The sequence below is a fragment of the Malaclemys terrapin genome, chromosome 8 (genome assembly GCF_027887155.1).
Source record: "Malaclemys terrapin pileata isolate rMalTer1 chromosome 8, rMalTer1.hap1, whole genome shotgun sequence".
NCBI lineage: Eukaryota > Metazoa > Chordata > Testudines > Emydidae > Malaclemys > Malaclemys terrapin.
Window position 1 is genome coordinate 75,260,759 of NC_071512.1, and position 121,896 is coordinate 75,382,654.

Consider the following 121,896-nt stretch of genomic DNA (forward strand, 5'->3'; position numbering starts at 1 on the left):
TTTCTACGATTTGGGCCTTGTTCACTTGGATTTATATACCTATCTATATTACACCTTTCTAACTTCTTGACCCTCTCAAAAAATCTAATAGCGTGGTGAGACATGATTTCCCTTTACAAAAGCCATGTTGACTATTCCCCAACATACCGGGTTTGTCTGTATGTCTGATGATTATGTTCTTTACTATAGTTTCAACTAATTTGCTAGTTACTAAAGTTAGGCTTACTGGCCTTTAATTGCCAAGATCACCTCTGAAGCCTTTTTAAAAAAATCCACATCACATTAGCTATCTGCCAATCATCTGGTACAGATGCCCTACAGCATGTAGCCCTTATTAGATTTGTGCTCCATGTTTGACTTTGGTAGATTTCTATAGCATGTCCATCACTGCACTTCCCAAGTATGTCTTTCTTAATTCATTTAATTATGAAGAGATGGTAATGAGCTATGTGGCCAAGACACCATTGACAGAAGAATGCAATAGCTTTTAAATGTTTTATTCTTCTAGTAACGTTAGTTTGTAAAAAGCCAGTGTATGGTTAAAATGTATCATTTTAACTGATTTCTCTCATTTTGTCCTCTCTCTTTTCCTTGTCTTTTCACTTACTTTTCCTTTCTGGTAGGATTATTTCTGAATCCAAAGAACACATCTTACAGAACACAAAGACCCTTTCTTAAAAACAGCAGTGTAGATCATATGGTCTTTTCAGCTGGGAGGCTGAACGCAGTTACCAATGGACTGCTAAGGGAAGGTATTTTATGTTTCACATTCTAGGCAAATAGTGATCTTTTCCTCCTCTGAAACATCTCAGTGTTATATAAACTAGTGAGAGTTGCTGAGAGAGAGACTGAGCCCTTAAAACTGGATAATATATGTCAACATGATTATACCAAACCTTTTGCTATTTCTTCTCTCCTAATTCAACAAGGAAGAATTCCTATGTACTTTACCCAACCTAAATATGTACAAAATTGTAAAAACAATGAGATGACAGAAACGAGAACTAAAAACTTCTGCCAAAGAAGAATATATGATGCTGTACTTCGAGCAGAAAGGAATGGGCTCTCACGTTATTTTACTGATTTCCTTTTCAAACAAAGCATAGTTAATAACACATACCCAAAGCAACTAGTAACAGAATGGCAGGAACTAAAAAGCCATGACATCCAGTAAGCAAACAACCTGCTAAGAAAGTAATACTATGTGTGTACAAAACATAAAGGTACAACATACATGAAGTGCACATGAAGTTCAGGAAAGTCATGGAGGGCAAGAATTCCAGGTTTCAGATCTAAAGTCTCCAGTCAGAGGATGAATGGTGTTTTCATATATTTTGGAAAGCATGGAGTGCTCCTTTTTTCTTGACAATGCAATACTATACTCTCCAGCTGAAATATTTTTTTACTTTGTATGATTCAGCTTCTAAAAATGCACCTTTACCCAGCTTGGTTGCTTTCTGCTGCACAGAGCACTACAGACCTGATTATAACATTATGATTTAGCGTTTGTGGAGATCCACTGTAGCTGATAGATGTACATAGGGAAAGGCCACCTTATAGATAGATGTGAGTGGAGTGAGAACATGGGGGAGAGCTTGGTTGAGAAAAAACAATCTTGAGAATCCATCAGCTTGAGGACACCAAAACTAAAATAGTTAAGGCTAGTGATGCAGTCATAAAAGAGGCAAAGAAAATGGCTTAAGTCAGGATAGACTAGAAAGCAGAACATGTTATATAAGGCTTAATACCAAATTGTGCCAACTAGGCATAGTCATGGGGACAATGCAGAGCTGTACCAGCCCAGTGGGAGGCATTTTGGCTCATGGAAATAATGCCTTCCAGCACTTTTGGCAGTACAGTTGGTATGTCACTCCTTAGGCGAATGCAGCATGAGGGGAGGAGATGAGCAGGGCCGTGGCCCTTCCCCTTTTGAATGGGTTTGGTCCGTGGTGGTGTTAACAAAGCAGTCTGCTCTGCCACTGTGGCTGGCTTCTGCATGGCAACTGGAGTGGGAGGCTCCCTATGCCCAGTCACGTTCTGCCAATAGAATGTTGGAGCTCTGCATGGAATGAAATGGAATTTATAGGGAATACTGATTGCTATTAGATGGACTCCGAAGTCCCACAGAAAACTAGAAGCTAATTGTACTTGCTGGCTTTGGCCACTTTTCTAGTGGTTTATGGGAAGAGGGTCCATCTGACTGCCACAAGACAATCCCAGGTAGTGAGGAGCAGATCAACCAATGGAATCTTCCCTCCACCACCACATTTAGTTGGATTATTACTCTGGAGCAGTGCTTAATTTGTGTCAGGGCTTGCCAGGGCTGAGCCTTGGCACCTCTAAGCTTGGCAGTTCACAGCCCCGGCACCTCTGGGTTTGCTGCATCAATCATGAATGTAAAAAAGTTGCTCAAGCCCCAGCACCTAATTGCTTGAGCCCCGGCACCCCTTTCATTACAAATTAAGCACTGCTCTGGAGTATGCATATTAAGCAATTATTCCAGTGGTGAGCTGTTCTGATAGGACAGAGTACCTCCAATTTACAAAGACAGCACATGGTGGTGTGTCCAAAGCAAGTCAGCTGGCAAGTTCTAGGAGACATCTTTTCCCTCCTCCAAGTTTCACATTATTAACTATGACCTCCTTCAGCTCAGCCTTATGTTTAAGATTACAGTTAGCAGTGATTAGCAGTCTTGTCTAGTCAGCAGTTAGCTAAGTATATCCACCTACCTCATCTACACATTATAGTTCTAGTCTACCCAGGTGTTTTAGGATCATGCAAGTTACAAGAAATAGTATTGTGTTTAAATGAAGAGAAAACTCAAAAAACAAAAACAAAAAACCCAAACTCCTCAGTTGCTTTTGCCAGCACATCAAGACCACTAACTCTTGGAAACAAAAGCGTAATCTAAACAAATCCAAGAATGAACATAATGAGTCATAGAAACACCTCACTTTAAAATGAACAACAATTTTCAATAAAATCATTTGCGCACTTCAAGTTTACTGTCACCACTGATTTATAGACACAGTATTTTTGTATATCATTACTATTATAAAAAACATGTATTTAAAAAAAGTTCTTTTAAAAAAAAGGAGTGAGAGAGAGCACAAGAGTTTCTGCTCCCACAAGAGGGGAAAGCAACATGTAAACAAAAAGAGGACAGAAATGCCATTTAATTTTCTTTTCTTTCCTGGTAGAATTACTTGGAAAGCTGAAAGAATACATAACCTTACAGGACAAAGAGGCATTCGTTTTGAAACAGCAACATAGATCATACTGACTTTTCACCAGAGATGCTTCTAACAGACTGAACACAGGAAATTAAGAATGGACAGCTCTGGGAAAGCATTTTACAATTCACATTCTAGGTGAGTGGCAATTTTTTCTTCCCCTCACAGCACCCTTCCACTACAAACAGCTCAGTGTATAAGAAGGCTGTCATCTGAGCGCAAGAGGTCATGTGGATAAATTAAAGTAATACAACTGAATGATATGGGTCAACTTGATGATAGCAGACCTTTTGATTCACTACTGCCTTAATTCAACTAACAAGGAAAACTTTTCCACTGAAAGGGTAATCATAGTAAAAATATACCAATAAAAACAGGGACTGAAAAGAAAAAGCACCTATTTTGTGATGCTAGATTTCTCTTTCACACTAAAATAAAGGAAAAATCCTTAGAACATACCTTTTTATTTTTTATTAATATGCAACAGATATGGGATCTAATTTAACTTTCCAAACAGGTGTAAGTAAAAATGATTCAGTGGTGAAATGCTTCCTGAAAATTGTAGGTAAACAGCTTTCTATCTGGAACACAGAGGGGTAGCTCGGAAAGAGATCTGTATTCTGCTCTGGATTTCAATAAAACTCCACAGATAGCCTATGGGCTTATATATGAATAATAATCCCATTGAGATGATTCCTAGATAGTTTGCACAGATTGTCAGTGGAATGCATAATTTTAAAAGGTTAAAAACTGCTTTTCTATTATATCCAAACTTCCTCCCTTTTGACTTGTTGAAGATGCCAGTCACCACTGTGTCAAGATAGTCATGACCATTTATTGGCAAGCCTAAATTGTAACATGTTTATCAAAGGAAATGGACTAGGGAAAGGTGAGGAGCTTTAGCTGGTCTTAGTGTTCCAGCTTCCTAAACTCAGCTTCATGTGTTTGTTCACCAGAACTTCTCTTATCTTGAACTGTGACTCTATCAGTCTGTCAATAGTTTCTTTGCCAACAGGAGTACTTTCACACCTGAGCCTGTGGCAAAGTGAAGACCCACACTTCATCCTCATACCAAAGCATACAGAATATGACAAACTCGGTCTCCTGACATGGTGAAGCGACTTTTAGAGACATTAGTTAAAAGTGCTCATAGTTTGATTGCTGAATCCTATTGCAATGGAAAATATTTCAGCCAGCTACAATCCTCATGCTGCAAAGGGTTCTGTCAGTACAGTTTCATTGATCTCAGCTGGCATAAGGGCCTGCACAGGTAGATCTCTTTGAAAGACTGGAACCTGTTTGTTTTTCCACTAGGCATTCATTTCAACTGCAAATTTTTTGACTGAGTGAATGCCGCTAGATCTGGATCCAATATTAAAATATTTATTTATATTGCTTTTATAGCTTGTAAACAGCAATACAGCTTGCAAAATCATCTGACAGTGCTCGGTGAAAGCTTTTCACAACATTTATTGCAAGTTTCCCCAATTCAGTTCACATGTTTTTTGCACCCATAGCACTTTTTGAAAGATTTCCATGGTTCAACTTTTCTTTCTCAAATGGCTTATAGAACCTCTTCTAGTTCAAAAGTTAATTGTCATGTATCTATTACTGCTCCAGAGTTGGTGCTGGTTGCCTCAATTTCCCACTATGTTTACAGTCTCCATCAGCTGGCAGAGGGTTTGGGTGATTTAATTTAGCCCTCAGCTAAATCAGGAGAATTCCATGTCTACCAGGGTGGAAAGAAATCCAACAAGAAGCACAAATCAAGAGCTCTAACCAACCCTTTCTAAAGCATAGTCACACCCTTAGAATCAGTATGACTCTCACTCCTTAGTAGCTGGGCTCCCCAAAATTCTTCTCTTTGAGGCAGGGTCCAAATTAGACAATCCTCAGTTAACTTTTCAACTGCTCAGTTTTCAGGCTCTCTGCCCTGGTCTCCCAGTTGACTGCAGAGGGGACTGACTCCCTCCTTCATTCTTCTGGAAGCCACAATTCTCAGCCCTCAAAGGACACTGAATCCCACCCCAGGTGTTCTGTAAGCTCTGCTTCAATTGGCAGAGTCACTTTCTTCTCCCATTTCCAGGCCTCCCAGCTCCATCCCACAACACCTGCTGGCTGTTCTCTGCAGGTATCAGCTGTTGTCACATTCCTTCACTGGAGGTTCTTATTTACTGAGACACCAATAGCTCCTACCCTCTCAGTGTCTTTTCCTTCAGCAGATTAAGCAGAGATCCAATGCATATTCATTCCCAGGGTGTTTCCTGGGATCCCTAACATAGCCTGGCTCTTTTCAAGGCATGCATTCACTTGCACACTCACTCTCTCACTCGCTGTCAGAGGAAGAACCACTGCAATCTCTCTCTCTGAAAAATAGTAAACTCTTATTTCCTCAGCCTCTTTCTCAGCATGCTTTGTGCTCCAGCATATAGTTCCCACAGTCCCTCGAGGAACTACATGTCCCAGAACTCTTCTTCAGTGCTGAGCCAGGAATGGGGGCCCATGTTTCCCTTATAGCCCTATTAAAGGGCCAGTATCCTGTTACATTCTCACATTCCAGGTTTTATCCAGCAGTACCATGACAACCCTGATTGACAAGTTTAGCTTGCGAAAAGAAGACAAGAAGAATTAGAACAAGGAACACACACGCCAACTAGTAAAAGGACATTAAAACAAACAAACAACCTCCAACATAAACATAGCCTAATTACATCTGAAAGCACACACCAAGCCAACTATATAGATCCAGTGATAGTAGAACCTCAAAGAGTTCTGAATTTGAAGACTAATCTGAAATCTGTGCTTTTGATTACATTTGTTATGTGTAAACAGAATGAAGTCCAAACCAGTAGTAGATGTACTTGGCAAATTTCACCAACTGAAAACAACTATGAACCAATTTACCTTGAGGAAAGAAAGAATTTAAATAGAAAAATGTGAGTGATAATTGGGAACTGTTTAAAACCATTTTACTAGATTGCCAAATCCCCCACAATCCTACAATCTGATATAACAACCAGAAGATCAGAAAGAGTCTGGCTGGATAAAATGGGATTCTTTGTAAGGAAGCAGCATCTATGGAACTATTTAGACCGACACAGGCACCTGTTGAGGTGTCTGAAGAAATCAGGCCTGCCTACACTATCAGGAACAGTATCTTATATATAAGATAGATGGGTGTAGGCTGTTTTAAAATCCTTTTCTCTAAATGCTTTGTTCCTACTTTTAAACAATACTTTGGTCACTATATTCACTCTTCCCCCACCCCACTGTAATTCAGTAAGTCATTAGAAGGAATTAGTAAGAACCCAGCAAAAGAGGGAGAAAAGAAGGGTGCCTACCCTCAAACTTTCAGCGAATAGCCTCCACAATCTCAACATTGTAAGTGGATGCCACAGCTGCCGCACAGGAAAGGGACACTGAATTGGACAGAGAGAGTGGAGTGTCCTGGCAAGGTGCAGAAATAAGAATGCTTCTGTGCCTGCATACGCCATGGCACTACCCAGGCACACTCTTTTGTCATCATGCCAATACTCTAGCCAAAGGGACTGAGCACTTTGCCACATGCTGGGAATATGGCAGAGTGGAATCGCAACACCATCAAGATAACTAGAACCCCAGTCCCCAAAATCCCAGTTCTAATGGGCATGTGGAAACACCATTCAAGCAGGAGAACCATCAGGGATGGCCCTAGCATATACCATCCATTCTTCTGACAAAATCTTTGCCCACTGCACCAACAGCCTGTGTAGCAGGAGATAAGAAGTTCAAGCTTTTGCTGAAGAACACAAAGTCAGCACCCACGATCTGATTTCAGATGAGAAACCAGGCCTTGCCTGCCTCACCAAGATATGCTACTAAACACCATTGCCAACCCAGTATCAGCCTCCCAGGCATGTATGGATTATTCACTATAATACAGTCCAAAGAGGAGTTAAGAGCTAATAAAAACAAAAAGCAATATGGGAGGATGGCAGTAGCATTTAAACTTCTCCAATTTCAGATGTAGAAGAGGCCTTACTCCATTTACCAGATCTTTCAAGTGCATCCACAGGATCTTGGGGGCAAGGGACAAAAAGAATTCTTGAATAGCATTCACTCACATATGGGCAGCATGAGAGACACAGGCAGCTTTCTCTATGTCAAGAAAACTGCAAGAGAACCAACTAAAAAAGGAAAGAAGAAGGGGAAAAAACAGGAATTTCTTTCAGTGTCAATAAGGTCTTATCTTAGAGCACCTATTTGCTAAAAGTGGTCTCTTGTATTTTTTCTCTTGAAGTTCTAATGGTCTTTTAAAAAGCAATACAAAACACTTCAGCCTGCCTATTTATTCGTTATTATAACTAAAATCACAAACAAATCCTGGCTGGACCTCTTATCTGTTGCCAACTCTTGTTATTTTGATCTGAAGTAGTCAGTAAGCAAATTAGAAGTATTTATTTAAGGCACAAATCTATTGATAATAGAGGGAGCTGCAAAAAGGAACTGAGGAAAGAACATGCTCCTAAGAATTCAAGAAACTGTAAAAATGAATTGAACTTAGACCTTCCAACAACCCATGCTCAAATCTGTGGTGATCTAGGACTTCACAGTTATTAATATGCTACTTACAATAGCCACAGTAGAGGGCAATGAAGTACATGTGTTATTTCATACAAAAAAAAACACCCTTTGTTTTTTAGTTAAGTTTACTCGTAAATAAACTAAACTATAAAAAAAGTTAGGAAATACAACGTTAAGGAATAAAAAGGATTAAAAAGCTGTGGCATCAAGCACTCAAGTTAGGAAATGGCAGAATGAATGTTCCCCATGCAACCTTGTGAGTTTGCATTATGATACAGTCTTTAATTACATTATTTTTATATGTATATACAAGCCCAGGATCCTTGGTTCATTCAGTTCACAGGACAGATCTGCTCTGTGGATGAATGAGGTTTGTTTAAGAAAGGAGTCTTGTCTGCAGGACCTCTGCCTCATTTATTGTGGTAGTTGGAAGATTTGTAGTGAATTGCAGGAAGAAAAAGGATGGTCTCATGATTACAGCCGTTGAATGCCATCCTGGCAATTTTGACTATGCCACCAAGTTTCTGTGTGATCCTGGGCAAGTTACTTAAAACAAACTTTTCACAGCTAGTAATTTCAGTGTGTAGTTAAAGACAGTATCATAATGCATATGTATAAAGGGGCCAAATTAAGGTTCCATGGCTAGTGTTCATTCTGTCATTTCCTAGCTTGAGAATGATTAACTATACAACCTTTTAATCCTTCCCTTTGTATTTCCTAACTTTTTATGGTTTAGTTTACTGATGAGAGCAACCTTAACTAACGTCCTTTTCAATGTATATTTTATTCCCATTGTTATCTTTGCAACATTCCATATTTCACCACTCAGTGCCATGCTGACCAATATGGTGAAACTAATTAAACTGGATTAAACGCCTCCATTATAATTTCCCATGTAAAAAAAAAGGTAAACACTCAAGAAACCCATATCCCCCAATTTGTAAGGAGCATATAATCAATGCGCATGAAAGGGAACCCTTCTATCTTATTGTCAATAAACTCTTTTTGAGGAAAGTAACAATCAAACCATCTACCCTTTCAAAAGAAGCAGTGTAATTTACCACAACACAAACCCAAAGGAGCACAGCAGGTCTTATCTAAATCCAGTCTGTTTCATTGCAGTTCTTCCTGTGACCCTTCTTTGTAGTCATGTCATAGCCATCTGAGGTAAATCAGTTATCAAAGACAGCCACTGCCATGACAACCAGAGCAACAGTGACTCTTCCCAGGTATGCATATGAACTAGAGGGCAGTAATGATGAGTGGGATCAATATCTCTGATATCACAATATTAGGCAGCAGCAGGGGGCAGCAAAGGTGTGCTGTGTGGAAAAAATAGGCTTTTCTATACATAGGCTACTCTAGTTTTCCCAAAATTCCTAAATATCCATACAAAAGATACACATTGGAGATCATTCCATATTCATATTTATTAGTGGCTGAAATTTCGTTCAAATTATCTATGGCATGTTTACAAAATAGGGTTACCAAAAAAACCAGGTGAGACACCGAGGTACAGATCCCATAAGACAGAAAATTCCGATACAATACAACCTTACTATGGTTTCACTACTTGCAAAATCTTACTATGCACACACAAGTCAATTCATTACAATATCATAACTAATGATTCTAAGTAAAAAAAATCTGAAATGAACTATGTTAGCAACAAGAATGAGGGAAGCAACCTAGTGACAGAGGATGTGGAAAAAGCTAATGTACTCAATGCTTTTTTTGCCTCTGTCTTCACGAACAAAGTCAGCTCCCAGACTACTGCACTGGGCAGCACAGCATGGGGAGGAGGTGACCAGCCCTCTATGGAGAAAGAAGTGGTTCAGGACTATTTAGAAAAGCTGGACAAGCACAAGTCCATGAGGTCGGATGCGATCCGGGGAGGTCCCGGATGACTGGAAAAAGGCTAATGTAGTGCCCATCTTTAAAAAAGGGAAGGAGGAGGATCCAGGGAACTACAGGCCAGTCAGCCTCCCCTCAGTCCCTGGAAAAATCATGGAGCAGGTCCTCAAGGAATCAATTCTGAAGCACTTAGAGGAGAGGAAAGTGATCAGGAACAGTCAGCATGGATTCATCAAGGGCAAGTCATGCCTGACTAACCTAATTGCCTTCTATCATGAGATAACTGGCTCTGTGGATGAGAGGAAAGCAGTGGATGTGTTATTCCTTGACTTTAGCAAAGCTTTTGATACTGTCTCCCACAGTATTCTTACCGGCAAGTTAAAGAAGTATGGGCTGGATGAACGGACTATAAGGTGGATAGAAAGCTGTCTAGATTGTCAGGCTCAACTGGTAGTGATCAATGGCTCCATGTCTAGTTGGCAGACGGTATCAAGCGGAGTGCCCCAAGGGTCGGTCCTGGGGCCAGTTTTGTTCAATATCTTCATTAATGATCTGGAGGATGGAGTGGACTGCACCCTCAGCAAGTTTGCAGATGACACTAAACTGTGAAGAATGGTAGATACACTGGATGGTAGGGATAGGATACTGAGGGACCTAGACAAATTAGAGGATTGGGCCAAAAGAAATCTGATAAGGTTCAACAGAACAAGTGCAGAGTCCACTTAGGATGGAAGAATCCCATGCACTGCTACAGACTAGGGACCGAGTGGCTAGGCAGCAATACTGCAGAGAAGGACCTAGGGGTTACAGTGGACGAGAAGCTGGATCTGAGTCAACAGTGTGCCCTTGTTGTCAAGAAGGCTAACGTCATTTTGGGCTGTATAAGTAAGGGCATTGCCAGCAGATCGAGAGGCGTGATCATTCCCCTCTATTTGACATTGGTGAGGCCTCATCTGGAGTACTGTGTCCAGTTTTGGGCCCCACACTACAAGGATGTGGAAAAATTGGAAAGCGTCCAGCGGAGGGCAACAAAAATTATTAGGGGGAGGAGAGGTTGAGGGAACTGGGATTATTTAGTCTGCAGAAGAGAAGAATGAGGAGGGATTTGATAGCTGCTTTCAACTACCTAAAAGGTGGTTCCAAAGAGGATGGATCTAGTCTGTTCTCGGTGGTAGCAGATGACAGAACAAGGAGTAATGGTCTCAAGTTGCAGTGGGGGAGGTTTAGGTTGGATAGTAGGAAAAACTTTTTCACTAGGAGGGTGGTGAAGCACTGGAATAGGTTACCTATGGAGGTGGTGGAATCTCCTTCCTTAGAGGTTTTTAAGGTCAGGCTTGACAAAGTCCTGGCTGGGATGATTTAGTTGGGGATTGGTCCTGCTTTGAGCAGGGGGGTGGACTAGATGACCTCCTGAGGTCCCTTCCAACCCTGATATTCTATGATTCTATGAACCGCCAAAAAAACCTCTTGAAATAATCTTATTTTTAAAAGCATAGTCACAAGTAACATTGTTACAATGTGATTGAGAATTTCCTGCAGATTCTAGATACTTATTAGATAGATCTCTGAAGGGGGTGGAATTTAGGATTTTCCTTCCCTTGCCCATCCCTCAATTAGAGAAATATCAACTTGCAAAAGTATCACTTGCTGGACCTGCAACAGGATTTAACAAGTACTATTCATGGTGCTGATATCAGTGAGTCTAATGGAGAAACCAAGGAAGTAAACGAATGATGGTCCCCACTCAGCACTCCTCACAAAATTCTCATTGAAGTCATTTGGGAGTTTTGCTGAGTGAGGAATGCTGACAGGTTCATATGTTAATTTCAATTGCATTGAAAATGCTGTGGTGAAATTGCAATGTCTGCTAATAGAAACACACACACACAATCACACACGAAAGCATTTTTTTATATATTTTAAGAAGTTAAAAAAAAGTTTCAGGAAATTGTGTCATGAGTCACAAACAGTCCAGCTAGCTGACTTCAGGGAATAAAGGGAAGAAGAGACTCATGGATGCGGTAAAGAGGAAATAATGGGAAATAATAATGCCTGTGAAACATACCAGATTGGTGACCTTAGACTCTGAATTCCCTCCTGTGCCACAGAACTGTTACATCACAGTTAGTGGCAGTACAAGCTCCCACATTATGACCCATCAGTGTGTTCCTAATTTGCAGGGGTAAGGTATAGGAAAGAATGGATAATTCAGTGTCTGATTCATTCAGGCCCTGATCCAGGAAAGCATTCTGATTCAGAGCAGCACTTAAGCACAAGTTTAACTTTAAGCATACACGATGTCCAATTGTCTTTGCATAGGACTTCTTTTCTCGAAAGCAGTGCTTAATTTGTGCCGGGGCTTGGCAGTTCATAGCCCCAGAACCTCTGGCACCTTGGCCAGCAGCCACCATTCTCTGGCTGACCAGTTCTGAAGACAGCACCATCTCCAGCAGCAGCACAGCCTTCAGAGCCGGATGCCTAGCCAGCAGCCGCCACTCTCCCGGACACCCAGCCAGTGCTTAATTTGGGCTAGCGCTTGCCAGGGCTGAGCCCCGGCACCTCTTTTATTACAAAGTAAGCAGAGCTCAAAATTAAACCTGTGCTGTTCTGAACAAGGATGGATTTAAGCTTGTGCTTAAGTGTTTTCCTGAATAGTGTCATAATCCATAATTTCTCTGTTGTAAAGTCAGTACCAGCTGTGGGCTAGTTATTGTTGTCTGAACATTTATCCAATGGGAAGTGGACTGAGATCACCAAATCATTAAATATGAGCCACTGTGTATCCAGAGGGTAACTTTCAGGCTCTGTTGATTTGGGCTGAATTCAAGTCAATATCGTTGAGGAGGCAGGCACTCTATATCCTATTGCAAACCCTCTGATCCATTCATTATCCCTCCCAGCCACAACAAGGAGGCAGATTAGTTTTGGTTCAGGCAGTCTTGCAAAATTCTACTACCCACTCATCCAAGGTGAGCAATCGTTTGTCTTTTTTACAGGTAAATAAAATATTTGTTTTAACATTATCATTACTCATCAAGAGCAGGTGAGATATTGTGTGCATGACAATTGCAAAGACGGGGTATATTTTGAAAGGAAACATAGGAAAATATTTTATGTATATGCTTCAAAAGAAAACATCCTCTTATGAAAGGCAGGTTCTTATCATTTTCCACACACATATAATATATCCCATGCAGAACTGACCTTTCAAATAAATATTTTAATTGCATGTTCTAAGTAAATACAGCTAAGCCATCACCTCCAGGTACAATTAATGTCAGTTCTGCTGAACAGTGATACTAAAAATAACATTAGTCTCAGAAACTTTTGGAGAAAACCTCACTTCCTTTACAGAGATTTTATTTTCTATTCTGTCCATCACAATTCCTATGCAAGACAAAATTTCTGGTTTCTTCTATACTGAGATTCACTGAGTTAGAAAATGTAAGACTGGAAATATCCAGTCATCAATCCATGCTTGAGTGTTAGAAGATATCTGATAAGAATTTGATTTGTTTTAAAAGCTAGGTCACCTCTCCTTCTTCCCTCCTCTCACCCTCTCAGGGAATACCTGTAACTCCCATTGAGTTCAATAGGGGCTACCAGTACCCTAAAGGTAGAGAATGAGGCTAATAATAAAGCAGCATGAAAACAGAACTGTGCTGGGGTGCACCAAAGGGTTGAGGAGAGGGGTAATAAGAAGCAATTCAGGAAAAGCAAAAGGGAAGAATAATATTTTGCATTTATTATATGGCACCTTTAATCTAAGGATCCAACAAACATTAAGGATGTTGAAGTCAATGGGAGTTTTGTCATTGACTTCAAAAGAGCCAGGGTATCACCCTAAGCTTCAGAGCACCTCTGTGAGGCAGTATTATGCTCCTCTGATAGGTAGGGCAAACTATGGCACAAAGGAATTAAATAACTTGCCCTCACATGGGTCTCAATTCAACAAGGCATTTAGGGATGGACTTCCGTTTGCACATGCATAAATGCTTACTGAATAGGGATGGACTGCTGAACTGAGCCAGAGTAGCCAGCCAGCAATGGATCTAATAACAACACAGGAGTCTTGTTGTCTAGGCTTGTGCCTTTTCGACTCAACAATGCTTCCTCTCTGAATTCAAGCGGTTAGAAACTGAAATCCAGACCCTACTACACACAGGACACAAATCCTGTAACAACAACATTTCAAAGTCCACAAAGAGGCACTTGTCAAAAACATTTAGGCTCAACTTCTAGGCTTTGAATAAAAGCTTAATGAATTTTCAGTTTCAATGAAAAGAGCCTCATGGATAATTTTAACATTCCTTTGTGGTGTCTGCATCCCAACATCAGCAGTGTGCTAGAGCATAAGAACCAGAACTGTAAAATAGACCAGTCTAGTCTCACTGAGTCAAATTCACTTATATCAGCATGAAACTAGAGTAATTCCACTGACTGCAAAGGAAATATATATCTATACAAGTGTGCTGTACCAGAAGGTCATCACTGAGTTAAAGAGGGCCTGCAAGTAAAAAGAAAAATGGATTTGTGCACTATTTTGCTTCTCTAAGATGTACCCTCGACGAGATGCTGGATTTCACTACTAAACGCCCCCCCCCCCTTTTCTTCACTCGTATATTTGTGATTTAAGTTACTTTAAAATGTGGTTTCTTAGCACAGTCCCCATACAGACACAGTCCCCATACAGATACAGGCTCTTTTCTCAGGTCAGTGTTTGAGAATGTATGTGGGTAACTCCCATTAAAGCTAGTTTCTTCATTTAACCCCGATAAGAATCAGCTGAATTTGAATGAATAAAATTTCCCAAATATCCCCAAAAGACTATACCTCTGCCCTTACAAAAATAAATCTCAGACAAGACTGTGTCTATTTTAAGCTGATTTTAGTTGTAAACCCAGCAGGTGAGATTGTAGCTCCCACTACAGCCCCTGTGTGTGGTAGCATACAGGAAATGTAAAAGCCCTGCTGGGGGAGAATTCCATTGACAGGAGGGGAACAGCTGAACAGTCCATAGGAAGACCTGGCATAGGGAAGGGGTACACCCTGAAGTAGAGCAAATCCAGAGGACAAAAGCAGGATGGATTGATTTAAGTCACCAAGTACAAAGCCTCAATTTAAATCATCAATTTTAATTAACTTTTCCATTTGTACTTCAGTTATTTTCTAAAGAACCCTCACTGGGTGATATAACTATTAAAACACATTGATTTACAACTAAATAGAGCCTTTACACTAGATTTGGTAGATCTTTTTTCTATCTAGGAGGGTACACTGTAAGTATCTATGATTTTTTAAACAATTATATAATTCAATATTTTCAGATTCTTCCTAATTGTACAGTTTTAGTATGTCAGAAAATGGCAAATGATACATTTGCTTATATACTAGATAATTAACTTTTTGCTCATGATTTGTGAAGTGCATTAGGACAGTAACTGGAATTTAATTAAACATACAAAACAGCACAAAATGTATTTGTGTTAAAACAACCTTAAAATATTTTGGATACATAGGCTTCTCTTATATAAACATGTTTCACATTACAAGTACATGATTTATTAAACAGAGGGATTAACTATAATCACAGATTGAAGTGTCACTAGAGGAGGTTTTGGAATTAATTGACAAACTCAACATTAACAAGTCACCGGGACCGGATGGCATTCACCCCAGATTTCTGAAAGAACTCAAATGTGAAGTTGCGGATCTATTAACTAAGGTTTGTAACCTGTCCTTTAAATCGGCTTCTGTACCCAATGACTGGAAGTTAGCTAATGTAACACAAATATTTAAAAAGGGCTCTAGAGGTGATCCCGGCAATTACAGACCGGTAAGTCTAACGTCGGTACCAGGCAAATTAGTCGAAACAATAGTTAAGAATAAAATTGTCAGACACATAGAAAAACATAAGTTGTTGAGCAATAGTCAACATGGTTTCTGTAAAGGGAAATCGTGTCTCACTAATCTATTAGAGTTCTTTGAAGGGGTCAACAAACATGTGGACAAAGGGGATCCAGTGGACATAGTGTACTTAGATTTCCAGAAAGCCTTTGACAAGGTCCCTCACCAAAGGCTCTTACGTAAATTAAGCTGTCATGGGATAAAAGGGAAGGTCCTTTCAAGGATTGAGAACTGGTTAAAAGACAGGGAACAAAGGGTAGGAATTAAAGGTAAATTCTCAGAATGGAGAGGGGTATCTAGTGGTGTTCCCCCAGTCCTCGGACCAATCCTATTCAACTTATTCATAAATGATCTGGAGAAAGGGGTAAACAGAGGTGGCAAAGTTTGCAGATGATAATAAACTGCTCAAGATAGTTAAGACCAAAGCAGACTGTGACGAACTTCAAAAAGATCTCACAAAACTAAGTGATTAGGCAACAAAATGGCAAATGAAATTTAATGTGGATAAATGTAAAGTAATGCACATTGGAAAAAATAACCCCAACTACACATACAATATGATGGGGGCTAATTTAGCTACAACAAGTCAGGAAAAAGATCTTGGAGTCATCGTGGATAGTTCTCTGAAGATGTCTACGCAGTGTGCAGAGGCAGTCAAAAAAGCAAACAGGATGTTAGGAATCATTAAAAAGGGGATAGAGAATAAGACTGAGAATATATTATTGCCCTTATATAAATCGATGGTATGCCCACATCTCGAATACTGTGTACAGATGTGGTCTCCTCATCTCAAAAAAGATATACTGGCACTAGAAAAGGTTCAGAAAAGGGCAACTAAAATGATTAGGGGTTTGGAATGGGTCCCATATGAGGAGAGATTAAAGAGGCTAGGACTCTTCAGCTTGGAAAAGAGGAGACTAAGGGGGGATATGATAGAGGTATTTAAAATCGTGAGTGATGTGGAGAAAGTGGATAAGGAAAAGTTATTTACTTATTCCCATAATACAAGAACTAGGGGTCACCAAATGAAATTGCAGCGCAGGGAGTCCCTCTGCCTATTAAACGTGCCCTGGGCAGCGGAGTGCACACCCCAGCTAGCAGGAGGAGGGGGAGGGAGCGGGGGGGGAGAGAAAAGGGGGGTGGCCAGGGCTTCCTTCAGTGGGGCGCTCACCACGCGGCCCCTCCCGCCACACCGCCTGCCGGGAGGGCTCCGCGCTGCTCCGGTCGGCAGGCAGGGAAGGACGCAGGCTGCAGACCTGGCACCAGCTGGGGCAGACATAGCGCGCAGCCCGCTCCCAGCAGGGTGCTCCCCTCCTCCACGCTGCCGCCCCCTACAGGGTGACCGGAGTGGCGAACCAAAAAGGAAAAAAAACCTACGGATTGGAAAAGGATTGGAGGGAAGCCGCATCTTAGAATCTGCTGCCCCAAGCACGAGCTTGCTCGGCTGGTGCCTGGAGCCGGCCCTGTTTGCTAAACAATCTGTTCCACCTTGCATTTAGCTGTGATACTGGGAGTACCTTTCCCAGAGACCTGAAGAAGAGCTCTGCGTGGCTCAAAAGCTTGTCTCTCTCACTAACAGAAGTTGGTCCAGTAAAAGATATTACCTCACCCACCTTGTCTCCCTACTTTCTAATAACTCAAACAATAATAAAGTTTTGCAAATATAATTTGATTTCCTTACAGTAGACGTTAAACACTTATTAGTCTTAATAATGCAGCATCAGTCTTAATACTAATAAATATTATATATACCCTCCCAACTGTTTGATCTCCTAACTTTTCTATGTTAGTGAATCTCATCCTTTGTCTGCCTTCTGTGACGTAAGGGACAAAGGGTCATGTCATCATTTTTTTCAATTAAAATGAGGACAAAAATCAAAAGGTAGAACTTCACCAATGCCAAGTACCTGACATACTCCTTCCTCCCTCTCTTTTATAGACACATACACAAATGAACCTCTGAGAAGTACCATATACAGCTTCCTGCCACCTCTAGCAGGACTTTGATTTTATAAACATAGGGAGTATAATTAAACAATAGTGTATTTTATATCACTCTAGCTAGCCAAGCAAACTAATTTTTAAGCTTTGTTATTATTTCTCAATCGATAAATGTGCTCTTCATTAGTACCACACCCTGAAACTTTAGAATTCCATTCACATACTGGTCATCTGTTTGCCTTTTGATCAGCCTATGAAGACTTCTCCATTTTTATGGATGAATTCTTTAACATTGCTTATAGCACCCAAGTCTGAATTTAGAATCTTCTTCCACACTAGTGTTTCCTTAAGCAGATCCTCCATCATATTCCAGAATCCAGATGTACCATATAGAAACATGTAATAAAGGTGAGTTATTCCACTGCCAACACCATTACCAGGAGCCAAAATGGTAATATGCAGAAGTTAGATGTTGAACCAGTTTTCCCCACATAACAAGAGCAGGTTTAAAGGGAAGATTTCCATGCCATGTGGCATGGTGAAGACATATTCCCAGTTTTCTCCTGCTCTTTCACAATGCATATTTATAGGTTGCTGAACACAGCCAAATGAATATTCCAGAGGTGGAACTGTGTGATTATCTTTAAAAGTCTAAAATAGGCGTTTTCTTTTCTTTGTTTCTGACAAACAGGGAAAAGCACACTCCATTAAATTCCTCCTGGCTAGTACAATTTCCATTATTGGTTCTTAAGGCATATCTACACTACCTCACAGTTTGGAGTAAGGGGAGGTGAATAGCAGTGCGCACCGAAGTGCTGCACTATAACTCCACTGTGTGGACACTTCAGGCACAAACTTAAAGGTCTTGAGTTCACGGTGCAAATTATGTAATATTTATGTAACCCTTCTGCCCATCTAAGTTGGCAGCAACAAGGGCCAGGTTCTGTATCTAGGGGTTCCATTTCAATAACGCAATGCAAAACCGGCTCGAGCCCCCACCCAGTGACCTGGGACAATTACATACCACACCCTGGGTGCATCTAAGAGGCAATACTTCCCCTCTCGCAAGCACGGAGTCTGAGTGTAGCAGAAAATGTTTAATAACATGAGGTAAATGACATCAGCATTAAATTGGAAAAACACCACAAACAGGATTCATAACACAAACCATGAGCAAAAAACCCACCCCAGCAAATTGGGTTGTGTCCTTTCCCTTTGGTTCTTGAATCAGCAACCCAAAAATCACCCAGAGTCCCCAAAGTCCAACAGCCCCAAAGTCTCTTGGGTCCAGCAACCACCCAAAGTCCCAAAATTCCAACAAACCCCAAAGTCTCTGTCCCTGGTCAGTGCAGCCCCAGAGTAAAAGGGGGGGCACATAGGATGTTAAGGGGCACCTTACGTGATCCAAGGCCGGCCGGCTGTCTCTCCGTAGGGTTCCGCCGCAGCCTTCACCACGAGCCAGTCCGCTTCCTGCCGTCCCACAAACTGCTTCGCTCTACAAGCTGCTCCGCTCCGCTCACTGACCTGTGAGCCGCTCCAGCCATCCCCGCAAACAGCTCCGCTCGCCGTTCCTTGGGCCGCTCCAACCGGCCCCGCAAGGCTCCGTGCCGCTCGCTGCTCCTCCAGTCGTCCCCACAAATTGCTCCGCCAGCTGCTTAGCAATATAGCTTCAGTTAACATAGTTAACTAGTTAACATAGCACTCAGTGATCTCAGCTCTTAATAACTTTAGCTCTTTTGTGATTTCAGCTCTTAGCAATTTCAGCTCATAGTAGGGGAGCCCCAGTGCTAGTGCACCATTGGCCCAAAGTGAATTCAGCTCAGCAGTCTGTAACTAGACTCCTAATGGAATCAAAGTTAGCTCTGATATTCAACAGTGGAGAGAGGATGTAGTGCAATTGGTGTTTCAAACCCTCAGAGGGAGCCCATCCCATCAGGTACAAATACCTGTCCCCACCCTCTCTCAATTCACTGAGTTTTGTAACCCATGCCCCTTGTCAAGCAAGTGCTACTTAGGTAATGGTGAAGGACTCACTCAGTCCTTCTGTCATACAACAGTTCCACTGGCCTTGATTCACAGAATCAGGGTAACAAAACTTTATTCTTCCTGCCCCAATAACAGAGAAAACTGGGGATCCCACACCAGCCAAAGTAACCACTTTGAGTTGCTGTTGTTTCATGCCAGGCGGGTGGGTGTGCCTCTGCAAACAAGATCAGCCCCTGGAGTTCTTTTCCACACTCGCCATAATTCACCACCAGATGTCAGGGTAGAGCTCATCCTGACTCTGCTTACATTTAATATATACATACACATATATAAACAGAGAAATAAAACCTCTCGAGCAAGTGATGACATACCTGAATTAACAATCTAATCAATTTATAATTAAAGTCTTAACATAAAAGCTACATCACGGTCCTAATACACCATCCATTTACACAGGCATAAATCAGGAGTAACATCACTGAAGTCAAAGGAGTTATGTGTGAATAAAAGCAGAGCCAGCCTTACCATGTTGAGAGGGAAACCCAAATTCATTGAGGTGCTCATAGGGCTGTCAAGGAGTTAACTGTGGCCTCTTGTTTCTCCCGGTTGATCTGCACTCCCTTGAGAACTAGCCCTTAAGCACAGCTGGAGCACAGGATGCTTTAGCCACACTACCAGAATTGTCAATCTCAAGTATTTAAAATCATGAGACTGGTTTAAAGACCATGAGATTTTAAAACAAATAATACATGTGAGGTTCTTTCTATTTACCTTCTGGTTGTTTAGACTTTAGGGTTCAGGTTTTCAAGCTCTTCTCTATAGTCCGACGTCTCCCCCACCTCAACCTGCCCAAGTGCTGTGGCAGAACTGGGCAATGGTGCAAGAGTCAGTTATGCCCCTGTATACTTGTGGATTGGATCAATCAGCCACACCCAGTTCCATTTATAGCCCCTTTTTTCAAGGCTCTGTTTATATTCCAACACAAAACAAAAGGAAACACAGAACAATAACAAAAGCAAAAGCCCTGTTCTTGGCTGAGATTATGGGGCCCTCTGGTAACAAAAGGGTCTGGATATCCCCTGCCTGAGGGTCCACAGAGTGTGCTCACCCTCACCTCCTGCAGCCACAAGAGAGAATGCTCCCAACTCTCTCCTAGTTCCCTACCCCTCATGGAGCTGGGACCCTTTTTTTTATTCTCAAGCTAGATCCAGCTGATTCCCAGCACCTGCCTGCTGGGCTTCCCTCCAGAACAGGGCCAGACACCCTGTTACACCTCCCAATCCTGCCAGAATTCTAAGCTGACCTCACCCAGCTTACTGGTCCATTGTTCCATTCTAGTTGCATAAAGGGGCCAAAACAAAAATGATAACCTGACGCAAAATCTTTATATCCTCCTCGCCAACCTTCTGCTGGAAAAGTACAGTCCAGCTGTTTGTCCCTTCCTAAGCTAGAGGTCTGTTTATACCAGTTTACATTTTCAAGGCTATTTTGGCAAGGAGAAGTGCCAGAAAATTACTTTGGGGGGGAAAAAAAGAAAGCTAAGATCCTCCTTTACATTTCTAGTTTCCCCAAATAAAAGCAGCCCATGCTATGTGCTCAAAGGGGGGCTCAAAGTCTAGCTCTGTATAAATGAGAGGAAAAATCAGGCCTACATCTTCCTGAAATATATGTGGTGTGTCTGTGATTACTGGTGGAAATGTGCCATAACATGCGTCAACCTAATTTTGGAAGCAAAGTATCCAACTGGATAGGATATTGCTATGGGTTTTTTTCCCTCTTCCCTGTGATTCTATGCAAATCTTGTAGTTTTTTCCATCTCAGAGTTATATGCAGCCATCAGAAACACTGACTTCTGTACATTTAGCTTTCATATGAACTTGACAAGAGCCAACACTTTTGATCGATGCAAATAATGCTGATGGAGAAATTGACAAGATTTACAGACTACAGCAGTCTGTGCCTCCCTCCCCTGCCTGTCTCTCCCACCATGCCACAGTAGACGGTCCCCAAGCAATTGTTTTCCATTTCCTCCACTGTTTGTCATTAAACCTAATTAGCCACAGGAAAGAAAGAAATCCAGGCAATATTTAATATCCTCAGTTTTCATAACAACTTGCTGCAGTTCTGTTTCATGCACAAAACCATGAGTTCAACAGTTAAAAGAAAGGTGAAAGAAAGCTAGAAGTTTGTTTAAATAAATCTCTTTGAATCAGAGATAAGGAACAATTTAGAGATAGAGCATTCATTTAAACTGGATTTGTTAACTTCTGTCTTAACCTTGTTTTAAATTCATTTAGAAAAGGAAGTTTACCTTCCACTGTGTTCAGCATTCGAAATTTTAAATTTCAGTATGATGAAAATTCACACAACACAGAGACAGTAAAAATTATCAAGCCTTAATATTCTTTTTAAAAGATAGCTGACCATTACTTTTTTAGCATGATGTTTGCTTGCTTTATCAGTTTAAAAACTGTGATGTGTCTCTGGACTATAGGGCTAATATAATTAAATCCTATTAACACATCAGGAATAAAATCCTTTAATAGACATATGAGGCTTTGAGAGGTAGCTCATTCCTAAGCAGATTTAATATCCTTAAATTAAGCAAGTGTGAATAGGAGAATGAATCTTATTAAAACTTAAATCTGATTAAATTTAAAAATTATTGGTTTCTTAATGTAATAAATTATCCAGTACAGGCTAGAACAAATAATATAGCCCGGCTTCATATAATTCCACTCTATAACAAGTGACAAATGAAATTAAGTGTGACTGTGGGGCAAAAAGGAAGGTCTTTTTATAAAAGTCATTTTGCATAATGAAACACCTAAATCGTTTTAACAAACATTTTTTGGGAAAAACATGTGCAAATGACAGTGTTGGAGTGGGAGTCATTATTCCTCTTCAAAAAAGGAATGGGAGATAGTGGTGCTAATGTTGGTTGTTTGTTTTTTTAAATGCCATTCTGACCAATTTGTTATAAATTTTGAAAAGAAAAGCTGCAGCTTATGTTGGTGGTAGCTTATTCCTTTTCCAGAAGGCTAATGCAAATGTAAACCATCTGCCGCACATTCTGCTGATAAAGCTGTAGTATCAAACAATGGACCAACAGTATTGGAATACTAAAACATAAACTGAACACTTTAAAAAAAAGTTTGAAAAGGATTTTAACTTCCAGCAAACGTAGATTTTCCACTCTCTTTCCATCCAAAAACAAGTTATATGTAACATATAACAAGTAACATGATTACAAAGATTTAGGAGGAGGCAAGGATTTCTATTTAAATAATCTTATACTAAAGTACAAGTCATGTTAAATCATTAAAATAAACAGAAATACATAACAGGCTACAAACTTAGCTTATTGATTTTGTTAAATGAAAACTGATCTAAATCATTAACACTTAAAAATGTATGCAGTATTCAATATGTTAATAGTGGATTATTTTAAAGAGTACTGGACAGCTATTCAAAATCCATCAATTTGACTAACAATAGTCTAATGTACTTTTGGAAAGCAATACTAAAATTTCAGAATAGTGGACCTGATCCAAAACCCATTGAAGTAGATTAAAAGATTCCCATTGGCTCCAGTGGGCTTTGAATGAAGCCCCATGTCTGTTGTCCTATTTTCAAGTGTGCAAGCAGGGGGAGGGTTTAATTCAAAAGCACCTGACAAATCAAACATGCTAAAATGTCATCTAACTGATCCTTGAACAACACAAGGATCAAAATAGTTTGCTATGAATGTAGACAAAAAGAGTGGAAATGAAAAATACTATAGCAATTTCTTCATAGCCATATTAAAAATCAACACATGACACACCAATTCATTGTCCCAAAAACATGGGGTCTTCTGATATCATGGTGCTGTAATGCACCAGTGTAATAACCTGGAGAGGTAAATAGATTGTACGATGACACCATTGTGGCACTATTTTATTCTTGTAAAATACTCTAGTACTAAGTTGAGTACAAAACATATTGCATAATAAATGCAATTCAACAATGTACTTTAAAGTTTTGTCTGTGAAAAGTGATAGTGTCCACCATAGTGTTCGACCTGGATTTAAAATAAAAGTGGTCTGAAAGCAGTAGTCAAGAAGTCAGAATGGTTTAGAGAGCACAACTGGCTATACCTGTCTTGTGTTGATTATTCACACACAGGAGGAAAAGAATGGTATTTAATCACGACAATCATATCTGGTCTAAAATCTGGTATCAGTAACTTAGGAAATATTTTGTAAAAGCTGTTTACATACCTGTCCATTAACATTGATGTAATTTCAAACAGATAAATGGGCATTATTCAAAAGGATATGGAAGGACCCATTTTAAAACCTCAGGGATGATTATACAATCTTGCTGTGTGATCGCCATACACACACTAATGATTTGAGTGGATTGCCTATGAAAAAACATAATATTTCAATAAAATGACAAATCTGTTTATTTAATGAAAAACACATGCTATATTAATTTTTGAAGGATACCATCTCCCACTTAATATAAATTCACTCTGAGGAAATCCACTAATCTCTGGAATGTGTATATTTTAGATCTCCAGCTCTTTTTTCCCAGTTCTCTTTCTACTTAATTATTTATTAAATCAGAATAACAAATACATATATGTTCAGCAAAGCACAATAGGTTATTCCAGACTAAAGTAAATCTATTTTGCCTGAATTCATCTCTCTTTAAATCTGACGGGAAAAAAATACAGAGAGATAGTGTTCTGGTTGTTTTTTAGATGGATGACAGATTTTGTTCTAATTAATCTAGAGCACTGTGTATAGAAATGACTGCAAAAGCAAACATGTCTATTAACAAAAAGCAGTGATTACTGCTTGGCATTCAGCCAGTAACTCTACATAAGCAATGAATTGATGCCTGCAACTGTCTCAGTGCCATATGGGTTCTGCTGTAGCAATGAATTGGATCCAACGCAAGGTTAAGATGTGTCAAATTTAACTGGGGTTTAATTGATACTGGTAAAGAGGCTCTAAATAAAGAAACAGTGTGTGTGCTATTAGAAACAGGCTGCATGTCAGCCTGCATCCCCCAGCTTGTTGGCAACAAAACTACACTGAGATATCCACAGGAGTTTCCAAACTCTACTTCTTTAAATAAAGAGAGAGAGAGAGAGAGAGAAAATGCGCAAAACTTCAGGTTAACAAGTTTACCAGCACCTAATTGTTACTGAAGAGATACTAATCAGGTATACATTACGACAATCCTAATCTGTTTTTGACATACTAATGAATCTCTTTTTACAGTGAAGGCAGTCGTTTTGCCAAACTAAAAATTCATGTTAATGCTTCTATCCTCAGATGCAAAAAAGCTGCATTAAAAGAATGGCATGTTAGCCTGGTTCAGCACTGAAGAGCCAGGAACTGGCAAAGTTGTGTATAAGCAATACAATGCATTAGTTAATTACAGGATGACTTACTTTTCTCAAATAGTAGTAACAGAATATGATACAATCTTTACACAAGCTTGTTTTTTTTATTCTTATTTTACTCCCTCTCCTTTCTTTGTCCCAATAGACCCTGTATACAATTAGCTGCATTTTTTTACCTTTATGCTCGAAATTGCTCAATGGTACTGGATTGGTGTTCAGCAGTCTGAAAACCTAAGAGCTACAGAGATGGCTGTTGTGGTCCCCTTTCTCTTGGCCTATGCTGGGGGCCAAACAGCAGGTGATCTAAATCTGGTCCATTGAGTATAATACAGTCAAGATTGAAAAAAGAGCATCCTGCATTTATTCTACAGCAATCTTAAAATGAGTTTAAGCCCACTTTATCCTTCCTGAGGCCAAAATCCTGACCCCACTGAAGTCAATAGCAAAACTCCCATGGATTTCACTGGAGTCAGGATCGTGACTCAGACTTTTGCATGGGCCCAGCACTTTATCACTGTCCAGCATGCAGGTGGGCCAGTGGCTCCTCCTGGATACAGTCATACATACTCGCAGAGTCCTGCTAAGATAAGCGTGTAAATATAAGCAAAGGTCAAGCAGATCTTATAATGTTTTATAAATATTCAAGATGCACAAATGTTTGAACTTTCCCAGTTTGAAATATCTCATTTTTATCTGAAAAGTTTTTCTACAACTCCAAAATGGAAATCTGGCAACAAAGCTCACTAATCACTGCTCTACAGCCAAAATGCTTCTGAAATAAATGTAGTCAAACTTTACTAATTCTGGGTCACTGAGAACAAAAATGAAGCTTAAAATTGTTGATTGGCTCTAGTTTTCAAGATATGCTATTGGGTCAGTATATACGACCCTTGACTTGGGAATGGCGGAGGATAAGTGAGTTATAAAGGGAAGGGATCTCAATTTAAACCAGAAATGACTAAAATACATCTTTGACTGGATCTATGAATAAATCTATGACTGGGTTTGGACAGTACTTGCTTTTTAGGCAAACAATGAATGATGCAATCTGAAGCTGGTATTGCGTCATACACGATATGAATTGCATCATGTTATTCCTAGAAGTCGTGGATGATGCAATCATAACGAAGCTTACATCACTCTGCAGAACAAATTGCCCTATATCAGCTCTAGAAATCATACAGCGTCGTGCTCTTTTATTTGTCAGTGTTTGATTTTGCAAAGGGACACATTTCTGTTTAGCCAAAGTGAGCAGAGATGCCTCGTACTTGTGTGAACAGTGCAGATAACTTCTGCTCTGTTTGTGGTGAAGTGACTTTTGCATCACAAAAGCGCAGTATAACCACTATGGTTAAGAAAGCCTATCACCTTTATTTTGGCTGCAAAATTGGAGATCAGGACAAGAGGTGGGCCCCACACATATGCTGCAACACTTGTGGAACAAATCTTCGCCAGTGGTTGAACAGGAAAAGGAAATCTATGCCTTTTGCAGTGCCAATGATTTGGAGAGAGCCAACAGATCATACCAGCAATTATTACTTCTGCATGGTGCCTCCAGTTGGGAAAGATGTGTCAAAGAAGAAAAAGTGGACCGTGCATTATCCAAACATTCCATCAGCTATACGCCCAGTACCCCATGGAGAAGGACTGCCGGTTCCTGATGCACCAGAATCATTCTCACTTGAGTCAGATGAGGAAGAGGAAGAGGATGAAACTTCTGGTCCTGAACCATCAATGTCACAGGACCCACATTTTCTCCCATCCTCCTCCTCTGAACCACACCTCATAACACAAGGTGAACTGAATGACCTTGTCAGGGATTTGGAACTACCCAAGAGTAAGGCAGAGCTGTTGGGCTCCAGACTACAGCAGTGGAATCTCCTGGCAGGTGATGTTAGGGTTTCCATATTCCGTGACCGTCAAAAGGATCTTGTCCCATTCTTCTTCATAGAAGGTGATCTTGTAGCCTGCAACAACATCGATGGTGTGATGGCAGCCCTCAATATCGTTCACAATCCAGATGAGTGGAGACTGTTCATTGATTCATCGAAGATGAGTCTTAAAGCTGTTTTACTGCATAATGGCAATGTTTTGCCATCAATTCCAGTTGGTCAGGCAGTCCATATGAAGGAAACCTATGACAACATGAAAAAACTTTTGAGGTGCATAAACTATGACCAACATCAGTGGCAGCTTTGTGGCGATTTGAAGGTTGTTGCTCTCTTGCTTGGTCTGCAGACTGGATACACAAAGTATGCTGTTTTCTCTGCGAATGGGATAGTCATGCAAGAGATTCCCACTACATCAAGAAAGACTGGCCACTCCGACAGTCATTGGAGCCTGGGAGGAAAAGTGTTCAGCATCCACCACTTGTTGAATCAAGGAAGATTTTGTTACCACCCTTACACATCAAGCTGGGTCTGATGAAGAATTTTGTCAAGGCCATTGACAAAACACAAGCAGCTTTCAAGTACCTCCGTGGAAAATTTCCAAGGTTAAATGAAGCTAAAATAAAGGAAGGTGTCTTTGTTGGTCCCCAGATTCGTGAACTTCTTCGAGATGATGCATTTGACCATGCACTGCATGGCAAGGAAAAGATGGCATGGAAAGCCTTCCAGTTAGTGGCAATAAATTTTCTCAGAAACAACAAGGCAGACAACTACAGGTCGTTGGTGGAAAACCTCCTCAAGGCATACAAAAGCCTTGGCTGCAACATGTCACTAAAGATACATTTTTTGCACTCTCATCTAGATTTTTTTCCACCGAACTGCGGAGCAGTGCTGACGAGCCCGGCGAGTGATTTCACCAGGACATTGCAACAATGGAGAAACGCTATCAGGGCAAATGGAGCCCATCAATGCTCGCAGACTATTGCTGGGCAGTGACAAGAGATGCTCCATTTAATGAATACAAGCGACAAGCCAAGAAGCGCCGAGTAGACACTGAATAGGACTAAACTATGTACATAATAGTTTTTTGCCTTTTGTTTCATAATAAATTTTATTTATATAGCCCTTTTGCTGATTTTTAAAGTGTTACATAAACAGGACAGGTGAAATATTATCATGTAAAGCAGGGGTCGGCAACGTTTGGCATGCGGCTTGCCAGGGTAAGCACCCTGGTGGGCCAGGCCAGTTTATTTACCTGCTGACGTGGCAGGTTCGGCCGATCGTGGCCCCCACTGGCCGCGGTTCGCCGTCCGGGGCCAATGGGGGTGGCGAGAAGCCGCGGCCAGCACATCGCTCGCCTGCGCCGCTTCCCGCCGCCCCCATTGGCCCGGGATGGCGAACCACGGCCAGTGGGGGCCACGATCGGCCGAACCTGCCACGTCAGCAGGTAAATAAAACTGGCCCGGCCTGCCAGGGTGCTTACCCTGGCAAGCCGCGTGCCAAATGTTGCTGATCCTGATGTAAAGCAACCATAAACACATGAAAAGACCTAGGTTTACAATTTATGATTAAAACTCTACTATCTACACAATATACATAGACATAAAAAGTAAAAACTTAAACATCTTAGAAACAGTAGCCAATCAGTTGTTTTAATTGTCATATTTGAATTCAGCACATCAAAATACATAATAAATAGCACATTTTATCTCTGAAGCAGACGACTTCTCAAAAATTGTAGACCAGTGTTATCTGGAGAGAGGGAACATATGAATGCCCTAAACTCCCACAGAAAATCATACAAACTTCTAGAAAGCTTTTAAATGTTGTTAAAATGCCCCCTCTCACTTCCACTTCAGACTGTGCTTCAGTAATCTGTCTGAAACTGCAGTAATTTCCACTAAAATCTCTTTGTAGTTCAAATTCTGACTTCCAGATCTGGGCAGGTAAATGTGCAGCTGTCTTGAACAACAAATAGTAGTATTTATATAATGCTTTCCCTCTTCCTGATCACTGGTGAGGGAAACTGAAATACAGAGCAGTTAAAATGACTTGTCCAAGGAATATAAAGGACTTCTAGTTCAGTGCCCAACCATTGGACCACCTTGTTGTCCTCATGTTCCCTAATGAAGAGCATATCTGAATAAGAACAAAACATGCCCCATCTTGTGAATTACTCAGTGTCTTCAAAACTCATCAAAGCCAACGGGAGTTAAGGACGTTCTGCACTTCCCTAAGTCATTCATATTTTACAGGATCAGGCCCTACAAGGCTATATTCCATCAAGATATTGCACTTTATAAATAGTGAATTTCAAAAACGTTAGAAGTAGGATCAAATTAAATACTCAAATTTTGGGTGGTTAGCTAAATGTAAGAGCTAGGTATTATTATTAATATTAATAAACAATATTTTAAAGTTATCTGAACTTCTTTGAATCTCACAAAAGGGTTCACTTTCAGTTTAGGATGAAAACATCGATCAATTCTTATTTTATCCAAACCATTTCACTCAACCCTACTTACGGTAACATAAATGAAATTTCCATAAATGTTGTGAAACTGACATATAAAAGCATGAGACAATTTTTTTAAGACTGGATAAATTTCTCAAACCAAGACTGCAGGAAGCTACTGTACAATCTTTAGGAAGTATTCTTCTAGCAATATATACACACACAACTAAAACAAAATTTGTTTGTGGCTCGGTTTGAATTAACAATCTACTGTACATCTGAGCAGTCCACAGCTAAAGTGGAAGGTTACATGCTGGTCTCAAATACATATAATTAGAAAGATGAAATATCAAGTGAAGAAGACTGATGCTTATTAATCAAGGCTTTTTGTTAAACTACCTCAGCACTGTGCTCTTATTAGGTATCTCCCTTATTTAAGTAGCAGGAACACCATGTAATTTGAATTCCTTCAGTAATTTCTATCCTTTTGCCTCCCAAATCAGTACACTGAACATCAATGTTTACAACCTACAATTCAGTTTTGCATTCCTACCTCAAGCTGTATCAACCAATTTTTCTAAAATAACCATTTACTCTTTTCCCCCACATCCTATGTCTTTCTATCTTCCATTATTCCTCAGCTACTCTGCCAACTTCTTATAATAATGTCTTATTTGTACCACTTACTTTTTTTTTTTTTTTTACTTTTCTCATCTTTTTGATGGAATATTGGTCCATTTTGCCAGAAGTAAAAATGTTTTAAAGTAAATTGTACCAATTTCTGTTTCCCTGCTCTGCTTAGAGGGTTCTAATCCATTAGGTAGGTTTTTGTTTGTTTGTTTTTGGCATTGTTTTTAAACCTGTAGGGAATAATGATTATGCAGAACAGCGCTGTTACTGAGACGTAACATATTAAGCAGAAGAACTATTTATACTTAAGAGACAGGGTACCATTATTTATACTTTAAAAGGCCTCCTAGGTTGGAAACAGAAGAAAAATTACTTATCTATAGAGCCAATTCTTGATATTTGTCAGAAAGTTGTAATGGAGTTGTTGTTCTAAAATTCTCTATATGCAGGAACTTCAATCAATACATTTCTTCAAATAAACCTGTACCAAGGAAAAAACTTCTGCATTGCTTATTAACGTTCAGTAGTAGTATGTGCTATACATTTTTAACCAAAATGTGCAACCCAATCTTACGTAGCCTATAACATAAACAATGAAAAAATTATTTACTACTGTACTTTTAATGCCTCACTGAATAGCTCACCTGGAAACTATGAGCTAGATTTTCTTCCTCTCTGTCCTTTGAAAGGATGTCTGTGTCTGAGAGACAAGATTGCCATGTTACTGCCAATTCTCTAATACATAGTCTTGTACACTGGAAATCAGTATGGAACACTGCACTCACATCTCCTGTAACTTTTTACAGCCTTTAAATTGCCAGTCTTCTGACTACATTTCTTCAAACAATATTGCCATCTGACTGATATCAATCAAACAGTACTGCCCTTTGATGTCAGGACTCACAGAGTCATCCCACTTGACTGAATTCTGATTACCTCTGTATTCAGGAAAATAAATGTGAATTTTTTTTTTTTTTTAGATCACAGCCATGAGCTGTGAGTATTTAATAAGAGCAATTCTGACTTCTCATTTGGAAAGAATAATGCCAAAAATATTACCCTTGGGCATATCTGCCTCCAGAGAAGCTTCTTCCTTTGTGTACTCTATTTAGTTACTTTTTGTGAGGCTAGGCAAGTTTATAGCAGCTGATGATAAAAATGCAGAAGTTTAACCTCTGATTTCAGTTCTGATTTGCTATAGGCCAAACTGGCTCACAAATCTCCCACATGCTCCTAGTACTACAGAGGAGGAGCTGTACTCAGTAAACATTCCCTGTGCTATTTCCTACTATGCTGTGATAGGGTAGATTCCATCAGCTATCTTTTTTTCTTTTAATTGAGTGTTTGTTGAAGCATGACTCAAAGATAGGAGCCCTGGCTCAGAAATAAAAATTGGAGCTCAAATTCCCCATTGCTTCATTCAGACAGGGAAGAATCCTATTGGTCTTGCAGGGCCTGGAGAGTAATACAAAAAAGTTCCACTCTGAGGCATTAGAAATGCTGCTCAAGGTGAGTGCTGCAGCCACCTAGACAACATGGAGGTGGAAGAGGGCAAGAAGCGGGCAGGGACATGTCAGGAAGCATTCACCCACAAAACTGTGTGGAAAATTAGACTTGTAATGGGGAATTCTCTGATCCTTTGGAGAAACCAACTTTTGAAATTTTTTCCCTGCATCTCCTTCTGTCTCTTTGTGTCTCATCTCTCCGTTTTTTTTGTCCTCTCTGTTTTCACACATACACCCCATTCCCAATAAACAGACTTACATTTATAGTGCATCCAACTCCTGAATCTTGCCACAGTGTTACTTTTTGTCCTGCTCCAGTCTTGCCAGTTCTGCTGCTCCTTTGCCCCCAAATCCCATCTGTGTCTCTTCAACTGGACTCCACTTCTGCAGGAATCTACTACTTTAAAAAACAGTGTGTCTTTTCCTGTGTGGCTTATACATACTCTACAAGAAATACACACACACACACAGCCACCTCCTCCTCTACATGGCATTGGGCCAGAACTGCTCCTCCACATTAGCTGAGGATGCATGAGCTCTCAAACCAGTCTCCTTGCAAGGAACTACATGGATCCCCTACTCATACACATCACACATAAAGCTTCCATAATCCTAGCTGCAAGAGCTGCTCCCATTAGGCCACTTTATTTAAAGAGCCCCCTCTTTATCGAATCAAAGATAATTGCTTAGGTAGTAGTAGTGACTAGTAACGATGGCAGTGCCATGAGTAACTGGTGGATACATATGAAGTACCACACCCACCACCAATTTGGGATTGAGAATAAACTTCTTGGAGATTAAAAGTTGCCTGCAGTTGGAATGTTCTGGTGTTTAATATTACACAGCACTGTAAACAGCAAATTGCCATTTTGGGTATTCTCACCCTCCTCTGTTCTTCATCTTGGACAGGCTACTTGTTGTCCCTTAGTTCCAATTTAGCACCCTTTTTCCAAGTACTTGTCCCTGATTGGACAGTCACAGCTTTGTCTGAAATTCTTTGGACGGTTGTGTAAGTAACGGATATTGTAATCTGACTGGACACTGCTGACAAGTCTGCCCAGTAACCAGAAAGAGTGGGAAAGGACAAGTAATCAGTGTGAAAATCTATATCCTAGGGGAGCCTGTATCTATGTCTCATCTCCAGGATTGGCCTGGAGTCTCCCGGTATTAAAGATTAATCTTTAATTAAAGATTATGTCATGTGATTAAACACGTCCAACCAAAATTGGCAACCCTAGTCTCATCAGGGGAAAGCAAGGCTAGCTGGTTAGTACTACAGGACTCAGGGAAAGCTGGGGTAGCTCTGTTAGTACTGAAGAAGGTCAGAGAAGGAGAAGATCCGTGTGACTTACCATCGTTCCTGATCCTGTCATTGGCGGAGCTGTTCCTGACGGTGAGTTCCTGAGCAGTGGCTCTAGGTTCCTGTTGATGGTTCCTGGTCAGAGAGTTCAGGGTTCTTGGTCCGTCTGGTGTGTTCATCTTGGTTCCTGCATGGATTCAGTATTGTGTTTATGGGCTTTATATACTTGTTGTCTACTCTTGTTTTGAGGTTTGGGTTCAGGCTTCATGTCTTTGTTGTGTTATTGAGTGGTTTGTTAATAAAATCCCTTTTGTTTACTATATTATTGTGATACTTTTCACTGTAGGGGAAGGTTAGTGGAGGTGGGAGGCTGACAGTTGATAGATACTCTTGGGGCAAACCTAAGCTGGGAGGGGTCCTATTAATTTGGATTCCTAACTACCCAGGCAGTTCAGGAGAAGTAAATGGTGTAACTCTGAGTGAACTGTGTAACAGCACAACCAGTCTGAACTTTTAAGTGGCTAGATTAGTCAGAAATGCCCTAAGTGTAGTAAAACCTGCACCAAAGCAAGAAGCCTACACACCACCATCAAAAGTATTGTAATCCATGTTGCCACACCCTTTTCCTCCAAAGGAAATGGTACTCTCCTATTTCCAGAGACCCTATTGTTTTGCAGTAGCTCTTTTTCACTTAATATTTTACTTTAATAACTGCTCTGAAGTCACTTAGGATGGGATTCTCAAAACACTCAACACTGACCTAACACTACATCATTGAAAACAATTGAAGTTTTACCATTACTTCAGTGGACACAGAGTTAAACCAAAACTAAATGCTTTTGAAAATCCCACTGTTACAATATAATTCAGAACATTATTTGATAGCAAACCATCAGTGAAGAAAAGCAAAACCAAACCACCTGGTGTGTACTGCCAGCTCGTACACAGTCTTTAAATGAGCAGTTTGTTTAACTGTTCATCTTAACTTGGTCATTTACCTAACAATATGAAGATTCTTCACTCTTCATATTATTAGGCTCTCTCTAAACTAGTCCATTTCTCATAATCTATGTTTCCGCTTACACTGGGGCCACCTTCTGCTTGTGTCTCTTATGAAAACTCAAGTTTTTTGCCAGCACTTAGCTTGTGTACCGGTTGCACATTCACTCAGTCACTGCTGCTAATCTGTAAAGTTCCTTGGCAGATGAACCGTTTCTTTGGATGGGTCATTTGTCCAGGAATGGCATATGTCACAAGACAGCTCAAATTCCCTAAATGCTGCATTCATTCCCAGCCAGTAAATAATGTCTGTGCCCTTGTAGACAACCTTCAGTCCCTGAGGGGAAGAAGAATACATTTTTATCAAATCCATCTTTAATACTCCTGGCGTAACTACGCCCACTCGCTTATAGGCTGTACCTCTTCAAACAATCTGTTCATTCCTGATGTGGAAAAACAGGATGACTTTAAAAAAAATGACTTGTTTTAATTCTCGCCATCCAAAATGTTCACAGGCAATAGTTAAGGGATCCAGTCAGTTTCTTATCTAACTGAATTTCTCTCAGTCTTTCACCAGAAACAGACATCTATGAACAGTCACAGCAGCAGCTTCTATCTTTGTGTCAATGAAACATTCCCTGCCCTGATTCTCAACCAGCAGTTTGTCCTCACCTCAGCTGTACATGTTTCTTAAAATCATACGTTGGGAATCACTTCAGAGCATTCCAAGGGGGTTTTATTTCCCTATAGACACAACATACTTCTATTTGTAAGCTATATGAAGATAGGATAATATGAAATCTAGCTATGCCAGTACCACTGTCAGATGTTACACTGCATGGCCATGCTTCAGATCATAGAATATTAGATGTGTAGAACTGAAAGAGACCTCAGCAGATCATCTAGTCCAGTCCTCTGCACTCAAGGCAGGACTAAGTAATAACTAGCCGATTCATAACAGATGTTTGTGTAACCTGTTCTTAAACACCTTCAATGACAGAAATTCCACAACCTCCCTAGGCAATTTGTGCTCACCTAACCTGACAGGAAGCTTTTCCTAATGTCCAACCTAAACCTCCCTTGCTGCAATTTAAGCCCATTGCTTCCTGTCCTATCCTTGGAGGTTAAGGAGAACAATTTTTTACCCTCCTCCTTCTAACAACATTTTATATACTTGAAAACTGTTATGTCCTCCCTCTGTCTTCTCTTCTCCAGACTAAACAAACCCAGTTTTTTCAATCTTCCCTCATAGGTCATGTTTTCTAGACCTTTAATCATTTTTGTTGCTCTTCTCTGGACTTTCTCCAAGTTGTCCACATCTTTCCTGAAATGTGGCACCCAGATCTGGACACAATACTCCAGTTGAGGCCTTATCAGTACAGAGTACAGTGGAAGAATTACTTCTTGTGTCTTGCTCACAACACTCCTATTGATACATCCCAAAATGATGTTTGCTTTTTTTGCAACAGTGTTCTACTGTTGACTCATATTTAGTTTGTGATCCACTATGACCCCCAGATCCCTTTCCATAGTACTCCTTCCTAGGCAGTCATTTCCCATTTTGAATGTGTGAAATTGATTGTTCCTTCCTAAGTGGAGTACTTTGCATTTGTCCTTATTGAATTTCATCCTATTTACTTCTCCAGTTTGTCTAGATCATTTTGAGTTTTAATTCTATACTCCAAAGCACTTGCAACGCCTCCCAGCTTGGTATTGTCCACAAACTTTATACATGTACTCTCTATGCTATTATCTGAATCATTGATGAAGACATTGAACAGAAATAGAACCAAGACCAATCCCTGTGGGACCCCACTCGATATGCTCCTCCAGCTTGACTGTGAACTACTGATAACTATTCTCTGGGAACTATTTTTCAACCAGTTATGACCCACCTTATAGAAGCTCCATCTAGGCTGCATTTCCCCAGTTTGTTTATGAGACGGTCCTGCAAGATGGTATCACAAGCTTACTAAAGTCAAGATATACCACGTCTACTGCTTCCCCCCAATCTCTTTGTTACCCTGTCAAAGAAAGCTATTAGATTGGTTTGACATGATTTGTTCTTGACAAATCCATGTTCACTATAACTTATCACTAAGACTAAGATTTAGTCATGGGTATTTTTAGTAAAAGTCAGACAGACAAGTCACAGGCAATAAACAAAAATTTGTGGCCCGTGACCTGTCCATGACCTGTACTATATACCCCGACTAAATCTTGGGTGTTCGGGGGGGTTCCAGGGGCACAGCTGCTGCTGTGGATGGGGGGCTCTGGGGTGCCTACTGGTGCTGGGGGTTCCGTGGCATCTGCTGGTGCCGGGGGGAGGCCTCTGGGTCGCCTGCTGGTGCTGGGGGAGGGTACTGGACACCTGCTGGTGCTGGGGGGAGGCTCCTGGATGCCCGCTGGTGCTGGAAGTGGGAGGGCAGCCCAGGACTGCTGCTGCCACTCCTGGTGAGGGGAGGCCTGGGACCGCCAGGGCTGCTGCTGGTGGGGAGGGTGTCCAGGAACCGCCGCCACTGCCAGGTGGGGGTGGTGCAGCTGGCCCCGGGGCCACCCAAACTGCTCGGGCAGCCCTGGGTTCCGTCACACCTGCCGGCTGCAGAAGTCACAGAGGTCCTGGAAAGTCACGGAATCCGTGACTTCCGTGACCTCAGTGAGAGACTCTCAGCCTTACTTATCACCTTATTATCTACTAGATGTTTGCAAATTGATTTCTTGATTATTTGCTCCATTATCTTTCCGGGTACAGAAGTTAAGTCTCTGGGTTGCCATCTTCCCCTTTTTATAGATGGGCACTTTATTTGCTCTCTTCCAGGCTTCTGGAATCTCTCCTGCCTTCCATGAGTTTTTGAAGATAATTGCTAATGGCTCAGAGATCTGCCCAGTCAGCTCCTTGAGTATTCTAGGGTACATGTCAGCAGGCCCTTTTGACTTGCAGACATCTAACTTGTCTAAGTAATTTTTAACTTGTTCTTTCCTTATTTTAGGCTCAGATTCTACCTCATTTTCACTGGCGTTCACTATGTTAGACATCCAATTGCTACTAGCCTTTTGGGTGAAAACAAACAAAATAATCATATATCGCTTCAGCCTTTTCTACATTTTCTGTTATTTTCTTTGCCCCCTCATTGAGTAATGGGCCTACCCTGTACTTGGTTATCCTCTTGTTTCTAATGTATCAGTAAAACATGACATAGCCACGTTGTTTGTGTCTTCACACTTGTATCAGCTTTACTCCCAGGCTTCCTTTTACGAACCACATTGAAAGCAAACCTGTCCTTTGAGTTACATACTACATTACAAGAGATGGGTCAATGTTTCACTCTACTTCTGTAGAAACTCATTCCTATGCCTACGTGCAGTCCCACCCCACACAGAAACTTTGAATGCTTTTAAAATACATCATGAATGTCATATCTGTATCCTTTACTCCATCTACCAGCCCACTTCTATTCTCCGATTAAGCAAATTTAAGCAGAGATACCAAAGGAAATTTTTCACGGATTGAGATAAAAATCAAGGGATAAGTGCGGAACTGGGGCTTGCTCAAGGTGTTATATCATGTAAGGCCAGCTGTGCTGGAGCAGCCCAACCATCTGTCACTGATCAAAATCCTGCACTACTATTTAATTCTGGTACACAAGCCATGTGTGTGTTTTCTAAAACCAGTGAAAAATCTTGTGCTTATTGTATTAGGAAATGATGTACTGTTTTCCATTTGAAAACACAAAAAGGTTTTAGTTCTAGGAAATCATTATACTTTGCACTTTCCCAGGTGCTCAGCCTGTCTGCCTTTTTTATCTAGGGCTACATTTCCTCTTTAACATAAACAAAGAGAAATAGATGGAGCTCAAGCCTCTAAATCCTCAGAATAGTAACCACATATATGGAGTGCTTAACAACTGGCAGAGCACAGCTGCTGAACGGAGATGGAAAAGCAAGAAGAGTGGTTGAGAAAACCCTGTAAGGTTAATTATCAAATCTTATGCGCACCCTAAAAATTGCATTGCAAAGAAATGATATTGGTGAAGCATTACTGTAGTAGACATTCCTCCCTCAAAGGATATGTCTACACGACAGCGGCTACAGTGACACTGTAGCACCATAATGTACCCTGATGGAAGGGGTTTTTCTGTCAATGTAGTTAATCCATCTCTGCAAGAGGCAGTAGCCAGAAGAATTCTTCCATGGCCCTAGCTGTATCTACTGGGGGGTTAGGTCAATCTAATTACGTCACACAGGGCACCAAAAAATAAAAAAAAAGTTTCACAGGTCAATCTAATGTTTAGGTGTAGACCTGCCATCACTACTGAAACAATACCCCAGGCAGGTCTGACTCTGCACTAGACCTGGTATCTTTCGGAAGAACAACAATATCTGAGTTCTGAACATTTGTGTCTATTAAAGATCTTGTTTGAATTTTTTTATTTTTATTTTTTGCAAGAATAGGAATATTACGCTTCAGTGTCCTGACCGCCAATTTGGGCATTTATATCCGGACTTTCTTACCTCCTCTTGTGGTTTCAGTTGGATATGGTATTCTTCTTTACTTCCCACCTGAACTGTTGTGTAGTTTTTCTATAAAGCTAAACTGCAACACCTCCAGAAGTGGCTGCATTTCATGGATGCTGTTGGTGAAATAATTCCTATATATATAGGCCAGGATCCTGCAAAACGTAATGCAGAAGCAGACATTTGCACCTGCGCCGAAATCAATGGGACTCCACATGGGCACAAGGGTCTGTCGAAGCAGAGCCCTGGCAGGATCAAAGCTATGGTTTGTAAAATAAGGGCTCCTTTGGGATGGAAGGTGTGGTACAAATGTAAAAATGAAAGATACCACAACAGATAGGAGTCTATTTTCCAAGTGTAAGAACTTCCAGACTATACGGCTCAGCCTATATTAGGGGCATTTTTCAAAAATTGACCACAGGTGTTAACACTGGGCCTCCAGCTGCCAGTGCAGGGTAAGATGACATGGTGCTTAAAATTGTGATAGCTAGGGACCTGTCTGTGATGGGCTCCCTGTGTTGTTAACACTGTTGGAACTGAACCACTGTTAGAAATGGTGGGAAATTTGTTTAACATTTTCCTAGTGTAGACAGCACCTATGTTTTCAGCAGCAAAACCTGCCTGTATGTGAGCCAAACTCTCTTACGAGTTAGTGATTAACTTTTTAGGGCATGCTCAGTCAGTGTTTTCTGGATTTATATTTCTTCTTTACCCGTATGGGAGCCTGTCCATAAATTTTAAGGGTATTATTACTTCTATTGTGTGAGCAATGCTGACGCACCAATGTTGTTGGAGGGTGTATGACACTCAAATCCTCTGTGGAATAAACACAGAGGGGGACACATACACACTGACTAAAGGGTTACACTTCAATAACCCAAAAAACTTTTCTTATACTTCAAACATGGCATGGACTTTAGTCCTCCCTTAAGAGTGGTGCTTGGGGATTTTAAAATAAATATTGATTAAAAATAAAATTATGCACATCTGAAGATGCTGTATGCTCTGCTCTATTAACTTTTTAACCATGCACTGAGAAGCAATGCTTGGATGTAGATGTACACAAGCAATGCTCAGATATAGGCATACACAAGCAAAGCTATATCTGGAGCATCACACATTTGAAATAAACACAGCTGCACTTAATTTCAAGGATTATACATTCAAATAAATGCATAAACACTCCTATATTAGTGAGAGAACATTCAAATAAAAAGCACACTCAGAGCATTTGTTTGAATGTGCAACTGTTTGATAATTCCAACAAATGTACTCAATGGGCCAAATTTTGTACTCAGAGACATGTCAGTTCATCTCCCACTGAAGCCAGTGGTGCTAATCTGTTTCTTTTAGAGACAGGCTCAAGTCAAAACACAGAATCATAGGATTGGAAGAGACCTTGAGAGCTCATCTAGTCCAGTCCCCTGCATTCATGGCAGGACTAAGTATTATCTAGACCAGGGATCGGCAACCTTTGGCACGTGGCCCGCCAGGGTAAGCACCCTGGCGGGCCAAGCCGGTTTGTTTACCTGCCGTGTCCGCAGGTTTGGCTGATCGCGGCTCCCACTGGCCGCGGTTCACCATCCCAGGCCAATGGGGGCTGCGGAAAGCAGCGCGGGCTGAGGGGATGTGCTGGCTGCCACTTCCCGCAGCCCCCATTGGCCTGGAGCGGCGAACCGCGGCCAGTGGGAGCCGCGATCAGCCAAACCTGCGGAGGTGGCAGGTAAACAAACCGGCCCGGCCCACCAGGGTGCTTACCCTGGTAGGCCGTGTGCCAAAGGTTGCTGATCCCTGATCTAGACCATTCCTGACAGGCAGGGCCGGCTCTAGGATTTTTGCCGCCCAAAGCAAAAACAATTTTGGCCGCCCCCGGTTCTTTAATTACCCCACCCCCAGCCCCGCCTCAACTTTGCCTCTTCCCCAAATCCCCAGGCCTGCCTCCTCCCCCCAGGCTCTCAAGCCTTGGAGGGAGGGGGGGGAGGAGAGAAGCGGTGCCCGCGCCATGGCCACTCGGAGTGTCCCCCCCCAGGTTTGAGAGCCTGGGAGGGATGGAGGGGGAGACTCTGAGTGGCCGCGGCGCGGGCGCCGCTGCTCCCCCTCCCTCCCAGGCTTCCAAGCCTGGGAGGGAGGGGGAGCAGCGGCGCGCAAAACGGCCGCTCGGGATCTCCCCCTCCCTCCCAGGTTTGAGAGCCTGGGAGGGAGGGGGAGACCCCGAGCCGCCGCGGCGCGCGATTCAGCTGTTTCGTGCGCCGTGGCAGCAGTAGCGGAGGTGAGCTAGGGCAGCCGGGGCACATTTTTAGGGGCGGCATTCTGGCGCCGGCCATGCCGCCCCTAAAAATGTGCTGCCCCAAGCACCAGCTTGTTTTGCTGGTGCCTAGAGCCGGCCCTGCTGACAGGTGTTTGTCTAACCTGCTTTTAAAAATCTCCAATGATGGAGATTCCACAACCTGCCTAGGCAATTCATTCCATTGCTTAACCACCCTGACAGTTAGGAAGTTTTTCCTAAAGTCCAACCTAAACCTTCCTTGCTGCAATTTAAACCCATTGCTTCTTGTCCTATCCTGAGAGGTTAAGAAGAACAATTTTTCTCCCTCCTCCTTGTAACGACCTTTTATGTACTTGAAAACTGTTATCATGTCCCCTCTCGGTCTTCTCTTCTCCAGACTAACCAAACGCAATTTTTTCAATCTTCCCTCACAGATCATATGTTCTAGACCTTTAATCATTTTTGTTGCTCTTCTCTGGACTTTCTAATTTATCCACATCTTTCCTGAAATGTGGCACCCAGAATTGGACACAATATTCCAGTTGAGGCCTAATCAGCATAGAGTAGAGAGGAAGAATTACTTCTCGTGTCTTACTTACAACATTCTTGCTAATACATCCCAGAATTATGTTTGCTTTTTTTGAAACGGTGTTACACTGTTGACTCATATTTAGCTCATGGTCCACTATGACCCCCTTCCGCAGTACTCCTTCCTAGGCAGTCATTTCCCATTTTGTATGTGTGCAACTGATTGTTCCTTCCTAAATGGAGTACTTTGCATTTGTCCTTATTGAATTTCATCCTATTTACTTCAGACCATTTCTCCAGGTTGTCCAGATCATTTTGAATTTTAATCATATCCTCCAAAGCTCTTGCAACCCCTCCCAGCTTGGTATCGTCCACAAACTTTATAAGAATACTCTATACCACTATCTAAATCAGGGTGGGCAAAATTTTTGGCCTGAGGGCCACATCTGGGTGGGGAAATTGCATGCAGGGCCATGAATGTAGGGCTGGGGCGGGGGGTTGGGGTGCAGGAGGGGTGCAGTGTGCAGGAAGGGGCTCAGGGACAGGGATTGGGGCACAGGAGGGGTGCGGGGTGTATGAGGGGACCCAGGGCAGGGGGTTGGGGCTCAAGGCAAGGGATTGAGGTGCAGGAGGGGTGCAGGGTGTGGCATGGGGTTCAGGGCAGGGAATTGGGATGCAGGAGGGGTGTGGAGCGCAGAAGGGGGCTCAAGGCAGGGGGTTGGGGTGCGGGCTCCGGACCGGCGCCTCTTACCTTGAGTGCCTCTGGGGTGGTAGCAGCACGCAGCAGGATTGCCACACCCGTGGCACCGCGGGGCTTAGGCAGGCTCCGTGCCTGCCCTGGCCCCGCGCCGTTTCCGGAAGCAGCCAGCACCACGTCCCTGCGGCCCCTGGGAGAGGTGGGGCAGAGGGCTCCGCGCGCTGCCCTCGCCTGTGGGTACCTCCCACAAAGCTCCCATTCACCGCGGTTCCCCGTTCCCAGCGAATGGGAGCTGTGGGGGAGGTGCCCCCCTCACCCAGGGGCTGCAGGGACGTGGTGCCAGCCACTTCTGGGAGCAGTGCAGGGCCAGGGATGGCAGGGAGCCTGCCTTAGCCCTGCGGTGCCACGGGGGTGGCAATCCTGCGGGCTGGATCCAAACTGACGGCAGGCCATAGTTTTCCCACCCCTGATCTAAATCATTAATGAAGCTACTGAACAGAACCAGACCCAGAACTGATACCTGCCAGACCCCACTTGTTATGCCCTTCCAGCATGACTGTGAACCACTGATAACTACTCTCTGGGAACCGTTTTCCAACCAGTTTTGCACCCACGTTATGGTAGCTCCATCTAGGTTGCATTTCCCTAGTTTGTTTACGAGAAGATCATGTGAGACAGTATCAAAAGTTTTACTAAAGTCAAGATATACCACATCTACCGCTTCCCCCCATCCACAAGGCTTGTTACCCTGTCAAAGAAAGCTATCAGATTGGATTGACACAATTTGTTCTTGACAAATCCATACTGACTGTTACTTATCACCTTATTATCTTCTAGATCAGTTTTTTCCCAAACTTCCAGCAGCTCCCATTGGCCTGGAGCAGCGAACCGCGGCCAGTGGGAGCCGCGATCGGCCGGACCTGCAGACGCGGCAGGTAAACAAACCGGCCCGGCACGCCAGGGGCTTTCTCTACACAAGTGGCGTCCCAAATTTGGGAAACACTGTTCTAGATGTTTGCAAACTGATTGCTTAATTATTTGCTCCACTATCTTTCCAGGTACAGAAGTTAAGCTGACTGATCTGTAGTTCCCCAGGTTGTCCTTATTTCCCTTTTTATAGATTGGCACTATATTTGCCCTTTGCCAGTCATCTGGAACAGATCTGGATTTTGAACAAGGGGAATTTTCCCAGTTGTTTGGATCTAGGGTTTTCGTTTGGCCCATCATAAAGATGGGCTCATTTACAAAATCCAGATCAAGGTTTAACTTTGGAACACTCCCAAAGTCCCAGCGTGTTCTGATCCAAGGTTTAGTTTGACCTACCTCTAGTTCACTTGAGTTAGAGTTTCCACATTCTATTGTATCAAATCTGTCTCTATTAAAAGCAAGAAAATCAAACACAAACATACCACATTAGAGCAACAGTACTGCTGAGATTTAAGAGTCAGGATGTTCAGAGGTAGGTAACAGCTGAAGCACCAGTTAATGGGAAGAGAATTCAGAGCCTATCTGCAAAAGAGATTTCAGCATGGAAATGGCAAAGCTATAAAAGGTGAAGGGTAAAAGAGAGGGAAAGGTTGCCCATGTGACCAACAGTTGGGGAGGCCTCATTAGCCATACCTTTGTTATTGCAGTCCTGTAAGAAACAGCAAAATAGTAAAATTGAGAGGTGTGAAGACACCTGACCATTTCACCTCAAACTTTTCTCTCTTTTTGAGACACTGATGAAAAACTAGGGAATAATTAAAACGAGGTGAAGGAAAACAATATTTTGGTTCTATAATACGGCTGTATCAGGCGACCCAGAGGCCAAAAGGTCAGCTTGAGGGACTACAAGGAGTTGTTCAAATCAGTCAGAGGAGTTTAGCACCAGAAGATACAATGCAAATGGCAGTTTAGGCAACTAAGCAGGAGTACTGGATACCTGTTCTTTAAAAAATTGCAAAAAGCCTGGAAATTTTATATTGTGCTGCTAGCAAAATGCTTTGATAATGTGTATTTGAACTGGCAGATCTCTCTTTTGCTGTCTATTTAGAATCGACTCCTGTTTTGCAGTTGGACACTTTAAAGATGATAATAAATGAATGAAGTGCACTTTTGTGTCACATCTCAATTTGGTTTGGGATATTTCTTGCCTGCTTTTTAGATTCTTTGGATGGTCTATCGCCAAACAACTTATTCTTTTGATTTTCAGATTCAACACAGCACAAGAGTAGCACGTGGTGACACTAGTCTTGATTATTACTTTTCCCAAGCCCCTGCCAGGTATCCTCTCTCCCCACTTCCATTTCTTTTCCACTCCCTTCCCTTGAATTTCCATAGCACCACATTATTACTCTGGTTTTCCCATAGATTTTCATGCTGAGCCTCTTCTATACAACTGCACAGTCACAAGAAAAAAAAATCTGCTGCCAACATTTGGACCCTTGAGGCTGCTAAATTCCTGAAAGTCAGCAGAACAACAAACATTTACAGACCACTAGATGCTAGTAAATATGTGTGCACTAGAACATATTTACAGTCCCATACAAATAATATGTGGTTATTCCTATAGTGCTGCTTTACACAACCATATAGCTACTGGTATCTGTATTAATAGTTCAAATCTATTGTTATAGCAACTGTCAGGAAAAATAAACATACTGTACAGTCTTAATTTCACCTCTTGCCAGTTCAGAATCAAATATGTTATAAAAACGGCTTCAAAAATCATCCCTTGTTGAAGGGCTTTTGCTAGATACTTATTTAGGAGGTGAAGTCTCTTGGGTGCGTTAATCAGTCCAGGAACCATTAAATTCCAGGTTTATTGCCTATTTTCTGAACCCAGTGGTGCTGGAACAATTTGTATAGTGGGATGCCAAGAGCCACTGACCAAACTGTAAACCTTGTATATGATGGAAACCACTTCAAGCCAGGGGTGCTGCCGCACCCGCTGCATTCCCAATTCCAGCACCTATATATGACCTGTATCTTAGAACTACAACCAGACTGCTTCTGGCTCTTCCAAAGAATTACCAGTCCCTTACCTTGCTTCTGCCAACTCTTTTTCATTTCCATCTCCTCCAAGGACTTGCCAGTTCCTTTCCTTCCTTCTTCCCTGGGCCTTAATGATTTCCTGGAACTGGAGATTTATCTCTGCCAAGGCAATCTTTTTCTTAGTCCTCTCTCTCCAAAAGATCCTCACTCTCCAAAATCATTTGTAGCTTTCTCACATGCCACCAAACAGCCAACAAATGCTCACAACTTTTAGTCACTACCCAGCTACAGCTGGAGTCAAACCTGTGACTTGGCTCAGGACATTAGTAATGGAATACAGAGGCTATATAGGCTTCGACCCTTAAGCACTCCACCCACATTTTTTTCAGGCTCCAGTCAAGGCAATTACCTAATTATTATGAGCTACACGGGACTAAACATTTCAAGTATGTAAGTCTCTGCCTCTCAACCTCTTGTTTGAATTTAGATTTTAAAGTATTAATTTACTCTGGCTGTCTGGCTAAATCCTCATACGAGCACCCACTAATGGACGTAAGCATGTCTTTAAATACCTTCTTGAATTGGGACCCAGGTGAAGGCCGTGCTGGAGGTCTGGGTGGCCTTTCTTGTGGTTATCCCTTTTTTCTGAATACAGGATACCAGACAAAGTAGTCATTACAACATATTTTAAGAGTGCCATGGGTGAAGTGACTTCCTAAACCTGCAAAAACTGTGTATTCCATAGACCTAAAACCTTCCCCAGATTTAATTCCTTCTGCAATTTCTACACCAGGAAGATAGCATTTTGGAGGAAGCCATTTTTACGACATACCATTAATAAAATATGGTGCCTACCAGTGGGGTTGTGGCCCATTAATGGGACTCTTACATGCTACAAAAATACAAACAATAAGTAATAAAAATAAGACGATGACGACCTTGCACGTTCACTCATGCAAGGATTCCCATTGACTTCAGTAGCTTGCGTGTGTGAGTAACAGTTTGCAGGATCAGGTTATATATTTAATACAAAATATTGTCTTCCTTCTAACATTATTCAAATTTGTGCATACACTGCTGTGCTGCAAAGGAATAATAATGCGCTCTCTCTCTCTTTGTTCCCCCCTCAACCCTAATGTGCTGCAGAATAAAGACGGTATCTGCTAAGTGGGGCAGGATGTCTGAATAGTTTCTTCCTACAGTATTTCACTACCATTCCATCCCATCCGTATGACTGGTTGCTTCCTTCAGCACTACCATGTTATTTCCATTATGACATAAACTGATGAGGCAAAGGGAAAAGACCTATAATCATACAGCAGCCCAGTGATAGCCCAGCTAATAACATGAAATAAAAAGTCCTGTATTTCCTTGCTCTTGTAGGAGAAAATGATTAAGCACAAGCCCAGAACCCGTCATTCAACACTCCATCGTTTTTTAAAAATAAGGTACCACATGATGACTGAAGAAAAACAATTTTGACTAAGCGAAGGCAATTGTTCCATTTTCTGTATTACACAACCTGTAATTTTTAAGCCTGACTTTGTACACATACTTGTAAAGTAGTCAGATCAGACAAAAGCAGAGGAACACGAAGGTATCTGAAAATAAATCAACTTCTCAGCAAGCAATAACAGCCATCATGTTACAAACAGCATGTATTGTTTAAGTTTTGCATATGGTCTATCCCCAGCAGGATCAAACTTCAACCCATTGCATTTTCTATTTACCAAGAAGTGCACTTGTGATGGCAATGAGGAGAGAGCATTATTTTCTGTTGTTTATTTGCCATAAAATTCTACCAAAAACATTTATTTCCTTGGTATTTAGTCTTTCTTTCCACAAAACTGATAGAAAAATATTGCAGTAAAGTAAAAGGAAGTCTTCCTTACCAACTTCTTGCTCTTCCAAGACAAATAATAAGTAATAATAATTCATTTACTTTTGCTCAACCAGCACCACTATTTTTGCTATAAGTAAAAAGCATTTACCAGTGAAATTGCTTTCTACTTAATGAAAAGAAAGATCTAAAACTGACTGCCTCTTAAAATAAAAAACACACTGAAAAATGACAAAGAAATAAAACTTTTTACTCTCCTAATTTATTGTTATTTCTATAAAGAGAAACATTTACCATTTGTTAATATGTTATTGTCTGTTCAATCTTGGGTACGAGAAAAGTCCTTGTAGGAATAAGGGAAAGTTTAAATGTCTAAACAAACAGAAAAATGATTATGATGGCCATGGAATTGTAGGTAGTTCAAGTAAAATTCTGCTTTTTTAGTCTCTCTGATCATACAACTAGGAAAATTCTCTGTTATCCTTTATTAAAACCTATAAATGGCCAATGAAAACAAGAGCCTAGCTAAATCTGAAGAATGCAACACTAGCAGTTATTAATATCCTTTTCAGTGGGAAGAACCCATTTTGAAAAGTAACATCAGTGTCTATGGAAGCTGAGGGCACTCAGCACCTACAGGACTACATCCTGAAAAAGTACTTTATGTGGGGATCTGTAGCATCAACAGTAGTAGTGAAAAATATGTGATAGAGTGTTTTACCCCTTAATTGTGTGTTGATAATGTTTTTAAAATTTTAATGCCATATTACAAAGAATGGTTAACTCACTTCACTTACAATTTGTGTCAAAGATTTTTCTAAGCTTTTGAAGTGCTGGAGAAGTTTTCATTCTGTGGTGGAATATCTTGAAGAGCCACATCCTAAGAAAAGCTGAGCACCCTCCCAGTAACCATCAAAGACATAAGATCTGGATTCAGTGTGCCAGAGACCTAACAGGTCTTTCCTGTTTCTCATGTCTATGATTTTAAAAGTAAGGTGGAATTTCTGTGTTTGTTTGTTTTTTTTTTAACAAGGAGCATTGTCGAGCACAGTGGACAACCTTAGTATGTATAATATGAAATAGGACTTTTATTTGAATTATTTCCCTACATCTTAAATATCTAATATTCCATCCCAGTTACATAAAGTTTTACCTTTTGGCATTCTCTGCAATGCACTGTGTGTACACAGATTTTATGTTCTTTGTTGGTGTTTTACAGAAGATCTCTTTTTTAAAAAAAGGAAAAGGAGAAGTCAATTTATTAGATAAAAAAGTGTATTAGCCTCTGAAATGGCTGCTTCCCACTATCCTGGGGGCCCACATTTCTTAGCAGCATTTTCATTTTTATCAGTGTTTCATCAGAGTGTAGCCCTGCACAAATGAATGGATATGGCATATCCTGGGGCTCACAAGCAGTTGAGAAAAAGATCTACCATTATAGAAATATATAAATGATAGATTTTAATAAAAACTCTATATAATATGTTTGTAGACTTTATATATACACTTGCATTACATACTGGTGTTATAGATGCATATATATTATACAACTCAAATCTGATAAAGAATTCATGTCCTGATTTATCCAGATCCTATGTGACCAGCTCAGGAGTGAGAATCGCTCAGGCATATACACACACAAAAATAATAAGTGTGCAGTAGCAGACCGCATTTATACATAAAGTAAAATTCACCCCTGGACACAAAGCTAGCACAAAGCCTATGCAACACCCATTTTGATGGCTTTCTGCACAGAGAAGAATTTCTCTCTTAAAATGCATTGCACATCAATTTGGAGGTAAATGTCCTCTCTTATTATCTTTCCACCTATTCAATTAAAGCAAGGGGGAGAAGGCAACTAATGTTAAATGCTTTTATGATGCTTTCCACACAAAATGCAACACTCCATCAGAACTCATAGAATCATAGGGTTTAAGGCCAGAAGGGAGCACCAGATCATCTAGACCAGGGTTTCCCAAACTTGAGACGCCGCTTGTGTAGGGAAAGCCCCTGGCGGGCCAGGCCGGTTTCTCTACCTGCCTCGTCCGCAGGTCCGGCTGATCGCGGCTCCCACTGGCCGCGGTTCGCCACTCCAGGCCAATGGGAGCTGCTGGAAGCGGCGGCCAGTACGTCCCTCGGCCCGCCAGGGGCTTTCCCTCCACAAGTGGCGTCCCAAGTTTGGGAAACACTGATCTAGACTGATCTCTTATATATCACAGGCTACCAACACCGCCGAGCACCTACATACCAAAACCAACAACCGAAATTAGACCAAAGTATTACAGCCCACAGGAGACTAGACTACCATGTGTCCAAGATAGAGAATAGGAGGGACCAAGGTACGTCAGTGCACTAGGAATGGGAGAAACTCTGCATCATATTTTGGCTAAGGATATTGTACTTGACCTTAGACAGCCTTTTGGTCTTTAATATTTCTTAATATACTAGCTGGAGGGTTGATAAATTTTCATACCTAGAAGTCTGGCTGCAAGAAGCCTGAACATTTTCCTTTATTGGAAGAAATATACTCAAGGCAACAAGACAGCAGAACTCATCTTGCAATGTGATATTCATTTTATAACTTGATGATGGTGGCTTTACTCACTACACTGTTCTTGGATACAGAATCATGTTTTGCTTGTTTCAGTGAAAAACTATTTTTGGTCTCATAAAACTCCCCCTTACTGCCTTTGCTCTCACCATCTCTCTGATCCTGACAAAAGATTTAGCTTTTTATGACTTGTGTTTTGCTGCAAAAATCCCCTATAAAAACCTCATGCATAATTCCTATCGGTTCCAAAAATAATTTTATATTTGGGAAACTATTTGACTACATTTTCTTTGTACTCTTGCTGCAATGGGGTAGATTAATGATGGTTTCATTTTCCATATTCTGTGTACTATATTTCTAGCATCAAGCCCACAAGTACTAACTGAATAAGAGCTCTTAGCAGTGAGAAGGATCATGACTTGGGGAAAAGCTGGTGCAACTTGCCTAAAACCCAGGATAAGAGTATCCTGCTTGAAATAGCTCATGCAGTATATTTCTGTGCATACCATCCAATACTCCTCATAGAGCAAATTATGCCTATAGATATGTTTATTTCCTACGTGTAACCCAAACCTCCATTCACACCTAGGCACACATCTCGCCTGATACCAGACTGACCTTGTGTTTCAATTATTGCAACTGTATGGTATATAGGTTAGTGCCAACTTTTTGAGTGGCTTTCACTTTAAAAAGCCAGATTTGACCCTACACATACATCATAAAATGCTCTTTACAAAATATCTGATAAAAGAAAGATACTGTTATAAGAACAATACTTTGACCATAAAATAAGGTGCTGAACAATTGTCTGGTTTAGTAAAAGAAGAAAAAATATAGTGAAAAGAACTAGTCGGAACTATAATAGTTTTTGTCCACCCCACAGATATTGTATAGTGAAAGAAATACTCAGTGCAGACACAAAGAAGAACACACAAAAGAGAGCCCTGCACACCAAGACTTTATCAAAATCATGTTTAAAAAATGTAAAGTAAATACATTCAGATTAATAGGAACAAGGTGCTACATTTAAGAATGGTTTATTTCATTAGGAGCAAATATCCTTATGATCTGAAAACCCAGCATGCAGGAAAAGTGTGGTTTGCAGTTTTTATATTCTATAAAGCATCCTATTCTGCAATTCATAACAGCCCTTCTTATTCGTTCCATAAGGAGAATCCTTTCAATAACACACCTGTGGGATGTGCAATTCCAAACCTATCTTTCCATCTGCACTATGTCTTTCTAATGCACCCATCACTGTTGTGTCCGGCCCTCATATATACATGAAGTACAGCAGCATTTCAGTTTCAGGTGGTCATATTCTGTACCTTTCCCTTATTTATACAACTTGTTTAGGCGATAATTATACTTAAGGTTTGTTTCTAGGAGAAACATGGGCTGGTTAATTCTTCCCATCCTCATGTAGCTGAAGGAATAGGTCTAACATTGAGCCACAAAGATAGCAATGCTTTGGCTTACCCTGTCTCTGCTGATAGGGAATTCCACAGCTGAGAGGCTCCTTGAGATCATCCTGCACAGCTCCCAAGTATCTCACCCAGAGACCAAGTGACCACCTGTATTTCAAGAGAACAAAGGACACTGGTATGAAAAAAGGGAGAAAATAAATATTTAAGAGCTAGTATCCCACAGAGCTTTATTCATACTATAAAATTGTATGTGTGTCACTGCATCAGTGTTTACATGATTAATGCCTGGAACTTTACTTTTTATCTGATAAAATGCTTTTACCAGCTCTCGGACACAGTTGGTGGAACGTAGGCACCCTATAAGGGATGTCCTGTAAGTCAGAGGATGGGTGGGTACTCTGGAGACCATCACACACAATTCCCATTGAGAGCAATTGTCTTGGCTTGCAGAAGGAAAAGGTTACCCCAGAGTTTTATAGATTACAGTCAGGATCCGGAGGCAGTGCTGGAACAGGATAGTCATCATAGTAGTGCACAGCAAAGATGTCATGTGTCTTGGAACTGGATACACTCAGTGTAGCACAGCATGGAACAACGTCATCATGTTAGCTTAGAACTGGCTATATAGTCAGCACACAACAGCATGGAACAATGATGTAAAGTGTATTTGGATTTGAATACAGTCAGCATAGAACAGTATGGAGCAATAACATAATGTGTGCTTGGAACTGAGTAGTCAGAGTAGTACAGAACAAAGTAATGACAAAATATGTGGATGGAATTCAATACAATCAGCGTGGAACAGCATGGAGCAATAACATAATATGTGCTGGGAATTGGATATAGTCAGCAAGGAACAGCATGGAGCAATGAGGTAATGTGTACTTGGAATTGGATACGGTCAGCATAGAATAGCATGGAGCATTTCTGTAATATGTGCTTGGAATTGGATACAGTCAGCATAGAATGACATGGAGCACTGATGTAATGTGTGCTTGGAACTGGATACAGTTAGCATAGAACAGCACAGAGCATTGCTGTAATGGATACTTGGATTTGGATAAGATCAGCATAGAATAGCATGGAGCAATGCTATAGTATGTGCTTGGCACTGGATACAGTCAGCATAATACTGCACAGAGCAATGACACAATCTGTGCTTGGAATTGGATACAGTCAATGTAGTGAAGCATGGAGCCATGCCAAAGTGTGTGCTTGGAAACGGATAGAGTCAGTGTAATACAGCATGGAGCAATGACTTAATGTGTGTTTGTTGAAATATCCTTCTTCCCTCAAAAACAGACTGTTGACATTTGAACCAACTGGAGCAAACGTGTAGCCTCTACAATCAATTTGAGCAGAAAACATTGCAGCAAACTAGCCTGGAGGTGACAAAGCCATGGATTACTGTAGTTGAGTTCACATCTGAAAGGAAATGCCATAGTCTCCTGGTAAGCAAACACTGAGAAAGGCATTCTCTGGACAATGCTATTTGGGTACCTAAGAGCAGTTGATAGTCCAGAAGGGCCCCAAGAGTTGATAGCAGCTTGGTAGTCACAAAGACTGAGGCCTGCAATAAAGGGTGATGTCATAACTCCAGCCAGCTTTGTAAAGTGTTACCCCTTCCTACCAGCAGGCCTTCTACCTTGCTCAGGTGATTCACTGGGTGGTTCAACATTCTGATAGCCATGATTCCAAAACCGCATTAATTCATTCCCATTTGACCCCCTTTCCTTTGGCCCACCCCTCTCAATAATTTTTACTCTTGACTTGTCGACTGCCTTCTGTCTGTAGCACTTTGCAATATATATTTAACTGCCGGGTAAAAGTAACACAAGCTACATCTAACAGAAAGCTTCCCTGCCTTATGAATCAAAGAGCAGCTTGCACAGAACCTTGTGTCAGGGTGTTACATGCCCAGACTTAAATGTGAATGTTGTCATCTGCTGTGAATATTATTTGTACAGCTTGGCTATAACATTTGCATAAGTCACAATTAAAATATGAAAAATATCATTATACATCTTAAACCTAATTTGAATATTTTCAAAAACACATGCTACATGGGGGCAATGCCAGAAACACATGCTCTAGGAGTTACCATATATCCCCTCTGTCTGAGCAGCAGCATTTATCCCCTGCACCTCATTGCCTGAAATGGGATAGATGTTGGAAAAATCTCTCAACTCACACCATCACAGAACTACAGTATAAGGCAATGTTTGTTTTGAAAATAAGATTACAACATATACAGTGATTCATAAATATTTGCATTTTATAATTGTTTCTACAAATGAATTGGCAAGTCAAATCATACAGGAACTCTCCCCCCCTCCCCCCCCACACACACACACTACAAAGAGGATGTGCAGCAGAATTTTAACTAGTTTCATTCTCAGTATCTGTGAGCTCTGGTCACTTCTCTAATACACTGTATTCTCTTTCAGGGCTCTCTCTTCTGGATTTTATTACCCATTTTCCCACAGATCTTCTCCTTTGGAGATGTATGTGTTAGTTGAAAGGCATCCTTCTCTAGACTAGAGATTGTGTGTAGTATGGGCAGGAGTAGGTGAATGGTGCATTTAAATAAGTAGAAGATGTTTTATTAATATAATGGGAATTCCTTCATTGTATCACATAAGAGAAGTTACATTTGATATTATTTTGCCAGAAAGAGGTGAACGTGCTGCCACCTTTGTTATGCAAAAAAAAACAAACAAAAAAAATACTGAATTCCTGGGGGGAAGGGGACTTGCCTCATTAGCATGTATCAACAATGATGCTTAACAAAATCACTGGCTGTTTCTACTCTGAACTAGGAATAAAAAGAATACTATACCCATGGCTCTAGCATCGCATGCAACTTTTCAAGGACCCACATGTGCCTGTTCTACATGAAATGAATGCCAAAAACAGGAGCCCTCCATATGCTGTCTGACATCGACACAGCTACAGGGAAGTGCTGAGAAAATAGACTGGAGACACTGGAAGCCCTCTCTATCCCTCTGAGCAGCCAATTGGGTGTCTTGGGCAGGAGAGAAATAGGTGAGACACACTTTTCCACTGCCTCCCAGCGTTCAGGATCGGAAGGGAAGAAGCTTCCAAAATGTTAAAATGGAGGTCAAGTCACAAAACTATTGTGACACAACAGCCTGGCAGTCATGTTTTCAACGTGACATGGCATCAGGAAGTGATAACATTATGTGGACATTACAGCACAAACAGTGAGTACAGTGCCAGAGGACATCAGACACCACGATGTTGTGACTTGTTGCAACATCAGCAGTGATTAAACCATTCTCCAGGTCTTCGAGGTTGAGTGCCGCTGCTCCCGAGAAATGAGAAAAGGGCATGCTCTGGATCGCATAATTAGGATAATCAGTTTCAGAGCTCCCCTCTTCCTCACGTAACCTTCCCACTCTCCTCCCCTTCACCCTGACTCTCTCTCTCTCACACACACACACACAATCTCTTCTGGAATTTGGTCATTAATATTTTCCTTTTTTCTGTTGAACTGGAATTTCTAAGGAGAATTCAGATAAGAGAGACCAATGAGGAACATGCTCCTGTACTCCCAGCCTCACTGTTGATGAGTGGGAGTTGCTTTCTAATAACCTCCATAGCGTTCATTCTGTTTGTTGAATAAAACATTTGGAGTGAAACTGAAGTCAAGCATGCTTGAGTTTGAAGGAAAAGAAACACATACTTAAGACTGCACTTTAGAAACTGTCCACTTTTATTTGTAGAAAAGCAGGACTTCTATTATTCCTGAAACCTTGACCAATGACACACACTGAAACCGGGGACACTTAACTTATGTAACTAAACCAATATTTCAAATAAAGTTGGTTCAAACAATACATGCACAGCAACTGATTTGTCCAGGTCAGTCCTCTCCTAGTAGATGAATACTCTGCTTGATTTTGGACATATTCTCTTTTCTTTTCTCACCTGGCATACCTGGCAAGTTCCCTGAGATGCTTTACAAATTTTAGTATGAATACCTATTTCAGATCATTTGAATGAGGTTGTTGCTTAGCAACATTTTTTGTTGTTGTTGTTCAAATTACATTTTAAAAATCCAGGATGTTCTGGATGTGAATAGAGGCAGAAGTGAGCTCTTAAAGTTTTGCTAATGCTATCAAAGTTTCCCTAACAAAAGAGGTTGAGAAGTAAGATTTTCAAGTTTTCTCCAAATAATACCTCACAAAAGCAGCTCATTTTTTATGGGAGCCCAGGTTCTGTGCAGTTTTGGTTCCTATATGCTTTTGACTCTTCACAGAAAAATAAATGATAGCCTGTTTGTTAATAATAATATGATGCTATCACTTCTTTCATACAGCCCATCCTACACTTCAATGATCTCCATTGCTACTCAGCTTTCGCACATCTCTCCTTCCCCTTCCCACATATTTCTGTTCATGTGGGAAGATTTAATGGCTCCTTTCCCTTTGATTTCTTACATTTTCAAAAAGAAAATACAAGCAGGAGCTGATCCAAATCTCATTAAGCCAATAAAAGTCTTTACTCTGATTTCAATGGGCTTTGGATCAGTCCCTGAGAAAGGAGTTGGGCAATTTGCACATCTCCTTACAGACTACTGATAAAATTATGAAGCAGCTTCTGCAAAGAGGCTCATTAATTTAAAAGGGTGGTTGATCCCTAAAGGGAAGACCTGCTTCAACTGGAAGGTTGTGATGTCACAATGGGATTTCATTAATGCCCTGGATAGGAAAGAAACTAAAATAAAATGTAAATAACTAGCTAATTATGCATGCACTACAAAATAGAGTGCCTCCAAAGTAATTAGAAATGTCCATACATGGCAGTCAGCACTGTAAGCTAAGCACAGAGGGTTAATGCTTGCAGGCTACAACAACTGAGTGATCACTGAGAGTTTCTAGGTTGTGATGTGCCAAAAGAGATGGTTGTTCTTAAGTGCGCTGCCCATCCATAAATCCGAATGAACACGTTTACAGAGGATTGGAGCATCCCTCAGCCAAGTCATTCCAGTGCTGCCTGCTCTGGCGGAGCTCCATTAGAAGGAAAGCTGAAGTTGTATTTTAAACCCAGCAGGAAGGGTTATTGTTTGCAACAGCACGTAACTTGAGGAAGCGACCGAATGGTCCTGCGCATCAATGGTGGAAAACAGCGTAGGGGCTATGAAAGAGGATGAATTTAATGACAGTTCAAGAGCTGAGATGTTTCCTCTTTCTCTTCACCAATTAAAATTCTCTAGTATTTTAATGTCATCATTCTGCCTGTAAAACTAAGAGACTCGATGTAAACACTTCATTATTTTCTAGAACTCTTTGTTTGACCTTTATTATCTTTGGCACAAAGAGGTGTCTTTTTGAAATTATTTTCATTCCGAGAGGAGTTTCAACTTTGCTTACAGAGATAGGGGGCTTTCTCTGTGGAGAATACAATTACACAGATTGGGACTTATTCTGTTCTCAGTTACATTCATAAAACTCCAGTGGAGCCAACAAAGCTGTATGGGCATCTGAGAGCAGAGTTTGTCATACCCTGTGTGATCTCTCAATTTTCTTTACAGCATTTTCAAAATCTGTCACTTCCTTCACAGCTCTACTGCCAAGACATTACCTCTGTGCTCCTACAATTTTGCATCTTGACTACTTCAGTTGTCTCCTGTTTGGCAAATCCATCTCCTATCTCCCCAACTCAAGTTAATCTTCCTCCTGCCTGCAGCTCTATCCAAAGCTCCTCAGCTCATGATTTGCTGTACTTGTTTCCCTTCTGCATAAAGTCAGTGCCTCTCATTTCTCACCTTTCGTCTGTCTTGTTTATTTAGACTGAGATCTTTGGGGCAGAGACTGCATCTTACTGTGTGTCTGCACAGCACCTAGATTAACTCAGCCATGATCTTAGTTGGGGCCTCTCCGTGCTCCTGTTAAACAAATAATAAATTATAAATGTTCCTTCTCACATTCCAAATCCTTCATAACACATCTTGTTTGCATCTGTGCCCTGATCTCCTACTATATCCCTCCCACTTCCTTTGCTCCACATAAGTTTCCCTTCTTACTGTTTCCTTTGTCCACTTTCCATTTCTCTAGCCAATATATATCAGAAAGACCTCTCCAGCTAATGAAGGCCAAGCTCCCCCTTTCTTTTCTTTTAAAATTCACTAAAGCCACACCTTTTCCATGAAGTATTCCAGTTAAGTTTATAACCGCCCTATGCCATCAAATGTTTGTACAGTTCCTTAAACACCATAGCCTTCTCACTGTTCAATTCATATTGTATCTGTGCTCAGAGTTTGTTTCATATTTTACCCAACTCACACCTTAGACTGAAAACGTCTTGTGTCAATGTATTTTTTTATTTGTTTAGTTCACTTCTCCCATCAAATAGCACTAGTGTTTATACATTTTACTCCTGGGGGCAATCTGCCCCAAAAAATTATAAATTCTGCACAAAATATTTTAAAATTCTGCAAATTCTATTTGTCAAAATAACTACATAATCATGCCAGTTGCAATTATTTTGGTAATTTATTTCAAAATACCTGACAGCAAGTATGTCTGTAATAATACAGACTCGCACAAAAATTCCCCCGGGAATAGAGAGTTAAAGAAACCCCCCCTACGACCAAGTTCCTGTTTCTCTGCCCTATCTCCCACCCCCCCACAGCCCAGCCAGGGGCCTGACACCCACAACCCTTTCCCACCCCAAGCCCACCTGCGAGGGCCCCCCAGCCAATATATCCAAACTCCCTCGTCCCCAGAGCCCAGCTGCGGGCACACACACACACACACACACACACACACACACACACACCCCGGCATAGATACCCGCATCCTCTCCACCCCAGAGCCCAGGGATTCAGAGGGAGAAACAGCCGGATGCTCAGTCCCAGGCTTGCACAGAGTTTCCTGTGCACCGCCCTCTCCTTCCCTCAGGACATGCTGGGAACTGCAGCTGCCAGGAACCCTCTAACTCCGTGGTTCTCAAACTAGGGCCACCGCTTGTTCAGGGAAAGCCCCTGGCGGGCCGAGCCAGTTTATTTATTTGCCGTGTCCACAGGTTCGGCTGATCACAGCTCCCACTGGCCGTAGTTCGGCGCTCCAGGCCAATGGGGGCTGCAGGAAGGGCGGCCAGCATGTCCCTTGGCCCGCGCTGCTTCCTGCAGCCCCCATTGGCCTGGAGCGGCGAACCACGGCCAGTGGGAGCCACGATCGGCCAAACCTGCGGATGTGGCAGGTAAACAAACTGGCCTGGCCTGCCAGGCGCTTTCCCTGAACAAGCGGCGGCCCTAGTTTGAGAACCACTGCTCTAGCTCCCTCTCCCTCCCCCCAGCAGTGTCTTCTGTGTGCGAGCTGGCCTCTGCTGAGTTCAGTGGCCCCTACTGGCAGCTAGCACCACTGCAGCCCATTTCTTGTGGGGGAAAGGAAATTCTGCGGGAACAACGTAAATTTCTGCAAAATTCTGCATTGCGCATTGGCGCAGAATTCTCCCAGGAGTGACATTTGCAGAAGTGCAATTGACATCCAATACTCATGATATATGTGTAGAGTTCTTGCATGGAAATGGCATCAAATAAGAATTTGTTTGGCATCGAGGTACCATGGTGTTAGGAGAATTAGAGATATATAGATTATAAAAGTTATAACAAAAGAATTAATATCACACATACTACAGAATCATGAAGCCCTGAAAAGTCCATATTAGATCAATTATAAGCAGCTTTCAGTGTATTCTACCTATATTTCCAAAACCATGCCTTAGATGTGTGTTTATAAAGAAACTGCTATGGTACTTTTTTTCTACTCCTAACTGTGCTAGTAAATAAACAAAAATATTAAAGTAGTGTCAAATACACATTATGAAATAAAGAGAGGTATGAACAATAGATTGAGGGAACAAGTTCCAATTTTGGTAACAAAACTGCAAGGTTATTTTGGGCTTGACTGCATTCTTGTATCATCTTTAAAAGCTTGGTGATTATTTGCTTTTGTTTTCAGAAATACAGATAGAATAATTTAGTTTTACAAACAAGAGGAACAAAAGGGGGCAAAGAAAATAGATATTGATGAAAAGCATGCAAACACTAGCAAACCCTGCAGAAGGGCACCAATTCATGTAACATATGGGGGAGCCAGGAGGAGAGGTTTCTTAACATGAAGCTCTGAATCTCACAAGTAACGTATGTTCCATACTATGTGGCAGTTGCTATGGTAACAACCTTTATTTTCTGAAGCAGAATACACAGATGTGTACAACCCACGAACTTGCTGGTTGTAAATTATTGCTTTCTCAGGGGTTCAATAACTTATGAAGTCTCCTTTCTGAAAACTGTTTGAAGTTTTGTTGTTATTAAATAAACCCTTTTTGGGATATTGTAATTCCACCTGTGCCAAGAAATCATGGAGATCTGAAAGGTCCACATAGAAGCAATAGGGAATGAGTGGGCAGGAAATGAGGAACACTGGTAGTAACAGCGCATTGTACACTATCTACTTCAGAGAGTTCATGTAACTCCCACTGAAATAAGGAGAAACCACTTGAATGAATTATGCAGAAAAGCAGTGCTATGAAAATAAAATTTAAGCCAGTCATGTTATGTATACAATTGACTGATTTGTTCTTGCAGTGTCTGACAGCATTTCCTTTATAAACCCATATATTCAGGGAATTATTAATAGCATGTAATTTTAAAAAAAATCAGTGTAAAACAGAGTGAAAATTTGCTCTAGGCTGAAACTAAGTGCAAAGTTCAGAACAAGAAGAAAGTGTGTTTATTTTTAGCAATAATGTTCAAATAAAAATAATTGTTCCTTTTTTAAGCTGTAGGAGTGAAAAACAGTTTCATATTTCACATGAATGCTCTGCACACTCCTAGAATTGTAAAAAAAGAATTAAAACTCATTCCTGCATAGAATTACTTTATTATAGAAATTTGAATGTGCATTTCATATAGATGATTTTATTGTATCAAATGTTTTCCAGGAAACAACCCAGAATTGTTAAGCCAGAAATTCATTCCATTCTCCTCCTCTAGTCAAGTGGCATGAACAATGGATTTTTGAAGAAATCATACCTACAAAGGATAAAACATGCAGTTAAATTTCTTCTGAAAAGTGTTTGCAGCATGAGCACAGCAACCAAACTTACAACTCAACATCTTCAGCCTTTTCCCATTTTTACAAAGTAGCAAAAAAGCCTTCCCTGCATTACAGGCTGCAACACTGTATTGCATGTAGGCTAGCAAGACACCTCTGATTCAGAGAATACACTACCCAAAACTAGCTTCCTGGATAATGATACCATTTTAAAGTGTTTTATACCTAAATCACATAAAAGGTTTACGATTAAATTGCATAAATACTCAAAATAACTTTGTACTAAAGAAGGTGAGGACTGCCAGAAGGAGGAATAAACGCATAGCAAGAAATCATGTTTGGACAAAAAGAGAGTGATGATGGTATTTTTCTAATAGACTTAGGTGGTTTGTTGAAAGTTTTACATTCCTCGGTGATATTGTTAAATTATAATTATACTTTATCTATTCAAATCATTATCAGGGAGATTTAAGTTAGCACTTCCTGATGGCTTGAGCTAGTACTAGGAATACACTGGAAAGAAGAAGAGTTCTTCACTGCTTGCTGTATTCTGAAAGTATAACTTAAATTACATTTAAGTCATCAGGTAATTATGAACTTTCTTCTCCCTTATATTTATATGGAATATTTATTGAATTGCACAGTACGCTTTTACAATAAAGTGCCTTTTACGCTGATTTCTTTGTTCATCCAAAATAAAACTGACAGTTATCCTTTTATAAGCTATTCTGAGAACATTTTCTCTTCTTTGGAACTGATTGATGCACTACTTTAAATGTTCCTGCAAATATCTTTTCAATTCAAGTTTCTGCATAATGTAATAAGAAGATAAAAGAATTCTATACTTCAACAAGAGACATTACAAAGCAACTAGAGACATTATCAAGGGCATTAACATGCTCCTAATAGCAATAAAACCTTTTAACTGTCTGATGTAGAACATGCTCCCACCAAACCACCACATATTATGGTAATTGGCTCCAATTTCTGACTCTTTTATTGTAAAGTTACAAAGAGTTAGGTAGAAGTGAAAAGTGAACCAGGAATCCACCTCTTGGTAGCTTACCCTTTTTAAATTATTTTTATTATGTTTTCTTTATAGTATACAAAATCAGCACCAGTCCGAGCTGCTGCAGCATTTTGTATCCTGCTATAACATTGCTGCATGTCATCCCATTTTGATTTCTAAATATTTAAATGTATATGTTTTTAAATTACTCCAATTTCTACCATTAAAACATAATAATAATTCAACCAATGTTTGTCAAGTTTCAGGGGAATAAAGGAGGCTTATTGGATATGCTAGAGTCAGATGTCAGCCACTTTATATGTTCACTGAAGATGACATTGTCAGCTTAGGCACTCAAATATGACACAACTTTTGGGCTCCTATTTATCATACAAGATGTCTCAATAGGATTTTTTGTGACCCTCCTCAAAAATATGCTAAAGCTGATTCACAATTCTGTAAAAGTTAAATATTTTTACCTCTTATATAGGAAGCAGAACAGTGGAGAATTTACTTCAGTCGCCCTAGTGATTAACCTGCAGTTTAAGGCTGTGGGTCCAGATGACATGGGCTATCACACAATAAGGTTCTTCAGAAACAGGCATTAGCAACCTGCCTGCTTGAGAAGGGCAAATCTATCAGTACATAGAATCATGCTTTGAAGAAGGAGCTGTCATTTCCTGTCCCTAAAACACTCCTGATTTAATGTACAAGATGTCAAGAAACAAAGAACAACAAACAAAACCCTAAAGAGAGAGAACTGTTTAAGTTCTGCAGCATTACTACCCCAAATCTTGGAAATCATTGTGCACAAAACCTGTCAGACTATCTGTGTTAAAGTGATTGTTTTTTAAAGTGATTTCTTGGTGCTTATGTCTAAGGTGCAAGACAGAAGAAACACACCATCAAGACAAGACAACTGTACAATATAAACTTCTTTTTCACAAGATAGATTTTATATTTTGTTATTGAAATTCCCAGCTGGCCACATGAAAGGTGTTGACTTAGAAAACTCTTAGAAAGCATGTTAAAAAAATCCAAACAGCATGGAATTCCTAACCATACTAAAAAGAAGCAGTTTCACATATTTTCTGGAATGTTTAAATGACACACAATCTTTTCACTAGAGAGTATTACTGTAAATTAAAATAATCCTTTATTATTGCTTGTTTTCAAAACCTGCTTTTATAATGAAACTCTCTTAAGTGTTTCTTAAGATTTTTAACAGAATACATAGCTAACGGATTGTTAGATATAACCGTTAACTTACAACCACAGCCTAGCGGTTAAATAACCTCCATAAAGCCACCCAAAAACTAAAACCATGACAAACAGAATAGCTTTTCTTTCCAAAATCCTTAAAGAGCTGTGCTGTAACCCTTGCAACTATTAGGTATATGTAAAGAAGAAGCTATGGGAACAATATTAGCCAAGATATTTGATTTCATTGTAAACTTCTTCTATATTATATCACAGAAATACCATAACTAACTATGGCTTTCACTTACAATAAAAAAAATGAAATAACATTTTCATTTGCTACCCGAACATTTTCCTTATTAATTCCATTGAAATCTGTACAATATTGTGCCTTGTTTGCTGTTAGTCTTATTCTGATCAGCCATATCTCTTAGCGTTTTTGTTTTGTTTTCATTCCTCATTAACTATTAATAGTGGGATATAGTGAAAGTAAAAATTAAATTACTTAATGCCCCATTACCTTATAAATTACCACAGCCTACTATTTCTGTCTCTTCAACTAAGAATCAACCTTTTTGAATGGTGGCATTTTTAAGAATTTCACTGTGAAAGCAGGAACTTTTAAAACTGTGTCTTTTACATGCAAGAGGCAGAAAGGGCACAGGAACCTTCTCAGAACAAAGGAGATGAAAGAAAGATCAGGCGGCATAATGCTTTCTTTAATATATGTTCAAGATAAAAATCACATTGATGTTGCTTAAAAGAAAGAGACATATTATTTCTCCCCTGTAAACACGTTAATGTTTAGATTATTGATAAGACTGAATGACAGCTAAGCCTTTCCAACAAACCGCCTGTTCTAGAATGAAAGTTTAAATCATTGTATTAATATATTAGAGGGGGGAAATCATCCTGGGAGGCACTTGGAAATTAATTAAAACCCTGCATTCATTTGTTTGTGAAAGAAGATAAATGTCACACATGGGAAAATAACCCTTACATCCCCCACATAGTTTGAAAAGCCAAAATTAGACACTGCCAGCAATGTCTTTGTATTGCTTTCCTTGGGGTATGATATACAGATATATAGAATATGAAGATTTCTGATAGAAGTATTTATTACTGACACTTCCGAAACATTCCATGTACAGCATCAGAAAGACTGGTGCTGTCAGATTTTTCTTCTAGAATTTTTTTTTAAACATCAGTTTCTTTAGAAGTTCAACAGCAGCCCCTAGTGGAAAAAGACAGCACTGTAAAAATCGCACTGTACACTGTTGCTTGCAAGACCAAAAACAACTGCGAAAGCAGCACACTGAAACTGCATTAAAAAGGGCAAATTATGCTAGGGTATATATGCAGTCCCACAGAAACGCTGTTACTGGCATGTCAGTAATAAGAATGTGACCTCCAGAACATACAAATGCAGGCCTTTGTCATGGTAATCGTTCTAAATTTCAGTGGCTGTCACTTTGAAAAAATATATAACCAACAATAAACATCTGTCTGGAATGTCACATTCATTTTATGCATGAAGACCAATAATTACCTACTAAATAATACAGGAGGACGTACTTTTGAATAATGCTTACCACGGCTCAAGTCAAAGCAAGAGATTGCACAAGCATAAGCCTATTATGAGCTTTTGTTTAGCACCTATTATGATGGATTCTGCTTTGCATCTTTACAAATGAGAAATACAAAACAACTGTAATATATGCAAAAAAATAAGTTGTTTGGGTCACTCTGTGGAATGGTGCAGTTCTTAGTGAGAATGCATGTGAAGGCACTGGAAGTTATATGCCTTGAAGAAAATATAGTCCCTTTATTACTGATATTGCTGCTATAGAGTATAATTTGTGTGCCCTCTGGAAAAAGTCTTGCTAACCCAGGAAATGTGATTGCCCCCTGGAATTCAGCATTATAGACCAGTACAGTGGGGATATCACATACTGAATTAAACCCATTTTACAAGAGAAAGAGAATTCACTTCAGCATTTAATTGCCCTGCTGAAAATCTAGAAAAGATTACTTCTTCTCTCCACAGTCCCACCCAATTTCCAACTTCTGGCACTGATGGTGTATTGAGAGAGAAAGCTAAACAGGAAATGTTCAAAACAGATTCTCTTCTATCCAGATAAAGTCCTCTCATTAGCAACACTATTCTTTAACATGAGGACTTTAAAGGGCAAGACTGGAGCTTATGAATTCGGAGCAGAGTGATCAGGTGTCCAGTTTTCGACCGGAACACCCAGTCGAAAAGGGATCCTGGCGGCTCCAGTCAGCATCGCTAACCGGGCCGTCAACTGTCCAATTGGCAGCTCCGCGCAGCAGGCTGGCAGGCTCCCTGCAAGCTGTCGCACCGCTTGGCTCCCAGGAAGCAGCCAGCATGTCCCCCCTCCAGCTCCTACACGTAGGGGCAGCCAGGGGGCTCCGCACACTGCCTCTGCCCCACACACCACCCCTGCGGCTCCCATTGGCTGGGAACCACGCTCAATGGGAACTGCAGGGATGGCGCTTGCGGATGGGGCAGCATGCAGAGCTGCTCGGCCGCTCCACCACATAGGAGCGGAGAGGGGACATGTCGCTCTTTCTGGGAGCTGCTTGAGGTAAGCACTGCCTGGAGCACCCTCCTGCACCCCAACTCCCTCATTCCCAGCTCCACCCCAGAGCCTACACACCCAGCCAGAGACCTCACCCCCTCCCACACCCCAGTCCCCTGAGCCATGAAAATGAGCGAGTGAGTGAGGGTGGGGAGAGTGAGCAACAGAAGGAGGGGTGATGGACTGATCATTGGCGGGGCCTCAGAGGAGGGGCAAGGCAAGGGTGTTCAGTTTTGTGTGAGTAGAAAATTGACAATCCTAATTCGGAACAATATTGAAAATCTAATGGTGGAAACTCAAACAATGCAACTAGTTTTCTACGAACAAGTGCATTTGACATTTGGGACCCAATCCTGCAGTCATTCAATTTAAGTCTTTTCTGAATAGGAACCCACAGGACAAGAGTGTGAATATCAAGAACAAAGTGATCTCCTGGGTCACAGGCACCTGTTTTTTCAGTCAGCTATTCTTCCAATTGGGTGTTCTTTGCAGAGACAGTTCTGTACTACTCCACACCAGGACAGCTATTGGAATGCACTTCTGTACTATCCTCCAGCCAGGTGAGCAGTAGATGCAAATGCCCAGTGGCCTGGGCTTAATTGTATTTGTAAAAAAGATTGTTTAACTTTCCATGTCTGGGCTGGGCCTTCTTTGAGTGCAAGATAACATTAGGGTGATGAGACTAAGTTCAAGTTACAGAACCAGTTTGACTATTATTCAGAAAGATCAGGGAGAATAGATACTCAATTTAAAGAATATAAAGAGCTACTTTTTAAGATGCCATGAGGTAGAGCATTAGTTGATTAAAAACTGCTAGTTAATTGACATCAACAGATACATGGGGAACACTGCAGCCCTCAAACTCCTGGATCAGTCAGGTTCCTTGACATAGATTCTCTGCCTTACTCTCTTCTTTTACACTCCTATAATGTCCATGTACTAGGGCCTGGATGTTCACAAAGAAGGAAGTAAACCAGGTAATGTCCAGCACTGGGTGGCCCAAACAACTGTGTGGAGACAAGTGAGCATCTCACGTGAACTCCAGGCCATGTCCCGTTAGCTCAGAAGATCAGACTAGATGATCAGAATGATCCCTCCAGCCTTAAAAACTATTGATTATCTTCTTAGAAAAAAAGAATAAAATGGCCATAGCAAGATGTCATCTCTCCTAACCTGCCCTCCTTCCCTGTATCATAGGCAAGGAAGCATGGGGTAGAAAGTAGCTAGTAACTCCAGCAAGATGGCTGAGTCTGTTTTGCACACAAAGAGAAAAACCTGAGCCCTCTTGTGGGACAATGGCATCAGAATTACACAAACGCGTTCCTATCTTTGCTTAATGGTTTATTTCTTGTTGTAGAAAAGTAGGCCAAGCACTACTCCAACCTGTTGTTGGAAATCTGCTATTTAAGAACAGTTGTAGAGTATTTAAAATGTGTCTCTGCTCAGGAAATAGAATTCTCAAATTCATTTTGGCAAAACAAGAAAACTATACAAAAAGAGACTTGCCTCTGTGAAATCCCAAATCTGCAATTACAAATACATTGCAAGGATAGTTCCAAAACATCACCAACTGGAAAAGAGTCTGATAGGGACATTCCAAATAATACCATTTAAAGCAGACTGTGATATTATTTGGGGGAATAGATGGATGAAATAAATGTAAGTTATTGAATATAATCTAAGGAGACTGCACTATATAAACTGTGTTCCAGGATTTTTGGAATTTTAAACTGCTGTCAGTTTGTCTACAAAAAATACAAAATGTAAATTTTTTAAAAGTCAGCATCAGAGTTCCATCATTGATGCTCTGAAGACAACTTTAGTTCTCTCAGATCATTTTTTTCCTATTCTTCACTCTCCCTCCATTTTAAAACCTCTTTCTCTGGTATTGACACAATGGAGCTCCCAACAGGCGACACCAAGGTTCAAAATCTCTGTTTCAATGTCTCAAGCATCAGAGGGGTAGCCGTGTTAGTCTGTATCCACAAAAACAACGAGGAGTCCAGTGGCACCTTAAGGACTAACAGATTTATTTGGGCATAAGCTTTCGTGGGTAAAAAACCCACTTCTTGGGATGCATGGAGTGAAAATTACAGAAAATTTCAGTGACTGTGATAGACTGCCTAAGGCCCCATAATCATCTGTCTTACGGAAAAAGCAGCATTTCCCCAGGGGAAGAAGTAGGAAAAATCAAGGACACCACAGGAAGGCCCTAGACATGGTCTGTACAGACATAAAGGAGCCTGTACGATCAATTTTCAATACTGCTGCCTTTAGATTTGGAGCTCTATGAGGCAAGGTCTCAGTTCGGAACAGCCTCCCTGTTGTATAGCACCATACATGTTTAGTGCTATCTGAGTACTATTAAGAAACCAAGGACCATAACTTGCACTCACCTACTTCAGTGTAAAAGGGGCTGCTGGAGGGAGCGGGGGTTATCCTTCAGATTTCCTCCATACTTTCCTTCATTCTTTCCATAATGGCCTGCAAAACGTTCTGTTTCTTTACAGAGGAGTCCTTTGCAACTTCTCTGACAAATCAATCCCGCTCCCAGTATCTTCTGTATTTTAACTTATCATATCTTAAGGCAAGAATAAGGCTGTTATAATGAAAATAAAAAATATAATAAAAACTTACCTCACCCACCAACTAATCAGGATTCTTCAGCATCCTGAGAAATTCACCAAAAATTCCCTTTAGCAAAGTAAGTTTACTCCAGAACTTTGGGAAATCCTGGATGCTGATTGGCTTGTGAGGTCATAATTTATATTGACATTATACTACAATGGCCTGTATACGCCTGAGTGATAACTATATGCCTGCTAATCAACAAGAACGGAGGTGTAAACCTCTAACTGCCAGAAGATGGAACTGCACAACAAAAGGTGGAGCACTCAGAATTGCCTGGTTCTGTTCATTCTGTCTGAATCTGGCACTGACCACCATAGGCGCTGACTCCGTGGGTGCTCTAGGGCTGGAGCACCCACAGGGAAAAATTAGGGGGTGCTCTGCACCCACCAGCAGCCAAGCTCCCTTCCCACCCCACCCCACCTCCTCCCCTGCCTTCTCCCCTGAGCGTGCTGCATCCCCGCTCCTCCGCCTACCTCCCAGCTTCCCACTCGACCACTGCAAACAGCTGTTTGGTGGCATGCTGGGGAGGAACGGGAACGTGACATGCTCAAGGGAGGAGGCGGAGAAGAGGCGGGGCCGGGGCGGGATTGGGGAAGGAGTCAGAATAGGGGCAGGGAGGGGGCAGAGTTGGGGCGAGGGCTTTGGGGAAGGGGTGGGAGGGGGCAGGGCAGGAGGGCCTGGGGGTAGAGGGGGGTCTAGCACCCACCAGTGGGAGCAGAAGTCAGTGCCTTTGCTGGCCACTGTCAGAAGACAGGATACTGGGCTAGACGGACCATTGGTCTGACCCAGTATGGCCATTCTTATGTTCTCTGCTTTCTCTAGTTAACGCTTTTTTTTTAAAAATCTTCTGCCTGGAGAGTTAAGGGAAATGTCCTGTTCAGTCTCTTGTCTGCATCACCTGAGTAAATCTGATAGCTAGATTGGCTTCTGTCATCATTGTTGACACTTGTGTCAGATTTAGAAAGCTTATTGTCAAGGCTTGTTTTTAATCATAAAATTTCCATGGCCTACTTATGCCATTAAAAACAGAAATTTATTATAGAATGAAGCATAAGGGAATTTCAAAAAAATTGAAAATATGGGATTAGGAAATTCGCCAGCAATATCTATTGCATTGACAGATGACTTTATTAAAGTTCATCAACCTTAATTGCCTTATTGTTGAATGACTTCTGCATGTAATTATCACCAGTCTAGAGATTGCCTCAGGTACAATATCTAGTGTGATCATGTACTTCTAATCCTATTAAAACCAAAGAGATCTAGCAGAGATTATTCTTCCCCTAAGAGTAAGGAAGTGACAGATAACAGCTGGGGATAATATTTTGCTCAACCTAAACAATAATATTGATCTCTCTATACCATTCCATGACTTCCCGTGTTGTTTTGGTACCATAGATACAGGAATCAAGACAATGAGATGCCAGTTCTAGAGCACTGTCATTTATCTCAAGGACAAATGAAAATTCTTACACCCCACTAGAAAGAAAAGGCCCAAGGCATGACTGCTAAAATGGGCTTTAAACATCATCTTATATTTAACAGACTAAAAGATGGATACATCAATGTCTAAAATAATAATTCTTAGATTATATTTATCATAACTAGGCAGAGCTGGAATTATAATTTGAGAAAGTCTAGGCTCAAATACTTCATGAAAATACCCAAGGGCTGATGAAACAAAATCCTTCCTTTGAACTTCTGTACCAGGGATCTTACTTTCAGAATTTAAATGTTCAGTATCAAATAAACTTTTCATAGGGTTTTTATACCAATATAATGTCTTGGAGCCTCCTTCTTATCCTGCTGCTACTACTTTTTTCCTGGAAAAAAATTACAGTTCCTTTTGCTCCACTGCTCCAGACTTAGAGACCCCACTGTAACAGTGTGCATCCTATTGCTCTGAATAAATAGAATAAACAACTGAATAGCCAGTAACTGTACAAAATATCAGTTTGTAATTATAGTGGGAGATTTTTTTTTAGTGGTCTTTAAAAGGTATCCAAGAAGCTTTAATATAATTTTTGATTGTTGTTTCCATATCATAGCAAATCTTATTTCAAAACAAAAATCAAACAATTAAATTATATGCAGAAAAACTTGGTTTCAAATCTACCAGAACTCTGCACAAGGGACCTTTGTTAGCCAGAACAGTGTTTCTGCTTGTAGTGGGGCGGCTGTCCCACTCCCTGAGAGTATGGGCTGCGGCAGGCCAGTGGGCCTGCACAGACATACAGCCAATGGGAGAAGGGCTTACTGGGAGCCAATCAGGGCCCAGGTTGGAGACAGCCAATCAGGGCCAGGCTCAGCCCTATAAGAAGGCTGCACAGGGGAGATGGTCTGTCTCCTGAGGAGGGAGACTAGAACCATGGACAGCGCAGTGCTGGCCAGGCTCAGGGAGCAAACAGGGAGCTTTAGCCTGAGGTCTGCCAGACTGCAGGCCCTGAAGGGAAGGGCCTAGAGGTTGCAAGGGGCCATAGGGGAAGCGGCCCAGGGAAGCGGACAGATGAGGGGAGAGAAGGAGGACAGCGAGGCTGCCGCTAGAGAGTCCCTGGGCCAGGACCCAGAGTAGAGGGCGGGCCTGAGTACCCCCCTACCCTCCTTGCAATACACCCAGCCATTGGCCATAGGGAGTGGCCACTATAGACCACACCAGATCCCTGACAGGAGGGATTAGACTGTGTGTGGTTGACCACGGTGGCTGGACATAGAGACTGCTGATTGACACCCCCCCCCCAGAAGGGGGTGTGGAAGGACTAAGGGGCACTGCCGGAGGGCAGTGGTCCAGAAGAGGACGCCGCAAGTTGGTGAGCGACGTGGGCTCAGAAGCCAACCAAGGGCAAGACAACAGACAGGACACCACCAGGAGGGGGCGCTCCTCTGGACAGAACTAATTCCCGGAGTAACCAGTAGGAGGCGCCGCGGTGGTGAGTCCCAACACTGTTACACTGCTGTAAATATAGTACTAGTAGATTTCAGAACTATGTGTTATTTAGTAGCTGAAAATACAATGAGAAAAGCTATATTGAATAATGACTTGCAAGAAGAAAAGGGTTGCATTGTGGCAGACAGACCCATGAACGGAAATACTTTACTGCACATTACAGCTTTATCAGGTTGCTCTATTTGATATTGTGTGGTACACAGGGATGTTACACCCCTTCTATAAGGAAAGTAGCTCCAACCATAAATGCCTGAATAAAGAATTATTTTCCCTTACCCCTACTCATATTGCTTTTTTTCTTCAGTTTATTAGCATTAATATCTGCAAACACTGATGTACCCTTTTAGGGTATTAGACCAAACCTGTAAATTAATGCACTGGTTCATCACAATTCATTAATCTAGCCTGTGCTGGATTTAACAGACAGCAGATTATTAAAGTCACCAAATTACACAGATGAGAAAGCCAGCTCCCAAAGGGTCAGATGTAATATGAATGGTTTTGCATAAAACCATAAACCTGCTATTAAATTAAAAACAGGCAAAAATTATGTCCGCTGCTTATCTAAAGTAATTTTTTTAAAAGGGATGTTACGCTAATTTACTTCTTAACTGGCCCTGGTTACACAGCAAAGGACTAAAGGTTAAATGCAATGGTTCCTCTGATGCATGGTTAAGCAACTTACACTAACATATCCTGACTGAGGTGAAGAAATTAATGAAATTACTACTGTAATTCATTACTAATGGAAAATTGTCAATCCTTTCAGCCAACAGTTCACACAAATTCTCTGCAGACATAGAGACCTAGCACTGTGACTCACACTATTAGACTTGCTACTCTTTTTTCAAGTCCTGGTGCCAGTCATCAAAGCAGAACTTTATGCCATGCTATCCAGTGAAGTTTACCAACTTTTGACCTCAATAGATGAGGTCACCACTTCTGTGACAGAGTTTAGTCTCCCTATGAAGGAATCAACAATAACATGTAATTTTCACCATCAATACACTGAATACTAAAACAAACAGGGAATAAAGGCAGAACCATTCCAGCACCCAAGAAGCAGTAAACCGATAGAATATTGTAATTTGACAATTAACGACACTGAAAGCAAACAGCCCACATCAGTATAAAAGACAAACTTACTTTTTAATGAGAAGAATTTTTAAAACAAAGCAGAGGTAAGCTAATGAACTTGAAGGAGACTGGCTCTTTGTGCTACATAGTCTTTTCCTGTCCAGTACTACTTATGTCTTTACTAAAATACAGGATAGAATATCAAGTTGATTATACTGTCTGAGATAGGATAACAAAGTCGGTCAGTGTTTAAATCTATCCCCAAAGACATATTCATCTGTGACTACTATGATATGCATCATCCTAGCTATAATAGGAATATACTGTAATTCACTCAGTCACAATGACAAATAAAATATTTTAAATTACTTGAGTACAGATACAAGCAGGGGTGAAAGTAATTTAAAGGACTTATTGGTACGCTGGAGTCCTGAGCAGGGGTGTGGCCTCAACTGGAAGAGGTGGGGCCTTTCAAGATTTAAAGCCCTGGGGCTCCAGCTGTGGCTGGGAGCCCCAGGGCCTTTAAATCACCCCAGAACTACCAGCTGCAGAGGCGGCTGGGAGCCCTGGTGCTCAGGGGCGAATTAAAGGGCCTGGGGCTCCAGCCACCGCAGAGCCCTGGGCCCTTTAAATCCCTGCCCAAGCCTGGCTGCCGGAGTTCCGGTGTGGATTTAAAGGGCCCGGGCCTCCCAGACCTGAAGAACAGCTGTGTGTAGCTCAAAAGCTTGCTTTTTTCACCCACAGAAGTTGGTCCAATAAAAGATATTACCTCACCCACCTTGTATCCAGAGGTGAAAGTAAGCCGGTCCGGTCCGGTATGGCGTACCGGCAAGAGCCAGTACGATGTGCCGGACTGGACCGGCTTCCGCGGCGGTGATTTAAAGGGCCCAGGGCTCTGCAGCTGCAGGGAGCACCGGGCCCTTTAAATCCCCACCCGAGCCCGGCTGCCGGAGCTCCGGCGGCGCTTACAGGGCCTGGGGCTCCCTGCAGCAGCTGGAGCCCAGCTGCCGTAGCTGTGGTGGGGATTTAAAGGGCTCGGGGCTCCCTGCAGCTGCTGGAGCCCTGGGTGGGCCCTTTAAATCACCGCCACGGAAGCCGGTCCAGTCCGGCACAGCGTACTGGCTCTTGCCGGTATGCCATACTGGACCGGACCGGCTTACTTTCACCTCTGGATACAAGGTGGGTGAGGTAATATCTTTTATTGGACCAACTTCTGTGGGTGAAAAAAGCAAGCTTTTGAGCTACACACAGCTGTTCTTCAGGTCTGGAAAAGGTACTCAGAGTGTCACAGTTAAGTACAAGGTGGAACAGATTGTTTATCATAAGTAGTTAACATGTATTCTAAGAGACCATTCATGGCAAAGTGGCCCCCATTAATGCTTCTTCAGTCATATGACAAAAAATGGGGGTTAGTGGGTTACAGGGTTGGTCTAGCAGGTTGTTGTAATAAACTACAAATCTTTATTAAGACCATGATTTTTAGCATCTACCGAAGTTATGAATTTAAGCCCCCAGGCTCATTTTTTGAAGGTGTTATGCCAGTTTCCTTTCAGGAGAAGGACTGAGAGATCAGATATGGAGTGATCGTTTTGTGAAAAGTGATATGGTGTTTTTGTCTTTTTTATCATTTTTGTGTGGTAGTTCATTTGACAGCATAGCAATTGTCTGGTTTCACCCACATTGATATTATTGGGGCATTTCGTGCACTGGATGAGGTATACCATAAGTTGTGATAGGCACAGATCTTGAAAAGTGTGTCGTGCGTGGTGTTGATCATCGTAGCAGTGGAGATATGTATGCAGGTTTTGTACCTGTTGTTCTGGCAGGGTCTTGTGCCACTTCAAGCTGGTGGATCTTGGTCCGTGGAGAGCTTGCGTCTCATGATGAGCTTCGGGAGGGTGGGTGGTTGTTTAACGGCCAGAAGAGAAGGTTCAGGAAAGATTGAGTACAGATGACATTAAACTCCCAATAGGAGTATTCTATTATGTCAGCTTATAGTATGATGTTGTTTTATGGTTGTGGTGGTTATGCTGGGAGGAAAGAGCACAATGAAAATCCTACTCCTTATGATTTTCCTGCCTGTATGTTTCTTTTTCTGTCTATGAGGAAGAAAAATACTAGGTATGATGGGTACTGTACTGTACAGTACTCCATACTGAAAAGAGAGAGCAGAATTGTTTAGGATGGTCCCTTGAGTATAACGAGGAACAATGGAATGAAAATATGTAAATTCAGGTTGAATATTAGGACATTTTTCTTTAACAGCAAGATCATACCATTGGCACAAAGTGGACACAGCAGCTGGCGATTGGGCGAATCACACCAATGCAGAGGCGTCCTTCACTGAAATAGAGCCAGCACAGCAGCTGGTCACTCCTGTGGCCAGCCCTGGGGTTGTGGCTGAGAGTAAGTGGGCATGGCCAGTATGTCCCTATTCACCACTCATCCCAGCTGATCTAACAACCCCTCAGGGCTACAGACAGCCAATGCAAGCTAGTGCAGCCTTCAGGCCTTCATAGTTTAAATATTAGCATTTCTCATAGCTCTCTCTATCTCTGCAAAGGGTCTCTCAAAAGCTCTTTTAATGTAATCCCAAATAGTACTGGAGAAACACTCTATTAATATTATAATGCCAAGGCACTGAAGAGACTATTTCCTTTCCTTTTTTCTCTTCCATTTTGCAGATGTTATTTTTGCTGATTAGAAAATATGTATAGCTCAAAAATTAAGTAATATCTTTTAGAAACCACAGTAAAGAACAACTGTAAAAATGAAGTGTGTTCCATGTTTGCTTTATCAAAATGTCTACAGTTATGTTGTCTAATACATTAATACAAGTTAAATTTTTAAATCTGTCATTTTAATTAAAATCAGTCTATATCAATACAATGTTATATCAATTTGTGGAACTCTTTGCCAGAGGATGTTGTGAAGGCCAAGACTACAACAGGGTTCAAAAAAGAACTAGATAAATTGATGGAGGATAGGTCTGTGACGCTACCTGATAAAAATCTGACCATGTAGATCATTGTTGCTACCACTGTTATATAACTACAACAAATCTTGTATAAATTATGTCAAGTAAAGTGTCTATGGAAAGGTTATGATTCACTGAATATGATTATGCTATTTGTATGCATGTATCATTTTTGTAGATGAAGTTAGGAGTATTAACTACGTGCCTGTATATCTACGGTATTTGCTTCTGGGTAGCACCAACAAGATGTTTAGTCAGCATTCAAACAGAATGCCCCATTAAAGAACACTTCACTCACACTGGAAGACACCTACCTTCTCTTAATGGAATTTCCTGCTATGACTAAGCAAAATCATGCATGGATACGAGACTTGTTCATGCGACTCCAAACTCCATCTTTTACCTGTAATATTCCACTAGCTGTGCTGAGGGCTTTGAAACAATGGATTTCCCTCCACATGGCAGAAGCTATAAAAGGCGCTAGAAATATTTCAATTTTGCCTCTTTCCTGCTCCAGCCTCTTTCCTGCTCAAACCTCTGGACTATGAACTTATACTAATGGGAGCATTCTAACAAAGGGACTGAGGGCCTTCTAATGATTTGGAAGCAACCAGAGACTTGACTTAAGCCAGCAGTTTATTCCACCACTGCTACAATCCTGAACCAAGATCTCTGTATTTATTGTATGTATTTGATTCCTTTAACCAATTTTAGCTCTGACCTTTCTTTCTTTTTTTATAAATAAACCTTTAGATACTAAAGGATTGGCAACAGCATGATTACTGAGTAAGATCTAAGTTATATATTGACCTGGGTGTGTGGCTGGTCCTTTGGGATCAGAAGAACCTTTCATTTGATTAAATTGGTTGTAAAGAACCACTCATCTTAAAGTCTAGTGTTTTTGTTGGTGATACAAGGACTGGAATGCCTAATGAAACTGCTGTTCTGACTTCGTGTTAGCCAGTGTAATGAAACAGAAGTTTACTTTTGTTGCTGGTTTGGTATATCTTAAGGGAGAATAACCACCAGTCTTGGGGTGTATCTGCCCTATTTCTCAGCAATTTGTCCTGAATTTGGTATTCTCAGTTGTGACTCACAGAGGCACAGTTACAAGGTCCATTGATAGCTATTAGCGAGGATGGGCAGAGATGGTACCCTAGCCTCTGTTTGCCAGAAGCTGGGAATGGGAGACAAGGGATGGATCATTTGATGATTACCTGTTCTGTTCATTCCCTCTGAAGCATCGGGCATTGGCCATTGTCGGAAGATTGGCTACTGGGCCAGATGGACCTTTGGTACGACCCAATTCTTCTGTTCTTATGTAATGTTCTTTATTAAAAACTGCACCTTCTGCCTACATCACAACTTCAGAATATTTAGGGTCTGAACCTTTATGTGCTCCAAACTCAGAACTCACAATAACTTATGCTATAAATATATCATATATATATATATATATATATATATAGATATATATATAGATATAGATATATATATAGATATAGATATATCTATATATATAGATATAGATATATCTATATATATAGATATAGATATATCTATATATATAGATATAGATATATATATATCTTCTCTGCCAACTGCATAAAAATCAATTTAAAAATTTGTTTTATAATTCAGTGGAATTGTCTATAAAGTTTCATTCTGAATGCTAAGATGTCCTTAAATATTTAAATCAGCATTCAAAGGTTTAGGGAAGAAACTCAGTGAGTGCACATACATTACACTGTTGTAAAAGCTGGACTTTTCTGTATCATGTGTAGATGAAAATGAGGATTAGTTTAACAAAGCTCACTTTCCTAGTACTAAAAAATATTATTTTAATGTTTGTGTTCTTAATTATATAAAACTCTGCAAAGAATAACATCCTTTGAATTTACTATGCAAATACTCTTAATTTATGACAGATTGCTACTTCAAATACAAGTATTAAATCTCTATTAGATTTGTTGAGGAAATGCACTATTATGCATCACTAAGGTCTTAACTTTCTAAGTAGCAATAGCGTTTGTTAGATGCAAATAAGGATTACCTTAATTAAAACACTATCTCCAGCATCTCAGAAGATTTCGTCCAAATCTTTATATAGGGCAGGTTCATTATCTGTCTCCTGTTAATAAAAATATGACCTACTTTGGTTACATCTTAGAATTTAATGTGTTGATTACTGTTTTGTTAATAGAAATAAAATACTAGAGACTTTAAAGACAAGCTAAAAGCAATTTTGCCAGTCTAATTAAAATACTATTTAATAGCCTCATAAGGCACTTTAAGTTTATACATAATTATACAGTTAGTTAATTTTTTAGAAATGTTAAAAATATACTAAATTAGGCCACCAGACACCTAAATCATGGACACTCATCACATTTGAGATATATAAGAATGGCCATACTGGGTCAGACCAAACGCCCATCTAGCCCAGTGGCCAACTTCAGGTGCTTCAGAGGGAATGAACAGAACAGGTAATCATCAAGTGATCCATCCCCTGTCACCCATTCCCAGCTTCTAGCAAACAGAGGCTAGGGGTACCATACCTGCCCATCCTGGTTGGACCTATCCTCCATAAATGTATGTAGTTCTTTTTTTTTAACCCTGTTATAGTCTTGGCCTTCACAACATAAGCATTCAGTGATTTAAAAATGCAGCCCCAAGAGATTCAAACTAAGGCTCTCAATTCCACATGTGCTCAACTTTAAGCATGTGAGTATTATTACCACTGAATTCAGTCAGGCTACTTACGTGTGCAAAAGTAAGCACATGCATAGGAGTCTTTGCAGGATCAGGGGCTAAGAAACTACAGGAAGTAGTTGTTTTAAAGGAGAAGTGATACATGTGAATATTTTGATAAGCATTAGACCCTAGCAAATACAAGATAATATCAGAATGGATTAAACCGTGTGCTTACAGAAATTGCAACTCAATCACTCTAGATTAAATTCTGCACCGAACATACTGAGTAAAAAGAACATGCTTGGGGGAAGTCTAGGGAGTGTGCAATCCTCCCCCAAATGCTTTGCTAAAACTGTATTGCACCACCCCAGGACGTGGATGAAACTGAAGGGTTTTGGCCAATGAAATGATATGGTCACAGATCCATTGGCCTCCCAAGATCCACAGAAATGCTTCCTCCAACCTTTCCCCAACCCAGAGTACAGAGATCCCCCAAAGGGCTGTGCAGCAAAAGGCACAGACACCGCATACTATCCCCCTCATCCAGAGAGGGAAATTGGATCAGGGGCCTCTGATCCTCTAGAGATGGAAAGGTCAGGATTTGCCTTTTAAGGACCTGCACATATTCTATTAATTACTCTGTCAACACTACATTTTTCTATGCAAATAAGTAACGGAGACAAAAATGCTAGTATAGTGAGCTACCTTTAGTAGATTTAATTCAGACTGACCAACATTAGGAACAATTATTGCCGTTTTCATTCATTTTGAAAGGTTGCAGGGTACTGAAGAATCCTGCCGTTTTCAAGAGACAAAATGTTTGTGGCACTTCACTAAGTTATTTGCCAATTCTATTGCTGAAAAGCTGCAAGTACTATGGATGAATAATGCCACATATATATCACCAGAATACTCACAGCAAGTGGAAATTTCCAATTTAATTAAAGACAATGGATATTTTTTTCCTATTGATCTCATGTGATGGAAAAGGCATCTGTCCAGACACCAAGGAATTCAAACACTTTCAGGGCTGCAGCTAGGATTTACTGTGGCTGGGAGTCTATGACAGGAGATCCAGGAAAAGCAATGGAGGCTACTGACATTTGAAAAGGAGGAGACAAAAATAACATGTAATGATGTGTGCAGAACCTATCAGCTGCTGGTAAACCTCCTTATGGGAAAAAAGAAGGGTCTTATGGTTTAAAAAACATAAGATTCAATAACATACTAGATATTAGCATTTAGGCTCCATAGCTATCAAGTTTTGTGCTGCTGTATGTGTGACATTTTATGCAAATTAATGATAATTTTCATATTTGCATATAAACATGAATTTCAGCCTATGGTTAGTGCACTTTGCCCCAACCAGTGATGGTGGTACGACACAGATGAGGCAGTGAGAGGTGCGTGGGTGCTGGGGCAGATATTGGGGGCTACTGGACGGTGTCTGGAATTGCTGGAGTAGGTAGGTGGGTGCTGGAGTGTCTTGGGGTGCTTGGGTCAGAGAGTGCTGGAGGTGTTGGGTTCCTGAGTTGTATGGAGGACTGGGTGCTGTCAGGGGGTGGCTAGGGGTAGGTGGGTGGGTGCTGGAGAAAGCTGGCCCTGCAGTGGGGGCAGTGTGAGATGTAGAGGTCTAAAGAGTTCGGGGGTAGAGTCTCCCTGGGGCCTAACTTGAAGAGTCTGGGACTGGTATTGAGCCTCACACCTTCTGTCCCCACTACCACTGCTGCTCTTTCTCTGCTCAGATCCAGCTAGTGGAGAAGCCAGAAAGGAGGCAGACAGGCTGCCTGAAGCTGAGTTCCACAGTTGCATCTAGTGCCTTCAGGAGGAAATTCAGCTCATGCTCGCAGCTGGATGCGTGGCAATCCAGCTGAGCTGCAGGAATGCGACAGGGTTGCCAAAATCATGACTGCCACACAAAATGCATGATTCTTAGCAAACCTGAGGCAATAATCCTGTAAACTACTCCCAATGGACATATCTTGACACCCACACAAAGCCACATTGCAGTCCTTGTTCTCCAAATTTTCTTCCTCCAAACATATTCTTCTCTATCTGGCAGTCTCTTTTCCTCAATCTTTTCAGTGTCAGTTTCCCTGCCAATTTATTCTTCTTTTCTATTTCAGTCTTTCCAGTCATTCATCTCTCCTTGTGTTTATTCCCCTTTCCCTCCTGATCCATGATTAGGACCCCTAGCCCCTACTGTAAAACAAATAAATAATCCCCTTCTCCACACTATTTTTTCATGGGCTCCCTCTCAACTTTATTCTTTGTTGGCTCCCCATTTTGCCTAACTCCCTTCTCCCTGGTAAACACATTCCTCTTTTGCTTCCTCTCCCTATCCCTCACTTTAGCACTTCCTTCTTTCCTCTCCCTACTTTCAGTGTCATAATGGGTAACAGAATTTTCCCTCACCCTCTTCCACCATTGCATGACTGAGGTGAGTTCTACCCAGCCCCAATCACCACCTGCAACATCCAACAACTCTTCTCCCTCCTGAATGGCTGCAGTAGCTGCTGCTCAGGTGGGATGATTCAGGGGAGGGAAAGATAAAGATCTCTATCACAGCACTGCTCAGAGTCATAATCATAAAGTTTAAGGCCAGAAGGGACCACTAGAACAGGGATACTCAGACTTCAGTGGTTCAGGAGCCAAATTAGTGATCAACATGACCCAAAAGACCCACAGTAGTGTGAATTAATTGTTTAATTTATTATAGTACTATTATTCATATTTAAACAGTATGATGGGGGAAATATTAAGTTTTTATATAATTCTCACAGCAAAATGACTGACCAAGTATTATCATCAATTACAATTGGTTAATAACATAGTAAAAGCATTCTGATTGGTTAATAATTAAATCACACCGTGTTTTAATATTGTGCTGCAAAGAGCCGGAGACACATTAAAGAGCCACTTGCAGCTCGCGAGCCTCAATCTGAGTATCACTGTGCTAGATCATCTAGTCTGAACTCATATATCCAGACCCCAAATCCCTGACCAGACACAGTTTCTTGTGTTGCCTCCTGATGGCAGCCCTGAGTTTTGGCATAAACCTGTGAATCTGTTCTTCTGAATACTGGACATCTAATCACTAACCACAAAGAGTTGCACAGACAATCCAGGAAGTTTTGGAGAGTGTTGGGGACAACTTCCTGGTGCAACTACTAGAGGAACAAACCAGGGGCCATTCTCCTCTTGACCTGCTGCTCACAAACAGGGAAGAATTGGTAGGGGAAGTAGAAGGAGTGGCAACCTGGGCAGCAGTGACCATGAGCTGGTCGAGTTCAGGATCCTCACAAAAGGAAGAAAAGAAAGTAGCAAAATACAGATCCTGGACTTCAGAAAAGCAGACTTTGACTCCCTTAGGGAACTGATGGGCAGGATCCCCTGGGAGGCCAATATGAGGGGGAAAGGAGTCCAGGAAAGCTGGCTGTATTTTAAAGAAGCCTTATTGAGGGCACAGGAACAAACCATCCTGATGTGCAGAAAGAACAGCAAATATGGCAGGCGACCAACTTGGCTTAATGGTGAAATCTTCGGTGAGCTTAAACACAAAAAGGAAGCTTACAAGAAGTGGAAACTTGGTCAGATGACTAGGGAGGAGTATAAAAATATTGCACAAGTCTATGGGTTCAGATCTAATGCATCCGAGGGTGCTGAGGGAATTGGCTGATGTGATTGCAGAGCCTCGTGGTGACCAGGAGAGATCTTGGACGATTGGAAAAAGGCAAATATAGTGCCCATCTTTAAAAAAGGGAAGGGGAACCCGGGGAACTACAGACTGGTCAGCCTCACTTCAGTCTCTGGAAAAGTCATGGAGCAGGTCCTCAAGGAAACCATTTTGAAGCACTTGGAGCAGAGGAAGGTGATCGGGGACAGTCAACAGGGATTCACCAAGTCATGCCTGACCAACCTGATTGCCTTCTATGAGGAGATAACTGGCTCTGTGAATATGGGGAAAGTGGTGGACGTGATATATCTTGACTTTAGCAAACCTTTTGATACAGTCTCCCACAGTATTCTTGCCAGCAAGTTAAAAAAGTATGGATTGGATGAATGGACTATAAGGTATATAGAAAGCTGACTAGATTGTCAGACTCAATGGGTAGTGATCAGCGGCTCGATGTCTAGTTGGCAGCCGGTATCAAGCGGAGTGCCCCAAGAGTCGGTCCTGGGGCCAGTTTTGTTCAACATCTTTATTAATTATCTGAATGATGGGATGGATGCACCCTCAGCAAGTTCGTGGATGACACTAAACTGGGTGGAGAGGTAGATATGCTGGAGAGTCGGGATAGGGTCCAGAGTGACCTAGACAAATTGGATGATTGGGCTAAAAGAAATCTGAGGTTCAACAAGGACAAGTGCAGAGTCCTGCACTTAGGGTGGAAGAATCCCATGCACCGCTACAGGCTGGGCACCAACTGGCTAAGCTGCAGTTCTGCAGAAAAGGACCTGGGGATTACAGTGGATGAGAAGCTGGATATGAGTCAAAAGTGTGCCCTTGTTGCCAAGAAGGTTAATGGCATATTGGGCTGCATTAGTAGGAGCACTGCCAGCAGATTGAGGGAAGTGATTATTCCCCTCTATTCGGCACTGGTAAGGCCACATCTCGAGTATTGCATCCAGTTTTGGGCCCCCCAATTCAGAAAGGATGTGGACAAATTGGAGAGAGTCCAGCGGAGGGCAACGAAAATAATCAGGAGGGCTGGGGCACATGACTTACGAGGAGGGGCTGAGGAAACTAGGCTTGTTTAGTCTGCAGAAGAGAAGAATGAGGAGGGATTTGATAGCAGCCTTCAACTATCTGAAGGGGGGTTCCAAGGAAGATGGAGCTCGGCTGTTCTCAGTGGTGGCAGATGACAGAACAAGGAGCAATGGTCTCAAGTTGCAGTGGGGGAGGTCTATGTTGGATATATTAGAAAACACTGTTTCACTGGGAGGGTGGTGAAGCACTGAAATGGGTTACCTAGGGAGGTGGTGGAATCTCCATCCAGAGGTTTTTAAGATCCGGCTTGACAAAGCCCTGGCTGGGATGATTTGGTTGGTGTTGGTCCTGCTTTGAACAGGGGGTTGGACTAGATGACCTCCTGAGGTCTCTTCCAACCCTAATCTTCTATGATTCAAAATTTTATTAGAAGATGATTTTTTTTAAAACACTTAACAAACCTGATGACATTAGAAAATGCATTCTAAATTTTACATTAAGAGATTGTTTCTTTATCATGTACATAAATGTCACCCGCTGAAAGACTGTTGTCACAGATATCTCAGAGAAGTGCTGGATCTATCTGTAACACAGCTTTGGCCTGGAGTCTCCAGGAATTAAAGATTAATCTTTAATTAACGATTACATCATTTGATGAAATCTCCAGGAATACATCTAACCAAAATTTGCAACCCCAAACTCACTAGATGGTCGTTCTTCTAGTAACCTGCGCTTTCCAGCAATTACTCATTCCTCAAACATTTAAAACAGGCCTTTTCAATTGTGCTCTCTCTTCCCTGGGTCTCTGCAAGAATCTAAGCATATGTAGATCACAGCTCCCTTTTTAGCTCTCATTTTCCAAGCTGAAGAAAATGCCCAAACAAGCCAAAAGTCAAAAACAGACTTCCCAGGCAAAAATCAACCTCCCAATAATCTTTAACAATCTAAATCCCAGGTCTTGAGCCTGAGACAAGGAGTTCTAAAATGCCCTTAAACTCAGAGCACATAAGAAGTAAGGATTTTTTCTCCTTTTGGTTATCAACTTTTTCTCCCCTAAGAGAAGGCAGATTGGGCAAAGAAAACAGACACTATTCCAGCAGGTCTTTCTACACTGATTTTCACAAACTCAGAATCTGGAGCTTCATATTACTGCCATTTCACTGTGTTGTCCATTTATAGCTTTTTTCCAATCACTTTCTTGCACTTAGCAACCATGTTTCATAATAAAAGCACAAAAGAACAATGTGTTGTGATGCAAAATTCTGTGTACAGCACTATACTTTTTTAAAACCCTCCACTCCTCATAACTATAGAATGCACCGGAGTTCCAACTCCAAAATTTCCTCATGTAAATATAAGTAAGTTGGCATCCTCGGTAGTTACTGGGATCTACTGTAAACATGTTAGCTTGTAACATTCAGTTCGAGAAAGTTATGGCCTTTTAACATTTTCTAAGCAAATCAGTGCCTTGGTTTCTCCCCTAAGAAATGCAGAAGTAGACAACAGTAAACATAAAGAACAGAGGTCACTCCCATACCGAGACCTTCTGTGCTAAATTCCATCCTGCGTGACTTTTTTGTATTGAAGTTATAAACCATGAATAAAAGAGATTTATAATGAAAACACTGATAAAACTTTGACTACATTCCTGTGATCAGAAATGCTCAGATTCAGAATATAAAATGCTTATTTAAATTAAATTATGTGTAACAAATACAAAACAAAGAAAAATGTAAAGCTTGCTGACATATTTGCATAAAATTAAAGTGCCTGAATGCATAATAGTTCCAGACCCAAAATATTAAAGGATTTTATTCTTAGAGTCCAAAGAATTCCTTAAATTAATATACAAAATTATTTTATTGTATAAGCAAAGTTTTTTTTCTCTGTCTCTCTGAACAGACAGCTCTTTGCTGGAGGATAATGCTGTGAGTGTGGTTAGACAACACAAACTAGTATTGCTAGAAAAGCCCACATATCAGTACAGCTCAAAACAATAACTACAAAATGCTATTAGCATATTTACATTTCAAGTTCCATTTATCTCTATAAATCCTATAATTAAGCTAGACAATACATAATTCCTGCATAAGATAACACAAAATAAAGTTTACATGTAAAATAAAAAACAAACTACACAGTGGCAGCAACACTACTTGTGTTAAGCATGAAGAGAGACATCATAATAATATTTAACAGTATTATAAAATATGACAGTGATTCCAACATTTGAGATATTTTGTAATAAAGGCAATTTCAGTTTTAAATTCTAATAAAAATACAAGATGCACAACCTTTTATCATCCTATTACAAAACTAGAACATTACAAACAATACAAACTAGAACACTATTGAATGTTAATATTTTTACAATACAGTCAGAACAGGTAAAGGGAGTCTGTCAACTTAAAAATCATCCACTTCTGAATTTTTTAACATACTGTTCTTTAAAGTAATACTTCAGATATAACCAAAATATCTCTCTTCTTCTCAGTTAATTTAATTTGTGCATTTTGACGGCACTTTGTGCATAGTCACCAATGGTTTTGGGAGGGGTCTTTCCCTAAGAAACAAAGCGAAGAGAAACATGTTTTCAATCACATTTTCCTGTTTTAAAGCCACAAAAATTGGCAGGAACTCAGAGGCAGATGTAGTACCTGAAATTACTTTCAGCTTGTTTTTAAAGTAACTAGATCAGGAGTTCTCAAGCAGGTGGTCACAAACAGGTAATAGGGAATTGTGACCATACTGTCATTATCATAATGCTAAACAGAACGGGGGTGGGGGGGAGAAAGGTGGAGGGGGCGGGAACCAGGATGTTCTTGGTATGGAAAAGGGGGTTGCAAATTGGAAAAAGGTTGAGAAACTCTGGATTATATTGATAGTAGTCCTTTAAAATCTACTATTTTCTCCTAGTCGAGGCTATTGCATTATTTATTCTAATTGCAGATAAGTTATTCTTGTGAATGCTAGGCTACTTTCCAATACAATAAAAAGTGTGTATAGTGATATAAAGGTTTCTTTGCACACTTATGATTCCACAGAAATAATGAACAATTAACCAAATATAAATACTATAAATAGTGCTGTTACAAAATGAATGATTTAGAAGGTGAATACATTACAGGGTTTCTTTCCCCTTCTCTCTTCCACCCCACAACAGAAGAGCAGTTTTTTATCCACAGACCTCAGCCATGATGGGGAAGTAACTGTAAGGAGTTATCCTAATCAAAGGCACTATAAAAGAACTGGGCTCCTGTAGCTTGTGAGCACCCTCATTGTGTTCTATGTTTCAAAAGCCACCAGAACCCTGACAGAGTGGCAGTGTATATATGTAGCCAGGACTGGCAGGCTATATATGGTTATTTGGACCTCACTGTGCCCCTGTGGTTCCTTTATATTATGTTTGTTGTGTAAAGAGTAAAAGACACAACAGTTCCTCAGAATCCCTGACTCTGGGCTATACCTGTTTGAGGCTGAGGGGAAACCCTGCTTGTAGCTGTTTGAGAAACCCCTTGCTATTTCTTTTGACTACATTTATATATTTGTAAACATATAGCCTTGATTGAGCAAAACCATTTTGATTTCACTGGAAACCGTGACATCAAGATGCCCTTTTGCTTTCATTCATTATGTTTAGGTTGTAGGAAGGCTGGTGTCTTATAAATACTTGAACTACAAACCACAGACTGTTTGGCCTCACCTGGCCACGTCTGATCAGATTTACTACACAGGCTAAAAACAATGAATTAATGAGCTCACTTGCCTTTTGCTTCTTACAGACCTGTCAGAAACAGCTAGTGAAGTGGGTTTGGGGCTCTCAGTCTAGTCACTAGTGTATACCTATCCATATTACCAAACTATGTAAGTTTAGTACAACCTGTTCTTGGCTCAGACAGGCTTAATACTAGATTGCACAGATAGATGCATCTCACCTGCACTGCCTAAAATATTGAAAAAGAAAGAAATAACTAACCCAATAATTCTGGAGTTCGTTCTCTGCACTGCTATAAAAGATCCAGCTTGCTGGCCTCTTGCTTCCCAGACTGGTAAGTTTGTGGAGGCAGTGATGACAGGTTTATTTTAAGAAGCTAAAGGGGGCCTGTATGAAATCATCAGTCACTGACTCAGAGAAGATATTGTTCACCAGGTTTATCTCTGAATATAGTTGGTAAAACATCCTCTGGTTTCAGCTTCAACCCAGTCTGAGTTCCGAAGGACAGAACATACACCAGGAGCCAATATAGCTATGGTGTCAAAGGGAACAACTCAATTGAATTACACAGCTCTGAATTTGACCCCATGTATGTCTTGAATTGAAACAAGCAATTGAGCTATGAAAAGATTTAACATCACTTGAATCCTAAAATCAGAAGTATTTTAAACGGGTGCAAACACTGTCCAGCTGGGCAGCCACCTAAAGTAACGGAATGTTTCTGTGACATTCTATACCTTGGGGGAGCGTCCTATAACCCCCATATTCCTCATTTTTATATAATCGTGATCTTACATAGAAAACATGCCTTGTAAGGTATCAGAGGAAAGGTTATGATCTGCTGAAAGTCATTTCTCTATCAATATATGTATCATTAATATCATTAATGCATATGAAGTTATGAGAATTGTGTTGTATGGTTGTCACTAAAACATGCTGTAAGTTGGGGGATCAGCCAGATATTCGCTCCCCAGAAGCAACAGCAAGGAAAGTAACCTACGCCTGGGCGGGGTGTCAAACAACCCATCAACAGCCATTGTCCAGCAAGGGAGATACAATTCAGTGCCTCTCCTGCATGAGGCCACACCAGGGGAATTGCTCAGCCTTGCGTGGAGACTCAGTAATGGCCCCAGACACGCCTGGATTTGTGCTCCCCAAGCACATGGGACTGAGGGTATAAAACAGAACACAGTGGCCGCATGCTGGGCCTTTCTCCTTCACCCACCTACGCTAAAAGCAACAAGGACACTCTGAAGACTCCAACTGAGGGAACTGGCTCAGATTTCAAGGGTGAAATCTGTGTACTATGAACTGCAATGTCCAGTGGGGTGAGAAAAACTGCTTAATCTAGATGTTGCCCAGCCTAATAGGATTGAGAGTTTAGACTGCATACTTATATTTTATTTTATTTTGGTAACTAACTTTTGACTTTTTGCTATCACTTATAATCACTTAAAATCTATCTTTTGTAGTCAATACAGTTGTTTTACTGTTTATCTTTACCAGCAAGTTTGCCTGAAGTGTGTGGTAAGTATGCTCAGGATTTACAAAGGCTGGTGTATGTCCACTTTCCATTGATGAGCAGTGCAAGACGGTATATTCCTGGGATACAGTGCTGGGGGGATTTGGCTCTGGTGCCTTTATCTGTGTGATTCATGAGTGGCTCTGGGAGCATTCATGCAATCTAGCTGGGTGTGGGGCTCCACATGCTGTTGTGCTGAGTGATAACAGCGCCTGGAGAGGTTTGCTGCTGATCACTAGCAAGGTATTGTGAGAGACAGCCCAGGGTAGATAGAGTTAAGGGGGCACAGCGGTCCCACAGTCCGAGGCTGCACCCTGGGGATCTCGTCACAGTTTCCTATTGCCCAGTCCCCACAGAGCAAGTCACCAGTTGGCAACTTTATGGGACTAGATCCACCCCTGCTCCACTCAATGTGCAGAACCACACAGTCAGCTAAGGAACTTGGAGAGGGGGGATGTGTCCAGATTCAGTGCAAGGTCGGAGATACATAACAGAGTTCCATTGTCTACATCAAGACACACAAAAGGCTTCCAGAATAGGCTGAGTATTTCACTGTTCCTGCTCCAAAAGTCAGCTGATCATGTCAATTATGAGGAGAGGGTTTGGGTTTTAATATTTTATAACATTTCTTTATAATTATTGTGGCTGGCCAGTACACCAAAGCCCTACGGTGCCAGTAGTGTGCCTGATGGGCCGCAAGTCAGGCAAGCATCATAGATGCCTGAGCAGCTAGGCCTCAGAGGTGCTAACCCTGGTGGGTTCCGGTAATCATTGAGACATGGCTAAGTGAAAGTGTATTTTAGTAGGGCTGGCAGGAAAGGGAAAGTTTGCCGATATCCTAGGTAAAGAGGCTTAAACAGTTAGAGTTCAAAGTGAGTAACAGTTCCTGTTTGTGTCCCCGGGCAGTACAACTGAGAGTTAGAGGCCTCTTCAGGCCAAGTGCCTTGCAAGCAAATAGGGGCTTGCAAGTTTCCAGCCCAGGTTCAACTAGCGTCTCTCATTGGGGCCCCTCTCCACCAGCTCCCTGCCCAGCCCCTACTGCTCCCCTATGTCCCACACAGACCTGCATCCAACTGTATCACCTGGAAGTTACAATCTGTTTCACATGCAGCTCTAGCCACAGTTCCTGGGGCTTCTCTCCAGCTCTCTGATACTATGCAGCTCCCACTCCCAAACAGAGCCAGGCCACTTCCATGTTCAGGATCTTTCCCTTTATCTGGTCTGGGAAAGGGGAAATGCAACAGAGGGGAGCTGGTGGGAGCTGTAGTCCCCTGCTTTGCAGATCCATCACATATGCTCTTTTTTCATTTGGTTCAGGGTACATAAACCCACACACAAGAACTCAAAGAGGAGGAAGGGAGGGGACCAATCAAACCTCAATTCTGAATTATTTAACTTGACCAGTCAAATAGCTAAATCAGCTTTGTTTCTATAGATATTGCACCAGGAGTCTGAGCTCTTATTTGCTAAACTTGGCCTTTAAAAAAACAAAACAAAAAACACCCCATGTGAACTGCTTGATTCAGATGGCGATACACAGTATATGCTTTGTACATACTGCCATGTGCATTCCCGTAATTTTCAGGAGTTTGCACATTGTTCAGCTACTGCCACTGCACAAAGGTAACAGATGATCAACATAATCATGTAGTATCACGATTACTTCATGCTATAGAGAAGAACGCTAGCTGAGAGAGGTCTATACAATTTACATAAGGCAATACCATAATATAATAATTAGCAGGTTATGTGTTTATATACTATTTCCATTACCAGCCATAATTGGAGCTAGCCAAACTACAACCTCCATACCAGACCCAGCCTCACAGGCCAAACGGTGTGAGAGTAGCTTACCCAATGTTTGCACTCCCTGAAGCTTTATAACAGCAGCACATGAAGAAGACAACAGACCAACACAGATAAGGAAAAGCAGAGAGAAGGTTTAAAAAAATCAGAGCAAGAAGAAGAAAACATGAAGAAAGGAGAGGAACAAAGAAAAAATACAAGTTGAGAAAAACAAGAAATGAGAAAAGTAAAATCCCAAACATTTTGCTAAAACATAGGTGTGTATTTGCAGAGTTTACTTATTTTTCACAAAAATAAAAGTGTTTCAAGACTCCGTCATATTCCTTCTGCTCCTCCCAACTCCTGCTGCACACTTCCTTTTCTTTCCATTTCTCCTTTCTCTTTGGAAGCCACAGCTATGTGGCACCTCAGTGTATGCTTCTTGGGCCAAGAGGTTTCCCCACTTTTGCCATAAACATACATATAGCACATACAAACAAATCATCATTAATAGATAACTCCAGCCTTTTCAGAAAAGTACAACCTTTAAAAATACTGTTTATTTGCCTGAATACAAGATGCCCTCATACTCTTCAAACTAATGGACTGATTGATGGGTAACAAATAGCATTTGCTTTGCTAGAATCAGGCTGCCATCTAGTTTATTGTTCTTGTTCTTCTGTCTAAACAGTAGCATGCTGATCAGATTTGTAATTCTTTAAAGCATGTCAAACTAAGCAGAAAAACTGTAGTCATTTCTTATATTGAATGGATTCGTTGATTTGGCCAATTTAAGTAAAATGAGTAACAAATTAAAGAGAGTATAGAAGGCTAGTGCATAAAATGCCTTTGCTGACTCCTGAAACTGACAGATGATCAAGCTGCTTGGAACAAGTAATCAACTATTTTTGGCAAGAGGATGAAGACAGGTACCAGAAGGGAAGTGCAACTTTCCCAAGTCCCATTTGTGCTACAGCTTTTCATACTGGCTGGGAGGGTTATAAGAGTACCCTCTTTGACAACAATAAGAAGTTTTATTGTTCCTCCGAGTTTGAGGTGCAATCCAGACCAGTGAGGGGTTTAGTCACTGACTGCCCTATAACCCTGGGTGCCTCAAATGCTTTCTTACTGTAACTCTCTGCCCAGGACATTCACAGTCAGCAACACTCATGCAAGTCACACCCTGAGTGCCAGCGTATAACTGCAGACCCTGGTCCAGCAACTCTGACCTCAGCAGCCAGCCAGCAACACATCAGTCACACTCCCTAGTCTCTAGCAGTCTTGGTTACTACTGATGGGGTGAATACAACACATTCCCAGTCCCAAATTTTCTCAGAACTGCATGCTCTGTAATGTCCATCCCTCTCCTGGACAGTTCAGAAAAATAAATAATGTTTATTTGTTCCTCTAAAGACACAAAGGCACATCACAGCTTGTTGACTTAACTGGGATAAATACACGCTTCCATTTAAACCGCACTGGTTTGGTTTATATTAAAAATGAATTAACATTGGGACATGGGTTATGTGATGCCAAGTCAAAGGAATAAATTTAGAAAGGGTGACAAGAATATAAAAGTGAAAACACACATCTAAAAGTCTAAAACTTACTCCAGCAAGGTAGATGCTTTGTTCAAGATGGTTTGTGTCACCAGTCTTCCTTTTTCCCAGCCCCGGCTGACTTTCCCTCAGTTAGGAAGTTCCACAGAACTATCAGATGTACTCAAGGGAATTCTGTGCCAAAAAATTTAAAATTCTGTTCCACACAAAAAAATTCTGCACACAATTATTTTAAAATTCTGCAAATTTTATTTGTCAATAAATAAATGTGGAGGATCCAGCATGGCAATGTGGAGTGCAGGCCACTGGATGGAGGGAGGTGGGAGAGGACCCCCCCCCCCGACCCTGACACAGCACAAGGGCCAGGTCTGCTTGTCAGAGTGGTCCAGGTGCAGGGCAGGGGCTCATTGGAGTGGGGGGTTCGATTGGCCTGTTTAATGGGGGAGCCCCAACTGCTGCTGGGGGAAGCGTGCATGCTGGGCTCTTGCTTCCCCCGCCCCATTCTCATATCCCCTTCTTTTCCCCATTCCATCCCCCTTCCCTACTGTCCCTTCCCGTCTCCCCACTGTCCCCTATCCCTCTCCCGCTGCCCTATCCCACTCCACTCCCCACACCTCCTTTGCTCCACTCCTCTTACCCTGCCCATCGCAGACACTCACTGTTGTACAGAAAACATGGCACCCAGCACACAGAGCCAGGGAAGACAACCAGAACTAGGACCCAGGAGGTGGTGTCCAGCTGCAGAGTCAACAAGACTGAGTTGCCAGGCAGCTCTGCGTTTGCAGAAATGGGGGGGGGGCAGCAGCATGCCCCAGCCCCATCTCCCTCCCCTTGCGGTGATTTACCTCCCCACCAGCTGCTCCAGGCACTGGAAATGAGGCATCCGCGCTTCTGGGGAGGGGTGTGTGACCGCTCTTGCGGCTTCCCTTTACTTCACTATCATTTTCTGCTGGGAAGCAAACAAATCTGTGGGGGGACATGACACCTTTTAGTTACAGATTATAACCATAGTGTTTTGGGCTACACTGAACTGGTCAGGCCAGCTGAATCTCATTACCTGAGACCAGTGAGCTCCTTGCCTTCTGGCACTGGGCTGCTCTTAGCGTCATGTCTCCCGCCTTGCAAAGATGCAAGAAGGTTAGCCGCTGGCTTTACTTGGAGACAGCAGGACAGAGCACTCTTTCATGAACATGCATCTGGCACCATATTTTCTTTTCTCTTTAAACAGAAGAAACCTGTTTTGTCACCTTTGTATGTTTACACTCTCCAGGACATACTATCAGAGAGTATCCATAATTTCACCTACCGAGTCGTTACCAACATTTCATAGTGTCATTAGTGACAAGTGTGATATAAATGATATATTACATGTCACCTTTTAAATAAATATCATGACACCAGTATTTGATGTAATGAGTATGTCAGGCCTGACAAGTTGCAAACACACAGCAGTGAACCACACGTGGGCTTGTGTCAGTTGTGCACTGCAAATGGCTTTCTTTACACAGTTATTAGTGCTCAACTGTGAGAAAGATCAGACTTTCAGAGAGTCTGCACCCAGCCTTGCTAGAATGAGCACCACATCCTTTGCGCAAAAGAACTCCAGCCACTTTTCTGATCATATGCAAGTCTGAGGAGAGCTACTCCTAATCAGCAGGGACCTGATCCATTTTCAATTATTTTAATGGGTGTTGAATTAAGCCCTAAATAAGGTTTCACTGGCTAAGATTTTGATACAGATTTTGATGTTACACTGGACTCATCCGCTTATTCATTTTTCCACGCTAACTTTTCAGACTGGGGAGCTAAGATTTTGCCCAGTGTAGTTTACAGCATATCATTTTACAGACTGAGGTAAATTTATTGCAAAGCTTCTATTGCTAATGTTGCTCAAGGCACTGGTGAAGATAAAAGTGAACAATACTTCACTTTACCACCATGAATTTCCATTAGTCTTTTAGTATTCTGACAAGTTTCAGAGTAACAGCCGTGTTACTCTGTATCCGCAAAAAGAAGAACAGGAGTACTTGTGGCACCTTAGAGACTAACAAATTTATTAGAGCATAAGCTTTCGTGGACTACAGCCCACTTCTTCGGATGCATATAGAATGGAACATATATTGAGGAGATATATATACACACATACAGAGAGCATAAACAGGTGGGAGTTGTCTTACTAACTCTGAGAGGCCAATTAATTAAGAGAAAAAAAAAAAAAAAAAAAACTTTTGAAGTGATAATCAAGCTAGCCGAGTACAGACAGTGTGATACACGCTGTTACTCTGAAACTTACAAGGGGAGATAGTCAACGTTTGTAATGGCTCAGCCATTCCCAGTCCTTATTCAAACCGGAGTTAATTGTGTCTAGTTTGCATATCAATTCTAGCTCTGCAGTCTCTCTTTGGAGTCTGTTTTTGAAGTTTTTCTGTTGTAATATAGCCACCCGCAGGTCTGTCACTGAATGACCAGACAGGTTAAAGTGTTCTCCCACTGGTTTTTGAGTATTTTGATTCCTGATGTCAGATTTGTGTCCATTAATTCTTTTGCGTAGAGACTGTCCGGTTTGGCCAATGTACATGGCAGAGGGGCATTGCTGGCACATGATGGCATAGATCACATTGGTAGATGTGCAGGTGAACGAGCCCCTGATGGTATGGCTGATGTGATTAGGTCCTATGATGATGTCACTTGAATAGATATGTGGACAGAGTTGGCATCGGGGTTTGTTACAAGGATAGGTTCCTGGGTTAGTGGTTTTGTTCAGTGATGTGTGGTTGCTGGTGAGTATTTGCTTTAGGTTGGGGGGTTGTCTGTAAGCGAGGACAGGTCTGTCTCCCAAGATCTGTGAGAGTAAAGGATCATCTTTCAGGATAGGTTGTAGATCTCTGATGATGCGCTGGAGAGGTTTTAGTTGGGGGCTGAAGGTGACAGCTAGTGGTGTTCTGTTATTTTCTTTGTTGGGCCTGTCTTGTAGGAGGTGACTTCTGGGTACTCGTCTGGCTCTGTCAATCTGTTTTTTCACTTCAGCAGGTGGGTATTGTAGTTTTAAGAATGCTTGATAGAGATCTTGTAGGTGCTTGTCTCTATCCGAGGGATTGGAGCAAATGCGGTTATATCTTAGAGCTTGGCTGTAGACAATGGATCGTGTGGTGTGTCCTGGATGGAAGCTGGAGGCATGTAGGTAAGTGTAGCGGTCAGTAGGTTTCCGGTATAGGGTGGTATTGATGTGACCATCGCTTATTAGCACAGTAGTGTCCAGGAAATGGACCGCTTGTGTGGATTGATCTAGGCTGAGGTTGATGGTGGGATGGAAATTATTGAAATCATGGTGAAATTCCTCAAGGGCTTCTTTTCCATGGGTCCAGATGATGAAGATGTCATCAATGTAGCGCAAGTAGAGTAGGGGCGTTAGGGGACGAGAGCTAAGGAAGCGTTGTTCTAAGTCAGCCATAAAAATGTTGGCATATTGTGGGGCCATGCGGGTACCCATAGCAGTGCCGCTGACTTGAAGGTATATATTGTCCCCAAATGTGAAATAGTTGTGGGTGAGGACAAAATCACAAAGTTCAGCCACCAGGTTAGCTGTGACATTATCAGGGATACTGTTCCTGATAGCTTGTAGTCCATCTTTGTGTGGAATATTGGTGTAGAGGGCTTCTACGTCCATAGTGGCCAGGATGGTGTTTTCTGGAAGATCACCGATGGATTGTAGTTTCCTCAGGAAGTCAGTGGTGTCTCGAAGATAGCTGGGAGTGCTGGTAGCGTAGGGTCTTAGGACAGAGTCTACATAACCAGACAAGCCTGATGTTAGGGTGCCAATGCCTGAGATGATGGGGCGTCCAGGATATCCAGGTTTATGGATCTTGGGTAGCAAATAGAATACCCCTGGTCGGGGTTCTAGGCATGTGTCTGTACGGATTTGTTCCTGTGCTTTGTCAGGGAGTTTTTTTAGCAGATGGTGTAGTTTCTTTAGGTAATCTTCAGTGGGATCAGAGGATAATGGCCTGTAGAATGTGGTGCATCCGAAGAAGTGGGCTGTAGTCCACGAAAGCTTATGCTCTAATAAATTTGTTAGTCTCTAAGGTGCCACAAGTACTCCTGTTCTTCTTTTTGCGGATACAGACTAACACGGCTGTTACTCTGAAACTTGTCATTGTGCAAGGCACTGCATTTAGCCGTATGGAATGGAAATCCATCAACCTCATGAAAAAACTCGTACAGATACAGACAGACATCATCTTCCTTTCCAAATGCAAGCAGATGGACATCATACCAAAAGGACTAAAGGTAAAAAATCCATTACAATCTACATATCACACAGACTATGCTGAGAGACTGTGTCACACACTCTCAAAGAAACTGCGAAACCACCTGATCAGCATCCTATACAGCAAACAGGGAAAGATTAAGAATGAGCTCTCAGAACTGGATACTCCCATAAGAAACCAACCTTCCACACAAACTTCCTCATGGATAGACTTTACAAAAACTAGACAAGCCATTTACAAGACAAACTTTGCCTCTCTACAAAGGAAAAAGGACACTAAACTATCTAAACTGCTACATGCCACAAGCAGCCACAACAGTAGCTCCCTTAACCCACCCAGCAATATTGTTAATCTTTCCAGCTATACTCTTAGCCCAGCAGAAGAGTCTGTCCTATCTCGGGGCCTCTCCTTTTGTCCCTCCAGACCCATGAATATGATACAGTTCTGCGGTGACCTAGAATCCTACTTTCGACGTCTCCGACTCAAAGAATATTTCCAACATACCTCTGAACAGCATACTAACCCACAGAATCCTCCCTACCAGCACTACAAAAAAAAAGGATTCTGCATGGACTCCTCCGGACGGTCGAAACAACAGACTGGATTTCTACATAGATTGCTTCCGTCGACGTGCAAAGGCTGAAATTGTGGAAAAGCAACATCACTTGCCACATAACCTCAGCCATGCTGAACACAACGCCATCTACAGCCTCAGAAACAACCCTGACATCATAATCAAAAAGGCTGACAAAGGAGGTGCTGTCGTCATCATGAATAAATTGGAATATGACCAGGAGGCTGCTAGACAGCTCTCTAACACCACATTCTACAGGCCATTATCCTCTGATCCCACTGAAGATTACCTAAAGAAACTACAAGTTTCAGAGTAACAGCCGTGTTAGTCTGTATCCGCAAAAAGAAGAACAGGAGTACTTGTGGCACCTTAGAGACTAACAAATTTATTAGAGCATAAGCTTTCGTGGACTACAGCCCACAGTGGGCTGTAGTCCACGAAAGCTTATGCTCTAATAAATTTGTTAGTCTCTAAGGTGCCACAAGTACTCCTGTTCTTCTTTCTAAAGAAACTACACCATCTGCTAAAAAAACTCCCTGACAAAGCACAGGAACAAATCCGTACAGACACATGCCTAGAACCCCGACCAGGGGTATTCTATTTGCTACCCAAGATCCATAAACCTGGATATCCTGGACGCCCCATCATCTCAGGCATTGGCACCCTAACATCAGGCTTGTCTGGTTATGTAGACTCTGTCCTAAGACCCTACGCTACCAGCACTCCCAGCTATCTTCGAGACACCACTGACTTCCTGAGGAAACTACAATCCATCGGTGATCTTCCAGAAAACACCATCCTGGCCACTATGGACGTAGAAGCCCTCTACACCAATATTCCACACAAAGATGGACTACAAGCTATCAGGAACAGTATCCCTGATAATGTCACAGCTAACCTGGTGGCTGAACTTTGTGATTTTGTCCTCACCCACAACTATTTCACATTTGGGGACAATATATACCTTCAAGTCAGCGGCACTGCTATGGGTACCCGCATGGCCCCACAATATGCCAACATTTTTATGGCTGACTTAGAACAACGCTTCCTTAGCTCTCGTCCCCTAACGCCCCTACTCTACTTGCGCTACATTGATGACATCTTCATCATCTGGACCCATGGAAAAGAAGCCCTTGAGGAATTTCACCATGATTTCAATAATTTCCATCCCACCATCAACCTCAGCCTAGATCAATCCACACAAGCGGTCCATTTCCTGGACACTACTGTGCTAATAAGCGATGGTCACATCAATACCACCCTATACCGGAAACCTACTGACCGCTACACTTACCTACATGCCTCCAGCTTCCATCCAGGACACACCACACGATCCATTGTCTACAGCCAAGCTCTAAGATATAACCGCATTTGCTCCAATCCCTCGGATAGAGACAAGCACCTACAAGATCTCTATCAAGCATTCTTAAAACTACAATACCCACCTGCTGAAGTGAAAAAACAGATTGACAGAGCCAGACGAGTACCCAGAAGTCACCTCCTACAAGACAGGCCCAACAAAGAAAATAACAGAACACCACTAGCTGTCACCTTCAGCCCCCAACTAAAACCTCTCCAGCGCATCATCAGAGATCTACAACCTATCCTGAAAGATGATCCTTTACTCTCACAGATCTTGGGAGACAGACCTGTCCTCGCTTACAGACAACCCCCCAACCTAAAGCAAATACTCACCAGCAACCACACATCACTGAACAAAACCACTAACCCAGGAACCTATCCTTGTAACAAACCCCGATGCCAACTCTGTCCACATATCTATTCAAGTGACATCATCATAGGACCTAATCACATCAGCCATACCATCAGGGGCTCGTTCACCTGCACATCTACCAATGTGATCTATGCCATCATGTGCCAGCAATGCCCCTCTGCCATGTACATTGGCCAAACCGGACAGTCTCTACGCAAAAGAATTAATGGACACAAATCTGACATCAGGAATCAAAATACTCAAAAACCAGTGGGAGAACACTTTAACCTGTCTGGTCATTCAGTGACAGACCTGCGGGTGGCTATATTACAACAGAAAAACTTCAAAAACAGACTCCAAAGAGAGACTGCAGAGCTAGAATTGATATGCAAACTAGACACAATTAACTCCGGTTTGAATAAGGACTGGGAATGGCTGAGCCATTACAAACGTTGACTATCTCCCCTTGTAAGTTTCAGAGTAACAGCGTGTATCACACTGTCTGTACTCGGCTAGCTTGATTATCACTTCAAAAGTTTTTTTTTTTTTTTTTTTTCTCTTAATTAATTGGCCTCTCAGAGTTAGTAAGACAACTCCCACCTGTTTATGCTCTCTGTATGTGTGTATATATATCTCCTCAATATATGTTCCATTCTATATGCATCCGAAGAAGTGGGCTGTAGTCCACGAAAGCTTATGCTCTAATAAATTTGTTAGTCTCTAAGGTGCCACAAGTACTCCTGTTCTTCTTTTTAGTATTCTGAGTTTCTGACTTTGGACAGTGGCTCATTTGACTACTCATATCTACTGAAGGTCTCCTATTCCACCAACGTGTTATTTGGTTTTTAAGTTGGGACTAGCTAATGCAATCGTGTACAATAAACCCAATTTTTATTTTAACATTTTTAGGCTCTTGTGTTTTATTGTTATTCTGTATCACAAAGGTAGAAATTCAGAGACTCACTTACACTAGCCATGCTATAATGTTCGATTTCCTCTTTCCTAAGAAGTCATTTTAAAATAAAAGATGAAAAATGTTTTTTAAAACCTGTTTAGGTCAGATTTTGCTTTCTGATGCATGAGATACTGGAAATACTACACACTGAAAGGCTTGTTAAGAGATTTTGTTATCAAATAAAAATAATGTTTTTAAATAAAAATTGCCTAACAACTCCTTAAAGCCTGATGAACTCCAAAAAAAAAAAAAAATTAATGTCACGTCACATCCCATTATGCATTTGAAATCTCAAACATTAAAACACTGTTTTTTGGAATACACCTAAAGGGAGAGGTGTGATCTAACACTGAACATGGTTGGGTCCCCTCTGATAATGACTCCTTCTAGGGCTTTGGGAATTATTTTAACCTCAATAGATCAGCTTCTCCATCTGTAGAAAGGAGACAAGATGACTTAAAATGGTTTGAATGAGTCCATAAAGCAAACAAGAAACATCTGAAGGGATTTGGTTGCTGGTGAGCAAGCATTATAGATTGCATGTTTGAATAACTATCAGACCTAGAATCAAATGAAATGCCATTGTTGGATACTGTGAGACCCAGCTCTTCCAAATTTATACAATGGATGATTTGACTTACCTCTGTCAAGGAGGTGCTGCAAGGTTAAATAGATATTGATTATAAAGCATTCTGAACTTGAGAAGAGCTAAATATTATTACAAAAACAAATAGAAGTCACACAAGTGGGTTTGTAAAGGTCATTAAAAATCTATTGAGATTATGGTGAAGTAAAACATAAGCTGGTGAAAAATATTTTCTGTGCTAATAATTAAGTGTTGTGAAGAGATGCCTGAGTTACAGAAATTGTGAAAGGGGGTTTATTCACAAACTAGAATTGTATATATTTCTTGTCCAACAAGTGAGTCTAGAAATTCAAGTATACTACCTAAATGGGCAAAGAGCTAAACTGCTTGTATAGAAATATATCATTTAAAGCAAGAGATGAACATTCTGGGCCTGATTCTCATTATCTCTTGCTTAAACAAGCAGGTGAGCTCCTTGCCCATTTAGGTAGTAAACTTGAATTTCTAGACTCATCAGACCAGAAATGTTTAAATTTCTTGTTCATTAATAGCTGAAGAGTCATGCAATTTCAGTAAGTTTCTAAGTTTCCTCCTTTCCACCTGTAATACTGAACACCCAGGAAGAATATTAACCTACGAATTTAAATCATTTCCTTCAAAACTATTATCCATTTCCAAAGAGGTAAACAATTATCCATCTAGGCCTTTATGTTAACGTCCTCTTTAGAATGTTCATTTCAAATTAAAAGTGTGTTAGACTTTTGAAATTCATGGTCACAATTGGAAAGATGTTTGATGTCTAAGAAAGCATGTAACAGTGCATACCAATTTCTTGTTGCAGTGACCATCTAGAGTCATCATGCCTTAAAGAAAATATTAAGCATGGCTTCACCTTTCCAGTCAACTTAAATTCCCAAGTTGAGACTTTTTATACATTCTGGACCATGAGAGTTATTAAAATAGTATGCCCTAAATTCAAATGGTACTTGGAAAATATTTTATGCCTTTATCCTGCAAATAAATAAGCCAGTATGGACCCTTAGGTCCACACAATCTTATCTGGCTTGTAGGGTCAGGCCCTAACTGCCCAAAGGTCTGCACAGTCCAACAATTAGAGTTCATTTAACTTCTCACCTCATAAAACTATACAACTCTTTGAAAAGAGTTTTACAAGTAATTTCATAATTTCTAGCCTTATTGCCAGCAGAGGCACTGAGCTCACATGATAGTAACTGGGCCAGCCACCTCCCTTATGCCCCCTATATTGCAGCCTCCTGCTGGTCTTTATAGAGCAATCACCCTAATCTCTCCCAGGTGTGGCTCATTCCCCCCTGATATAATCATCCTAGTAGTGCAGCATCAAAGCAAAAAATTCATAAACCAGTTTCAATCTTGCTTTTTCCATCCTGATACTTTTACAACTGGAATCTTAACCCTTACTATTTAAATCAATTGTAAAATGTTTAATGGAGTAACACAAATGGATGAGATACATAGCAGCGGATTCAGGATGGCAAGATATAGAGGGTTCAAAAATGTATTTATCTTTAATTATTCTAAGCTTTTATTTTTAAACCATGTTAATTATAATGCATATTCATATTATTGCTGATTTTTATAAAGTTATTGAATAGCAAGAGTAATAGATCTTTCTAGCTGTGCAAGTTAAAGAACCAGCTTCATAAGGATATATTTGAAAAAAGAAGAATGAAACCAAATATCTTGACAAATATACTTTAATTACAGGACAACTGAACCTCAGAGAAAAGGAATGGTGATTTTTCCCCCACCATCCATCATATTGTTAACTGTTAAACTCAGCATTTCCTGTCAAAAGTCAATGCACAGTCAAAAACATGATCTTTTCATAACATGTGAATTGCCTTTTGTTTCTTGCAAGTAGATGTCTTCTTCTTTGGCATTTTGCTCCAGAGCGGCTTTAAAGATGTTCCCCAACAAACATTTCATTTTATCTTCTCACTTTTTACAGTCAACTGCTGCTATAGTCAAAGATTCCAATGTTTTCTTACAAATTTATTTTAACAAAGCAGGCACAAATTCAGAGAAAAGATCAGTAAGTCCTGCAGCTTCAAATTCCTTTTGTAGCTCATCCAAAGTTGAATATTCTTTGACTTCAAATGCCTGAAACCTAAATTGTACAAGAACACACATGAATATGCCTAGATTTGTCAGAATGTAATTATCAGTTCGGTTGCTTTTCTATCTGCAATAATACTAAATTATACCTTTTATGCTCTGTCTGTACTTTTGTTTCAGACAGTACACTAATCATTTTCTCTTTGCATTTCTTTCCGCTTGAGTCCACATCTACCTTAGAGGTTTTCTGAAGAATCAAGTATTCCTAAATGACAAAAAAAATCAGAGTATGAAATGTCAGCTATGACATCTTTGAGGTATACTTAGAATCATAGAATATCAGGGTTGGAAGGGACCTCAGGAGGTCATCTAGTCCAATCCCCTGCTCAAAGCAGGACCAATCCCCAGACAGATTTTTACCCCGCCTTTAGCTATCCCTCCCTCCTTAAAGATCTATTCTACATGCACAGAGACTATTTCAGAATATTCCAAACAAACTTGGAAAGTGCTCATCTCAAGTGTACAGAGTCTGATCTGATTTGGCAGAATTATTCATAGTGCTTAAAATTAAGCACATTCTTAAGTGCTCTGGTGGACTAGGGCTTCACAATGGAAAATATCTTTCTAGCATAGGGGTTCTCAAATTGGTCACAAGGTAATTACATGGGGAGTTGCGAGCTGTCAGCCTCCACCCCAAACTCTGCTTTGCCTCCAGCATTTATAATGGTGTTAAATATATTTTAAAAAGTGTTTTTAATTTATAGGGAGGGTTCGCATTCAGAGGCTTGCTATGTGAAAGGGGTCACCAGTACAAAAATTTGAGAACCACTGTTCTAGTAGGGCCAAGGAGATTAGACCCCCAAAAGCGTTCAGTATAAGCTCATGGTGTTCTGAGTGATAGAAACACTTCTGTTATTAATCTTTCACCACAGGTTTTCTGAGTTGGACGAATATAAAAAAAACTAACAATTATTAAATGATTGGAACTGCCTCAGGAATGAGTCAGTGAGGGTTGATAAAATAAGGGATGGTACCAATTTTGATACCAGAGGGAAGTCTTAAACCCTTCAGGACATGGGCAGTGACTGGGTGGGAAAATACAGAGTAGACGTCTATTGGAAAATGAAACATGCTGATGGCTAACAGGTGTACTTGGAGGAAGCTAATAGGCAACACCGAGTATTGTAAGGACAAGAGGTAGCCCAGTATGTCTGGGGTCTTAGCCTGTAAAGGGGAAATTCCTTGTTGTTTACACAACAACATAAACCTATTCCACTTCACTTTATAACATCTCCTGGTAGAGATACAAAAGCTACTCAGGGGATGTCCTGGACTTAGGATGAAAAGGCCCTCTCTAACTCCAACAGCTTCCAAATACTATGTCCTCAAATGAAGCATGACTGGGTTGAGAAGGCTAGTCCATCCTTTGTCCTGGGTTAGTAGTTGATATATCAGGGGAAGGTAGAGAGAAGGACAGGCTGATAGTTGCAGAAGCATTGAGTACAAGACTTGTCAGGCTCAAGCTGGCACTATAAGGATGACTTGCATTTTGTCTGGTCAACAATCGAGGTAAGACGGGAATGGGGGAATGTGTACCACAAGACTCCCAAACACTGTGTAAGACACATGTCACCCAGAGAGCCCTGGCTACAACCATCTCTGGAACAGAACTCTTTGCACTTATGATTTAGATGGGACACAAATAGGTCCATGGATAGAAGACCCCACACCTGGACCACCACCTACAGAGTCACATCATGCAGCTCCCGCTCAAGTTCGGTGGAGAAACGTCTACTCAATCTGCCAGGTGTTACGGATCACTGGGAGGTGGACAGCAGTTAGGGTAATCTGCATGGGAATACACCAGTCCCAAAGGGCAATGGCCTCTGTGCAGAGCTGAGAGGAGTATGCTCATTGATATAACAGCCTGCCATAATGTTATCCAACTGTATTTGGACTAACTATCTGCAGATGCAAGAAAGGAATTGTTTGCAGGCCAATCTGACTGCTGTTAGCTCCAACACACTGAAATGAAGCATAGACCCCTGAGGGGACCATGTTCTTTGGGCAACCTGACCCTCCAGCAGTGCAACTCCAACCTAAACAGGATGCAGCAGTTGTTACTGGCCTTGTTGGGAGCAGTAGGTTGAATGTTACCTGCATTACGCATACCCTTGCTCTGTCCTCCCATGAAGTAAGGGAGGCTAAGACCCTTTGGGAATCATATCAAGCAAGTCAGGACTGTACTTGCTTGGAGTGTAAACAGACTATAGCCAGCCTTGTAAACATCTGAGATGAAGCCTCATAAATGGAGTCACATAAGTGCTCACAGCCATATGACCCACTAGTGTCAGGCAGGATCAGAGACATTCTGGAGCTCAAAAGATTCGTACGAGCCTGATGATGGAGAGGAAGAAGTCATCTCGCAAGTATGCTGTAATAGCACCCAACCTTGCCCCAATGAATTCTATCGACTAAGAGTTCCAGGGTGGACTTTTCCAGGTTCACTCTGAGGTCCAGCATTCTGGTTGCATCCCATGTTTCCTGGTAAGATTGCACTTTAGGTGTCAGTCATCTAGGTATGAGTAAGCCATTGCCTGTTGCCAGTGAAAGTGAGCTGCTACCACCAATAATACCTTAGTAAACATGCACACTGCTAACAAAAGCCCAAAGGTGAGGATCTTGTATGGATAGTGCTGTTGTCTGGCCATAAATCTCAGGAATTTCCTGTGTGCCAGCTGAATGCCTATATAAAAGTAGGCATCTTTGAGACTGAGGGCTGTGAATCAATTGTCTAAATCTAGTGATGGGATAATAGATGACAGGGTCACCATCCTGAACTTTACACAGTGGATAAACTTGTTCAGTTCCCTGAGGTCCAGAATGGGTCTGTTTTCTTGTGGACAAGAAAATACCTTGAGTAGAATCCCTTTCCCCTTGCTGCTGGAGGTACTAGTTCTATTGCCTCCAGTTCAAAGAGCCATTTTCCCTCATGCAGAAGAATCCTCTGGTGAGAGGAGTCCCTGAAGAGGGTGGGAAGGTGGATGAGGTTGGGCAGGGAAGGGAACTGGATGATGTACCCTGAGGAGATGACCTCTAGCACCCATTTGTCCACTGTGATTTCTGTCCAGACGGATAAGTAGTAGGAAAGTCAGCCTCCAGAGGGAGGGGGAAAAGCAGAGCGGTTGTGTAGATCTAGAGGGACAGTTGGTGCAAGCTCTCAAAAAGTCCCATCAAACACTGGTTTCAAGGGTAGCAGAGGTTCGGACATGAACACTGGTTGATTTTGGCACCCTTTCTGTGTGTCTCAACCTCCTCTGGGATTCCCAAGAAGAGCCATGACACGCATCTCATCACCACAGAAGTCGCAATTTATCTTGCCAGTGTGTCAGCCACATAGGGCACTCTGAAGTGCCGATCTTGTTACCAGCCTACCTTCATCAATCAGGGCCTGGAATTGGTCTTTAACATCCTTAGGAATCTCAACAGCGAAGCTGGCAAAGATGGTGAAATCATAACTGGCCATTAGAGTTTGGTAGTTGGAAACTCAGAATTGTAGGCAGGCTGAGGAATATTCCCTTCTCCCAAAGGGGTCAGGCCTCTTAGCTTCTTTCTCATGCAGATTAGACCTAGATTGTTTCTGTCTAGTATTCTTGGTGACCACTGACACCATCCAGAAGTTGGGAGATGGATGAAAGAATAAGTATTCTAACCCATTCATTGGTACAAAATACCTTTTTTCAGCCTGCTTGGACACTGATGGACTTATGGCCACTGTGTGTCTGAGGGCCTTGGCAGGTTCGAGGATGGCCTTGTTTATAGGAAGAGCCATTCTGCTTGGACCTAAACTATGTAAAATGTCCAGCAGTTTGTGTTATGCTTCCTGGACCTCTTCCAGAGGAATCTGAAGCGACTGCCATTCTGTTAATTAAGTCTTGAAAGGCTTTGGGATAGTCATGGTGCAGCGGGGAAGTTAGAATCACCACGTCATCAGAGAGAGAAGAGGACAAAGTCACAGAAAGATTCTCTCCCCTCACTCCTCTTCCTCATGCTGCTGGAGTTGTGGCTCTTGAAGAGATTGATAAAGATCCTACTCTACTCTGGAAACCCTAGAGTCCCTCAGGTCTTCAGTATCATGGGGTTGATATATTGGACAGAGGTCTTGTGAGTCTTCCAGGACACAATACTGCTTTTGTGGGATCTAACTGCTCAGAACCAGCTCCCAGGGTATTGGGTACCAGTGGCTGTAGGGGGGTTGTTCTCTAGAATGAGAATAGTAAGATGTGCTCGACACTCCTGATACTCTGTCTGGGCTGAATCCTCTCAAGGAGTCTATCTGGGCAGGGTGTCTATCGTAGTCCTCTTCCAATTCCAAAGTTTCTGATCCTGGATCCAATAGGGGAGCCTTCAGTACCAGAGGAGGCAGAGATGGCCTGCCTCTATTTGCTAACAGTACCAAAGACAGTCTAGCTCAACCCCTGCATGAGGGCAGGGATGGAAAAGTGTACTGAACTGATAACTGGTACTGGCTAGAGTCCTGGTTCCAGCCATTAAAGCCTAGAGAGGGTGCAGTGATTCTGGTTCCAGGAGTAGTAGGTCTTCTAGAGCCAGGAGGCAAACTGGAGTTGATAGAGATGTCTCCACCACTCAGATTTCCAAAGAGGATGCCTTATCCAACAGTACCAAGAAGAGTTTTGGTGTTGAAGAAGCAGCCCAGTACCAGTGGATGCTGTGGTTTTGCCCTTAGAAGAAGTCCCACTTTGGAGCACAAAGCATCCAATGACTTGGTATGGGACAGGGACTTCTGCCTCTTTTTAGAGGACTTGGATGGGGAACCTTCCCTCTTTTCCTTATGAGAGCACTTATGTCTCCCTTCCCCATCCCATCCCCTACCCCACATCTGCCTTGGCCCTGCTCTCCAGAGTGTCTCAGAGCCAGGGAAGTGGGGGTGGGGAAGCAGAGATCTTGGAACGACTCAGAACTGAAGAAGAAGAAGAGGGGCCACTCCTGCCTTCTTCAGACAGTATTATAGGGGGTCTCCCCACTAAGAGGTTGCTCCCGCCTTCATGGAACCTGCAGCATCAGGAACCTGCAGCACCAAAACTTCCTGGACTATTTAGTCCTACTCATGAACCACCTACAGATACTGCACCTGGAAGGGATGTGCTCTTCCCCCAGGCAGTACAGACAAGTGTTGGGATAGTCTGTGACTGGGAATGACTTGTAGCACATATCGTAGGTCCTAAAGCTGAAGATCCTTGGCATACTTCCCACAATTGTTGGAAGGTTGGGGCAGGGCAGATATGGAAAATGGCTCCTCACCCCAAAGGGGGATTCCCAAGGGAACCAACCCTTAGACTATCTCCTAATTAACTAAATTAAGAAAACTAGCTACAAAGAATTTTAAAAGTATTTTGAACAGGAAAAAGCTGAAGTAGTCAGCACAAACACTGAAGCTCCATCCTAGAGCACAAGTGGTAAAAAGGAATTAAGATGGTGGTGGTCTGGCAACCCCCTTTATTCCCTTGGTGAAGAGCACAATGAGAGCTGTGATGCATGCACTGACCATATGGACACTGCTAGAGAAACATCCCCAGCCCTCAGTGCATGCATAACCTGAAGGAACAAAAGTGTACTACACAAAGGGGCAATCAATCAAAGAAGAAATAATAGTTCCATTCCATTGAGTTTAAGTCTATATTTTTAAGGTGTTGTTTACTTTTCGGGCCGGTTTGTTTACCTGCTGCATCCGCAGGTTCGGCCGATCGCAGCTCCCACTGGCCACGATTCGCCACTCCAGGCCAATGGGGGCTGCGGGAAGCTGCGGCCAGCACATCCCTCGGCCCACGCCACTTCCCGCAGCCCCCATTGGCCCGGAGCAGCGAACCGCAGCCAGTAAGAGCCACGATTTGCCAAACCTGCAGACACGGCAGGTAAACAAACCGGCCCGGCCCGCCAGGGTGCTTACCCTGGCCAAGCCACGTGCCAAAGGTTGCCGATCCCTGTTTTATATCATATTCCTCCACACCTCTTTACCAATGGGAAAAAACAACTTTAAAATTTGATCAAAACACACTATTTTAAGATATCCCCCCCTTTTGCCCCTGCAAGTACAAAACTCCTATTGGCCTTAGAGATGCTTTTTGTTTTGTTTTAAAAAAAAAATAAAACAGAATTTATAATCCAAGACTTTTCAGATTAGTGATGATGAAAGATGAGGTAAAGACAGCCACTGAAAGAATACTGGAGCTTGCAGGAATAAATAAATGATTGGGCCTATGTATACCCCTAATGATCAGTCAACCTGCTTCCAAAATTGGTAATGTTAGAAAAACAAACACAAGGTATTCTATTCAGATACACAGCTCTCAGCGGTAAATCAATTCAACTAGTTAACATTCAATGTTTTTGCACCTTAATGCTGGTTCTGTCTCCTTGCAGAAGAATCAGTATTATCTTGCCCATAAACATCAGTCTTCCAGTCAGCCTTAGATCTGAAGTCCATTTTTCCACAGTTTTGACATATTTTGCCTTAGCTCTCATGTGATCTAAATGCAAAAGGATAGTACATATACCATCCTCTGTACTTATGCATCTTGACAAAGTACTTTTTTCATTGCAAACTGAAGTTTCTGATTGCCCAATGATGTGCTTAATATTCTGTTGTATCCAGAGGACCAGCTCATGTACCATGGGTTCAGAAAGATGTCTCTTGGCTTGCTCAAGTAATCTTTCTTTCACATCCTTACACTGTGCCCTTGTAAGCTGTTCTGAATTAATGGAGATATTCGGCAGGCTTGAAGGATAACTGACCGGCAAGTGAAATGACAGCTTTAACAGTATATCTGAATCCAAAAGTCCTTTTACGCTGGTTTGAATTCTTAATGTGATTCCATCTGTCTCTGGAAGGCATCCAAAAATAATCATAAACTGCATATAAATTACAAACTTCAGTAGCACATAAGTAAGTTAATACATTATTTTCTTTCTTAAAAAATTCAATTCAAGTGACTGATACTCTTCATAGAAAATTTCGGAAGTCTCTTACAACTTGTGACTTAAGCTATAAGTCTCTTGCTTACATGGAAACCTGAATAAAATATTTGCATTCCATTCTAGAAGGAAAGTTATTAACATATTCTAAAAGAGAGAGTGAGAACTTTTTCCTCCTTTTAAGTCTTGACAAGTCAATAACAAAAAGGATTTTCTCACAAATAAAAAATTTTACCTGGGGAGCAACGAGGGCAACTGAAAAAGTTTTTTTTCAAAAGCTCTCAGCATTGTCTTAAGTCTGCTCCTCCCAAAACTGATAAGAGTTTTACCATCAAATTCAGTGGGAGTGAGGTTAGGCCAATGGTGAGTACTTTAAAGTATTAGAACAGTTCTACACTAAAAATAACACTGCAGGGTTTCATGTTCTCAGCGACTTCCAGACCAAATTTTCTCAATTTACAAGTTAAAAGGTGTTTTTTCCAAACTCTTTCTTGGATTCAAAAGTCAAGCTTGGCTTGTGGCTCATCGTGAGTAATAAAGGTTCCGAAGGCCAAATTCTATCCACAGTTATACTTATGCAAAACTATAGCCTTCAATATAGTTGGACAGTTAGGCACCCGAACAACTTTAACTCTGCTCTGTAGTGACAACATAAGAAAACAATATTGAACAGATCTTCAAAAATCAATTTAATCTCATCTGGACTGACAAACACTAAAATACCTCCATCATAATCATATGATTGTTGGTTGATGTCACTACAGGGAAGAGTTAAGGTTGTCTGAATGTCCTAACTGTGTGTTTCCATATCTTAACACATTTAGATTTCTTTAAAGTTGAACCTTAGCTCTGAATTTTCAATGTTTACAACACTTGGTTTGGGAGAATGAACATAACATTTCTGCAGTGCATTTTTCCCTAAATTACTTGTATGTATTCTCAATCTTAACTCCCTCAAAATAGTTTTTTGTTGGCTGGGTGGGTGGGTTTGGTATTTGGGGGTGGGGGGTCTGGAAATATTTTAGAGTAAAAATCATACTTGAAGTGTTATATAGGGACATTTTCTAGTAAGTAACATACAGACCATGCTCCATGCTAGAGTTGGGATAAAATGACTCTCGGCAGCATTACAGTTTGATTCCCACAGAAGTATAAAACTGTCACATAATAAATCACATAAACAAAGGCAGTGAAATTGGAAATTGCATATACAATTATTTCTATTATAAAACCCTTTTTTTGATTAAGATATGGCTCAAAGAGAAATAAAACAAAACTTCATTACATAAAAAGAGGGGACAAAGACCTAATCTGGCTACACAGTAGTAAGAGAAAAAGAGGGTATTTAATAAAAGAAGCTCTTCCTCAGATCATCTCTGCTTCAACCTTTTGATGTATTCCAAACACTTCACCCCATTTCTTTAAAAAGTTGCTAAAATGTCAAGTTGTTTTTAAAATGAGGGCAAGAGGAGACAGATTTGAAAAGCGGACTGGCACAGTAAAGCTGACTTTAGTTTCAGAGGAGTTCTTTTGAAGTGACTTGTCTTCTCAGCGCCCTTGTTTTACTTTCCCTTACATGATAGGCAGTTGAAGAATGTCTAATTATCATTGCTGACACTGCCAACTAACTTCAGTGCCCTCTATAACATAACAGTTGAGCCCTGTTTAATAGGTGAAACAACCTGAAAATGATTTGGACACTCTTTTAAGAGATCAGCCAGAGTTTTGTTTCCAAAGCCCCATCCTTGTTCATATGAAGAACCCTCTGTAACACTGTAGTCTAAAATAAAATAAAATAAAAATAACCAAGCCCTTCATACCAAATGATCAAACACTAACATTACATTCAGAAAGGTCTCCAAACACTCTCAGTCATCCTCATTCTGAATAAAAACACAGCGCCAAGTCCACCAGTGGCAGCAGCAGATGCAAATCAACTGAATTCAGTTGAATTGCACCAGCTTATGCACAGTTTGTTTGGCACTTCAGTACTAATACCAGAATTTTACAAAGTGCCTGTGGGCATTAAGGGACAGCTTTTAAAGGCATTTAAGCATCTAACTCCCATTTAACAGCCCATTCCTCATTCGATTTCAAAGGGACTCCTTTGAATATCCCAGCCTTTACAGTTTTTTAGAAGCAAATTTAGTGTTTGTAAAAGGTGCAGGACAGGTTGAGAGCAGATTAAAGCCTCCAGATCTATGTGTAACGTAGACACATCCAGGCTTTCCCTCTACAGGCAGCAGCCTACTGGCCAAGCAGTTGTTGGCCCACCACTCTGCCAATGGACCTCAACCCTGACCTAGAGAGATTGCTTCTCATCCCCATTCAGTCCTTGGCCTCTCTGCTGAAATTGCCCATTATTATTATTATTTGTTTTATTATTGTGAGAAGTTTGTGTATAGTTTACATTTGTTTGTTCTCTCTCTCTGTATACATATAATTTCATAAAAAGTTAATAGGGAAAAATATTATTTGTTTGTAGTAGCACTAGGCTAGGCTCTATACATATATACACCTTTACCCTGATATAACGCTGTCCTCGGGAGCCAAAAAAATCTTACTGCGTTATAGGTGAAACCGCATCATATCGAAGTTCCTTTGATCCGCCGAAACGCCCAGTCACACACCCCCCCCCCCCGAGCGCTGCTTTACCGCGTTATATCCGAATTCGTGTTATATCAGGTCGCATTATATCGAGGTAGAGGTGTATACACACAGGACAAACCCTGCCCTGAAGAGTTTAGTCTAAATACTATAATGTGTCATTACAATCTAAGTAATTGTGATGGTAGTTTTGTATAACATGGACACCTGGTCACTCAGAACTATAATGAGACCATCATTTTGCCTCACACACATCACTAAATAGCAATCAATGGTAATTACTTGGTCATTACCACCTTAGGTAAGACTCAAACTAGTACACTACAGGAAAAGGGCTCTATATTCCATTTCCAATCTTTGAGTCACACACTCCTCCCTACTCTGCTTTCTGACTGAAGCAATTTATATTATATTCATAACAAAGCATGAGAGTTCATCATTAATATCCAAACTCCCTGGGCTGACACAGAGGGGGAGGAATCCTCACATAGCCCACATTTCTGCTATGGAGTCTCTATACAGCCTTCTCATCGGGGAGACGACAGGAAGATCCATCTAGCAGCAGATTCTCCAGCTTTACCACTGGCCTCCCCGTGCCCCCAACATCTTGTGTACTGCCACACAGGTACCTGGCACATACTTTAGTTCTGTACTGCACATGGGATAACCTGCACAACCTTCTCACTCTAGCCTCTGTCAGCACAACAGCAAAAGTGAAGGCTGTATTTGCCCCTAACCATACTAAGCATTTTTATATTCCTCTCCTTGCACCATCTTACTTAACAGTGTTGCCAGTGAATTTTAAAACTCAGACACTAAAATCAATTGGAGAAAAATTCATTTCCTGTTTAATTACTGCAACAGAAAAAGATGTTGCCTTTCTGGTAATCCTATCACATTTTTTTCACTAATCTGTGGTCCCAGATCTCACTGACTCAGAAGTAACTGATAGGGAGACAGACAAGCCAATTTTACCCCTTTGGCAAGAATCTCATGCTGCAGCGATCACATCCTTAAATCTGCAACAATCTCACACCTTTCACTGTGGGAAACACATTGCTGTGATGGTGAACTAATCTGAAAGAAGCTGCACAGCAGCAAATCTAGAGGTGTATCGTTCTGAGACATCATGAAAAAGGGCATTAAAAACCAGCCACATTCATTTACATCTGCTGGAGGCACTTACTTTTAAACAGAGGACTGGTGCAAAATCTTTATGGTCTTAGAATTTTAAAAAATATCTAAGTATATTTACAGTTGATTTAAGCATGATATTGGCCCTTTTATACACTCAAGTTGTAGACTGCTTGTAGCACAAAGACAGCAAATGATCAGAACCCTTCACAAATGGATTCTACAGAAACTATTCCTATGTTCGCACAAACTATAGCACCTGAGTTGACTTCATATCAGAATGTGGTATCTGAAATAAGGAGCAGTATATTACCATTCTGATGAAATTTAATGTGCTAATAAAACTGAACCCAATACAGTTTTTTTTAAACACATGCTCCTTCCCCTTCCCCCCTACACCTAGCATGCTTATCAGTAAATTCAGCTCTGGCATACTTCAGATTTTTTTTTATGTTCCATGTCAGCCAGAGAGATCCCCTCCTCCTCCTCTGCCAAAAGACACTGTATGCAACACATACATTCCATTTTTAACTCAGAAACTACCTACAAAAGTACAAGTTTTGAATATGTACATATATTTTTATTGCAAGATTACTAAACAAACTAGAAAGACGACAGTGGATTAACTAGTAAATTATGGAATTCTATCTGTAATACTAATCCTTCCAAAGAGGCATGTAAAGTAAGAGAGACATACTGTAATTAGCTCATTTAAATTAATCAACACATTTTTAATAAGAAACATCTTTTGCATCTTAAGCACATCATTGTTAAACCTTAGAAAGCTAAAGGTTTTAGTCTACCAGGAGATGTGGAAGAGCTTCTCCTTACATCCCTCAAAACCATCAGTCCCTAAAGGCCCCTTTTCTGATCACGTGAATCAACCCAGGAATAACCTAAATTTCTCAGAGATCACATCATTTAACACAGAAACCTTAATGTAAAGTGTCTCTGTGCCCTGTTTATTAATGACAAGTTGTATTATCAGAGAAAATTAAGCATAAGCAAATAGTATAATATAATAAATAATAACATAAGCGGCAAGTCCTCAGTTTGCACAAACTCAGGGATTCTGCATCTCTAATCCAAAAGAGCAGGAAATTCCCTACAAAATCAATCAATTACAAAACAATGTCCACACCCAAAGCATTTTTCAGATTCCAGTGGAGAATGCTAGAGATCAATCTGAGAAATGACAGACCAATGGATTGTAAAGAGAGTTTGCTTAAAAGCCATGCAAAGTCATATAACATTGAGATAATTTAAATATAATACTGTGTTCATTCATATTCATGGTATTTAATCCTATGTTCTAGGAAGGGTTTTGAGCCTTTTACATTTAATCACTTATGAACATCTGAGACCATTCTCTCTATATATGAAAAAAGGCACAACTCCTCTAATAGAATCCAAGAAATACATGAGTGTGCAATATTTGGGAAAGATTGTATTTTTAATATAATATGCCACTAAGTTACTTAACTATTGTTTGGATGCTACAGTTTAAAATTATGCTTGGAATCATTTTTCTGAAAAATCAGATTTTTGTTTAGTAAAAATTAAACTTCAACTGTTTCACTTAAAATGTCTTATCTAAGATGTTTTAAAACCATGACTTTTAATTCTAGTCTAGGAAAACTGTAATGTGTGTCATGTCAGGGGTACCCAGTCACAATACAGTTCTATTTTGCAGTGTTGACAGATCATCAAAAGTGCCCCTGAATTGTGCTAATTTCTTTGGCTGTTGAAGACAGGGATTGGCAACCTTTGGCACGCGGCTCGCCAGGTAAGCACCCTGGCGGGCTGGGCCAATTTGTTTACCTGCTGCGTCCACAGGTTCACCGCTCCAGGCCAATGGGGGCTGCGGGAAGCCGCAGCCAGCACATCCCTTGGCCCGCACCACTTCCCACAGCCCCCATTGGCCTGGAGCGGTGAACTGCAGCCAGTGGGAGCCGCAATCAGCCGAACCTGCGGACGCGGCAGGTAAACAAACCGGCCCAGCCTGCCAGAGTGCTTATCCTGGCAAGCCGCGTGCCAAAGGTTGCCGATCCCTGGTCTAAAAGTTTGAGTTATTTCAGTGGTAGTTTGTACACAATCAGTTTAAATCACACCTTTTATTTTGGTGCAAGTCTATGTGTGGACACACATTTCATAATAAAATTGTCTTACTTTGATTTAGTTTAAGTCAATACCCTACTGATTTAAGTTAACTGAAACAAAAGTGACATGGTAAGTGAGGTAATATCTTTTAATGGACCAACTTCTGTTAGTGGAAGACACAAGCTTTCAAGCTACATGGAACTCTTCTTTAAGAACATCCACACAAAAACTTGCACCAAAATAACAAAGACATGAATTAAAACCAATTAAGTTATTTCAGTCCCAGTATGCTTGTAGATAAACTCTAAGGCTTGATCATGGTTTGGGGATAAAGTTATGGTCTTCTTTAAATAGGGTCCTGCAGCTCTGATTGTAATTGTAGGTTAGGCCCCTTTCTATCACTCCAACAGCATAAAGGGATCTTCACGTGGGTAAAACGGCCCCCTGAGAATATCCTACATGGAGGGGCCACCCTGGCTGCTCTAAGAACTAGTGTAATGGCTCTACATTTACCCTGCTCTCAAGCCTCCAGCATAGGGGGCCTGACCAGAGTGCACCACACTATGGCTATTCTCTGCTTCCCCAGGACCCATAGGGAGCCCTGGGAAGCAGACCATAAATTACAGAAGCCCTGAGGATGGTCTAACTTACACCAAGCTGAACCCATGCAGTTCAAGAATATGGGGAACATAAACATGCACAAAGACACTTTTGATCGCTGCACCAAGCGTAGGGCGGGAGTGATTGAGATTCAGGCCCCATGTGCATAATGATAGCTACCAACTATTAAACATTATACAACCCTATGTGGCCTCCAAGCCTTGTTACTTATCTCTAGTATAACTGCTTATCAAGTTAGTTACACTTTTCACTGGTAGGTAGCAAATTCTGATTGGTGTCATTCACCTATTGTTATTTACTGAATGCAGGTCCAATGCTGGGAACTAGAGGAGATAGCAAATTGTGACAGGAGAGTGACACCCATTAGGATTTGCCCTGTGCCAAAGATGCAAACAGTAAAGATACATGGTAGGAAAATGACAGGCAAAAGACACCTTTCTGAATTTGCTACCACTAATAAAAGGCAAGAGATTAAATGAGTTATTTACAGTAGCATTTTTGTGATAGGAAAGCATGCAAAAATAGATAAACTGTCAGAATTTGCTATAGGAAGCAAATTCTGATAGTGACGCATTTTATAATGCTGCAGTCCAGAGAAGCTAAGTGTTTCGCCAACATATTGGAAACCTATTTTATGGGCATTAGTACTGTTTAGTAGTCTAATAGTGAACTTCTGCAAAGCACCACAGAGGAGTCTAGGGTTCTTCAGAGGTGGCTGGCAGCAGAAAAGAATGCTTAGCTCAGCTCACAAGCAGATGCTAGGAGACAGGTAGGATGCAAGGGTAGTGCTTGCAGTGAGGGTAGATTATGGAAAGGTTTTTAATTTTCATAGATGCTAGAGACCTCTTAGATCATCCAGTCTATTGCCCTAACAGCACAGACCCGGAGAGAAAGTGCATCCAATATTAAACTGATAGTACACCTGATAAAAAGGGAAAATCATTAAGGGGTATGGAACAGTTTCCATTTGAGAAGAAATTAAAAAGATTGGGACTGTTCATCTTATAAAAAAGACAGCTAAGATGCAATATGATAGAGGTCTATAAAATCATGAATGGTATGTATGGATACAGTAAATAAGGAAGTGTTTTTTATGACTTCACATAATACAAGAACCAGGGGTTACTCAATTAAGTTAATAGGCAGCAGGTTTAAAACATACAGAAGTACTTCTTCACACAACAAACAGTCAACCTGTGGATCTAATTCCCAGGGGATGTTGTGAAGGCCAAAAGTATAAGTGGGTTTAAAAAAGAATTAGAAAAGTTGATGGAGGACAAGTCCATCAATGGCAATTAGCCAAGATGGCCAGCAACACAACCCATGCTCTGGGTGCCCTAAATCTCTGCCTGCCAGAAGCTGGGCACAGATGGGTCACTCTGTAACTGTCCTGTTCATTCTCTCTGAAGCATCTGGCACCAGCCACTGGCAGAAGGTAGGATATTGGGGTAGATGGACCACTCGCCAACCTTATAAGCCACAGGACAGCAAGGAGTTAAAGGAACAAGGTTACCAGTTTTCCAGGGGAGAAGACACCCGAGGTATCCCTTAGCACTTGTCTGACAATGCTTACCACAGACCAGCGCTCCATCCTGCACAGGATGGGACTCCTGAATTCAGGACAGACTTGGCAAAAGTCTGCCTAGAACCGGTAGGGAAAGGGGGAGCTATGCTGAATACTGGCCGGATTAGACACCCACCACCTTTGCCCCATCCCAGATCCCACCTTCACTGACCCGCTCTCCCACTACAACTCATAGGAAATCTCCACGGACACAAACCGCTAAGGAGCCAGGTCAGTAGGTAGGAAGGAAAAGAGGCGAGGAAGGGGGGAGGAGGATTTGCTACGAAGTGCTGCCTAGCTGTCAGGGGCTACTGGCTGCTCGGCCGTGGGCAAAGTGGCATCTCTGCGGGGAGGGGACCAGGGGGCTGCGGAAATAAACGCTGCCCTGCGGCCTGACCCAGCCTCGCCCCACGGGACCCGCGCGGGCCGGGGGCTCCGAGCTCTCCGAGCAGGGTCTGCGCTGCTGCTGCGGGTCGGGTCGGGCCAGGGGGGCAGCCGGCCGCCTCTGGCGCCCTGTAGCCGGCACAGCAGCCCCGCCTGCGGCCGCGACAGTCACCTGACACGGCCAGCACCGCGCACTCATCCCGCTGGCAGTAAATAGCCGTCAGAGCCGAGAGCTCCTCCAGGGCTAGCGCCGACATGGCGACCACCGGCCCCTGCCCAGCGCTCCGCTCCCGCTTCCCCTTCCGCCGTCGCTAGAACCTGCCTCCGCCCTGCGGGGGCGTGAGCCGGACCCGCGGCCGCCAGGGGGCGCCCCGGCAGGTCAGCGAGCCCGCAGGGCGGAGCTAGCCGCTTCCCTCCTCCCTTCACAGCGCGGGTTTCGGTGCAATGGCCCGCTCCGCCAGAGGGGGAAACCCCAAGGCAACGGGCTCACCGACCGCACAGCGCCTTTCATGGCCCTTGTTTGGAACAAACCAGCTCACGTGTTACATGCTTTAGCCCCGCTCCGGGCAATGAGGCCGTGCCCGGGTCCCTCCCAGCCGAGCTGCTCCGTGAATTCCGCAGCGAGTAGCACCCAACACTTGTCTTTAGAAGTGCCGCCTCGTGCTTAGTGTCAAGGACTGTGCGAGCCGGTTCCTGCCGTCAGTTTTCAGCTCTGCCACCTTCTTGCTGTTGTCCTTGGACAAATTCATAGAACCCCTCTGGGCCTCAAGCTACTCCTCTCTAAAATGGGGATAAAAAGGTGTCAGCCTCACAGGAGCGTTGTGAGGCTTAATCAAGTTACAGAGCTAAACAGTAATAATAAAAATAAATAGTCAATGCAGGGGATTATAGTGTTTATCTGGTAGCAAATCCTACTGTTAAATTTCCAGTGAGGGGGAATAGTACTACAGGGCACCTGGCACTTTTGCCTCAGAGATTAAATATGGTTCTTGGAATCCTAAACTGCTCTGACATCCTGTATCAAGCAGCCAGCTGGTGTCAGTGAATGCTTTTCTAATTGCCCCCATCTGAATGGACACTTTCCTAGATTTAGTGCTGAACCACCTGGGCAGAGACAGTCAGTTTTCATAGACTTATTTCCTTTTTTAAAATGTTGCCTTTAATCAACATAGTGAAAGCATTAACAAAATTCTTCTAAGACCATTAATTCCAAATATGAATGTTTGTATTACGTTGGCACTTAGTGAACCAAACCATTATGCTGTACTATATATACATAGTAAGAGAGAGTACCTGAAGAATTTACAATCTAAACAGACAAGCGGGAGAGGGGGAATTATCTTCTTTTTACAGATGGGAAACTGAGGTGCAGAGAGAGGAAATTACTTATTCAAGATCACACAGCAAGTCTGGGCAGAGCCTAGAATTGAACCTACATCTCTTAAATCCCAATCTAGAACCTTCATCACAAGACCATCCTTCCTCTCTAATGGTCAAAGTATAGAGAAGGCCCCTCTAAATTCTCTCTCATAGCTGGAGTTATCAGATTTATATCTAACACCAAGGTAGTATGATGAACAATAAGATAGCATTAAATATTGTCTGTATTTAAAAGTCCCCACACTCCATTTGCGGCAGGATGTTATAAAGACTATACAAAAACTGACATCAGTTGGGCCCATTTTTTTTTTATTAAAATTTTATTTTAAAAGCAGTTTTTGAAAACTGAAAAATAAACCTACTGCTATTTTTAATTCCTTAAATCCTGTTAAAATAATAAAGAAATATTGGGAGGCTGAGCTGAAAATGAGTGAAATAGTGTGGAAAAAAAACAGGACTGAAGCTGTCAGAAGTTAGGTAGTTCCTGAAGCTGTCAGGAAAGCATCTGTGAAAATTAGCCTTAAAATCGCCTCATTCTGTTATTAAGAACTTTCTTGCCACCAGTTTTTTTTCCCTTTTCCTAATCTACTTTGCATATTCCATTTTACATGTTTAAATTAAAAAAAATAAGTCAATGTAAATGTCTTTTAAATTGACACTATCACAAGACATTGAGGTCCCCATGAATAAGTTACTGCACTCTGACATTTGGAAGTCATCAAATAAGACAGTATAATGTCAGCCTGATATTTCTCATAGTATGAAAATATCAGCTTCATGTCAAAGATCTAAATTCCATCTTAATGTAATAAATTTTCTTCTATTCACAGACTGATGAGATTGCTAAACATTTAAATGTGAAATGAACTTCTACAGTACAGCCAAGCCTTCATATTCCATTATTATTAAACTGTAAGTCAAGATCTCTTTTTAAAAAATTCTCCAAACATTATGATGTTTGATAGAATATCATTAACTGTACTCACTTCTTCAAAGGGATGCTTTCCCAGCAACACAAGAGAAATAGTTCAAAATTCCTCAGTTCTTTTGAGTTACTCTATCTTAAAACAGCTCTAGCATCCTGTCATAAAATGGATTTTACTCTGACGGTGCTATTTTACACACACAGTGTACAGCATTTGGGCCTTAATACATAAACACCAACAACTTTGGCAAGATTCTGATCTTCCAGGGCTGTTTAAAAAATGGTATTGTCCTACACTATGATCACCTGCCCCAACAACTTAGAGGCTGCATCATCACTCATTATTGTGTATATATAAAGGGCATTTTAGACCTCTCTAGTCCCCCCAAATTATTTGACTTGAAGAAGAACCCACAGCAGAGCAGCAGGAACCCAGCTAGAAATGAAAAAGCAGCATGGAATGTTGCACTCCATATATTTACCACCAGCTTCTCCACTTATTCTCCATACAGGCTGCCTGTACAAAATTGAAAGGAGGGTGGCCTTGCTACAGTGGACTGCCAGGGAACAGGTGGTCCATGTGCTCCATTTCTCTTTGTAGGCATGCCTAAAAAACGTGTAAAAGATGGATTTCATTCATTATGCTCAAAGTGTCATTATCTTTCCCCTTTTAGGGATCACAGAACACAGATCTTGATTTGGAACCAATAATAGCATTGTAACTTGGATGGCTGAAATATGGGGATGAAAGAAGCATTGAGGAGTAAGATTCTCTGTATAACTAGGGAGGGTTCCACTTGGTTTGATCCCGGTTTCCTGCAGAGCCCTGACCTATGTCCCCCACCCTCTAGAGCACAGGCACTAATCACACCAGAATATGGGCTGCTGCTTCAGAAACAGATCCTCTAATCCTCCCCAACCCTTCGGGAAAATGCTACCCCTTATCTCCTCTCCACCCCCGGCCCCAGTATCTTTTTATATTGAGCAGAGATATGGGAACTATTAGACTCTGTTCTGACAAACACATACGTGAGTAACTTTACATGAGTATAACTATGAGCTCCAAAGGATTAGTCACCTATGTAAAGTTACTCATGCCTAAGTGCTGAATCAAAATCAGAATTAACTTGTTGGACTTCATCTTTTAATAATAGCATAGTTGCTTTATGACAACATTGTGGCGTGCTATGCAAATGTGACTAACAGAATAAAGAGTGCATTTTTAAGAAAAGCTTTCCATTACTCTCTGATATAAAAAAAATGCATGAAGATCTCATGTAATTTGTTGTTGGGACAAAGCCAGAGAACATATGGTAAACACATATGGTATTTGTAGCCTTAGCTGAAACGAGAAACCACAAGTTACCTAATCCATCCAGGGTATGAATATACTGCTTACAATTTCCAAGCAGATGCTTCACCAGTTTGGAAGAGCTTATTTTACAGCTTCATATTAGATGTCATAACAACAAGCACTTGTGAGTCTCTTTATAACAATAAAGTTACAGATGAAAAACCAACTGCACATTATACATTTTAAAAGAACTTTGATTTTAACTTTAAAAAGTACTTATTAATATCTACCTGACAGACACTGTACTTCTCAATGAACTCAATATGCTACTGTATTATTTATACTGCCATTTATGTTAGGAAAAATAAACTTGTTGTGCACATGATGTCATTCCCAGACTCTAGGCAAACATGAAATTCTACTAACTTGACAAAACATTTCTTCTTTCATTTTCCCAATACACACAGTGATATACACCACATTAATTTTGTCTACAATAGCATTTGTTGGGAAATCTACTGTTGCACCAGAAATAGTGCAGATCCTACAATCTCTGCTGTAGCAATGGTGACAGAGCACAGGCATTTTTACCACATAGACTTGTTCTGTGTAGGATTAGATAACATGGAGTTTTGAGTTAGCAAGTGGTCTGTATTAATACTCCCATTGTAACAACCACTTAATGCTAGCTAGTGCAATGGTGGGAGATTCCCAAAAATTCTAGTACAGACACAGCTATAGAGAGCTAGATGAAAACCTATAAAACTACCCTAAATAAGGCTAAGGGCAAGAAAGTAAATAAAATGTTTAAATGGACACATCCACGTCAGATGTGAAAAAGTTTTAATAAAGAATAAAGGGAGATTTTTCTTCTTGCATTCTAAAAATTATAAATGTGAGTTCTGCATATGCATTGTCTCCAGTAGAGCTAGTCAAAATATTTCCATCAAAAAAATTTGGACAAAAAAAAATTGGTCTTTTCAAAAAAAAAAATTTTGGCAGAAAAAAAATAATTGAATTTTAAATTAAAAAATAATTGATGACAAACTGAAAAACAGAACTTTTTGGTAAAATTTGTTTTCAAAATTTTTTTAAAATGGTGTTTGTTTGTTTTTAAACTGAATATTTTGTTTTTTGTCAAAAAGGAAACAAAGGATCAAGATGCCTAAGAATATAGAAAATATCTAATGGTATTTGGCAAGATTTCAAGGACAGACAAATATACATTAGCTAAAGTGATGGGTGGCTGAATTTCAGTACAAGACAAGGGGATCCCTATATATATCTCATTGCTACCTCAATTGTTTATATTGTGGTAGTACTAGAGACTTTAAGCAGGCAGCAAGGCTCCATTAGGCTAGGCACTGTATACACATCTAGCAGAAAGACTGTCCTAGTCTCAAGAAGCTTACAATTTAGCTATATGATGACAGAAAACAAGAGAATTAAAACAAATAAAGGGAGCACAAGATAACTGAGACAATTATGATAATCTTGATAAGAAGCAGTCATGGCACACTAGTTGCCCAGCCGCCACCTACTGTACTGTTTTAGGCGTTCTATAATGATTTATAAAGCACGTTGAAAACCAGACAAATTCATTATGTAAATATCAGGATTTGTATGGAATAGATGGGCTAGTATGATGTGCTTTGCATGTTCTGTACTTCTGTATTTTACCAATGTGTGTCAGCAGAAGCTATGATAGCAACACAAAAGTGTATTTCATTCCTGTATATAGTTTGTAAAATACTTTGGTAGCCATTGTGAAAAGAGCACAATACTAATGTAAGCTTATGCCTCAGGTAATACCACTGTTGCCAACTCTTGCAATTTTATCTCAATGTGCTGTTTATCTTAAAGCTAAATGAGAATCTCAACTTTCATTAAATAATAAGTTGCTGGCTCCCATGGTTGCAGTGAAAAGCTTGAAAACATGAACCACATACACACTAAAAGCTAAGAAATTGGAAAACAAAATGAACCCCACATTTTAAAAAAAGATCTCATGATTTTTTTGAGGATTGACTGATTTTTGAAAATGTGGGATTGGCAATGCTGTAATATATAGCACTTTTCTATCGTATATTTCAAAGAACTTTGCAGAGCTGGATAAGTATCATTATCCCCATTTCCAGAGGGCTGATAGTAAGTATGCTTTAGCTCACAAAGCAAGCAACTATCAGAGCCTGAAACAGAACCCAGGTATCTGGACTTTCAGTCTGATGCCCTCTCAGTTGGGATAAGTTCCCTCACCATGGAGCCACAATAAGAAATCTGTCCTCTCTTTTCCCTTCCTTGTCTCGTTTCTCATTTCTTTCCTTGGGCTACCCTCATTGTTTCTTGAGCTTCTTGCCCTCAAAGCATCCCAGATCCAACTGCCTGCCCCTACTCTAGCACTTAAATCAATAATTCTCCACTATACAGAATTACCATATAAGGACTTCAATGCCTTCTAAAGGTGACCCGCAACAGATGAAAATGGACTTGTGACTTTGACATTTAAAGGCATGAAAGGTCAGGTTGTTTGTTTGTTTGTTTGTTTGTTTGAAACCGGCATGTTCTGCTTTTTTACATTACAAATTCAAGTCCTTTTTTAGCCTGGAAGACAAAATAGTAACATCACAGGAGTTAAGAAAATGTAAGCTGAGTAACTGGGGAGAAGAGAGTTTTAATCAGGCTTTTTAAATGTTTGGAGTTCTGATGTATGAAAGCTAACAAATT

General features: G+C 41.3%; 1 protein-coding gene and 1 long non-coding RNA gene across 4 annotated transcripts; both read right to left on the minus strand.

Moving 5' to 3' along the window:
- Positions 1 to 18,580: 18,580 nt before the first annotated feature.
- LOC128842328 (uncharacterized) lies at positions 18,581 to 85,499 on the minus strand. Of its 3 annotated transcripts, none has more exons than XR_008445963.1 (6): positions 85,372 to 85,499; positions 50,516 to 50,610; positions 32,717 to 32,851; positions 31,624 to 31,761; positions 23,747 to 23,892; positions 18,581 to 19,149 (listed from the first exon to the last, which is right to left on the minus strand). It is a non-coding gene; the product is annotated as an uncharacterized LOC128842328 (long non-coding RNA). The 3 variants fall into 3 exon arrangements; XR_008445965.1 differs by having other exon boundaries at positions 31,624 to 31,764; XR_008445964.1 differs by lacking the exon at positions 85,372 to 85,499 and adding an exon at positions 50,786 to 50,863.
- A 14,292-nt stretch (positions 85,500 to 99,791) lies between these two features.
- Positions 99,792 to 115,915, minus strand: RWDD3 (RWD domain containing 3). The gene is made up of 4 exons (XM_054038257.1): positions 115,746 to 115,915; positions 106,585 to 107,072; positions 100,320 to 100,435; positions 99,792 to 100,222 (listed from the first exon to the last, which is right to left on the minus strand). Exons 1-4 carry the CDS (start codon positions 115,828 to 115,830, stop codon positions 100,108 to 100,110), a joined length of 804 nt encoding a protein of 267 aa, XP_053894232.1. The 5' UTR covers positions 115,831 to 115,915; the 3' UTR covers positions 99,792 to 100,107.
- Positions 115,916 to 121,896: the final 5,981 nt, after the last annotated feature.

What these genes read in the sequence shown, in the direction of transcription:
- RWDD3 (XM_054038257.1), bottom strand. Translation starts at nt 115,830, where the DNA reads ATGTCGGCGCTAGCCCTGGAGGAGCTCTCGGCTCTGACGGCTATTTAC. An exon ending in CGCGGTGCTGGCCGTGTCAG is followed by an intron (nt 107,073 to 115,745) that starts GTGACTGTCGCG and finishes GATGCCTTCCAG; the next exon opens with AGACAGATGGAATCACATTA. An exon ending in GAGACAGAACCAGCATTAAG is followed by an intron (nt 100,436 to 106,584) that starts GTGCAAAAACAT and finishes TTTGTCATTTAG; the next exon opens with GAATACTTGATTCTTCAGAA.